The sequence below is a fragment of the Cupressus sempervirens genome, chromosome 1 (genome assembly GCF_028749045.1).
Source record: "Cupressus sempervirens isolate cs-2001-9-10 chromosome 1, ASM2874904v1, whole genome shotgun sequence".
NCBI classification, from domain to species: Eukaryota; Viridiplantae; Streptophyta; class Pinopsida; order Cupressales; family Cupressaceae; genus Cupressus; species Cupressus sempervirens.
The window spans coordinates 794002230-794146408 of record NC_143118.1 but is presented as its reverse complement, the minus strand read 5'-3'; the positions used below and the strand labels follow the sequence as shown (position 1 = coordinate 794146408).

General features: G+C 34.8%; 1 protein-coding gene and 1 long non-coding RNA gene across 3 annotated transcripts; both read right to left on the bottom strand.

The window, feature by feature from the left end:
* Positions 1-29476: 29476 nt before the first annotated feature.
* LOC149580260 (serine carboxypeptidase 1-like) lies at positions 29477-124275 on the bottom strand. 2 transcript variants are annotated; one of them, XM_089790135.1, is made up of 14 exons: positions 123501-124275; positions 41644-41789; positions 41023-41096; positions 40604-40726; positions 40407-40509; positions 39031-39068; positions 38776-38874; positions 38500-38577; positions 38148-38399; positions 37467-37535; positions 30386-30507; positions 30099-30212; positions 29885-29930; positions 29477-29777 (listed from the first exon to the last, which is right to left on the bottom strand). In XM_089790135.1, the coding sequence occupies exons 1-14, from the start codon at positions 123701-123703 to the stop codon at positions 29694-29696; spliced, it is 1551 nt and encodes a 516-aa protein (XP_089646261.1). In that variant the 5' UTR covers positions 123704-124275; the 3' UTR covers positions 29477-29693. The 2 variants fall into 2 exon arrangements, with proteins under 2 accessions (XP_089646261.1, XP_089646265.1); XM_089790139.1 differs by lacking the exon at positions 38148-38399 and having other exon boundaries at positions 123501-123999.
* On the bottom strand, positions 116872-117695 carry LOC149580261 (uncharacterized). The gene is made up of 2 exons (XR_016353461.1): positions 117492-117695; positions 116872-117345 (listed from the first exon to the last, which is right to left on the bottom strand). It is a non-coding gene; the product is annotated as an uncharacterized LOC149580261 (long non-coding RNA).
* Positions 124276-144179: the final 19904 nt, after the last annotated feature.

Below are 144179 nucleotides of genomic sequence, written 5' to 3'. Positions count from 1 at the left end.
ATGTAGTTTTCCTTCCCTTAGCATCAAGAGTAGCAATGGTTTTAGCTGAACAATCTTCCTCTTTTCTCTCTTCCTAAGCTTCGATATTGATCTCCTTACCCTTACCAAGTGCCTTCTCTACTTCCTTCTCACCAACCCTTCTCCTTTTGACTAGGTTGTCATTCTTCTTGCTTACCTGAGCCTTATTGTTACCCACCTCTTTCACATTTCCCTCCTTATCCATGTTCCTTTTTTGACATTGTGTTGTGTTGGTGTAAATAATTATTCACTATTTACACTTACTTAAGCTTACTTAGGTTAATGCATCATTTTATTAGTGAGACACTTAGGAGTTTGCATACTCTTATAAGTTGTCATTTTGACAACACTAGAGTAAGCAACTCTAATTCAGCGCATGGTGTCTACAACATTAGAGTTTGCATAATTAATTGAGTTGTCATGTAGACAACACAGTTATTCACACTCCTATTTTAGCACATGGTGTCTACAACATAATTTTTCATGCTACACCTTTCTAGGCTTATCCTCTCATCATTGCACTTACTCCTTTGCTTAATGGAGGATAATCTACACCTGGTGGACATGTGCCTAGTTGTATGACTTATCATGTTGCTCATTCCTAGGCATTCTAGAAGCATTCTAGAGGCCTTTATATACAGGCACTCCTAGTGTACTTACACATTGAATTGAATATCATATCAATGTTCTGATCAGGTCTACTATTGTGCTTGTGCTTGAGTTCCTTAATCTTGGGTGAATTTTACCCTAAGGAAAATTCTTACATGGTATCAGAGATTTACCAAATTCTTACATGGTATTAGAACTTGGAGAATTTCTCTTCACATAGTCGCTTGAGAACATTCTTACTTCAACACCTTGACCTAGATTTGGAGTATCGCAATCATTGGGAGCATTTAGAGCCAGAATGGACCTCACCATTGCATCCAAAATGTCGATTCGATGAAAATTGACTATAAATTTGCCTATGTTGGGCTAAAGTAAATTTTGAGGCAAAACTTTTTTGCAAACCAGCACCCAAAAGCCCGATTTGCAATTCTGGTATGATCGTTCTTTAGATGTGCAATTTTATTTTTAGACTACATTTAATTTCTCTGCAATTTCTGTCTCCATTTTTTGTGGCAATTTTTGGAATTTTTTTTTCCTTTCAGGCCTACAAAGAATTTTTTTTTGCAAGAACTGGGCAGTGACACCTAGCCCCCATAGGGAATATTCACTATGGATTGGAATATTTTTCATATAGCGACATTAGCTCACAAATCTAGCTTGCACACATCGACGATATTTAATAATCATTTTCAGCTAAGTTTCCAACCGTACCGACCAAGACTCGGCAGATCAACACACTGCAGTCAGAATCCAACAACAACACACATATATTAGCAACTCTTTTTATTTGCTATCTGTGACAAAGTCTTTTTACACACCCCTCTAGCTCCTCTCCCTTCAATGTGGGACTAATGCAAGGTTCCCTCGCCAGTCGTATAATATTTTTGGTGCTTGCCAAATTGTCTTTCGATCATCGTTGCTACAGATCATGGCTCCACCAAAACAATCCAGCACCAGATTGTTTATCCCATCCACGATGATTTCCAGCACGACTACTACTATAGTTTCCCAACAACAGAAGGATATTTCGATGACCGCATAGTGTTGAAAACATGTAGACACCATGTGAGACCAAGAAATTCTTCCACACGATGCACAAGTGCTCCCACCACATGGAGCCATAGTCTAGTTAGTGACTTGCACACAGTCAACAAGCCTCCATGTGGCAACAACCACATCAGACCTACTAGCCTAGTTAGCGAAGACATGCAGACATCTACCTTAGCTACTAACCATACAATTAGCTCGACACATTGGAGCCCAATCATGCCACGTGGCACAATGACCAAGCTCTATGTCACTTGCCATGAGTCAGTACATGTCAGTGCCACCTCACCTGGCCGTACATTCCGTACAAGTTGGCTCTACCACATCACTAGAGGGCTCTTTTTTGCTGACGTTAGCTAGACACGATAGTAAATTTGACAATCATTTGATTGTTATTCCTATGCACTTTTGAACTACTGCAATGGCTATTTGACCATCAAATTTAACCTCGCGGTTTGCTACCTAGACCTCTCTCCAAATGTAGTTTTTATTTGATAGTCTATTTTTGGGAAGCCATAACTCAATCATCTAGACTCCAAATCAAGTGCAATTTTTTTAAATTTTGGGTAGAATTTCCTGAACTTTTTTGTAGTGCTATTATTTTTTGGTTTTGGTGCATGGATTTGTCATAAATTGTTTTTTTGGTGACTGTACCTATCCAATCCTGCATTTTGCAACTTGAAACACTCTGTACAGGCTCATCTGGACACATTTTTAGGTTCTATTTTTTTTGAAAGTGCTTAATTTTACATCTACTTTCTAAATTTGTAATCAGATTATAGGGTTCTATGGAAAAAAAATCACTTTCAAACTTAGGGCCTTTTCTGAATTGTATTGCTTTGATTACTTTTCAAAATTGTTGTACATTTGAGCTACAGTACTTAGTGACAGATTTTAGTCTCAAAAGACAGTTGTAACTAGGAAAATCAGAAGTCCACTTTGCACATTTTGACAAGTGGCCTCTTGTACATGCACTACATATAAAGCATTGAATCATACATTAGGGGGGGTTGGTTATTTTTTTGCATCTTGGGAGATACATTGATTAGTACATCATGGATGAGGAAGATTTAATTAACTTCACAACACAAAACTATCAACAGTGGAGTTAATTGGTTATCCCTTATCTTAGTTAGCATAATGCATTGCCATATGTGAAAGGACTTTCATACAATGAGGACACTGGTTCCATCTTTTTTCGTACACTCTTTCTATTTATGGATATGGAGGTTATGGATTCACTTGATGACATAGAGTCAACTGATCCATATGATATTTGGATCTATCTTTGGGAGCTATATGGAGATCCACACATTCCTCCATTCCCAAAAGATCTTTTACCTCTAGATGTAGCTACATCCTCTCCAAATGAGATCACACCTTCGAATGCTCCTGTTGCTACTACTAATCTAGTTCTAGCCACAGAGGCTTTTGATTCAGTGCAGTAGGAAATTTTATGTCTTCCTACTTCAACTTCATGGGACGACTTCCTTCTAGATATTATAGGTCTATTCATGAAGTCTCACATTGAAGATGTGGGAGACATCATTGATGAATTTTTTCTTCTCTTTGTTGAGGTGAATACTTCATCCATTGACACAGTGATAGATTTAGCACATCAAGGTACACCTTGTCTTCTAGTCCTAGCATTTGTAGATGACTTCTTGATAGATATTTCAGGTTTGTTCATGGGGTCACACATAGCAGATTTGGGAGACATCTTTGATGATCTACATCTTATCTTTGATGAAGTAGAATCTTCTTCAGTTGTCACGAGGTCTCACTCTAACCCTCTTTTTCATTCTCTACATGATCAGTCTTCACAGATTGATGTGATTATGGATCCTTATGTACAACATTTACAAGAGGTCTCTTTATCATTTGAGGAGACAATTTGTTCTTTGGGATATGTTCTCACACTCTTTTTACTCTCCACGTTTCTTCCTGACTTTGGAGATAACTAGTATGAGAGATATTTTAATCTATAATCTTTTGCATTATGACCATACATGTTAAAATGGTAATAGTAACCTTCTTCTCTTGCCTCATTTACAAGATTTCTGCACTCATATGCATTGTGTCCATATTGGTGACAAATATTGTAGCAGCCTCTATAGGCATGCTAATTATTGGATACTACTTTCTTGTGCCAGCATAAATTTTCCTTGTGTCATAATTTGCCACAAAAAAAGTAAGTAGGTTTTTTTGATTACATACCTCTCTTTGATTTTATTTGGTTCTTTCTGGAGTTTGAGTCTTTATCTCTTAAATATTCTCAATTTTTAGTTGTATTGATTCCTTCAAATCCTAGACCAATTATGTCCACAGTCTTCCTTTAAGATTTTAGTTTCTCCTCTAGCTTCTTGGTGCTTTCATTTGACTTCTTTATCCTTTCATTTTCTTCTTTTGCATTCTTTAGTTCATCCACTAGTTGACAAACTTTCTCTTCGGTTGTTTGGCTTCTTCATTCATAACTGCCAACTACTCAACCTTGTTATGATAATGTTCTTGTACAAGACACCATTTTCTTATTTAATCTGTCGTGTTCTTCTTCCATCATAGTGATATATAATTTTTTGGCTTTCAATGAATTTTTTTCTTGTTGTTTAGCTTCCTAAGCCATTTTGAGATCTCCATAGACTTGATCTATTGCAAGAACACCATTTTCTTTGTCATCCCATACTTCACTTATTCTCAGTCTTGTATGTTTGTGTTCCCTTTTCAATGTTTTGATCCTTTTAGTTAAATTTTCATCCTCATTCATTAGTTCTAAAATTTCTTCTTCTGATTCCGTATAATCACCTTGCTCTTTAAGTTTGACTCTGTATATTGCCAATAAATTCAAAACTTCCTCAAAACCTACCTCATACCAGTCTTTTGAAATATATGGCTACAACTTAAATGTTTAGGATTAAGTAACCTAATTAAAACAAAAATAACATCATATAAATAATAGATTTACCTCATAGAAACTTGACTAGGGTAAAAATTACAGTGTGTTAAATGATCCTCACAAAGCTTGCACTCTCTTGAAGTCACTCAGCCAAGAGCTTATCTCTGTTAAAAGACTACAAATACATTTTTAAATGTCACCCAATTAAGGGATTTAGTATAGATCTATGAGAGACACATTGGGTTAAAAGAAGCGCATTTAAGAGTCTTAGAATACAAAATAATGTGTCTCCTTGTTAGGGATTTGATATAAAGAGCTTGTTAAAGTTCATGATCGATGGGTTTTTTTTTGTAGTGATTAGAAAACACTAGATAGAATGATCTAAATAGTATAGATGCTTAAATTAGCTTGATATAGATCACTTCGATGTCCTTGAGTTTGTCTACAACTTTCTCTTCTCTCTCTCAACTCTGTACCTAAAAAATGATTGCTAACATGCTTGGCTCTACTGGCTATGACAAACTTCATCACTTTGTTTATCAGTGCACTAGCTCTTTCCAACACACTTCACCTTTTCACTCTTATATGATATCTTCATCTTCTCTTGTTCTTCAAGGTTATACTCAACTCATCTTTTGAGAATCTTTCTTGTCAATCTACAATCTAACCTTCTTTCTTTGAAATAACCATCTTTTATATGGTCATTAATCACTCAACTACAATCTATACTTTGAGAATTCAAATTTTGAATTCACCACCCTATGGTTAGCATGTATTCATGTCATTATTGTGTGTTGTTCTTATCAGATGTACGTTGTATGAATAGAAGTCATGGATGTTATATGACTTTTATAGTTTGACCATTTGGAAAGAATTCAAATTCAATTTTTTTGTCTCCCATTAGTATGAAAATTACAAAATCCATTAAATGAAATGTCAAGTGCAATCCACTTGCTTCATGACATGCCAGTCATGTGTATCTTATCTTTTTACTTCATCTAGTTTCCTTGGCTCAAACCTATCTTTGTGATCACCAGTCACTTCATCCTTCATGCTTCCTTGACTTCTTGCAACTTGTGCTTACATACTTAGTTCAATGTGTCTAAGTGTGAATGTCCTTATGACCTCCTTTACTTGTTATAACCTTGTTTTTTCTTCGGTCACCTATGGACTAGAGATGCACTCATGTGAATACACACTACATCATTGATCACAACCTTCTACTAGTTGAGACTATGTCTTAGTCTTTGACATCAATGACAACCAACTCACAATTGGTCACACCAATAAGCTCCACTAGTATTATTGCTTAATCTTTTTGACAATTATGCAAATAATATACCCCTTTGGCATTAATGACAACACTTATCACTTTCAACACTTTACCTTGTCTTGTTCTTGATCCACATCTCCTCCTAGGATGATGCCACTTGTTGCAAGTTTGTTACTTGTCAGTTCTAAACTACTTCTCTATGTGCTTATTGACTTGTTTTATCTTTCTCTACATTGCCCCTACTTACTTCTTTTCTTGCTTCATTGAGGTTTATCTTCTACTTCCTTCTCTTGTGTTACTCTTTTCTTGTTAGACATCACTTGTTTATCCTCTCCCCTTCACTTTCTTGTTCTTCCTCTTTTTTTCTTTTCTTACTTAGCACTCTCTACCCCTTGCTTACTTCTCCCCATTTGACAACAATGCTAAAAGTGAAAATTTTGTCTCAGTGGCTGCTTCCCCTATGGAGTAGTCCCACCTTTTTCATCAATCAACTTTATGGTTAGTCATTTGAGATCATGGATTAATGCTTGACCCTTTGTTCTACTTCAGGTTTAATAAGGATAACACTCCTAGCTTTTCTCTAAGATCCTCAAAGGTATACTTCTAAAAAGGTTGTATTAATCTACCTACTAGTTGTTATTTAATTGGTACATATTCCAACCTTACCTCTTTCTCCTTCACTTACTCCCCAAGAAAATGATATCTGACTGATATTTTCTTTGTCTTAGAGTACATAAATGGGTTCTTTGACATTTTTATTGTACTTGTGGTATCACAATGGATAACCACCAATTCTTCTACTTTATTTTGAATTCCTTCAAGTAGTCATTTGACCTAAACATCATGAGTGTAATTAATTGCTGTTGTTATATACTCTACAAATCTTATTGAATCAGATATGCAGTTCTACTTTTTACTGGTTCAAGCCACTAACCTTATCCAAGAAAAAATGCACCTCCATTCATGCTCTTTTTGTCATCTATGTTCCATGCCCAATCTACATCAGTGACAAAAATGAGCTCAAATTTATCCATGTGGGGATACCACAAACCATACTCTTTTGTACTTTTAAGTATTCGAAGATCCTTTTCATAGAAACCCAGTGCGATCCCTTTAGATTATCTCATAATCGAGCCACTATCCCAAAAACTTATGAAATGTCTAGTCTTTTGTGAACCACATATTGCAATTTACCAATCATAGATTAGAAAAGAGTCTCATTTACTTTCAATCTCTCACCCTCATTTGATAACTTACAATTGGTCACCATTGGGGTGCCCACCATTTTAGCCTCCTCTAGACCAGATATATTTATAATCTCCATCACATACTTCATTTTCCTTATGAGGATTCCTTCATTTAGCTAGAACACTTGTAGTCCAATGAAGAACTTGATTTCATTGATCATGGACATCTCAATTCCTTCTTCATCATTTCTGAAAACTCTATTCTCATCTTGTCATCTCCTCCAAAGATGATGTCTTCTAAGAATATTTCAAAAATTAGAAAACCCAAATTATATTTCCTTCTTTAGGTAGGTGTTTCTATTGTCACTAGTTCTCACAAATACAATCTTGTTAAATGATGAGTGTAGTCTCTCATACCAAGCTCATGGTGCATGTTTCATTCCATACAAGGATTTTTTTAGTTTGCATACTTGGTTCTTTGCTTCTTTGGTCTCAAATCCTTTTGGTTGTTCTATGTATACTTCTTCCTCTAGTACTCCATTCAAGAATGTGGATTTCACATCCATTTGGTACACTTTAAATTTCTTATATGCCACGAAGGCTAGGAGTATCTTGACTCCTTCTAGTCTTTCCACTAGTACAAAGGTTTCTCCGTATTTTGTTCCTTCCTCATGCCCATACCCTTTGCAAACAAGTTTGAACGTGTTTCTTATTACTTCTCCATCCTCATTCATCTTGTTCCTAAATAGCCACTTTGTGCCAATAAAAGTTTTGTCCTTTAGTTGGGCCACCAAGGTCAATATTTTATTTTTCTCTATTTGGTCCATCTCTTTCTTTGTGGCCTTTCTCTAGTCTTCATCCTTTAGAGATTCCCTTGTGGCTTTGGGTTTAACATGTGCGAAAATCATATTGCCTCTCTCACCTTCCTCCTTGTCATCACTCTAGCATCCTTTTCTCCAATGATCTGATTCACTAAGTGGTGCCTTCTTACATATTTTTCTAGCTCTAGTTCCTCTCATGGTGCTTCAACTACTTGTTCTTCAGGATAAACTACTTCTACCTAAACTGGCACTTGCTTTTGCACCTCCTCTATCGATGCTTCTTCCATTGACTTAGTCAATAAAGAGTATACAAATTTCTTGTAATCTTCTAGTTCTTTCGTGCTTCCCTCTTCATTCTTCTTAGAGAACTCACCTACCTTTACATTGGAAAATTACATAATCTTATTTGTTTAGGTGTTCAAACACTGATAAGATTTTCTCTTTGTAGAACATCCCAAAAAAACACCTCCATCACTTTTTGACTCAAACTTCCCTTGGTAGTCATCTATTTTTATGTAGCACTTTGTTCTAAACAATTTGAAATAACTCATCGAGGGTGAGTGTTAAAACCACTCATATGGTGTCTTGTTTGTGCCTTTCTTCACTTGTACTCTATTCAATGAGTACACAACTATGCTCACACCTTCTCTCCAATATATTTGTGAAACATTATTATGGATCATTACTATTCTAGCACAATTTATGATAATCCAGTTCATTATTCCTGCAACATCATTTTGCTCTAGTATTCTAGGAGTTGACATCCACCTTCTGATGTCATTTTCCTCACACTAGCTTAAAAATGTGGGGTGAACTTGGCTCCCCGCTTTGATCTCAAGCACTTCAATGTCTTAGTGATCTCCCTTTCTACTTTGGCTTTAAATTATTTGAACATGTGAAAGCCTTTTGATTTTTCTTTCAAGTAAACAATCCACATCATCCTAGAAAAATCATCTATGAACAATGTGAAATACCTATCACCAAATATACTCTTTTTCCTCATAGGACCATACAAGTTAGAGTACACTAACTCTAATGCCTATTAAGAAGAAAATGAATTGCTAGAAAAACTAGATCTAGCCAACTTACCTAGTTGATAGCCTTTACATATGACATTTTTAGGCTTCATGATGAGAGGAAAGCCTCTTACACATTTTTCCTTGCCGACCTTAACAAAGCTCTCAAAATTTACATGGCATAACCTTTTATGCCATAGCCAACTATTATAAAACTTAGCTATCAAACAATTACTTACAAAAGAATTGACATAAAATAGATTACCTCTACTTTGCTCACCTATAGCCAGTAGTTTACATGTCTTGTCAAGAATCCTCCAAGATCCCTTATTAAACTCAAACTCATAGACTTTATTTCTCAGATGAGCTACACCCTATAGGTTATATTTTAGACCTTACACTAGATAAATATCTTCACAATCATTGGAGTCATTCAAGGATATGGTACCCTTACCTATTATCATGTACAAAGAGTCACTGCCAAATCTTACCATTCCTTTGTCATACTCTTCCACTTCATGGAACTTGCTTTGATCACTGGTCATGTGATGAGAACAACCATCACCTATGATCCTATTTTTTGTGCTCAGTGCTTGATATTATAGCTTTGTCCACCCTCTCTTCTTGATGAAGGGTGGTCCCCTTAATACCACAAACACATAACATAAATAGAGACACAACAACAATTTGCAAGAAAAATAAAATGGGCTTTTGACTATCTCTGAAAGTATGAAATTATAGATTTCATAAATACAATATGCAATGTCACATGCGCCCCTTCCTTATAGTATTTTGTAAGATAGAGCTGCAAACAACCACTCATAACTACCCTAGACAACCCCATGAGTCTTCCTTATATAGGCAATTTTCCACCACTTGGGAAGGTTCTAAACATTTAGTCATAACCTTGAGGTCGACCAATCATAAAATTGTATTATTTGTTATATTTTATTACATAGAATCAACTCAAAACACTTACAAATAATATTTTTAGGCAGCACAACTTCTAGAGGCCATAACTTTTAGTTGTAGACCCAATTGGCTATGATAACCACTTTTTAGGAATGACAACTCCTGATCTTCAATGCTCGACTTGTGCAAGCTCTAGCCAACCAAAGTTTGACCCCCCTTTTTTGAGCCTCTAAAGCCTTCAAAAATGAGCTCAAAGTTTTAATTTCAAAAATCTATAACAAAAATCATCAATAACTTCACCAATACATATGATATGACAATGAAACTCAATTGACATGCTGATATATCTAAGATAAAGTTCCACATGAGAAATTAGAGCATTCTAAGCTTCTATGACCAATTTACTAAGAATAATAAACTTCTACAAATAACAACTATGTAACCCGAAACACCCTTATTGAAAAGACAAAATCATTAATATTTTTGGGTGATGCAAGATTGTCCTTACACCCAAGATGCTCCTGCATCAACATTGTTTCAGTCAAGGGTCCACATATGCTGCTAAAACTCCTAATAAACTTTCTATAAAATCTAGCCAAACCATGAAAATAACTTACCTTAGTAGTACTCCTTGGAGTAGGCCATTTGAGGATAGCCTTCACTTTCTTTGGGTCCATTTTTAGACCTTCTGTTGAATCTACAAATCCCATATACACTAAATTTTTCTTCACCAAAACTACACTTCTTCAAATTAATCCTCAATTTATCTTCCCTTAAATTTTCAAACACGCTATGAGTATGTATTATATGCTCCTTAAACTTCTTATTAAATATCAGAATATCATCTAGATAGCCAATGACAAACTTGCCAAGAAATTCCTTCAATAGCTCATTTATGAGTCACATGAAAGTTCTTAGTGCATTGGTTAGTGCAAAAGACATGATTAACCACTCATACAATCCTTCCTTTGTCTTGAAGGAAATCTTTCATTAATCTCCTCCCCTAATATGAATTCGGTGATATCCATTCTTCATATCCATCTTTGTGAAATACACAGCTTCACTGAAACAATCCATAATATCATCCATCTCCGACAAGGGAATTTTGTACTTGATTGTGTACCAACATAAAATCCAACTATTTTATAAGATAAAATAAGAAAAAAATATTCCATCTTCAATTAATTTTTTTTATTTCTAATATGAAAATTATTTCATTGGCACTTCTAACTATTATATACTAGGAATCGCAATGGATGCACCAATAGAAAATTAATTTTCAAAATCGTAAAATGGTCATTAATAATGTAATCTAAAAATTATAAATGATTATCCATATATTTATTTATTCAATTAGACAAAATAAAAAAATGTTGTGACCACTATGTTCAATGGCAACATTAGTAATAACTATTATCCTAATCTAGTAATATATAAAAAACAAACATGCTTTAATAATAATTATATATTATATTGATATAACCTTAACTCCATAAAATATAAAATATACTAAATAAAATATAATTAGTAATTATATACATATTATATTATAATATAAAATTTAGAGTTATATAATAATTTAATCATTACAAAAAATATGGAACATGTTATTTTGATATTCAAATAAACAATCCTGATGTTTATCATCAGAAGAGTTCAATGATGGAGTCTCTGAGAAGCGTTGGCTGCCGGCTGGGCTAGGGTTTTTCCCCTAGCCTGTTCTTGGTGTTTGATCTTTACTATTTTTCTGTTCTGTTTGGATTGTTAGCTACTGGACATAATTTGCTTCGGTGTTTTTGGAGATCTTTTGCAGTCAATTTTGGATTGGGGTTTTATTGTTTGCATGGCAGGGCCTGGGATTTCTTCTCCGTTGGTGAGAACGGACGGTTCTTCTCCAACTATGCATGCAATGCGATCTGAATCGTTTTATTCAGGGGAGAGCTCCAAGCTGAAAAAAGTTAATGGTTGTCTTCCGCGTAGCCATGATCGCCCTATTCTGGTTATTCCTCCAACGGCTGTAATGGAGGACATTGATTATTGGACCAAGCATGCTTTGATATGCAAATTTCTTGGAATCCGGATTTCCCTATCCGCTCTTGAGGCATGGATCCGCCGCTCTTGGCAGGTGGAAGGCGATATGGAGATTATGTTGGCAAGGAATAGTTATTTTTTTGTTGTTTTCTCTTGCATGTCTGATCGTGATCGTGTTTTTGAAGGAGGCCCTTATTTCTACAACAATGTGGGGTTATTTGTCAAACCTTGGCATTCAGGTTTTAATTCTGGTGAGGATCTCCCTTCAAAAGTGCCAGTTTGGGTTCGCTTGCCTCGTCGTCCCTTGGAATTTTGGCGTGAAGACATCCTTCGACAAATTGTTGCTTTGTTGGGGAAGCCAGCTACGATCGCACATCAAACCCTCGATAAAAAGGTTATTTCTTTTGCTAGAATTTGTGTTGAAATTAATTTGAATAACCCATTACCAGATTCTTTGGAAATTTGTCTGGGGGATTCTTCTTGGGTGCAGCAGTTAGATTATGAATCCCTCCCTTTTTGTTGCCAGATTTGTCATGAGTATGGTCATTTATTGCGGCAGTGCCCCCGTAACTCGAGTTTCAAAGGAGTGGATCGGTCTACAGCTGGCAATGCTGGTGGTTTGGTAGATACTATAGGGAAAGGACAATCTCAAATGGTTAATACTACCAAGGGGATGAATCCACAAGATGCTATAGGTAAGGGTAAGGCTCCAATGCAGGATAAGGATGGATTTACCCCTATTTGTCCTCGAGCTAAGGGACGTGGTCAAAAGAGGCCTTTTAAAGAAAGATTATCTGATTCAGGTTTTAACCGTTTTGAGGTGCTGGATAGTATGGTTCTAGAGGAGGGTATTCCTCCTCCTATCTCTTCTGATCCAGCTTGCCCAGATGAGAGATCTGTTCCTAATGATGCTTGTGGGGCATCTCAAGTTGTAGTATATCAGAATTGTGAGGCTCCTGTAGCTCTTGTGACAGCGGCTTTGGTGACTCCTGCAGTGTTGGAAGATGATGATGTTGTTTTGGCTGACTTGGTTAAGGATGTGCTACCATCAGGTAAGGGCAAGGGATCTCCTCTCCCCTTGGGGTTTTTGCCTCGACCCTTTAAGCGGGCTTCTTCTTCTCCCCCTCTAAGGAGTGGGCGCAAAACAGACCAAGAGAAGATTAAACTCACAGGAGATATATTGATTGAGTCTGGTTCAGTGAAACCTTTGGATTCTCATTTTCCCAAATCTACCCAATGATGATTATTCTCTCATGGAATCTAAGGGGGTTGAATAGCATCCCTAGACAAAAGGCTATTCATAACTTGGTGATTGATCATAGTCCTGATGTTTTTGGTATCCAAGAGACTAAGCTCTCTGTGGAGTCTATGGTCCAACATGCCTCTAGTATTTGGTCTCATGGCCAATGCCAGTGTGTTGGGGCAACAGGCAGTGCTGGTGGTTTAGCTATATTTTGGGATCCTCAAAAAATTTCTCCTCTTGGCTGGATGTCTTCTCACTTAGCTCTCTCTATGGTAGCTTCTGCTCTAGACTCGGGAGAGGTAATCATGGTTACTAATGTGTATGCACCTGTTGAGCTTGTGGGAAAGGAGGAACTTTGGAAACATATTCAATATGTTAGAAATTGTCATCCTTATCATCCTTGGGTGTTAGCAGGGGACTTCAATTCAATTTTAAGTCTGGAAGAGAAGCATGGTGGTTTGGCTAGATTGGGGCCTTCTTCTGCTCTTCTTTGGCAACACATATCTCTTTTGCATCTCTCTGATGTTAAGCCTTCTAATGGCCTCTATACCTGGAATAATCGCAGGACTGGTGTTGCTGCTATCTCAGAACGCCTGGATAGATTTCTTATTTCTTGCTTCTGGCTTAGTGGCACCCTTACTATCTCTTCAGAAATCCTTGATTGGAGGGGTTCAAATCATTGGCCAATCAAATTTTCCACTATAGGGGCTTATGTTCCGAAGCATCCTCCTTTTAAGTTTCAGTTGATGTGGCTTCGTGACTCCTCTCTTCATGATTTTGTTTTTTGTTGGTGGAAAGATGGTGCCCCTGCATATGGTACTGCAATGTTCTCATTTTCTAAAAGGCTTCAATATGTTAAAAGGCAGCTCAAGATATGGAATAGGGAATGCTTTGGGAATCTTCACTTTATGAAGAGGCTTGCTCAAGAAAATCTTGATGTCATCACAAGGGAGATTAGAGATCGAGGTTTCTCGGAGGATCTTGGCTAGGCTGAATCCCTTGCTTCTAGAGCTCTAGAAGAATGGGAACTTCGAGAGGAAATTTTTTGGAAGCAAAAGGCTCGAGTTGATTAGCTCCAGGAAGGTGATCGAAACACTGCCTTTTTCCATAAAACAGTGCAATCTCGTCAGAATCAGAGCACTATCTCTTCTTTGGTTAATTCTCAAGGTATCCAACTGAATTCCTTGCCAGCTTTGTTCCAGGAGGCTATTTCGTACTTCTCTACCCTCTTCTCTGAGGACTCTCCTCCTACTGATAATGAAGAAAATATTATTTTGTCCTGTATTCCTTCCCTTATCACTCAGGAAATGAATGATTATCTCATGCGTCCTATCTCTTTGGAAGAGCTGGAGGCGGTGGTCTTTGGCATGCCTAAGGGGAAGGCTCCTGGTCCTGATGGTTTTCCAGTTGAATTCTTTCAGGAATTTTGGGACATCATTAATCATGATTTGTTGGAGGTGGTTAAAGAATCCTATGCTAGCAAGCAGATGCTTCGAGCTTTGAACTCTACATTCTTGACTCTTATTCCTAAGAGAGAGGGTGCTAATCAATTGGAGTTTTTTAGACCAATTGCCTTATGTAATGTGGTTTACAAAGTTATTACTAAGCTGATTGCTGAGAGACTGAAAAGGTGGCTTCCCATTATTATCTCAGAAGAACAAGGTGGTTTTGTTGCCGGAAGACAAATTTTGGATGGGGTGGTTATTGCTACTGAGGCTATTCACTCTATGGCTACTTCAAGGGAGAGAGCCATGTTTGTTAAGCTGGATATGGCTAAGGCCTACGATAGAGTTAAATGGAGCTTCCTAAGGAGTATTCTTCTTTCTTTTGGATTTAGCTCTGACTGGGTGAGTTGGATTATGAGTTGCGTTACTTCTGCCTCTTTTTCTATTCTTATTAATGGTCAACCTTCACAACTATTTGGTGCTTCTAGAGGCCTCCGCCAGGGTGACCCTCTCTCCCCATATCTATTCATCATCATCGTTGAAGGCTTGGGAAGATTCATTAAGCATCAGGTGTCCCAGAAATCTATTCAAGGCTGGTGGTGGGGTAATGGATTACCTTCTCTTTCCCATCTTCAATTTGTTGATGATTATGCTCTTGCCGATCTTGCTAGGATCAAGGAAGTTGAAGCCTTTCGACATGCTTTGGACGTTTATTTGGCAGTTTCAGGCCAAAAAGTTAATGAGCACAAATCTTTCATTTACTTTTTTAACACTCCTGATTCTATTCAGCACAAGATTGTTGGTATCCTACAGTTTCAGATAGGTTCACTTCCTTTGACTTATCTTGGCATTCCTATTGCTGTTTCCAGGCAGCCATGTCTCTTTTGGCAAAATTTGATTACCAAGCTTCAGGATAAGGTAAATCATTGGACTCATAGATGGCTTTCTACTGCTGCCCGAGTTACTCTTCTTCAAGCTGTTATCCAAGCTCTTCCTACTTATAGAAGCATGGTTCATGCTGCACCTATTTACTTTCTCAAGGAGTTTGATGCTCTTTCTCGACAATTCCTTTGGAGTGGTAATTTGCATAGTACTAAATGGAGCTTGGTTAATTGGGCAACTGTTTGTAGGCCTAAAAAGGAGGGTGGTCTTGGTCTTCATTCTGCTCTATTGAGTAGACAAGCTTTGGCTGCTAAACTTTATTGGCGATGGTGCTCTGGACAACATCAACTTTGGGCTCGTATTATCACTCATAAATATTTTCATGGTGCTGATCCTTGCTCTATTTCTACACTTCCTCTTGAAGGTCGTGGCTCAATGGTTTGGCATACTTTGAAGATAGGTGTGATGTTGGTGAAGAGGGGTCTGTTCTGGATATGTAAAGGAGGTTCTCAGGCTTTGTTTTGGTCTGATGCTTGGGATGGATTCCCTTCCATTTTATCCATATACCCTCATCTTCAGCCTCTTTGTGACTCTTTTCTTACCGCTGGATGGGATAAAGTGGCTCATTACAAGACTCCTTATCAATTGGGACATGTTGTTGGTTATAGATGGAAGCATTCCTCTGATTGGCCTCCTGGAGGTACATACATGGATCGTCAGGAGCTTTCTCAAATTCTGGCCTCTAGAGAGTGTTCCTCTTTGCTTGGTCCAGATGTATTGGCTTGGGGCGGTACCTTGTCTGGTAAATATCATGTTTCTGCTGGGTATCAGAAGATAACTAGACAATTATTTGGGGATGCTGAGGTCCCTTGGTGGAAGCAAGTCTGGAATAAAGTTTCTTGGTCCAAGTGCAATTTTTTCATGTGGCTAGTGGCTCACAACCGTTGTCTTACCTGGGATAATCTTTGTAAATGTGGATTTCAGGGCCCCTCTTATTGTGTTTTGTGTGGTAATGGAGAGGAGTCTGTCTCCCATCTGTTCTTCCATTGCTCCTATTCTACTCAGATATGGCACCTTTGGTGGAGCGCTTGGGGTTGCTCTTGTCGGCATGCTTCCTCTTTGCCTGAGTTCTGGGCTCACTTGGGTAGTGCTCCCTCCAAATCTTCTTCTCTCCATGCTGCTTGGATTGCTGGCCCATCTTTCATGCTTTGGCATATCTGGTTGGAGAGGAATCGTCGCATATTCCAAGATGTTTGGCTTGGTGTTTTGCATCTTTGGTGGAAAATATCACATTCTCTCTAGGAAACTATTCTTGTGAAGTGTGAGCTTGATGGGGGTATGGATCCGGTTGATCTTGCTATCTATAATCGCCTCAATTTTCATCTGCAGGATGGGGTTGCAGCTCATAGGTTTCCTTCTATGTCCAGGCAGCTTCACCATCAGAGGAAGGGTTGGGTTAACCGGGATGGGCACTGGACTCCTCCTCCCTATGGAGTTCTAAAAATTAACACTGATGGTTCTTCTCGTGGGAATCCTGGTCCGGCTGGTATTGGCGGAGTGGCTTGTTGTAGTTCTGGGAATGTTAAATTTTTCTTCTCAATTCATAAGGATGATTATACTAACAATCTCATGGAAGCTCAGGCTATTTTATATGCTGTGGAACAGTGTTGCTTGTGGGGATGGAGTAAGATTATTTGTGAGTCTGATTCCTAGGTGGTGGTGAACATGCTTTCTTCGCAAGAGCTTGAGGATGTTAGTTGGCAGCTGGCCACTGTTGTTAAGCAGATTCTTTTCTTCTCTTCCTCTTTTCAGTTCATTCGGTTCAAGTATATTCTGCGAGAATGGAATAGACCTGCTGATTGTTTAGCCAAATGGGCTTCTAGTCATGATCCGGGTTGGAATATTAGGGATAGGGGGAAACTGTCCTTTGAGATGGTGCAAGAATTTGATGATCTTGTTGCTCAGGATTGAGCTCCTTGTTGAGCTCTCCTTGTTGTATTCCTTTCTGTCTTAATAAAATTTTACCCCTCTTTTTGCAAAAACATCTATTTTAATTATTCAATTTTCAAAAATAAAAATAAAAATAAAAAATCACATTCAAATTGTAAAACTATTATAATTTTTTAAAATAATATCTCATGATAATAAAATTTAAAAATACTATATAGTTATAAAGATTACCAAGTACCATAAATAATTGATTATTGCTTAAAACTAAAAGTAGAGTTGTCTTTATTTTCTTTAAAGTAGTATTGAGAAGTGCTAATAATAGATTGGCTTCTATCATTTAAAATACAAAAGTAATAAAAAAGGAGAGTCTATCTTAATTTATGATTTAAAAAGTGATAATTTTTTCATTAGAATGTAAGTTTTTTTTCTAATAAAAGTTTTCATAGGTTAGGATTTATGAAAGCGAGCTTCTTATAAATAGAGGAAGTGACTTATTTAGTCTAGTTCAAGTTGAGAATTCTAGCTCCAAAATTTAAGGGAGGTGGTGGTCTCGTGAAAATAATAACTTTAGCTTCTAAATATTATGCATTAGAAATGAGTAAAAAAATTAATTTCCTTCTAAAGCCATTTTTAACAAAATTCTAAAATTTAAATGTTTGACAAGTGGCAAAAACCCATCCTTAATTTGGTGGGGCAATTTCCAACCCCACCCCTTTTCACACACTTGCTAAAAATTATGGGATTCTAAATTTTAGGAGAAAATTCTAAATAATTCCATAACAAAACAAAATTTTGCTCATGAGATCACTCACTTCCTAGAAAACAGAGCTTAAGCCCCCCTCATGGAACCCTTTCCTTATATATATAATGCTAAAAAGTGATAATTTCCATAATAAAATATATATTTTTGTTATAAAGAGAACATAAGTTTTCTCCATTATATTCTATAAAAAGTAAGAAGGTAATAATATGAAATTTTAAATTATATCCAACAATTACTATAAAATTTTTGTATAACAATAATAGAAATTGCTATATCTAAATACCATGCAATGAATATTATGATGTATCTTGTAACATTAAAATTTCACTACTATTTCTTTCCTTCAACTTTGTGACATCATACATTGGCACCAAATAAAAGTATATTCTACATATACCACCATGCTTGCAATTCATCAACAACTATGATAATTTGAAGCAAACACATATGAAATGGATGAACCTTTACACCATGTCCCCATGTGTCTACTTAAAGATAAATTATACTTAATTTTAAGCATTGAGAGTACATTCCCATGCGAATATTTGACTAGCACTTGCACCATATGAGGTGCAAGGGAATAGATGATAGGCAATTTTTGTGCATGTTTTAACTTAAGTATATATGCCCAATTGTGTAAAATTAAACTAATTAACCAGATGATTTCCACCATGCACATCGTTTACCCCAATCAAAGAGTTTTCTTGGCTTCTGTAGTCAAGACATGAAAAATAGAGTTGTCCAATAGATAGGTTAGTCCACCACAAAATATTGTCATGGTAGATGGACCTAATAACCCAAGAAACAAGAAAATGAAAGGCATCTCATCCTGCTCAATTGGTGAAAATTCCACTAAAAACCACCATGCATGATCTTGCTTCTCAAATTTATAGGGAGCATCAAGTCCATTCTCATTTATTGTGACATTGAAAGATGCCTCTAAAACAAAGCCTTCTTGTCTCCCTTTCCATTTGTCATGCCTATATTGAAGCAAGAGTGATTTTCCTTTTAAAGCTTCAACATTTTCTGTTTTGTTCATAGGAAACCTGATGATTGGAATTGATAAACTATTAAGTTAAAAAAAAATGATTTAAAACTTTTATGTTTTACAGTTGCCTGCTTGATGGTTTAATATTTTGAGAACTATCAAGTGAAACCTTCATACATGTTGCTATGCAATCTTGGACATAGAATTCCTCTTCATCCCAAAGGAGGTATGAAAAATATTTCGATGACCAATTCTTAGAATCTCTCCACATAATTACAAACCTATAGATGTAATAAGAAGAGAAAATCAATGTAACATTACCTAAGGTTCTCATTTGTAGGAAAATAGTTCTTATCAAAGTTAGTGTAATAGCTCAAACTAAGGTTCTCATTTGTAGGAAAATAGTTATTATCGAAGTTAGTGTGATAGCTCAAATAAACCAAGTTTCTATTACACTATACATTTCATATTTCATAGAGGTGCTAATGAAAGATTCTAGATTTAAGTCATTAAATTTTGATAAAAAAGATTGAAAAGTAAAGCTTAGTACACCCAAAAAAACTAACCATTCAAGTAATAATTACTTACTAAAATTGAATTCAAAACAATTGAAAGATTCTTCAGAGGACTAATTTGAACATGTTCAATCATATCACATAGTAAACCAAATAATTATTACAATCTAAAACAAAACTAGATATTACTGGTGACAAGTTGTCTCTGAGAAGAACTCTTGGGTCTATTCAAAGGGCCTTGAAACACAAACTCACAAATCTTGAATATTAGTGCTTGCAACAGTTGTTCCATTAGTAGTAATCAATATATTGAATGAATAATTGATTCTTAACACTATACAAAATAGATAACTACCAAAATACTGACAATTAAAAATTCAATTCGAACTTCGTTCATACAAATACATTACATACATTTCAGTATGTGATTCTTTTCAAATTTATGTTATTTGAAATACACTAACACTATTTGTATGCAGAAGTTCAACACATGACAAGATTTATACATAGTTTTTAGGAAAATTTAAAATAATTTTAAAATATGATATTTTATTTTATTTATTATTTTAGAGATTTATGAGTCTTATATTATTTATTTTAACTTTTGTATTTTAATTTAATAAAATGGACAATTTATGTTAATCTTTTGATTATTTAATTTTTTATTTTTTTTATAGTTTTATTGCCAAAATTAAAATTAAAAAATATTTTTTCAACTAATACAACTTAGTTTTATTTCATATAAATGTATTTTATTTAGTATTCTAGAGATTTAGATATCTTATTATTATTTATTTTAATTCTGATATTTTTCTTTAATAAAAAAGATATTTTATTTTAATTATTTTATTTATTAACAAATAGAGAAAAAGTTTTGTACATTTTTTTAAAAATATTGAGAAAATATTTATTTAATTTTTAATATAAAGGAATCTTAAATTTAAGTTTGTTTGAATTATTTAAATAGATGATAGTTTTTTTTATGAAAATAAAAGGTTCTGATTTGTAGGAAAATAGTTCTTATTGAACTTAGCTCAAATAAACCAAGTGTCTTACAATATACTTTTCATATTTCATAGAGGTGCTAATGAAACATTCTACATACAAAGTCATTAAATCTTGATCAAAAAGTTTGAAAAGTAAAGGTTAGTACACCCAAAAAAACTAACCATTCAAGTAATAATTACTTGATAAAACTAAATCCAAAGCAATTGAAAGAATCTTCAGAGGACTAATTTGAACCTAAAATCATATAACAAAACAAATCCAACTTGACTTGCAGATTTTTAAAATTGTTATCAATGAACTCAAGAAAAAGAGCAGTGCCATCAGCAAAGTGGCTATTTATAAGCTCATCATCATTAGGAAGATACAAACCTCTAACTTTCGGAGAAAGAGTGTTATTCTAAGAATGTAGTATAAAGCTTCAGCAACAATAACAAATAAGGCAGGAGCCAATGGGCACCCTTGCCTGATGGACCGACCAAGAGGGAAAGGGTCAGAAAGAACTCCATTAATCTCAATTTGAGCACAAGCATCTTTAAGAAGAGTTTGAACATCATTACATAAATAAGGAGCAAAACCAAAAGTATGCAACATCATGATGATAAACTTCCACTCAACCCTATCATAAGCTTTCTCGAAGTCAAGGAGGAGCAAAGCAGCATTCTGATGAGAACATTTAGCCCAATCCATGGCTTCCCAAGTAGTAATAAGATTCTCTAGGATGTATCTGCCTTTAATAAAGCTCATTTGAGTATTACTAACAAACTTAGGGAGAATGTGAACCAATCTAAGGGCTAAAAATTTTGCTAATATTTTATAAGACACATTGAGGAGAGTAATAGGTCTCCAATTCTTAATAAGGGTCTTATCACCTTCCTTAGGAAGGAGTTTAATAATACCTTTGTTGATCTTAGGACTGAGGGAGCTAGTACATATGGCCTCATTATAAAGATCAAACATATCTTTGCTAATCCAACTAAGATTAGCCTTATAAAATTGAATAGGAAGCCCATCAAGCCTGGGGGCCTTGTCATCTTTAAGGGCTTTAATAGCCCCTTGGATTTCCTCAATAGAAATAGGGGTGGAGAGAAAATTGGCATCATCAGTATCTAGTTTAATAGGAAAAAGAGGTCTACATTTGGATCTAATCTCATCAGCCTCCATGGAATTCTCAGATGAGAAAAGCTTACTATAGTACTCAGCAAAGGCCAAGGAAATGCATTCAGGGTCTAAAATTTTCTGATTATTAATAACAAGCTTATCAATAGACTCTTTAATTTTTTTTTGCTTGAGAAGATTAAAGAAAAATTTAGACCCACGATCCTCATGCTGGAGCCAGTTAACCCTTGATCTAATTTTAGCTCCTTGAATTTTGGTTTGTTGGTGTTTGCTTAGGGCATCTTTGGTGGCAATCACCTAGTTCAGGAGATCCTGATTAGAAGGGTCAGCCTGAATATTATACTCAGCGATTTGAAGATTATAGCAAAGCCGTTTTTTAGTGAATCTATAATCTTTGGCACATTTTTGGCCAATGGTTTGAAGAAAACCTTTCCAAGCTAGAAGGTTAGCCTTCCACTTGTCAATCATGATCATGGAGGACTCTTTAAGATTATAGAAGTTGATGTTTCTGATGATTTGAATGGCACAAAGAACATCATCATCCTGAAGAAGATTAGTGTTCAACAATAATTTAGGATAGGCGGGCTTCTAACAAATTGGCAAAGAGTTGATACTAATACGGATGAAAATAAGATGATGATCAGGTAGGCTGGCAGCCGTGACCAGGACAATGTTACCTGTATTATTAGGAATAAAAGAAAAGAAGTCTTTGTTGCCATAGAAACAATCTAATCTAGAATATATCCTAGCTTGACCTTGCTAGAAATTACACCAAGTGTGCCATATTCCAGAATGAGTATCCTTATTATTCATAAGAGGATCAAAAAAATTCTTTGACTTAATAAATTTAGACCAATGCAGATTTTCATAATCTTTCCATTTGAAAGGATTGCCACCAGACTTATCATTTTGGTACTCCACCATGTTGAAGTCTCCCCCAAAAAACCAAGGTATATCAGGGAGAGCGGATAACCAATTCCAAAGGGAGATTCTAGCTTTAGTATCATTAGGAGCATAAATAGAGCAAAAACCAATAGGTTTATTATTAATGTTCACAATAAACTAGAAAGCCCTTTGACAGGGAGAAACACCACTATCAGAGATGAGCGTACCCCATTTGGGATGGACAAGGACAAAAATTCCATCTTTACCCTTGCTGTGTTTAGAGTAAAACTTAATAGCATATTTCCAAATAAAATTAAGGTTAGTTTCAAGAGTGAAACCAGTAGCTTTAATCTATTACATCATAAACAGATCAATAGAGCTAAAAGAATTTAAAACACGCTTAACAACATACTTCCTATCCGAAGACTCGAGCCCACTAACATTCCAAGATAAACAATTCATTGGGACACATTGAAAGGGGTTTGGCAGGCATTTTCAATATTCATTATGGGATTACTAGGATTATCCCTAGATTTCTTGCTTGCAGGTTTATTTTTAGACCCCGGTGGCCTTCCACGCCTTTTTGTAGATAAGGTATCTAGCTTAGGAGATTCATCAAAATCATACAACTCCATATCCATATTAAGCTCATTCTAAGGTGACTTAGAAGAAGGAATAACGTCCAAAATATAATCATCATCTATTTCCTTAAAAAAATTTGGTGGTAACTTAGGACGGTTCAAATCGGGTTTGACAACTTCAGTAGTCAAAGCAGGAAACTCAATCATGTCAACACTCAGAGGAGGAATAATGGAAAGAAAAGTATCAGATAAATCTTTAAGGTTCAAGGGCTTAGGGTTACCCAAGGTAATCCCCTTCCTCTTCTTCCTGTTCCTAACCAACGTAAAGCCTTCATCAATATCAGGCCCCAACACTCTTTCTGGAGGAGGTAATAGAGGCAAAGCGAGAGCAATATGGGTATTACCAGAGGATTCTAGAATTTTCTTAGCAAGTTGGCCTTGAGAAGATGAAACAATAGAGGGGTTAACTGGCACTATGGGGTTAGGAGGAGGAATAGGGCTATTGGTGGGTTTAGCAGAAGATTTGATAATGAGGGGGCAATCTCTTCTCCGATGACCTTCTTTCCTACACCAAACATTCAGGCCCCCTAAAACTTCAATAGGGAAAACAAAATTTTCATTAAGCACATTAATATTAATCTCAATAGGAATTTCTCTGTCGAGGAGAAGCGAGATAAGAACCCTAGCATCCATGTGCGAAACAAGTCTAATTGTTTCATCCATTCAGACAATCTTGCCCAGATTTTCCAATAAATGAGGTAAAAAACACCAAAGAAAGGGAGGGATATTCTTCACAAGGATCCATCTAGGAGCTAAAAGAGCCAAAACTTCCTCATGGACGACTTCAGGGGTCCAAGCCAAAGCACGGAAGGAGGTCAATCCAACCACCCAGTATTATTTTTTAAGGACCTCTTGTTGGGCCTCATGATTAGCAAAAAATATAACAAATAAGCCTTTTTGAATTTGTTTGCAAACTGAAATGTGAAACCCTAACTTTATATTCCAAAAATTATGAAACCAGTCATCCAAAAACTTGTGTGGAGGGCACTTATCAATTTTAACCAAATCTGTTTTATTTCATACAAATCTATTTAATTTATTATTCTAAAAATTTAGGTATCTTATTATTATTTATTTTAATTTTGATACTTTTCTTTAATAAAAAAAATATTTTATTTTGATTTTATTGTTTATTAACAAATAGAGAAAAAGTTTTGTACATTTTTAAAAAATATTGAGAAAATATATATTTAATTTTTAATATAAAAGAATCTTAAATTTAAGTCTATTTGAGTTATTTAAATAGATGATAGTTTTTCTTTTGATGAAAATAAAAGGTTCTCGTTTGTAGGAAAATAGTTTATATCAAAGTTAGCTCAAATAAACCAAGTGTTTATTACAATATACTTTTCATATTTCATAGACGTGCTAATGAAACATTCTACATACAAAGCCATTAAATGTTGATCAAAAAGTTCGAAAAGTAAATGTTATTACACCCCAAAAATCTAAAGATTCAAGTAATAATTACTTACTAAAACTAAATTCAAAATAATTGCAAGATTTTTCAGAGGACCAATTTGAACCTGAAATCATATCAAAAAGTAAACCAAAAAATTAATACAATCTAAAACACAACTAGATATTACTGGGTGACAAGTTGTCTCTGACAAAAACTCTTGGGTCTATTCAAAGGGCCTTGAAACACAAACTCACAAATCTTGAATATTAGTGCTTGCAACAACTGTTTCATTAGTAGTAATCAATATATTGAATGGACAATTGATTCTTAACACTATACAAAATAGACAACTACTAAAATACTGACAATTAAAAATCTAATTCGATCTTTATTCATACAAATACATAACATACATTTCATTATGCAAGTCTTGTCAAATTTGTGTTATTTGAAATACTCTAACGCTATATTTATATGCAGAAGTTCAACACATGACAAGATTTATACATAGTTTTAGGAAATTTTAAAAAATTAAAAATATATATATGATATTTTGTTTTATTTATTATTTTAGAGATTTAGGAGTCTTATATTATTTATTCTAACTTTTGTATTTTTATTTCATAAAATAGACAATTTATATTGATCTTTTGATTATAAAATATAAATATAAATTTTAGTTTTATTGTCAAAATTAAAATTAAAATAATATATTTTCAATTAATACAACATACAAATCTACTTTATTTAGTATTCTACAGATTTAGATATCTTATTATTATTTATTTTAATTTTGATATTTTTCTTTAATAACAAAGATATTTTATTTTGATTATTTTATTTATTAACAAATAAAGAAAATTTTTAGTGCATTTTAAAAAAATATTGAGAAAAAATATATTTAATTTTTAATATAAAATAATCTTTAATGTAAGTTTGTTTGAATTATTTAAATAGATGATATTTTTTTTTTTTATGAAAATAAAATATTGTGAAACTATTTACTTAATTGTTCATATAAAAAGTAATCTTAAATTTAGTGAATAAAGTTTTTCAAATATTATTATAATTTGTCTTTTTAAATATGAAGATATTATCATCACATTTAATTTTTTTCTATTTTATTCATTCAAGCATATTATTTTAATTAGAATGAGATTTTTTTACAATTTTAATACTTTATGTATTAATACGTATCTTTTTCACCTCAAAAAATGTTAGTTTAAGTTTTAAAGAATTAATTTTTATCTATTCTACTATTATTTTATACGATATTATTGTTTATTTTAATTTTCAAAATGACTAATGAAAAAGATAAATTTAAAAACGACAAGATACCTTTTCTATTAATAAAAATCTTATGTTGGTTTTTTCATTAACTAAATACATGATATTTATTTTTTATGGTAATAAAAATACTAAAATAATCTTTACGTTTGTTTTTTGTTAAAAAGGTAATCTTACTTTAGTATACTAAGTTTTTTTTAATTAATTAAATAGATGATTTTTTTTTTTATAAGAATAAGAATTTAGAGAAAATATTTATTTGATTCTTAATATGAAAAGTAATTTTAAATTAATTATTTAAAGTCTTGAAGATATTATTAAAATTTATTCTCTTCAAATGTTATCATTGCATTTATATAAATTTTATTTTATTCACTCAAGAATATTATTATTTTTAATTAATAAAAAAGAAAATTTGTAATAAACATTTTAATTAATAAGAAATTATTATTTTTCACTTTTATTGTTAAAAGAACAATTAAATTAAAGAAGGAATAAATTTCTAATATATAATTTATCCAAAAAACATACATATCTTTTTTAGCTAAAAAATATAATTTTTAGGTTTTATACAATTAATTTTATCCATTTTCTATAATCTTATTTTAATTTTCAAAATGATTAATAATAAAGATAATCATAATAATGAATTTACCTATTAAAAAATATTGAAGAGTTTTTTCAAATAAAATTTAAAATATATAATGTTGGATATCATTTTCATAATGCAAATAGATTTTTCAACTACCGCAAAATGATTTTATGGGTTTATAAAGGTTGTGTTGTGGCATTTAAAGCAGTTTCACAATGCGAGACAAAATTTTCGGGCAAAACATGTAAGGGCAATCCCACATTAAAAGTCTATTGACCAATTAATGGAAAAGATAAATCAAAATCTTTTCCAATTTTCATGGAGCAACTATTGATTAAAAATGAAAAATACGCTGGGAAGGAAAGTGGGGGGTTGGAATAAACAACGACTGTTTATTGCAAAAAATAACACAAAATCATACATGGCACCACAAATTGATTTCCCTCTTTTTTTCCCATTTTTTCTTTCTAAATTTTAATATTAATAATTTTATTCAAACATGTTATTTATGATGGCTGCTAAAATATAAGCAACAAAATATAATGACCATGAGGCCATTAGCTCCACAATTTGTTCCTTAAAAAAATTGAGCACTTGTTGCTTGCCAAAATAAGCTGAGGGCAAGTACCCATGCGACTGCTAAGGTAGGGGTCGCATGGGAGGGGCTTGGGCTCTATTTTTGTTGAGCAAGTTACCCCATGATAATTTTTTAAGAGGACTACAAGTTTATTTGGAATTTACTCCTATAAATAGGAGCTTCAACTTTTTAGCCCCATTAATTTGACCGGTGAAAATGGGACGGGGCTAGAAATAGCCCCACCAGCTTAGGGAAGAAATCTCCCACTTGTCAAAACCTACTATTCATTTTTTCTCACCAAAATGATATAAACCCACTAAAGAAATTTATAAAGAAATTATATTTTTTAGTTTTAAAATTAGTAGTTAATTTTTTGAAGCTATTTCACATATAGAATTCAAGGGACCACTTCCTTTTAGATATTCCTAAAAATTCTCAAGGGCACTCACTCTATTTTCAAGGAAGCAGGTGCCCATGCGACCCTAGCCTAAGTTTATTTTGGCTAGCAACTATAGCAACTAATGTTCAACATTTCTAACAACAATTTGTGGAGCAGGTAGCCCCATGCTTATTGATTTTTGTTGCTGCTTATTTTTCTGGCAGACTTAAATAGAATGTTAAATACAATTCTAATAATAAATCTTGTAAAAAAATGTATTGAGAAAAAATAAGAAAGATAAATGAGAGGGAAAATATTTTGTGGAGCCATCCATCATTTTTTTCAATCAGTAGCGGCTGCTTATTTCAGCCCCCTCTTTTTTCCAGTGCTTATTTATAAATTTTAAGTCGTGGTTGCTCCACAAAAGTAGGGAAAGATTCCAAATTATCCCTTTCCGTGATTGGAAAATGTATGGGAACACTGAGCTGTATAAATTTAAGCACAAAGCACACTTTTGTAGCCACATAAGGACATGGGGTAAGCAGCTGCAGGAGACCTGCTACTCTTTTGTCTTATAGAAAAAGAACAAGTCCACATAGTTGAAAATGCACTTATCAAAAGGTATATTATGATGAACGAGTTAAGAACTTATGATTCAATGTTGTTCCACTTGATGCAATTAAGAGTTGTATCTAAACAATCTTGATTTTAGGGAAGCCGGGAAAACTATTAAAAGTCCAGTGGAAAAGACCCAAATACCATGATTGGAGTATTTCAGTCAAGTTAGCTAATATTCAAATTTCAAAGGACATAAAACATGTATACTCGGGAATTCAATGCATGGGAACCCAATAGGGGAAAAACATATTAAAGGTTTGAGTGGACATTTGGAAATATAAAATATGTTGGTACAATTGATTGAAGAGTTTAATTTGGGCCTATAATGAGTATAAATGTGAAGAGGTCGGTACAAGGTTGGAATATACATCAGTGCACTTGAAAACAAATGCTATCACTTTATTGCCCAGGTTGCTCCTTTGTTTAACTGATGTCTTCTTTTCTTTGCTTTCAGGTGCATATAAGCAGCAGAGATCCCCTAATTTTTTTTTCTGGTTGTCCCGAAATCTCTTTACCAATCTGAAAGTATAATAAATGCTCGGTATAATAACTATGGATATCAAAGGAGGTTAGTTGTTGAGGCAGAGAACTAATTAGTCCAGTCAGCAATTAATGCTTACATATTACAATAGTAAGCTAACAAAAGATAGAAAAATGAGGGTTTATGCATTAAAATAAAAAATTTCTAGATTTTATTATATGTGGGATCAATCATGTCATAAATGGCGATGAGTTTATGGACAAATTATTTTCTTACTAGTAGCCTCTCCACTACTTTGCACGGAAATTGTTGAAGAGTCTAAGATTTAATGATGCAGATTCATTAGGACAATCAGATGTCGTGGCAGTTTCTTAGTATGAATCTGTAGATTATTATTCTTCCATGGTTGTCATATACCACCTTATTCACATTCTAACACAATATTAAATCATTGGTTCTAAATTGTCTGTTTTTAGAAGGCCTAGAAAACAATTCTTAAAACCCTTTCTCCAACAATGCACTCCTTGATTGAGATCATTTTAAATCATCTATAATAAAACTTTTTTTGTCTCCTAGCAGGAATATATATTTATTGGTCTAGGTCCAAGGAAAACATCAATGATTACATTTTATACCTTCAATATTACTTCAGACGAGTGATTGTCTAGATTGACAAATCGGATTATCACGGAAAGGCATAGAATAGAGTTTTAGACCATTTTATAAATCTAAAATCAGAGATCCGTCTCCTCTTCTTATTGTTCTTACTCTTGTTGCACATTTGTATTGGTTCAAGTTGTTGTCTTATTTAATTTCTTGGGATGTGACTCTTCCATAAATAAATAAAATTAATATCTTGATCATCTTCCTAATTTCTTAGGATTTAGAAGATGCATCTTTATGAGAGAAATGAGGTTAAAGTTAGACCCCTCATTATTTCTATAAATGTACTTCTAATGAAGAACTTTTTAACAAGCATAAAAACATACTAAATAAAAATAAAGGCTTCCCAGAGTTCCATACTTTGAGAAAAGAGGTTGCACCTCATTGTTTTCATGATGTATTTCAAATGATTTTTTTCAAATAAGACAATAATAATATCTTATATGAACGTTCAAAGAGGCTTTCCAAAGATCCATGACTTGAACATCGAGAATGCTTCGCTAGGCTTATATTCAGGTGCTGTGTGTCCAGCTCCCTATAAAACATGTTCCATTATTAGCTCTTTAGAATCTTAAACAAATCAACTATCTCTTATTTCAAAAAAAGTTTTTCTTTCGATGCAAATTGGATTAGATCATTCACCTTCACAGTGGCAAATGTTAGGTTGTGATCATATGTTCTTGTATATCTAGACACCAAAAAAGCAAGCATCATTATTTCTTTCTATAAATAATTAATAAATAAACAACCATAATTTTTCACATGCCACAAACTTAAATCTTTCCTTTTATCAGTATTGAACAGAAAGTAACCAACTTTATATTAAGTCCATCTTTAAAAACCTCTGTAGTCTTACCCAGCAACCTGGCCATCTACAAACCAAGACCTCCATCCCTCAACTATTGAATACCCTAATGATCTCATCCATGCCTCAGTTCCAACGTATGGCATAACCATATCATGATCACCGCTATTAAGACATTTTAATACATTAATGATTAAAGTCAATCTTAACTGCACTGGTGAGTATTGAAATAACTGCAACCACAAGAAACTTCAAACTGGATGAATTGAAAACTCGAAAGCCTTATAATAAACATGACATTGTGTGAAAAGATTTTTTTTCATATGGTAGCACTTTACCTGTAGATCAAAGCACGATAACCTCTCTTGGTTAAATTTTTGTGATAGTTAATTACACTTTCAAGGTCACGTTTATATTTAAAACGAGGAGTACATCTTTTCCACACCCCTGTAACGTATTCCTATGAGGAAGTGAAGAGAAAGAAAGCAAGCACTGGTCATTAATTTCTCATTACATTGAAATATTTGAACATAAAATTATGATTTATAAAACAAGAAGAGTTCACAAAATTATAGATAATAGATTATGACACTAAAATATGTAGTTCAATGTGAGTCCACACGTGTTTGTGTAAACGATAAAACTTGTTCTTTTGCATTTTTTACTTAACATTATCTTCTACACGTCACTTATGTTTCTGCAAATATTTTCTATAAAAATGAAAAATGTTTTACCCTATGTAAAGTAGAAAGCAGATTTATTCTCTTTATTTGAATTGAAATGAGAAAAACAACCTTTTTTCCTCTATTTTTTATGAATGTTTCATCTATTTTTCGGACTTCTCTAGTCTAATTACACCTCATTTATGCTTTTGATTTGCCAAGTCAACCCTCATTCAAGTTGCACTACTCAAAATAAACGTGTGTTCTCTAAATCCATTTTTTATGCTTCTCCTGCATTAATAGTTTACTTCAAATTTTTGTAATTTACTAATTTTTTGCCGAGTCCCAAGTTCAAGTCAAAATGAGAAATGTAGACTTGCCATGTTTATTCATAGTCCAAAGTATTTGTACTATGCCTTGTGAATCCTCGGGCAGGTTTTATTGTGTGTAAATATACATACATAATACTTTGAACAACCGTGACTGTTATTCTAAAAATATACCATCATAATAATGCGTGGCTTTTGAGGATTTGTGCTGTGATTCTTGGACAGGTTTTATTGTATGTAAATAAACATACATAATACTTTGAACGATCGTTATCATAACAATGACAAATACTCTACAAGTATACTGTCATGAGAATGCATGTTGTGGAAGTATAAAGTGATTAATGACACCACTCTACTAAACTCTACTAAATACAGGACAATTACAAATGATTTAAAAGCAGTATATAAACTATACTACATAGTAAAAAGTCATAATATTTTATTAAGGGCAACTACATAGCCATAATATGGCAGCAAAAAGATATTGGAAATTATAATAATGTTAGAAAAGTAAGGCTTTATTTTAATAAAATCCCTTTAGTAACTTAAATTAGTAATTAGTACAAAGTTACTTTCTGTAGAAAAGTTAAAGTTTGACCAGATTACAAATTCTTATATATAAGCATTTGTGCAAACATGGTAAACTATCAATGATTAATAATAATACTGCATAATTTTTTGCATAATTTTTTGTTGTGTATATGATTAATTAGATTATTTTGTAAAATAGTTGCATGGGCATTTGTATACATATTTCTGGGAGTGTATTCTGTACTGAGCATTCAGTGGAGAACATCATAGTTGAGGACCTTAATTAAATTTTCTGATTTTTGTTTCGGTTTTTTCTTTGCATATCAGCTTGTTGTTTATTAAGCTTATTTCAATATGTAATCACTAATCAGTTTTGAACTTTGCTACAATGATTTTATGACATTTTAATTTGTTTACACAATTCTCAAAGTTAATGTTTGGTAGTAAACAGTATCACTGTTCTTGTTTTAAAAACTCAATGTCATTCTATAAAATATTCAACTATATATGTATACCCAAAGTACTTCATCTCTTGTTTTGGAAAAACAAGATTATCTGTAACTGGACCCGTCTCTATACAACCTTGTTATGTAATAATTTGTGTAAGATGATATCAGAACCAATGGTTAAAAAATATTTTCACACTTGCTTCCATCTTACAAATTCTCCTGACACAATCAAGGAGGAAGGATTTTCATGAATACATAGGCACAAACAGCATTGAACTTCTATTTGTTTTTCTTGCTCCTATATTACGTTGGAGGCTGGGATTATAATGCTAATAAAATGGCTTAACATTTTACTTTTCTATTGTTGTGTTGAAGTTTTTAAACAGGCATTAATACTGGCTCGTAAGGATGTTGAAAGTCATTAATTTGTTGATGGTAAGAAGCGTTGACTGGGGGATTCCCTGTCAATTCATATGTAGTCAACCTAACCATGTGGATTATTGAATACTTCAAAGGATCTGGTAGGGTCATAGTATTCAGTTTAGAAGCTGCTGATAAATTTTGTTTTTACATGTAAGTATTGTCATCTCGTGTGTACAATGAATGCCTATGTAGAGGTTTTGGTAAGAAATAATTATTTTTATTTTTAATTTGAAGTGACTTGTTTTGTATTTAAAAATATTATTTATTTGGATAGATAAAGGTGTAGTCACATCATTGAAATAGGTGTAATGTTCCCAATTTTAATTAATTTGGAGCCCAATTTATTAATGTTTGTAGTGGTGGGTTCCGATTGATTTAGTATATCTCGGACCCATTTTTAATTAATTGTTCCCTAGGTTTTGACCGTCGGCTATTTTTGTAAACCTTCGGGTTATTTATCCGAAGGGTATTTAAGCACCGCATGTAGATTGTAGTTAGTATGCTTTTGGATTATTTTCTATTAACTACGAATTCCTATTGGAGTTTTGGATTGTTCGCCATTTCAGAAGTGAAAGATCTTCCCTATTTGGCCTTGTGGTTACGGTGGGATTCATTCCTCACCCTATTCTGTTGTTGCATGTAATTCTTTGCTCGGTCCTGGCAAATCGGAGCACCATCTTTCGGCAATTATTATTCGCATCCAAGTCTCTATTATTGTGTGGATTTTATCAAGATCTATTGTGTTTTGTGTATAAACCAGATTGTATTCTGTATTGGGTTTGGATACCTAACCGTGTGGCCTTCCATCGTTCCCGTACTGCTTCTTCCTTGCCCATATAGCCTTCACCCTCCATACACATTGCCGTACATTGCTCTTGTTGCTCATCCACACCAAGTACGGCCTATCATACGGACGTCCAGCACTCACCGTACATCCTCCTCTCTTCTCCCACTGTACTCCTACAACCACCATACGGATCTCATTAAGCCACTGTACAACCTTTTCCTTACCCCGTACAATCTCCTATTTGTGCAACGTACAACCATCAACCCTCCCCTACTGTATTTCCACTCACTCCACCATACTATGCCCCTCCAATTGCTGTTGTACGGACCTCCAACTGCACCACACGAAACATTACAGTGGTATCAGAGCAAATGATCTTGCTAGCCTGTTGGGATGATTGAGAGATTTTGGGATTGGGATAGCACTATGGCACCAAGTAGCGATGGAGAGTGGTGGTTGAAGACACTACAAGGGATTGGCAAAGAGCTTAGTGAAGGTGTTGATCTTCCATTAGATTTGTTGGAAGTATGTTTGTGTAAGGTTAACCAATTACCTTCAAGATTTATACAAACAATCCACTCTCCGATTAAAGATGCCTTAAGTCAACCCAAGCTTTTAAGACACCGGGACAAGGGGAAAAGGTTGGTAGTTGCAGCATGTCTCAATGAGGTCTTAAGAATTTCGGCTCCTAGAACACCATATGATGATAACACCATGATAGAGATCTTGCATTTGATTGTTAACAGTTTTCAGAGGCTAGATGACATTAGTGCTGATCCCTTTTGCAGAAAATCTACAATCTTGGAGAATTGTGCAAATGCTAAAATGGGTAACCTCCTCTTAGATCTCGAATTGCAAAATTTGGTCGACAACATGTTTAATCACTTTTTGGCCACCATCAAGGAAGATCATGATATTAAGGTTTCAATTGCTATGGAGAGCCTTATGATTTCGTGCATTGAGGAGATGGATGAAATATCCCAACCCATCACATCTATGTTATGGGCTATTCGTAATCTTGAATGTGTCCCCTCTATAGCCACATGTAGATTGGTCAGTCATATTTTCAAGCATTGTAAAGAAAAACTAATATCTCATTTGCACAAGTGGGAGAAAATAGATGGTAGTAATAAGGACGATGCATTACACCAGAAGGAAGGCATTATTAAAGGGCTGCTCCAAGAGGAATTGTTAAATCTTTCTTCTACACCAACCTGGGGAGAACACCAAAAAAATGAAGAGGTTGCTTGCATAGATCTTGTGAAGACATGTATAGATCAAGTTATGCCCATCACCAAGGTTGTTGTGGAGGTTGTGTGTCTATTCCCGAAGCTATGTCCATCACCGTGGTCATGTCCATCGCCAAAGTTGTATGCCCATCACTATGGTTGTATCCATCACCATAGTTGTGTTTGTTTTCGTCACCGTCACCGTAGCCGTCACTGTGTCTATCATCGTCACCATGCTTGTTGCAAAGTCCATCGCCATGTCTGTCACCGTTGTTGTGTCAATCACCATAGTCAAGTTTATGTCAATCACCGTTATGTCTGCCACCGTCGTGTATGTCTTTGTCATTGTGTTTGTCACCGTTGTCGAGTTTGTACCCGTCACCATCATTATCGTCATTGTATTCGTCGTCGCCGTTGCATCTGTCACCATCGTTGTGTCCATTACCAATGTCGTATTCGTCGTCGTCATTGCGTTTGTCACCATCGTTGTGTTAGTCACTGTCGTTGTGTTTGTTACCGATGCCGAGTCTGTGTCCATCGCTGAGTTTATGCTCGTCACCGATGTCAAGTCTGTGCCTATCATCGACCCTACGTTTGTATCTGTCACCAACACCGAGTCTGTGTCTGACGTCATCGTTATGGTCATCTATGTCATCATTGTGTGTTTGCCAGCGCAACTACAACCGTTGAGATTGCTCATTGTCAAGGCTCTATCCATCATCGAGGTTTCAACCAGGATTTTATGTGCCGCCAAGGTTTTATCTATAGCTAGAATTGTTGGGTTTGTACCAACATCGGCGTCTGTGTGTATGACCACACCCGAAGAGATTGATGAACATGATGACATCGATGTATGTTATGATTGGCATCCTTGGGATCCTGGTGACTCAGGACATGACAATGTTTATATCAGAGTGGTGCAGCAAAAGTTTGATGAATTTTTACTCTCCTTTCCTAAGTGTGTGTATGTGATCATGATGCTACATGAAGAACTCAAAAGATACAACTATCGACCTCCACACATGGTTTGGGATCCTGGAGTTGCAAATTGCTTGAGGACAAGCAATTTTTGGGCGGCAAGGATTTGTAATGTTCCCAATTTTAATTAATTTGGGGCCCAAATTATTAATGATTGTATTGGTGGGTTCCGATTGATTTAGTATATCTCGGACCCATTTTTAATTAATTGTTCCCTAGGTTTTGACCATCGGCTATTTTTGTAAATGTTCGGGGTGTTTATCCGAAGGGTATTTAAGCACCGCATGTAGATTGTAGTTAGTATGCTTTTGGATTATTTTCTATGTACTGCGAATTCCTGTTGGAGTTCTAGATTGTTTTCCATTTTGGAAGTGAAAGATCTTCCCTATTTGGCCTTGCGGTTTCGGTGGGATTCATCCCTCGCCCTATTCCGTTGTTGCATGTAATTCTTCGCTCAATCCTGGCAAATAGGAGCACCATCTTTCGGCAATTATTATTCGCATCCAAGTCTCTATTATTGTGTGGATTTTATCAAGATCTATTGTGTTTTGTGTATGAACCAGATTGTATTCTGTATTGGGTTTGGATACCTAACCGTGTGGCCTCTCGTCATTCCCGTACTGCTTCTTCCTTGGCCGTACAACCTTCACCCTCCATACACATTGCCGTACATTGCTCCTGTCACTCATCCACACCAAGTACGGCCTACCGTATGGACGTCCAGCATTCACCGTACATCCTCCTCTCTTCCCCCACCATACGGCTCTCATTAAGCCACCGTACTACCTTTTCCATACCCCGTACAGTCTCCTATTTGTGCAACATACAGCCATCAACCCTCCCCTACCGTACTTCTACTGACTCCACCGTACTATGCCCCTCCAATTGCTGCCATACGGACCTCCAACTGCACCGCACGGAACATTACAACAAGTGAAAGCTTAATTTCTTTGAGGATATGAATTTAATCTTTTCATTTTAAAAATTGTTTGTATAGATGGTTTGTGAGATCTTCTTTTGTTTTCTTGTAGGAAACATAGTTATTAAATGGATACATTTTCAGTTGGACCCAACATTCTTTTGCCTGAAAATCTTGATTGTGCTGCTTGAGCTTCAGCAATTGTACCGCTACCTCTAAAGGTAAGGGGACTAACAACTGTCAAACAAGAGTCTAGAGGCACTAGATGCTATAGGAATGTCATCGCATCAACCTAGCTTCTTGCTTAGAGATGGTGCTTTGTATGAGACTCATAAGAACTTGTTTTAATTTTTTGTGCTAACAGTATTGAAGAATCCATCTATTGTGAAGTTTATTTTTTGAAGTTAGGAAAAGATCTAGTATTAAATACCCACACATTGTTGCCAAAAGTCTTTCAAAGGATCTTGGGAATCATATCTTTATGAGGCTTGTGAAACAACTTAATGGACCACTATGGATGTAGCTTGACATGGATTGTTGCCCAATAATTTGGGAGATCTATGTTCCTGGTGTTTCTGGAGGTGGTAATCCAGGAACTCAAAAAATAGCTCTAAAACTACACCTGTATGAGAGTTACAAGGCAGCTTGATGGGGTTCTGCATGGTCCAACATTATTACTATTTATTAAAAGAAAAGCTTCCAAAGAATATGTATTTGTGTTATTTCAATCACTATGTTTTGTTGAGTGTAATGTAAACCTTAAGGAAGATGTTGGGAAAATCGAAGTTTTGAATTTTAATAAAGTCATTTTAGTACAGGGTAGTTTGGGAAGTATGAGAACACAATACCTATATATAAGCATTTGCACAATTACTTTGTAGTTCTGAATAATTAACAATATTATTATATATATTTTACTGTGCACATTATAAATTGGTTTATTTTAGAGTAATTTTGCCTGCATTTTCAAAAGTAACAATAATATCATAACTCAACAAATTAAATAATAATTTACAATGGTATTAGCATCATATAATTCTAACAATGTGGAAATAAGGACATTAAATTTGGTTCATCTGTTATAGCAGAAAGTGAGTTAAAGAGATTACCGGTAGGGCGTGAATTGTTTTTCTGACAAAAGGACTTTCTGCCCAGATATCTGAAAGGGTATATTTGTTCTGTTTCACAATACGAAGCATTATATTAATAGAATGTATACAGTATGTGGTTATAACTAAACATCTACCACAAGCAAGTCATATCAACATGGCAAGTGGACAATCCTTCAATGAAAAAAATCCAGTTTGTTTATCAATCCAGGCAAACAACTATTCTGTTTAAGGATATCTTATTGAAAAAATAATAGCTACAGTCTGAAGTTTGCATAGATGGAAATATTAAGCATATACATTGTACAAATATTATACTCTTCTAATATTGAATAGCTATACAAGAAGCCCAAAAGAAAATTGGAGATCAAATCCTGCTACATTGCAAACTCAGTATGCTTCCAATATGTGCCTAAGTGCAAAATGCACTATGCAATAGCTTAAAATTTGTTCAAACAAGGATGCTGTTTTCTTAGATCTCCTAGCACTCCTAGCATAAATCAATGAAGGCACCATGTTTTCGATGCTAATATGTATGTTCCCAGCTTCAATGCAGGTTATAATTTGTATTCTCAAAGTTGTGGATTATGTGAATGTTGTGCAAAAAGATGAATTAAACTATCTGCTTTTGTTATCCAACCCTCCAATTTTATGGATCAAGAAAGAATGAAGTTGATTTACCAGAGTAGGGCAAGGCTTGTCTTCATAACCAAGTTGAAGGGGAATTTGCAGAAATCCAATTTGACCTGTGAAGCTTGTGGACCAAACTTGAGAAAACAATCTTCTCCTTGCTCCATTGAGCTGATCCAGTTCTTCCAACTTCTTGGATCTCTTTGCCGATTCTTTCTGACCACTTACATTTTCTTTCTTCATTGTAATGGGATAACAACTTGGGTCGAGGATATTAGCATTATTCAGATGAGAAAGACATTGCTTTTTCAAAACAAAATATTAGAACAAGTTTTAGAAAGAGAACAGGAAATTAGGTTACTAAAATTCAGCAGTCATAGAATGTAGGGGTTGTGAATTTCACCTGAAATACTGACTGTATTTTGGACTGACATGAAGAATTCGTGGATGAAAAATTACCATTGCAAGCCTCCTTTGCTGCCTGTCATATAAGAAATGTCATATCAAGTATTTATAGTACAATTAAATGAATCAGATATTTGAAATAGCATATCTTTATCCAAAAATTCCACTTCAAACTACTATTCATGTAAGTTTCCTTGTAATTAGCATGTGTGCATGAAGAATGCATAATTCACAGACAATATTTAAGCTTTCAATGGATCTCGTGTATGGAAACCTCATATAATTCATCGGGTATGAGGGCCATTCTATGTCCAAATTGCATCTGTGAATTGTCAAATATTTTATCTGTTTCCCCATTACCAGTCAGATAGCCCTGAAAACTAGCAATTCAAGACATAATATATCAGACCATCTAATCCTGAAAAGATAGTGATACAAGAAAAACAGTTGGTCCACAGCCAAAAACATATATTGGAGGTGCTGAAAAAGAGAACTTTGGCCTTCACTTAGTTCTGTTGAATAACTTAACCTTAATATTTAGGATTGGTTTTGCACCGGCTTCAATACCTGTTACAAGGAAAGGAAATAAATGTTAGAAAGCAAGCATGAAAATCTTAAACTGAAAAACAAATGCCACAACTTTTCTCTAAGTAAAGCTATGTTACCAACAGGCACAATTTCTACACAACTAACAGACCATTCAAAATCCCATATTTCTCCAAAATACAGTACTGATTGGACATCTGGCCTAGAATTTTGTACTTCCATTTTCAACTGAATATTTTATGGGTAAATTCATCCACACCATTCCTTGCTAATTCATTATTTGAAGTATTTTCTAGTAGAAATAGATACGAAAAATAACAAGATTATCTCTCTTATAAACTACTATCATAAAGAGAAAATTTATTGATTAAAGATTAAATAAAATGCTTAACGTTTCTCATCAAAGGTCAAGTAGTCAAAGGTAGAACCACCTGGTTGTTATGTTGGAGATCAGGTTTCAATTCCCACCAAATGACATCTTAGCATGATAGGCATTCTTAAGTAATAGTCCCACTTCAATCGATTGATATTGTAGTTATGATTTATATCATAGGTGATGCTTGTGGAGCATGTTGGAGAAATAGCTGCCTTGTACGAGAAGATCAAACATGAGAAGAATTCAAGCTAGAGTATGCCAAAGATGAGAACACGCCCTGCAGGAGAAAATTCGAGGTAAGAAGCTAGAAAGTGTTCAAAGCTAGAGGAGCACACTCGATGACAAGAATTTATAAGCTTAAGTTATATTCTGGAAAGAAGGAGATGCCTTCTGGGAGATTGAAGGTGTGAAGATGAAAGCATTCAATCTAGAGGGGCATGCTGGAGGAAAAAGCATTCAAGCTGAAGGACTATGTTGGAGGATAACAGGCAGAAGATTTCGCAAGAATGAAGACGAGTTGGACAGTAGAAGTCTCACAAGAGGAGCTTGTAAATTGAATAAAATCAGGAACAAAATCCCCCATTTGTAGGGAATTAGTTGAAGTAATATAGACACGAATAAACTGTATGACACTTCAGTCCTACCGCTCCAATGAAAACCACGGCTAAGCGATCTTAAATATTTGAAAAATAAAAAAATTGATAAATAACTAAATATCCCTTACTTGGATTTAAAACACTTTCCATGGCGTCAGATATTAAACAAAAAAATGATTGCTTAAATGTTATCTCAGATTTCAGGATCATAGCACTAAAACATAATATTTTGTCGTTAATATTTGCATTCCATATTTCAGAGCAATATTGAAGTAAAAATCATAGTCAACTTCTAATACTAGTAACATTAAAAAATCTCACATTACTTGAGAGAAACAATAAAATATTCGAAATAAAGTAATACGAAGTGCAGAGTCCATGTAATACCATCTGCTATCTTCTGTGTCAACATGGGTACGATAAGGCCTGAATAAGAATCTCCTCCAATATATAGTGGATTAGATAGAAACTCAGGGTATGCCTCAAACCACTGCATCATACATAATAAGCTATGCTCAGCTTGCTGAAAGTCTTAAAGTTGACACTCTTCGAAATTATTTTTCTTATAAGATAGAGCTGGATACCTTAATAAGAAAGGTGTATGCATCTGCAACGATCTTAAACTCTCCATAAATGTAGTCCTTCGTAGTATTGGAGTAGGAAAACCCAGTCCCAGCTGGAGAATCAAGAAAAATAATGTTGCACACCTAAGAATGCAAAACAATTTAGTGGAAATGTTACATGAAAGAAAAAAACTGCTGTGATATTTCATTCAATGGCACTAAGAATTTTTATTAGGAATACACTCTGCATTCCAGTAATTGTTTAGAAATGAAAGAGTTAACCACATGGAAACAGATTATAGAGATCCATGGTTAAAAGACTCAATCTGCAAAGAGCTATATAGGGTCATAATAGGCCTTCTTGGCCTGAGCATACAATACGAGAGATAAAAAAATCGTCGTAAAAGTGTTTTAACTGAAACAAAACTGATAAATCAGACCTTAGTCCAAGAATGTGGATTGTCAATAAGCTTGGGTAAACCCCCAGTGTAATTCAGATCAAAATACATTGGGCCTGCAATAAGTGAGAGGACAATTGCATTTAAAGCCAATATAAAAGGAACAGAAAAGAAAAAAGACTGTAGCAACCATTCTAATTTTTCATGCAGCATAAGAAAACCATTGGTGTTACTTCAAATTGTCAGTATAAATACACAGGGACATAAGTCAACAACCTATATATTAGGAAAATGCAGTAGTGTGTGAGAGTCTCATTTAATATAATCAATAGTTATGGTTGCAAATAGCATCTTATTTCAGGACTGTTGTGTTACTAGGTACTGTTACATCTTATATAGTCTAAGAGGCAAAATGAGTATCCAAGGCACTCAAATTCAACTAGTTTTCCTGATTATATTCTCAATCTGTCGCAACATGGGGCAAGAGTGGACCCTTAGAAATCAAATTAGCCGATCCAAAGAATTGTTATTCTACCCTCGCACCTATTTTCTTGATTCTCTAGTGTTGATATTTATTTAATTGGAAAGTGTTAAACCATCATTGGCAATGTTAGAGCATCAGGAAAAAACAATAATGATAATTCAACATTCCAATTAACTAACCAATCTCATAGACAAATCCAGTGAAACTTGAGCAACCAGGACCACCAGTTAGCCACAGAAGAACTGGGTCTTTGGTTGGATTTCTTTCGGATTCAACAAAATAATAAAAGAGAGCTCTACCATGAGTCTCGCTGACTGTTATATACCTGTGAAATGTAAGAAAGATATTATGTTCATGTATGTAGATGACCGAAACAGGTTAATGGGACTTGAAAGGACAACCAATAGAAATAACATAAGCAAACAAATTGAAGCTCAAAAGTAAGCTAAAATTTAGCTCAAGGCACCTTATTACCATAAATGACTACCCGTTTGACAATTCCATAAATTATAAACATTAAAGATTTAATAATCATATACTTCAACTTTTTTTACATATCAAGTTTTTCGTCTGATTCTGCAGATGGCAAGGTTAACCTTTGGTGTATTGATTCAACTAGAACTTCCTTATGATATCACATAAATAAAAACCTCTTCTCAATTCATATATAACTAATCCATATATAAAAACACTGAAACAGATATACTATTTAGAAACAATGCACAATGAATAACTGAGATATCTCAAACAACTTCCAGTAGACACTTTAACCTTTTGAAGTTACGAATGAACCTCATAGGTTTTATATTAACAAAGTTCTCTTCTGAACCAACAAGTCATTTATCAGAAACCACTAACTTCACTGCAAACATGTAACAGTTGAATTTGCTGAGAAGAGTCTAGTTGGCTGGCTAGAAGAATGTTCTGCATTTCTCTAATTTCGATGCTATGGCTTGCAGTTTGGAAAATAGATTGTACATGTTGTGGATGTTGCACTCCCATTTTATAAGGTCCCTAGTGTTGCCACAAAACACTTTGGTATACATAGTTTGTTGGCACATTGGTTATCTATCAGAAATTGTCCAAAACAATGCTCTGCATATATTCGCATTGATGTTTCCTGGGTTGCACCTTGGAGAGAAGTCTTGTAATATTTGTGAAAAATCTCATTTCAAGTTCATGGTAATGAAATGTACCACAAGTGCGTTTATGATGTGTTTTACAACTACGTTTCTTGGCCATTTGGCTATGAAAATGTTTGTATCAGAATAGTTGTGGTAACTTTGGTCAACATGTGAACATGAAATATGTTCTTGGGAATGATGTTAGATGTTCAAGGAACATCTTCATGCAGTTCACATGGCAGTAATTGTTTTCTATAGTGCTGGATTGTGTCTTGTTGTTGGTTTTCAAGGTTACTTTTGCACGTGTGGCTGACAGGGTCTTTGGTCCTAATTGTGATTTTCATTTGGGGATTTGAATAAGTCTTGAAGATTGTGATGAGTAGTATTGAAGTCCTACTATACCTTGTTGTAATTTTCTTTTAGAGAATTCAGTTAGTTTTTAAGCTTTTGAGTTGACCAGTGATGTGCCACATGATAAATTTATGTGTTACTGTGTCACCGATTTTGAGCAATTGCCCCAATGTATTTAATGTCGTCACTACATTGGAAGATGAAATATGGTGTTTTACAACCTCCCTGCCTCCTAGATAGGACCACTTTCACCACAATTATATTTTTGTGGTTGACTTGTTGGGATCACCTTTTGTCCCTTGCTTTGGCCAACCTAATTAATGTTTTGTAATGATCTGAATAGTATATATAGAAGATCAATTCAGTGGAATGTGTGTGACTTTTGGAATATGAATTTGAGATGGTTGATGTGTGCACTGAGAATATTGGTGCAAAATTCTCAAATGGTTGCTTGAGGCAATGAGTCAAGAGAAGCTACATTAAAGGGAGACTACTGGAAGCAATACATTGAAGGCTTATACATCGTAATTATTCTGATATATCTTTTGTTCAGATACCAAGTATCCTCTACAAGTCCTTTGTATCGTTCTTGGAGATAGTGAATCTTTGTAGCAACTCATTTGTATCTTGCCCTGAGATGGTGTATCTTGGTTGGAAGTTTGGCAATGAGCCTCACTGTAATACTTTGTATATATTGTTGTAGTCAGAATAAAGTAAATATTGTGTTTAGTACTCGTTAAAGCTAGTCGGGCTGGGTAGTTAGGAGGTGTGGAAATGCGTCGGTTGGTTTCCAACCAACCAACCCTTCTATAAGTACTTGGAATATTGTCAATGTACTCATGTTGTTTTTGGTATTAATAAAGAAACCATTTCCTCGCCTACTAGTATTGTGGTATTAATGGTACATTCGGTGTTTTAATTATGTGTATCTCAATTGTGTTATTCTGTATGATAGCATATCTCTGTGAACTTGAGTGATATTTCCACTCTACATTTTTGGCGTCATTGCCTAAGTCCGAACCTAGAGGTCGGCAAGATGGAGTAATGGGAAGGCCCTTTGTACCGCTCATCCAAGTAACAAATAGTGACAGAGACGAGGAGGAAATAACCAAGGAAGATCAGTTGACACGTGATTTGGTGACAACTTGGGAAGTTGCGGTCAATTAGTACGTACGAAGGGAAGCTCGTGAGAGAACAATCCCTAAAGGTACGATACATGAAAAGCTTTCAGTGCCACCAACGGCCTCGCCTGTCAGCACGCAATTTGAGCTGAGACACAAAGGGAATGAAGGAGACAACAAATACTCCAGTAGTTTGCGGAAAGGAGGACCAGGGAATGCGAGGAATGTGAAAATTCCAAAAAGCGAAACAGATAATAAAATTGATTCATGCCCCTAATTCCAAACATTTATTCAAGGCAGCTACAAGGAGAAGAAACTAAGGAAGAAGTCTCCTTGAGGAAACTACATCTCCAGTAACAAGAGAGACGTCATAACTTGAGGGAAGGACAAGGGGATTCCACCAAAATCCAAGAAGGGTTGATCGAGCATACAATCGAAGGCATTGAAAATTTGGTCATCTCGGAGACACCAGCAAGTTAGGATATAAAAATCCAGAGACACTTGCACGAAGAGATCTCCAATGGGAGCAAAGTCCGGAAGAAGAAGATACTTTCAGTAATCAAGAATCAGGTTCCTCGTCAAGAACAAACTTCCAATTAGGAGGAAGTGTTCCATCGGGAGGGAGTGTGCCATCGGGAGGAGGTGTTCCATCCAGAAGAAGTGTTCTGACAGGAGGAAGAAAGCCCCACCTAGTGGCAATAGACAAACAAAAATTGCCAAGGTTCACAGGGGATGGCGCGGAGGACCCCACTCACCACTGTAAAACATGCATAACACTATGGGAAGCGAACGGAGAAAATGACGTAGCAAAATAGCTAAAAGCTTTCCCGGCCACACTAAGGGGTATCGCCATTGATTGGTATACCGATTTGGAGATAACAAATCAGCAGATGGACTAAAGAAATGATGGTTCATTGAAGGATTAACACCGTCACTTACGAAAAAGATGAAGATAGTCCCACCATCAACCTTTGTGGATGCGTGTACTAATGCCATGGACAAAAAGCGAGAGTAAAACTTCCAAGGCAAGAAGGCATAGAAGAGCGAGTGAAAGTTCCGAAGAAAGCGAAGAAGAATCCATAACCACTCAAGCCCTGAGAAAAGGCCTAAGGCGATTGATGAAGGAAGTGGCAGGGACTAAAGAAGAAAAGAAAGAAGGGAGAGAACTTTGATGCACTGATTGTGAAAAAGAAAGCCATACAAAAGGAGCATGCCCGAAGAAGGCATTTTGTGAGATTTGTCAGGTATTGGGACACGCAATTAAAGATTGCCCCTACAATTTAAAAACAAGGAGCGCTCAAGTATTCCTAACCCAAGGGGAGCAATCTACACCACCCTTCACTCCTCCGAAGAACACAAATATAGAAGCCTCACTAGGAGGATACAAAAATAACGAGAGAGGAAGTAATAATAATAGCAACAATAACAGAAATAACAACACACCATAGCATCCACTCCAGTATGATTCCAAGGGGAGACCAATGATCCAATGTAGGAGATGCAATGAATGGAGACATTTTGCACAAGATTGCCAAAGCGGAGGAGGACAAAATGGAGGGATGCTTTGTAAATGGTGTGGGCCAGGCAATCATGAGGATGTGAATTGCTCAAGATAGAAGGGGGTAAATATGCTAGATATTGAAGATCCAAAAGGCAAAATTCTTGTGGTCACCGAGATGCAAGCCAAAAAATTAACCTATCTAGATGCTATTACAGAGACAGAAAGATTTCAGGACGCAAAGAAAGACATTCAAGATAGCATGGGAGAGGAAGGAAAGACAAGGCTAGAAAAAGCCTACTTCCAGTAGGGATTTACCGAATATTGTGAGACAAGTAATGGAAACTACTATCCAAGTGAAAATAGGTGATTTATTAGAAATATTACCCCAATTGTAGGTAGCACTAACAAAGGGGGCAAACCTGAAAGGGACAACCTCAAAGAAAGAGAAGGAAGGAGCAGTACAGACAGAAGACAATACCCTGTTTACCATAGGAATGGGGAGAACACCAGCAATAGTCGAGATGGAGATACTAGGGTGCAAGCTTTCAAATACTATTGTTGATGGAGGTTACAGCGTAAATGTCTTATTAGAAGAAACATGGAAGGAAATAGGGAAACCTACACTTTGGCCGCCAACATTTCAACTATTGGGAGCTGACCAACATGGAATCAAGAGTATAGGAATGTTGATGGGACAAAAATTCATAGTTGGTACGCAACAATTTTTTCAGAATTTTGTGGTTATCACTTTAGAGAAGAAAGGGTACGATGCTTTATTAAGAAGAGGATAGTTGGTCGCAGAAAAAGCTACCCATAACTAGAAACAGAACACTCTATCTATTGAGTCTGAAGATAGAAAGTACATCATAGATCTCAAGAACCATTCAGTAAGTCAGGACTTGGCATCATACTCCGAAGGAGAAGACTATGGAGGGATGGAACCAGATGAGGAAGGAGTACTTAGATTAGAGGAATGCTTAGAAGATGACACAAGTTTCCTTAATGGATTATTTCACTGGCAAAAGAGAGACTATGAAGTTTTCCATGCAGAATGTAATAAGTTGGAAGTACAAGAATTTGAGTTGGAAGAACGATACCCAGAAGGGTACATAGAGTATAAGGAAGGGGTGGTATCTCTCAACAAGACACCTGCACACATTTTTGAAAAAAAGGTGGAATACAAGGAGGCCAAACTCCAAACTTTAAACCTGGAAGAAGCAGATCAACCTAAAGAAATCTAGATAGGAGATTATTGGGACCCAGTGTTGAAGGCGACAACCCTTAGAATCTTCCTAGAGTATGCGGACGTCTTTGCTTGGATGTACAAAGACTTGAAGGGAGTACCCCCGGAACTGTGTGTCCATTAGATTCCATTGGTACCCGAAGCAAGACCAATGAGAAAAAGACCTTATAGAATGAATAAAAACTATGCAGAAAGGGTCGAGGAAGAAATCACAAAGATGTTAGAAGCAAGGATAATATTCAAAGTACAAACAACTAAATGGATATCTCCTATAGTCATATCACTCAAGAAGGATGGTGCTCAAATTCAAATATGTGTAGATTTCAGATGTTTGAATGCGGTGACGATAAAAGATCCATTCCAAATTCCGTTCACTGATAGCATTTTGGAAGTAGCCGGCAATGAGATGTATTCCTTCATGGACAGATTTTTAGGGTACAATCAGATTAGCATTGCGGAGGAAGATAAACTAAATACTATATTTGTGGTTGAAGACGGCGTATATGCCTATAATAAGATGCCCTTCAGACTATGCAATGCACCAGCCATGTTCCAGAGGATCATACTACATATCTTCAATGGCATGTCAATGGGGAATTTCAAAGCCTTCTTAGATGAGTGGTCGGTTTACGGTGGGCAGGAGCAACACCTCAAAATTCTTGGAGATGCATGGAGAAATGTCGACGAGCAAGACTAGCCCTCAATCCGAAAAAATGCAAGTTCATGGTTTCACATGGGAGACTTTTTGGGCATATTGTGTGCAAAGAAGGATTGAAGACAGATCCTGATAAGATCAAGGTGATTTTGGAAATGGAAGCTTCGTCGAATGTAATAGGTATCAAATCATTCCTGGGCCATGTAGGATACTATAGAAGGTTTATAAAAGGATTTTTCGAAGTGTCAATGCCACTGGAGAAATTAATTAGGAAAGGAGAGCGGTTTGGGTGGAAGGAAGAGCAGGAAGACCCCTTCCAACAACTAAAGAAAAGATTAGTTAGGGACCCTATTCTCATATATACCAACTGGGACAAAGAATTTTGTGTCCATATGGACGCATCCAATTATGCAATAAGTGTCACGTTGGCACAAATAGGGAAGGAAGGGCTCAATCATCCTGTATATTTTGCAAGCAAGCTTCTATCTAAAGCAGAGCGAAACTATAGTACCACGGAGAGGGAAGAATTAGGTATGGTGTATGCACTATAGAAATTCAGACATTACTTATTAGCTATACCTTTACATTTTTTGTTGACCACCAAGCACTAATGTACTTAGTAAACAAGTCGGTGATCCAAGGGAGAGTAAGTAGATGGCTAATTATACTACAAGAGTTTACATTTAAAATCATAGTCCAGCCAAGAAATACTCATGTAATTGTTGATCAATTGTCAAGAATCAAGTCAGGTGAAGCCTCTAGTAGTGAGGTGTGTGAGGACTTTCCAAATGCACACCTATTCCATATCATGGTGTTACCTCAATGGTATGAAAAAATCGGACAATACTTATCAACAACAACCTTCCCAAGAGAAATGCCTGTAGTGGAGAGGAGGAAAATTGCCTTAAAAAGTAGCACACTCCAGCTAATTGAAGGGTTATTGTATAAAATGGGACCGAATGGAATACTAAGGAGGTATGTGATGGAGAAAGAAATTCCAGGAGTTCTAAAAGAATCCCATGAAGGATTGGCTGGAGGTCATATGGGACCGGATACGACAGCAAGGAAGGTACTCTTGGCAGGACTCTAGTGGTTAACATTGTATGCAGATGCGAAGGAATGGGTATTGAGTTGTGACACTTGTCAGAGAGCAGGCAAACCGCTAAAAAGGGACTTCATGCTACTATTCCCGTCTCAACCACAAGAATTATTTGAACGGTGAGGTCTGGACTTTGTGGATCCCTTATTGGTAAGCAAAAGTCATCGATGTAAATAGTGGTGGCAATAGAGTACCTAACGAAATGGGCTGAAGTACGGGCCCTTCCGGACAACACAGCTTTCAACACGGCCAAATTATTGTATGAGCAAATAGTCACGAGATTCGGGATTCCACTCCAGCTAACAAGTGACAAGAGTACATTTTGTGAATCACACCATCAGGATGATGACGAGTATAAAAAATTTCATTCCTTTTCAAGTCCTTATTATCCAAGGGCAAATGGCCAAGTAGAGGCCACTAACAAAATAATAGTGGCAATCCTACATAAAACTTGTGAAGTAGAAAGGAAGGACTGAGAAGAACAAATTCCAGCGGTGGTCTAGGCGTACAGGACTATGTATAAGGCCACTACTGGACACACTCCCTTTCATCTTATGTACGGACAGGAGGTCATGATGCCAATGGAACATATAGTACCAAGTCTATGGGTGGCAATTCAAAACAGATTGGGTGATGAGGAGAGCCTCAAAGAAAGACTATATACTTTACTCAAACTGGACGAAAGGAGGAAACTTGCTCAATGGAGTACAGAGGTGGCCCAGCAAAGGCAAAATTTTTGGCATGACAAACATTTGAAGAAAATGAATTTTAAACAAGGGCAACTAGTACTAAGGTATAATGGAAAAAATAAAATAAAGCCAGGAAAATTTAAAGTCCGATGATTAGGACCATTTAGAATATTAGAAATAAAGGATAATGGGGCAATTAATTTATCTACTCTAGATAATAAACCTATCAGAGACCTAGTAAATGGGTCTAAGTTAAAAGCATATGGAGAAAGGAATAAATAGACAAACAGTTATTTTATATGTACGGAAGGAGAAAAGGAACAAGTAAGAAAAGCAAAAAGTGACGAAGGAGAAAACGTTAATCCTAGTCCATATAAAGAGACTGAGCCACAAACTATCACTGTACTTAACATAGTCGTACATCTTGCACCAGAAGAGGAAACAGCCATACAGACATCTGTACAATAGAAGGTGGTCGTACAAGGACATTCTCAGATAGGCACAAAGGTGATAACCATATGGCGGAAGAATAAAGTACAGGTGAAGGGTGTACGGCATTCATTCATACAGCAAGCATCTATACGACAAACTGTTGAAGTTTAGCATCTGTCAAAGTAATCATCAGATTATATGTACCTGTGCATATATATATATATATATATATATATATATATATATATATATATATATATATATATATAAGTATCTGAGTTTTATGATTGCCTCTGATTCATATCGGGTTGGCTAATGACACTTGCTATTACACTGATCAGGGATTGAGTTCTTATCACTAATCTTGATATGTCTTAACTTCATGCAAGCATCCGATAATGAATCGAGTTGTATATGATCTTAGACAAAGTCTGATTATAATCGTTGTGCATTTTGGATATATATACAATGTTTGTATCACACCTGATAAGTATCGAGCTTGTTATCCTTAACTAATCAGAGCTTATAGTATAAATCATGACCACGTAGGGTCATGACTCTACGTCATGCCCCTATGGGGGCATCTCTCTTCTATATGATATATATGCTCACCGAACTTGTAGACAATGCAATATCAAGTACCAACATATTTGTAGTCCCAAGATCATTCTTTAACCTACAGTTTCAAAGTACACATTGTTAGCATTGGCCATTGAAGATTGAATCTGAAGATTTATACATCAGCATTAAGAAAGGTAAGACTGTAATTATCTTTACCAGTATTTCTATCAGAGGTCTTGTATGCAATAATATGGTACTAGAGCCATTCTGATAAGAAATTATTACTCAATAATTACAGTCCTTTTGATAAGAAGTAATTATTCAGAAATTGCACATATTTATTTACAAAACTCAAAACAAGATCTTCAATCTTCTCAAATCAAAATGACCAACCACGTAAGGCTAGAAGATAGGTTGGAAGGTGCAAGGCAACAAATTTTTCTTCACGGAAAACTCGTGTTATGATTATTTTTAAGAGAAATGGAATTAGAAGAATGTGTAGAAACAAATAAAGTCATTCCTGACAATGAGCAAGAGAAAATTACATAGAAAAGACATAATAACTAAGCTATGAAAATAATTATAGATTCTGTGAAAGATCATATTCTCCCTTCAATCTCAAATCTTAATACAACATTTGAAATGTTCTCTAAAATTAAAGATACTTTTGAGATTAACAATACTAGCAGACTGCTGACATTAAAACAGGATTTGTTATACATTAAAATGAACAATGGAGAATCTATAACGTCATATTTTCTAAGAATATCTAAACTAAAAGATCAACTTGTGACTATTGGTAATCAAGTTGATGAAAAAGAACTTTTCATGATTTCCCTAAGAGGTCTTCCCATATCTTGGGAAAACTTTATTAGAGGTCTAAGCTCCCCACCTGAGCTTCCTAAGTTTGAATCTCTCAAAACTGAGTGTACTCAAGAAGAGCCAAGGTTAATTTCTAGGGGGATAAGTCTAAACCAAGAGGGAGATATTCAAGCACTTCAAGTAAGTAAAAATAAGAAAAGGGCATTTAAACGAAATAAAAGAGGATCAAATAAACCATATAAGAAAAGAGATTGGTCAAAGTGCAATGTTTTAAATGTGACAAACTTGGTCACTCACATAATGTCTATCCTAAACGAAAAAGAATTCAAGCAGTCCTAGCAGAGATAAAAGAAGAAACAGAGGAAGTAAAGGAGTACCATGCATTCTATAAGGCATTATCAAAATTAAACTCAAATAAAAACACAAGGATTATTGACAGTGGAGCATCTCGACATATAACAGGCTTCAAAGGCAAAAAAAATTAAAAACTTCTCAGAATGCACCGTAGAAGAAGTAACCATAGGAGATAACCCCACCCATCCAATCAAGAAAATCGAAACCTGCTCAATTCAATTGAATTCCGAGATCACTCTTCCAATTGATAATGTATTATATGTACCTGGAATTAAAAGAAACCTTGTCTCTGTATCCGGTCTCTCTAATCAAGGATACCGAATTGCTTTCCAAGAAGACAAAGTTTTGTCTTGGCCTAAAAAGGCTAATATCAAGAAAGTTGTCTCCATTGGAATTAGAGATGGGAGTCTATATAGACTTTGTAACCTTCAGAACTTTGCCCTGTGTCATGAAACCTCTAAGACAACAGAGATTTGGCATAGAAGACTAGGCTATCTCCATTTCCGAGCCTTACCATCTATAAGTAAAATTGTAAAAGGCTTACCTAGTCTTAAATCTGACCATGCAGGAGTTTGTAAAGGGTGTCCTCTAGGCAAAAATTCCAAACAATCCTATCCTAAAAGTGTTCACAAATCAAAATCTATTCTTGATCTTGTTCACACTGACCTGTGTGGTCCTATGTCCACACCTTCTATAAAAGGGTGTCTCCACTATATAATCTTTGTTGTTGAGTACTCCAGGAGAACCTGGATTTACTTTCTAAAACAAACAGAATCTAGTGAAATTTTTTCTAAATTCAAAGAATTCAAAGCCCTGCTAGAAAATTAGTCTGGAAAGAAAATGAAAATTCTTCGATCTGACAATGGAGGTGAATACATTTCTAACATTTTGAAAGACTTTTGCATTTTTGTTGGGATTAAGAGGGATTTTTCTATACCTTATAATCCTCAATAGAATGGAGTTGCAGAACGTAAAAATAGTTCAATCATAGAGTCAGCCAAAGCCATGATTCATGATCAAAACCTTCATACTTCATTTTGGGCAGAAGCATCTAACACTGCTATTTATATTCAAAACCGTTGTCCTCACTCAATATTGGATAACATTACTCCAGAAGAAGTTTTTATAGGAATCAAACCAGACCTCAGCCATCTCAAGATATTTGGATGTCTAGTCTATGTTCACATTCCTAAAGAGAAAAGAACAAAGCTAGAACCATCCAGGAAGAAAGGAGTTCTCATCAATTACAATGAAAATTCCAAAAGGTTATAGAATCTATATTCCAGGATAGAAAACAATTGAGATCAGTAGAGATGTCAAATTTGAAGAAGATACTGCCTTCAATCTGTCTAAATACAATGATGAGTCAATCTCAGAACATATCTCAGATTCAAGCAAAAGTCACCCTGCAGAGAATGAGAGGGAGTATAATTCTAAACCTTCTACATCAAATCTTGAAGAAGTTGAAAATAACAACAATAAAAAGAGACCACTGTGGGCCAGAAAGTTTATAGAGGAAAATAATATTGAACCTGATGAAGTGTTAAAAGAAAGCAAGAAGACAAGAACTTAGTCTTGTTATGTTGCCCTAATAACAAAACTTAACAAAACAGAACCTTCTAACTCTACAGATGCATTAGCAAGCCAACCATGGAAAGAGGCCATGATTGTAGAATACAATTCTATATTGAAGAATGATGTATGGGATGTCGTACCTCGACCTAAAGACAAATCAATAGTCTCTTCCAGATGGTTTTTCAAAATCAAGCATGCACCTGATGGTAGTATTGAGAAATACAAGGCAAGGTTTGTGGCATGCGGATTCTCTCAAAAGGAAGGTATTCATTATGAGGAAACGTTCGCTCCAGTTGCAAGATACACATCTATCAGAACCATCCTAGCTATTGCTGCATCAAAAGGGTGAAAATTTCATCAAATGGATGTTAAAATGACATTTCTAAATGGTAAAATTGAAGAAGTGTATATTGAGCAACCGGATGGGTTCACCAGTCACAACGAAGATACTCATGTGTGTAAGTTAAAGAAAGCACTATATGGGCTCAAGCAAGCTCCCCGAGCTTGGTACGAAAGAATTGATAACTACCTTATGAAGTTGGGGCATTCTAAAAATGAAACTGATCCCAATCTATACTTCAAAATAGATAAAGATGATATGCTTATGCTAGTATTATATGTTGATGATTTGTTAATTACAGGTGAAGATCATCTAATAAGAAAATGCAAACAAGAGTTAACAGCTGAGTTTGATATGAAAGACTTGGGTATTCTTCACTATTTCCTTGGATTGGAAGTCTGGCAGAAGGAAAACTACATATTCCTAAATCAAGGGAAATATACTATTGATCTTCTTACGAAATTTGGTATGATGGATTGCAAGCCTGTTTCTACTCCTATGGAACTAAATCTACATAAATTAAAAGATGATATGATCGAATCTGAACTTGCTGATCCCACTCTCTATAGACAGATAATTGGCTCTTTGATGTATTTGGTGAATACTCGTCCAGATATTTGTTATGCTACTAACACCTTGAGTCAATTCATGTGTGTTCCAAAGAAGGTTCATCTGGTGGCAGCCAAACATATTTTAAGGTATCTAAGGGGAACTATTGGTTTGGGTATCTGATATGATCAAGTGGAAATCAGTCTTCATGGTGTTACAGATTTTGATTGGGCACGCAGCTCTACTAATCGTAAGAGTACTTCTGGATGTTGCTTCAGTCTCGGTTATGTTAAATCTATAACTTATTAATCATACTGATCTGATAACAAATCAATCAGATCTGATATAGCATGATAAGTAAGGGATTAAGTCTTTCCCTTATTACCTTTGCAATATCGGCGTCTATCCTTAGGAGTTTGGTTTAAATACTAATCTAACAACATTGTTTGTGTTTGTAATTAATATTTAATTATCCTTAGAAAGTCGCTGACTTCTAGAGGTTTGGCAAATGATTTTTGGAAGAGACATGTCTTTTCTAAGGACATGTCCCTTGACTCCCATACTTATAGAGGGTAAGGATGAAGTCTAAGGACACACAAGATCAAATACAAGTCTGCTCCTTAGTCATTACTGCCCTCATACAAATTGCAAAAGCAAAAGACAGAATTTTGAATTACATCTCTAATCCAATTAAAGGCTATAATCTGAAGTTATTCACAGCAAGCCATAAGGAGATAAAAAAAGTAGATTTCAGTCCATATTCAATCCAAAGAATTTGCAAAAACTTTACATGGTATCAGAGCTTTGGTAGTCGAACCTAGGCTCTGCAAAATTCAGTAATCAAACTTTATATATCTAGCAACTATCTCCTAAATGGCATATACAATCAGACCCAAGGACAGGTTTGACAAGAAAGAACACTTTGATGCCTAGAAATTCAGAATCATGATGATTCTTAAGGAGAATGATGTAAAACAACTTGTTGATAAAGCATCCAAGCAACCGCCAGTTGAACCTCATAAATCCATCTAGAGCAAAGGAAATAGGAAAGCAATTCAAATCATATTAGATGGAGTAAAAAATGATATCATACCCGTGTTTACAAAACATCAAACTGCATTTGATATGATGAATGCATTACAAAATGCATATGAGGTCAACAATGCAACAAGAGTTCTTGCACTAAAAAGGCAACTAAATCACATTCAGATAAAGGAAGGAGAATCAATGAATTCTTACTTCCTAAGGGTTGCCGGCATTAGAGATGAACTGTCAAGTATAGGAATCATTATTAGTGACACAAAATTAGCACTTATGGCTATAGATGGATTACCAGATTCATGGGAGACTTTTGTACAAGGAATAAGTGCCAAAGATAATCTTCCTCACTTCAACAAACTTAAGAACGATTGTCTTCAAGAAGAATTCAGGAAACTAAAGAAAGGAGGGAAACTAAAAACAGAAGATGAAGAACTTCATGTTCTTAATACAAACTCCTATAAGGGCAAGAAGAAGCATTTCAAGGAGAAAAGGGGAAATCAAAAGAATGAGAAACCCAACAAAGACCTATCCAAGATAAAATGTTTTAGATGTGAAAAATTTGGACATTACAGATCTAATTGTCCTGAAAATTCTAAACAGCAAGAAAATTGTAAAAATGTTACTAGGGAAGAAGATAACTACGATCCTGAGAATCGTGTATTGTATTCGTCACTATCAAATGAAATCTCAAGTAACGCATGGGTAATTGATAATAAATCTTCTAGACATATAACAGGATACAAAGAAGCACTAGACTTTTTATCAGAAAAGATTAATGGTGAAGTTAACATTGGTGATAATTCAGCACATTTCGTCGAAAGAATTTGAGATTGCACCCTAAAGCTAAAATCTGGAAATTCTCTTCGTCTCAAAGGTGTATTCTATGTACCAGGAATTAAAAGAAATCTAATCTCAATTACAACACTTGAAGATGATGGGCATAATGTTGTATTTGTGGACGGCAAAGTAATAACTTGGGCAAAGAACTCTTCAATCAAGAAAGCAAAGAATGATTAGTCAGAGAAAATGATATTTGTATGAATTGAATTCAGAATCTAGTTGACCTATTCAAGCCTTAATTCATGAAGCTGAAGACATAAATGAAATTTGGCATAGAAGATTAGGGCATCTAAACTTCAAAACTTTATAAACTATGGAGAAGATGGTTACTAGTTTACCTAAACTCAAAAAAGACCACTCAAGCATATGCAAAGGGTGCACACTGGGTAAGAACACCAGAAGCCCATTTCATGATAGCACTAAAAAAACAAATAATGTTTTGGAATTAATTCATTTAGATCTATGTGGACCTATGTCTGTTCCTTCTCTTGGAGGATTCTGGTATTATAGTTCATAGACGACTTCTCTAGGAAAACATGGATTTACTTCTTAAAATGTAAAGAATCAAAAGAAATTCTAAAGAGATTTAAAGAATTCAAAACATTAACTGAGAATTTATTAGGACAAAATTAAAACTCTTAGAACTGATAACGAAGGGGAATACACATCAGATTTGTTTAAAAGGTTTTGTAAAGAATAAGGAATTAAGAGTGAGTACATTGTTCCTTATAATCTAGAACAAAACGGGGTAGTAGAAAGAAAGAATAGAACAACTATAGAAGCTGCTAGAGCTATGATATTTGATCAAAATCTAGAATATTATCTTTGGACAGAAGCCTCTTGTACTGCTGCCTATATTCAAAACAGAAGCCCGCATTCTTAGCTTAGAAACAAACTCCTGAAGAAATATTTACTAAGTTCAAATCAAATATAAGCCATCTTAGGATTTTTGGGTGGCCAGTATATATTCATGTTCCAAAAGAAAAGAAAACTAAACTAGAACCCTCTGGGAAGAAAGGTATTTTTTTAGGGTATAGAGAAACATCTAAGGCATATAGGATTTTTATACCTAGACAGAAAAGTATTGAGCTTAGTAGGGATGTAATTTTTGAAAAAAATCTAGCATTCATAAAGCACTAAGTTCTGAATTATCTTCTCCTTTGCTTAGTTTTGAAAGAAATAGTGAGTCTGAGTCTCAGAGGGAGAACTTAGAAGAAATTGAAGATGAATTTCAAAATATAAATCTTGAAGAAACTCAAAATTCAAAGAAAAGACCACTTTGGGCCATTAAAACAGTATAGGAAGCATAGGACTTTGTTGCACCTTCTGGAACAATCAGAGAAAGCAAAAGACCTAAAAGGTTTTCTAGTTATAAAGCAAACATGAATGATTTGTCCAAAATAGAACCAACCAATCTTTTTGATGCTATTAAACATACAGCCTAGAATGAAGCTATGATAGAAGAATACCAATCCATTGTAAAGAATGGTGTTTGGGAAATTGTTCCAAGACCTAAAGAAAAATCTATAGTGGGCACCCGTGGATGTCCAAAAAAACTAAACCAAATTGCTGAAAGGAATTATGTCAAACAGTTTGCATTCAACTTCTTATTTCTCCGTTTAATGTTTTAAACCCCTTATAACTCCGGAAATCAAACGTTTATTTGTTTGTTGTGTTTCGTGCATGGAATTGGTATCATACAACATAAACAAGAAAGAAACTACAATGATATGCAAAGTGGAAATGAACTGCTGCTAATAAAATGTTATTTTCAGAATTCATAAAACCAAATACATGGCAGATTTATCAACTCACTAATTACTTCAGCAGTATTGACATAATACTCCAGCCCATGCTTTCGAACTTGCTGCTACAATACTTTGTCCTTCAATCAGTCCACTACCTTCATAATACCATTCCCTCAAAGCGGCATAAGCGTCGGATAAGTAGTGAAGAAGATATGAGCAAAATACCAAATCTGCCTGTAGCCGAAAATGCAACTAAATTGCCTGATAATGAAGCCAATAACAAAGAATTCCAAAGGTCAAACCCCAAGGGAATGACGTCTAGAATGTTACAAGAGAGGATAAACGTCCTCAAATGCCAAGAACAGAGCTACAACTCACACACCAATTTCTTCTCATATTCAACCTATCTAATGAAGCCACAAATGCTTCCTTTTATTCTATTCCCAAAGGTTCGATCAACTCATATGAGCAATGTGGGATAAAAGATGTGTAGTATATAAAACATATATTAAAATACCCCTTATGTCTCCCTTGGTACACAGCACCATAAAATAAATATTAAAGTAACACTTTAATATTTTACAATTAAATTAGATGTTACTTTTATAAAACTTCAGGCATTAAAATGTATTAGCAATTAGACTCCGAATAATGCGAGTGATAGCTCATCGGAAAGCTCTCACCGAGGAGTATCGAATCCAATCACCAAAATTGACCTGCACTGTGTCCTGCCGACTTACTAAAAATAGTAAGTATGCCTGAAACTGAGTAAATCAACTTCGTTTTGGCCCAAACTGGAAATGACTAGGCCAAAACACTCCAGGATCCCATTAAACCCTTCGTTAGCCCTCGGGACCATGTAGAACAAGGCTAACGCACACACACTTGGTCAACTACTAAAAGAACGTGAAGGCCAAAAGATAAGATCATTACAAAATCTGTTGTTTCTTCCAGGTGGATATTTAAAGCAAAACATGCTGCTGACGATAGTATTGAGAAGTATAAACCTAGATTTGTAGCCAAAGGATTTTCTCAGAAAGAAGGGATTGATTATGAAGAAACCTTTGCTCCTGTTGCCAATTGCAGCATCGAAGGGATGGAAAGTACATCAAATGGACGTACAAGTAACATTTCTAAATGGAAAGATTACAGAAGTATATCTGGAGGAACCTGAAGGATTTGAAACTCATGATCCTAACATTTTTGTTTGCAGGCTCAAGAAAGCTGTCTATGGGCTTAAAAAGGCTCCAAGGGCCTAGTATGAAAGAATTGATAAGTATCTTACCGGCTTAAAATTCTCCAAGAATGAAGCCGACCCAAATTTATATTATAAAAGAGATAAAGATGATTTGGTAATTTTGATACTGTATGTTGATGATTTACTAATAACAGTTGATGATCATCTTATAGATCAATGCAAGAAAGATCTAACAAGAGAATTCGAGATGAAAGACTTGGGACTCCTTCATTACTTCCTAGGATTGGAAGTACGACAGAATTTTGACAGTATCATACTTAATCAAGGGAAGTATACATCAAACATTTTGAAGAGATTTGTAATGTGGAATTGCAAGTCTATGTCTTCTCCAATGGAAACTAATTTACATAAACTTAAAGAAGCGGTTGCAGAATCACCTTCCATAGATTCTGCTCTCTACAAACAGATGATTGGGTCCGTTATGTACTTAGTAAATATAAGACTTGATATTTTCTATGTTGTTAATGCCTTAAGCCAATTTATGTGTGAGCCAAAGGAGATTCACCTAGTTGTAGTTAAACACATTATGAGATACTTACAAGGCACTCTTAATTTTGGACTCAAATACGAGAAGGTTGGCTTAGATTTACATGGATTTACTGACTCAAATTGGGGTGGAAGTGTTAAAGACAAGAAAAGTACTTCAGGATGTTGCTTCAGTTTAGGATTAGCAATGATATCTTGGATATGCAGAAAGCAGTCTTCAGTAGCTCAAAGCTCCACAGAAGCTGAATACATTGCAGCAGTAATGGCCTCTCGAGAAGCAGTTTGGCTAAGGAAGTTACTTGTGGGATTATTTGGGCAAGCCATGAATCCTACAATTATTCATTGTGATAGTCAGAGTTCTATCAAGCTTTCAATGAATCCAGTTTTTCATGACAGGTCTAAGCATATTGAAATTCCTTACCATTATGTAAGAGATATGGTAGACAAAAGTTCTATAAAATTAGAATACATTTGCACTGCAGATCAGACGGTAGACATACTCACCAAACCTCTATCTAGAGTGAAGATAGACCACTTCAGAAGAAGACATGGTATGGTTGAGTTGTAATCCATTTGCATTCTTTTAATTATTAATAAAATAATTTTATTTGTCAAGCTATTGACTGTTATGGGCTCCACCATTTGTATTCATTACTTAAGAGGTGACAATCTCTGAGATAATGAACACTTGTATATAAGACATTGTGAGAGATGACAATCTCTTAGATAATGTGCTAAACAATAGAGTTCTACTGTAAGATCTAAATGAGTTCAAGATCATATTGTGATGTTGACATTGCTATGTCAATGAGTCACAATTTGGATAAAGGAAGAATTTTATTATTCTCCAAGTTTATCTTGTATTCTGGTAGGTTTTAAACTCAGGATCATGTTGTGATATAGAAATACCAGTATCTATGAGTCACAACTTGGATAAATGAAGAAATTAAAATACTCTTCAGATTTATCCTGTAAATTGTATTCTTTGCAATACTGTTATCACTAGTATTAGTGATTTGTCATACTACAGGCTTCGTAATATGACATTGTATCATGTGTTCTATGATACCACATGCTAAGGAGATTCAGATAGATACAGAGTATCAATTCTTGCTTGTTCATCTTTATTGATGTTGCTAGATATGATATCTCTTAGTATGATTATCAAGTTAAGAGGGAGTGTTAAATTTGTAACTTATTAATTATACTGATTTGATAACAAATCGATCAAATCTGATATAGCATGATAAGTAAGGGATTAAGTCTTTGCCTTATTACCTTTGCAAGATCGGCGTCCATCCTTAGGAGTTTGGTTTAAATACTAATCTAACAACATTGTTTGTGGTTGTAATTAATATTTATTTATCCTTAGAAACTCGCCAACTTCTAGAGGTTAGGCAAATGATTTTTGGAAGACTCCTATACTTATAGAGGGTAAGGATGAAGTCTAAGGACACACAAGATCAAATACAAGTCTGCTCCTTAGTCATCGCTACCCTCATACAAATTGCAGAAGCAAAAGACAAAATTTTGAATTACATCTCTAATCCAATTAAAGGCTATAATCTGAAGCTATTCACAGCAAGCCATAAGGAGATAAAGAAGGTAGATTCCAATCCATCAGTCCAAAGAATTTGCAGAAACTTTATAGGTTCCAGAATGGGCTTCTGGTTTAGCAGAAAACAATACTTAGTTGCACTAAGTTCTACAGAAGCAGAGTGCATTGTCGCTTCTTTAGGAGCCAGAGAAGCTATGTGGTTATGAAAGCTGATATTTGATTTATTCAAGAAGCCTTTGAAGCCTACTATTATCTATTGTGATAATCAGAGTTGTATTAAGCTCTCCATTTATCCATTTTTTCGTAACAGGTCCAAGCACATTGAAGTTCCTTGTCACTACATTAGGATCATGGTGATCGAAATATTATCAGATTAGAGTACATCAGTACTAATGAACAATATGCTGATATATTTACCAAGCCTCTAGTAAAGATAAAGTTGGAATACTTTAGAGGAAAAATTGGTATGAATGAAAGGTGACGATCCTTCATTGACATATGCATTCAAAAGGTAATCTTTGTAGGTGACAATCTTACAAATGATAGGCCTATTATTATGACAGTGTTTTGATTTTGTCAGAAGTCATGAATAACAAAACAAGTTATGATTACTCTAGCTATTGTTTCGGACAATTAGTGATCATATCTTATGCTTGATAGTGTTCATTGCATGAAAACTTCAATTATTTGACGAGTCTCTATTCTTAGAGAGGTAGTGTCAAATAATGTGTTAAGATTAGATATTCTAATATCTGGATTATTACTTCTCCCTTGCTAAGGAGGGAGTGTTGAAGTTAAGCATCTGCCAAAGTAATCATCAGATTATACATACCAATGCATAAATATACATATATATATATATATGAGCATATGCATATATATACATATACACATATATATATGTATATATAAGTATTTGAGTTCTATGATCACCTCCGATTCATATCGGGTTGGCTGATGACACTTGTTGTAACACCAATCACGGATCGGGTTCTTATCACTGATCTTGCTATGTCTTAACTTCATGCAAGCATCCGATAATAAATTGGGCTGTACATATCTTAGACAAAGTCTGATTATAATCGATGTGCATTTTGGATATATATACAATGTTTGTATCACACCCGATAAGTATTGGGCTTGTTGTATTGCTGTGTATAACACCCGATAAGTATCAAGCTTGTTATCCTTAACTAATCAGAGCTTATAATATGAATCATGACCATGTAGGGTCATGACTCTGGCCACGTAGAGTCATGCCACTATGGGGGTATGTCTCTTCTATATGATATATATGCTCACTGAACTTGGAGACAATGCAATATCAAGTACTAACATATTTGTAGTCCCAATATCATTCTTTAACCTGCAGTTTCAAAGTACACCTGTAATGACCCTGCTCAAATCTGACCTTAAAATGCTGATTGAAGGCTCAAAGAATTTCATCAAACACTTCACATACAACGGTCATATGACTGATATAACATTTCAGTTTGCTTTAATAACTCTTTTCTTCAATTAGCATCAATGAGAATGTTTATAAATGACTCTAAATTGGCTAACAATGACCTAACATGAATATGCAACTTATTTTGTCAATATTCAATGCATATATGTGACTGAAACTACTTGCAATATACAGCTACAGCAACTAGTAATTACGACAAACACTTTGGATGCAACCTAAGATGACATTTATGCACTTACAGCCAAGTGTTACTTTAACAAACATTTGGTATGCATAATTATAACATTATTTATGCCAAAAAAGAGAACCTGCAGCCAATTGACATTTTGACAAACAATTGGCATGCAAACTAATAAGTTGATCATAAATGGCAATAACATATTCAATTACAATAGTAGTTGACCAACAACTTATATCTCCTTCTTTGCAATAAAATGTCTACTACAATGATGCTATGAATTGGTCAAGACTCTTGGCTTACAATTGTTTGACAATAGTGTCAAATTTGATTTTTTGAGTATTCACTTATAGCAGCAATTAAAATGCCTATGATGACAATGCAAACTACTTAGTGAATACAAAAAGAACCTGGTAATGATGACGCCCAATGTTGTTGATGAAGAAACAATAAAAATCCAATGTGATAGGCAGCTTCCAAGCTCAAATCGAAATACTCAAGCTGCTGCCCCTGTTCTTGCCTAGCAAAAGTTTAGCTAATTAATTGCAGCACCAAATGCCTTCCAATTTGCCCCTAAGACAATTGTCTCGACAATAGGAATTGAATGCAACAATACCCAAAATGATTGGCCTCCTCAATCGAAAGTTATGAGCAAAAGCATGAGACTCACATAGGCTGATCAACCTCTATGATAGCAGATTATGAAGGTTTGTAATGATCCTGCTCAATAACATAATCAATCTCAGCAATACATCAACTGCTGAAGTAACTTCTCCATCAAATGCAACAATACATCAGTTGTTGCAAGTACAATAATACATCAACTATTGTACTCAAATAATCTCCTCCGTAAAGCACAAGATTGGACTTCTGAAGTAAAGCCCATAATCAACAATAATTCAGCTGGTATCTCACAGCCTCAAAATTGCTTAACCAATGAGAGTTTTTGTCCCCAAAGATCCTCCAATGGCTGAAACCCTAGCTGACTTCTCCACCAAATAATCACATCAAACAATCATCAATTCCTGGATGATGAGAATGAGGCCCATGATGTCTATTTATACTTTGTCCTCAAGAGGTTGGCCCAAAATCTAGAAGCTTCTAGAAATTATTTTATTTTTATTAAGTGACTTTATGATATATTATTTTATTTAAGTCACTTTATTAAATTGATTAAATATAAAGTTACCTTTTAATATTTATTTATTTGATAACTTGATAAATAATTAACTTAATACCGCTTATTTATTTAATTAAAATAATTAATTAGTCATCCTCATAAAATATTCATTATTTTGGACAACTTAATTAATTAAATTAATTAAATCAAATTACCTCCGAAACGGAGACATTACAACACCATTGTTAGCATTGGCCATTGAAGATTTCTACATAAGCATTAAGAAAGGTAAGACTTTAACTATCTTTACTATTATTTCTATCAAAGATCTTGTATGCAATAACATAGATTTCCATACGTGAGGCAGAAGAGGAAGTGCGTGAAGCATCCATACAGCATTCCGTACGAGAGAGATCATCCATACGTGAGGAAGAGTCTATACAGAAGAAACCATTTGTATGACAAGAGGCATTAAAAACAGCCATACTTATCATTTCCAAGACAGGAGGAAGTTCAACGCCATACAGTGGCAGTCTATATACACGTCTAGTCCATACCACAACGCCACACATGGAAGTTTGTTACAAGCAGTCACATCGCAGGAATGGTTGGTACAGGTGGCATATACAAACAATTAAGGAAATTTTGGAATTGACACATCAACACACAATGGTGAAATTAAGCATAGGAAACCTGAGTAGAGGGAACATAACTGACTCCAAAAAGAAGAAACCTAGGGCACTGAAAGCAAAGGAGATAAAAAAGATGACAAAAAGAAAAGGGAAAATGGCACAGAAAATCATGGCTAAGAATATCACATTTGAAAGTGTGATGGGAAACGAGTGCAGGACCTGGTGGGAGAAAGCAGAAGCGGATCATCCTCTAAAGAAAGCATTGTGCACAACAGAGGTAGACAAAATAATTTTCATGCCAATTTTTGAAATAAAAGAATTTGAAACTATATTACGGAATTTAATCACAGGTTATGAGAGATCACATCATAAATCTATAGTGCAGTATTTCTAGCAGCAGGTGACAGTTTCTTATTCAGCAGAAGAAATAAATAGGGTTTTCGAAATTCCCAATAGAGTGCAGGAACTGGAAAAAACCCTTATAACAATAGAAGACAAGAAGAAGTGGTTAAAACTAATGTGTCAAAAAGATCTTACAAGTCTGGAATGGGAAGGAATTTTAAAGAATAGTAGGGGTCTCAAAAAAAATTTCATTGTAAATGATGAATGGTGATGTATTGTAGATTTGGTGAAAAGTAAGCTCACAGTTGGCAACCGCACTTCAAATATTGCCCTTTGGATGTTGCTCGTAGTGGATGGACTATATAAAGGATAGGCGTATAACTGGGCTCAATTTCTTTTTGCCAAACTTCGAGAATTCATAGAATTGAAACACAAAGCCTTTTACATGCTCCATTATGTCGTAGCCTTATTCTTAGAAGTAGTACGGACTCAAGTGAGCAGCGAGCACCGAGGGACATTGATACTGGTTGATAAGGTGGAACCCTACAAACCTGTTATGACATACTGGCTCCATATGGATACCATGAGTGTAGGATCTCATAATGGGGGCGAACCAAAGAAAAAGAAACTAAAACAAGCACTTGTGGCTAAGACACTTGAAGAGGGTGAAGAGAGTTCAGAAGAGGAGGGCAACGATACGGATTCATCTTCCTCAAACTCATAGGAGGCAAAAATCCGCCTAAGTCACCTATAGGGGACTCCACGAGAAGTTACTTTCTTACCACCTACAGAGGAGCCACTTCAAACTAGAATATCAGAATCTCCAGAGATTTACCATAACATGACTGGTGATCCCGAAAGAACTGCTAAAGCAGATATTTCCAAACCAAATTAGGCAAGAGTCGAGGAAGGAGCAGGCGGCAAACAACAAATTCCAACATGGAGGGCTCACCATTAATCTATCTAGAACAACACTCCCATACTAAAGTAATAGATTTGAGATGCCAAACAAAGTGTGCTCATAAAGTGAGGTTGCAAACACCTCTTGACCCAGAAGTAGCACATCTAGTTTCTCTCGTGGTATAGCTAGTAGGAGCAGTGGATAAACAACAAGGGGAAATCCACACTCGAGAAAGTATGATGCTTGTGGCTATGGCGGATACGGTCCTGGAGGAGGCTGACAGGGTACTCGAGGAAGAAGGCATGGTGTCTTCCCCTCTACAAGCAGTTGTTGCGGAACGAGTAGAGATACAAAGCAAGCGTGGGGAACCTCCAGACACGGCCTCTTTTGCAGCCAAGGCAGAGTTGTTTCTCACTGAGTTGCATGCCAGGGAGCATTCTACCAGGGAGCTCATGCAGCAAGCTAGGTCTCACAATTTGGAAGCTGTCATAATAGCAGCAAAAACATTGGCTGCGTTTATGCAGACTGGCTGCCATACAAATTGGGGACTATTACAACAGGGTGGATATTTAGAGGACATGGCCACTACGTGGATAAGCAGTTCTATCATTTCCAGTGGACAGGAACAATTGCTGCCTCTTACGGAGGCCCTTGTAGCTATGGAAGTTTCCTTTCAGGGAACCTTCTTGGAACTTCAACAGGAAAAAAGCCTAGCTAAGGCATGGGGGCTGGAAAGGTAGAATCTTCAACATAGATGGGAAGCCGAAAAAGTTGCTATGTAGGAAGCCTAGAAAATAGAGAAAGTTGAATTGGAGAGCAAGGTCGCCAAAGCAGAAGCCAAGAAGATGGATGCTTTAAGGGTATTGCAAGGTGTCTAGACAAAACAAAAGGCAATTGAACGGGAGCTGCAACAGTTACGGGGAGCTCCGAGCATAGGGATGTCCTCCCATCCCTCTTCTTGAAGCCAAAGTTCTTTTTGTTGTTTTCATGTTTCGCAGTTGTCTAGAAGACGACTTCTTTTCTTTTTCTTTTTTTTTTTTGGGGTGGGGGGGGGGAGGGCCGGGGGGGCTAGATGTAGTCGGAATAAGTAACTATTGTGTTTAGTACTTGTTAAAGCTAGTCGAGCTGGGTAGTTAGGAGGTGAGGAAATGCATCCGTTGGTTGGAACCTTCTATAAGTACTTGGAATATTGTCAATGTACTCATGTTGTTTTTGGTATTAATAAAAATAACAGGTTCCTCGCTTATTGGTATTGTGGTATTAATGGTACATTCGGTGTTTTACTTATGTGTATCTCAATTGTGTTATTATGTATGATTAGCATATCTCCATGAACTTGAGTGATATTTCCACTCTACAATAATTACATTTTCCACAGTGGTTCTTCCCTCATTGGATTTTCCACGTAAATCTGGTGTTGATTGCTTTATCTTTCTTTTTGTTGATCAACTATTGTTAAAGATTGATCCCTCTCCATCTTTGGGTGTGTTCAAGAGCTAGTGTATACCTAAACTCGTCTGCTTCTTTGGCATGTTGTGATGCCTTTGCTCAAAGTAGTAATCGTTGAAAGGATATACGAAGGAATAGGTTAATAAACATTTTTTCATCATATCATTACTAGAAATAGATTGAAGAACTCCCACCAAATGCTTCGTGAGTGGTCAACCTTTGTTAGGCAGGCTTAGAAACTACTTACTCCTTAATTAGGCATCTTTTTCCTATTACAATGCTAAGTCTGGAGATAGGAACCTACAATTGCAAAGATAGAGTGTATTCCAAAACATAGGCTAATCCTTTCTATCCAAGGTGATCATTGTGGATATATCTTATGGCCCATTCATATATAAGCTTATCAATGCTTAAGATTGACAATAATCAAGGAGTGTGCTATGGTAGTAGACTATTTGAAATACGACATAGTTAGCAGATGGATACTATAAATAATATTTAAACAAGTGATACCCTAAATCAATCTACGACATTGGATGGATTCTGCCAAGAGCATGTGAGCCTGGGGGACAATTGAATGTCGGTGATGGATGTCTTTGTTGCTTAGTCATCTAATGCACTTCAGGCAAAGGAGTTCTAATGGGAATAGGTAGATAATAACTAGAATAGACCTCGTATTGTGGGATGGTATAACTTAATTATCTAAGGTAGTTGACATCTTAGGTAAATGGTCATTAAGAGGTGACCATATCAGCACTAGACTCATTGTGATGCAGGAGCATCTTGCATCACGGAAAAAAGGAATGTGATCAAAATTATTATTTAAATTAAAAAAAAATTGTGGAGGAGAGAGAAAGTGATGAAAATAAAAAGAAAAATTTTTAAAATAGAAAAAAGGAGAAAAGAGGAATTTTTATTTTCAAGGTGCATAAGTGTCATAAATAGAAAAATAAGAAAAATAGTTGTCATTTCATTAATCGAGGTGTGTAGGTGGCATCTTAGAAGTTTGTGGAAAATTTCTTAAATCATGCATTTAATATTTGTTGTGATCCACAAAGGAAATGTAATTTTCTAATTGGGCCACATGGTGGTGCTTAGTTGTATTTGGGTGGGAATTTAATATTTGTTTTAAGGTAGTTGTATTTACCTTTTATCCCACATTGGTTGTGTTTGTAATGTCTTGGGTTGGAAGTGCCTATTTAAGCAAGGCTTATTATCATTTGTAATCAAGTTTGAGAACTAGAAGTCTGCAAGTGTAATTTCTTGTAGAAGCTCTTGGTGTACAAGCTAGTTGGAAGCTCTTGATTTGGAAGCTCTCTCATATTGTAATAATTTGGAGTTCTCTCATTTGGAGAATATTGTAAGGACTTTCAAGTATAATAAAATTGCTTGGGAAGCATTTTATCTTTCTTTGTCTCCATATTGTTACATTCTTGGTTATGAGTTGGTAAGGGTGGTGTGGCCCTTCATGAAGTGGTATCAAAGTGGGAGTTCCTGAGCGTGTGGACAAATTGCCAAACGTGAGGCAGTTTAAAGTTTAAACCAGGATTTGCAAAGAAAGTTGATCTTGTGGCTGATTGATCTTCTAGATTGGTGGATTTGTTGCTTAGGGTTTACTAAAATTTTGAAAGAGGCCTCCAAGAAGATTGGACCTTAAGGGAATTGATGATCTTAGTGATGTTGTGGAAGAAAGGATCTCAGAGAAGATAAGAGCAGAGCTCAGATCTGAGATTGCATTGATAAAGAGTGACATGATTGTTGAAATTGTAGGTGCTTTGGGTGGTGTACCTAGGCATGTGGGTACTGAAGGCAGTTATGACAAAGTTGCCGAAGACTTTGAAGTTGCTGGTGAGGACAGAATTGATCGTGAGGAGAGACCCATTGGAATTAGGGCTAGTCAATTTGCTCAACCTGGATCTCAATTGAAGCTGAAGCATAAGATGGAGGTTTCTAATTTTTCAGGTACTTTGAATCCTGAAGACCTAATTGATTGGATTGGTGAATTAGAAGACTACTTTGAGCTTGAGGATATTGAGGATCCACTCAGAGTAAGGTTGGCACAAACTAAGTTGAAGGGACATGCTGCTCTTTGGTGGAAGGAACTGCAAAGAGACAGAAAAGAGGAAGGTGAAATGAAGATCACCAGATGGAAATTGATAGTGACTAAGTTGAAGGCTAAGTTCATTCCTGCTGATTATGAACTTGAGTTGTTTAAGAAATTGCAGAATCTTAAGCAGAAGGATATGACTGTGAAGGATTACACCAAAGAGTTCTACAAATTGACTATTCGGTCTGGGCATAGAGAATTGTCAAAAGAGAAGGTAGCATGGTACATTAATGGTTTGAGATTCAATATTCAGGATGAGGTTGGTATGTTGAATATTTCTTCAGTTGAGGATGCTTATCAGTATGCTTTAAGAGCACAGAAGAAGCTAAAGAGAAAGAATCAAGGTAGTTCCTGAGGGAAGGAGAAGCAAGATAGCTCGACACAAGCTAAACCAAAAGAAGAAGGTGAACCAAAACCCGTTGAACAAAAAAAAGCACAGGTGGAGGTGTGTTCAGAGGTAATTGTTTCAAGTATGGTCAAGAAGGGCGTAGATCTTTTGAATGTCGAATTGGTAGGACAGCTACTATTGTGAATGGGGTTAAAGTCTAGGAAAGTCAGCGTGAGCAAGGAGAAAGTTTGTTGGCTCAGTGAGTACTAATGGGTGAGAGGACATTGGATTCTTATCAGAGGACTAGTTTGTTCAAGACTTGTTGCAAGTCTGGTGGCAAAATCTGCAAGGTGATTGTAGATGGTGGTAGTACTCATAACCTTATTGCTGAGGAGATGGTTCAGAAACTTGGTTTGAAGAGAGTGAGACATCCTTATCCTTATAGGATTGGTTGGTTGCAAGGTGAGCATGCTTTGGAAGTGAGGGAGCAATCCCTTGTTGATTTCCAGATTGGGCAGTATAAGGATCAAGTGTTGTGTGATATTGTGGATATGAATAGTTGTCATGTGTTACTTGATAGACATTGGCAGTATGATTACAGGGCTGTGCATGATTTTGTTAGAAATTTGTTTACTATTGAGAAAGGTGGTAGGAAGTTTTCCCTGATTCCTTTGTAGAATGAAGAGCTCGGTAGGAGGAACCTAAGTATTGGCAGCCGAGTTGAGTTGGCAGATTCTGAGAAGATTGGAAATCAACATGGAAAGCAAACCTATCAAACACCTATGGTGGATGTGAAGGAGAAGAAGAAAAATAGGCGAAAGAGTGCAAGTTGAAGACTTGGAGGGCATGTATGTGAAGAACTAGTTTGGGATTTATGTGCTGAATCCGAGAAGATGTTCTTCTAGTTACTAGAACATCTTTTCGAACCTAGGATGTCTGATGCAAGAGCATCTTGCATCACGGAAAAAAGGAGTGTGATCAAAATTATTATTTATTAAAAAAAAAATTGTGGAGAGAGAAAGTGACGAAAATAGAAAGAAAAAATTTTTAAAAATAGAAAAAAGGAGAAAAGAGGAATTTTTATTTTCAAGGTGCATAGGTGTCATAAATAGAAAAATAAGAAAAATAGTTGTCATTCCATTAATCGAGGTGTGTAGGTGGCATCTTAGAAGTTTGTGGAAAGTTCCTTAAATCATGCATTTAATATTTGTTGTGATCCACAAAGGAAATGTAATTTTCTAATTGGGCCACATGGTGGTGCTTAGTTGTATTTGGGTGGGAATTTAATATTTGTTTTAAGGTAGTTGTATTTACCTTTTATCCCACATTGGTTGTGTTTGTAATGTCTTGGGTTGGAAGTGCCTATTTAAGCAAGGCTTATTATCATTTGTAATCAAGTTCGGGAAGTAGAAGTCTTCAAGTGTAATTTCTTGTAGAAGCTCTTGGTGTACAAGCTAGTTGGAAGCTCTTGGTTTGGAAGCTTTCTTATATTGTAAGAATTTGGAGTTCTCTCATTTGGAGAATATTGTAAGGATTTTCAAGTATACTAAAATTGCTTGGGAAGCATTTTATCTCTCTTTGTCTCCATATTGTTAGATTCTTGGTTATGAGTTGGTAAGGGTGGTGTGGCCCTTCATCACATTGAATGTCTCTCTTTTACTATGATCCACAAAGACTTCTGGGAGGGGTGGATAGGGATTAAATCTACTATGAAGGGTAAACATTGCACCCCGAGCAATCAAGGGCTAAGAGTGAATGATGTTCTTTCTAGTCACATGCTGATTTATCCTACATATAAGTTTATTAACCCACTCTAGAGTCAATATCAAGTTTGAGTCATTATTTTAGCTTCTTGATAAAAATTTATTGTTGTCTTCAATCCAAAAAATCACAATAACATTATTTATGCTTCTAGGCATCGATTTGCATCATTATAACATGTATTGTGAAAAGGATTATAATGATTCTTTGAATGACTCTCATTCTTCCATAAGAATTCTTGTATATGGCACCATCTCTTTTTTGATAAAAAACGAAGTGACCTTTGAAGGCAAAGCAACCATAAAACATCTTAGAAGAATTTGTAGAGAGGAATTTAGAATAGCGTACAACTCTAAGCAAGATAGTTAAAAAGAGTTACAAACTGCTACATGGTTTCACTGTAAGAGTTATTGAAGCTTGTCAACAAAGCAAATAAATATGGCTTGTCTTCTACTATTTTGAATTGTATTAGAAACATTTCATACATGAGATTTTAATCGGCGATGCAACAAAGAATTAGGTTATGAAACCATTTTGTAGCTCCTCCAACCAAGGTTTCAACAAAAAATCAAATAGCTACACCTTTGTGAGATTATGCTAGGATTCTAGACTATGATGGAAGTGGAAACATTTTCATCGAGGCATTTTGATCCATCATCACCTTAGAACTTTGAAAAAAAAAAATTGTGGATTCTTGAGGAAATGGTTGTTGTTTGTAATGTCCCCATTTTTAGTAGATTCTTGCAATGGTCTAGGTCAGTTCATCATAGTGACCCTTGTGAGTTGACAAGCAGTTTTGAGGGTCTCTGAGGAAGACTTTCTATTTATAGTTAGTCTATTTTGGGTAATTACTATATTTGGCAGTGCAGTGGTGGCATTGGTAATTGCTGGCCATTTGCATATGGTTGGTGCATTTAATTGATGGAGTTCATATTTATTAGTTCATTAATGAGGCTTCATATTTATTAAGACACTCTATGTTATTTAATGTTAAAAAATGAAATTGTGAAGATGAAGCCTCTTAAGTGAAAAGTGTGAAGAGGAATTGAAGTTGCACAATTAAATCATAACTATGACTCCAATTGTGCAAAATTGTATCCAATGGTCATTTGATTTTTTTTATCTCTTGTGAGGGTTTCAGTTTGTGAAATTCAATCCATTGCTCAAGTATAATGAATTTGATCTGAGGTTGTGTCTTCACATACTATTGCTACTGTTATTGAGATGAGATCTATGCTGGAGAATTCTATTTTGTGCTGAGGTATACAGAATCTGGATTATTTGTTTTTATCAACCTAATCTAAGCACCTTCTTTCTGTAATTAATGTATCTTGAAGGGCATATTAAATCTGCATTAGTGGCATTGAATATTCCTTCATTCTGGACGCCAATATCATTGTCTTTTGGACACCTTTGGTCCTGTTATATGGGCGTCTGTTATACCTGCTACAAGGTGCAATTTCCTTCTGCAATCTGGGTGTTTGTAGGACCTGTTCTAAATGCCTAAATTCCCTTCTGTAGCATGGAATTTATGTGGTACATTGGCAGCTTGAAGACCCTAAAAGGGCTACGACCATTTACATCAAACTGGGCGTCTTACTGCTGCAAATTGGGACACCAATATTCTACACATTGGCTTCATTACTACTAGGTGGCTATCTAATTTTGGGATGGCATATTTATTGTTTTCCCATCTGCTATACAGGTCGGCTGCATTTCCACCTATGGGCCTGTTTGTATATCTCAAATCAGGCACTAATACTGCTGTAATTTGAGTGTTCTTCCCGATTGGGATGCCAATTCTTCTGACATTTGGTTGCCAGTTTGGATGGGGGTTTACCTACTAGCAGCATTACTTCAGGTTCATTGGTATTAATAATATTTGATTCTGCAAATACTTATTATGCAAAGGCAATAATTGATAGTGGAAAATTGATCATTATACCGGTATATCATTAAGTTGAGTTGTGTATGCAAAACACTACTGAAATGAATTGAGAAGAAATAGTTTTGCAAATATTCCCACAAAAATAAATCTAAAATTTGACGGTTGACATAGTGGTGAAAAGTCTATTTGCATATTTCAGTATTGTGATAGAACCTTTTGACGAATCATATTTTTAGAAGTGTGACCCAATTGGGCTCATTACAGTGTTATCAGATTAGTTTCCTGCCAGCCTGCAGGGAATTGGGCTCAATGACATAGTGGTAAGTGCATTATTCATAGGTTTGATTTTAGTGCATTATGGATCACAGATTTATTTTGGGCAGACATTACACCCACAAAGGCTGCGCTTCTCCACTTAGTGATGGAGAACCAGAGATTATGTTGGCAATTTGGGCGACATAGGTGCTTGTAGTCTTGATGGTTCAGCTAATATGGGTTATAGAGATGCTGGAACAGATTTTGAGGTCATTGAGAAGCCTAGGAGACATTGAGGGATCTTGCACATGGTTGACACCATGTTACCGAGGTGCTGCAAAAGCTTTCTGACATGCTGTAGCAGATTGCACTCCCTAGAGATCAAAGTAGGGAGTGAGGTGCTCAAATGCTTTTGTTAGTTCTCACAAGTCCCAAGTAGACGACAAGTTCAAAGACGGCGATAGGGTTAGAGCAGAGGACCGGGATAGGATAGCTAACAAAGTTGATAGGACTGCTCATATTGGCACATACAATAGGCCGCAAAGGCCTACGTTTCTAAGGCTTGAGGAAAATGCGGTCATTATTGAGGCTAAGACCGCACCCTTTGCAGATGATTTGGTAGCACACTTTGCTAAGTGGGATGCTCTACCACAAGCAAACACTTTAGAACCTGAATTTTGAAAGATTCCTGATGTAGAAGCAGGAGCAATCTAGGGGGAGGCCTATACTTGAGAGATAGAGGTCTTGGCAAACTAATTTACATGGGGTGGCAGGTAAAATGACATTAGAGCACTTCAATGTCAGTGGTAGAGTGATAGCTCGAGTTTGGGTCCATAAGCTCAACACATATGGCATTGTGTCCGATGATTGAGGGGTACACTATTAGATTTGTTGTGTTGCACCTTGACAGAGCTACCCATGATTGGTGGTACCAGGGGTTAGTCTCCTTACAACATGATCAGATTACTTCCTATTAGGAGTTTGTGGGCTGTTTGATAGAGAGATTTGATAGGAAGGATCCTGAGGTGTTTTTCAAAGAGTTAGCTCAGCTAAGGCAAACTGGTGGCTTAGAGGCTTACATCAGTGAGTTTCATAGACTCTCAGTGATGTATATGATATATCTGAGTGAAGATGTGTGATGTTTCTTATGGAGGGATTGATTGAGCCAATTTGAGGGTGGGTTAAGTATTTAGACCCATCTACTTTACATGAGGCTATGAGGAAAGATGGAGACCTTGAGTCATCTTCTCAAGGCAATTTTTCTTCGAAGCCTTCTACCCCTCCACTTATTGATGAGGAGCACCCACCAATTACTAAGGACAAGGGGAAATCAGCTGCGAAGATTGATGAGGCTTTACGCAAGGATCTGAAGAGGAGATAACTTTGTTTCTGGTGCAAGGGACCTTTTTTAAAGGTCACACTCATGCATTGAGGCCTAAGGGAGCAAAAAATCATGCCATGTGGGTTTACTATGATGAGATTGAGGTTGAGTCATTGCAGAAGGCTAATGATTTAGATGGGGATGATTAGAGTGCCAGTACGGTATATATGGTGATGAGTGCATACAACTTCATAATTGATTCCCATGTGTTGGATATATATCAGGTGCAAATTTTGTTTGTACCTAAGTTTGATGTTTTCCAAGATGATTGATTGGTGTACCAAAGGAGGGCATACCAAGACTACCTATGGAGTTGCCAGCTAGTGATACTTTAGTTTCTACATCATCAACACAGTTATTGAGTTTTGTCTTACAGACTATGTTCTTTGTCCTAATGGTGTTGTTGGTATGGAGATAGTTCAGCGATGACAAGGATGCCACATGCTTCCTTCTATGGGATCCAAGTGGAGGTTGGAGTTTGTTGTGTTACAGAATTGCTTGAGGACAAGCAATGGGAGGGAGGAATGTAATGACCCCATTTTTAGCTTGTTCCTGTAGTGGTCTAGATCAATTCATCATGGCGGCCCTCATGAGCTCATAGGGAGTTTTGAGGGTCTCTGAGGCGGAGTTGCTAATATAGTATGTCTATTTTGGGTAATTACTATATTTGGCAGTACAGTAGTGGCACTGGTCGTTGCTCACCATCTGCATATGTTGGTGCATTTAATTAATGGAGTTCATATTTATTAGTTCATTAATGAGGCTCCATATTTATTTAAGCACTTTATGTTATTTAATGTTATAAAATGGAATTGTGAAGATGAAGCCTCTTAAGTGAAAAGTGTGAAGACGAAGCTAAGTTGCATAATTACATTATAAATATGACTCCAATTGTGAGGATTGGTATCCAATGGTCATTTGCTTTTAATTATCTCTTGTGAGGGTTTGAGTTTGTGAAATTCAATCAATTGCTGAAGTATAATGGATTTGATCTAAGATTGTGTCTTCTCATACTGATGCTACTGTTGTTGAGAGGGAGAATTCTATTTTGTGCTAAGGTATACAGAATTTGGATTGTTTGTTTTTATCAACCTAATCTAAGCACCTTCTTTCTGTAATTCCTGTATCTTGAAGGGCAAACTAAATCTGCATTTAGTGGTGTTGAATATTCCTTCATTCTGGATGCCAATATCATTGTGTTTTGGACGCCTTTGGTCCTATTATGTGGGTGTCTGTTATACCTGCAACAAGGCGTGATTTCCCTCTGCAATCTGGGGATTTGCAGGACCTGTTCTACCCACCTAAATCCCCTACTGTCGTATGGGAATTTCTGTGGTACATTGGTGGCTAGAAGACCCTAACAGGGCCGTGATCATTTACATCAAACCAGGTGTCTTACAGCTGCAATTGTCACACCAATATTCAGCATATTGGCACCATTACTACTGAGCGGCTACCTGATTTTGGGGTGGCATATTTATTGTATTCCCATCTGCTATACTGGCCGGCTGCATTTCCACCTACTTGCCTGTTTGTATATCTCAAATCAGGCGCTAATACTGCTACAATTTGGGCGCTCTTCTTCCCTGATGGGGACGCCAATTCTTCTGACATTTGGTAGCCAGTTTGGATGGGGGTTTATGAACTAGCAGCATTAATTCAGGTTCCCTGTTATTAATAATATTTGATTCTGCAAATAGTTATTATGCAAAGGCAATAATTGATGGTGGAAAATTGGTCATTATGATTTGTCATTATACTGGTATAGCATTAAGTTGAGTTGTATATGAAAAGCACTAGTGGAATTAATTGAGAAAAATTAAATTTGAAAAGATTCCAACTGCCTAATTAATCTGAAATTTGATGGTTGACATAGCTAGTGGTGAAAAGTCAATTTGCATATTTCAGTATTGTGATACAATTTTTTGAATAATCATAATTTTAGTAGTGTGAGCTAGTTGGGCTCATTACATTGTTCTTGGAGTGTGAGAAGACCAATGTTATTTCTCCATGGTAGTGGACGAAATGGAGCCTTCTGTTCATTGTTATGATCTCACATTGCTTCCTTGATTAAACTCTATTGCTTATCAAAAAATCCTTCAAGTGGATTTGAGAATGCAAAATAAGGGTTTCATCGGTCATGAGATATGAATTTTAGCAACATGTACCCCGTGGTGGGCTCTGATAATTGTTGGTTGTTGTTGAATAAATAGTACCTTCGGTGACATAGTAATGATAACCAATTATGTGATATATTTATGCATATATATATCAGTATGCATTATGTATACTGATATATATATATGCACATGTTTAATTACTCATAATTATCTTATCATTTGATCTAATTGATTATCATTCTTATACCTGATCGGAACATCACGAATGCCAAGTATAATATCAATCTGCATTTAGAGATCATTAGTTGCAGATTATTGTTATTTCATGCTTCATTCATAATCCCGATTGAGCATTAATTATCGGTGATTCAGATCGTACTCGATAAACATTGTTATTTGTTAAGTCATATTTCATCATAAATTCTGATTAGTAATCGGGTGTCAAACTGAATTGAAATGGCACATTCAATAGGCATTCCATGAACAGACATGAATCCACTTTTAGGCACGTCCACTCATGGAGCATACCTCTTCCAAGAGTATATAATGCAGATCTGATCTCCAAAGAAAGACATCAAAGTTAATTAATGTTCTGCCTCTTGGAGGTCGAGTATTACTAAAATCAGATTCAGACTTGTAAGTTCATATACAGTATTTTTCAATATTGATTATACAACAACTACACATTTGACAGGATCAAGATTATCAATATTCCGATTACAACCTGCAGATAAAGAATAGAGATTAGTAAGAATCATATTTTAAAAATTAGAAAAGACATATATAGTTATAATATGAAATAGATTTAATAATCTTTAACATGGTTTCAGAGCCTTAAGGAAAATTCGATTGAATTTGAGAGTTCAGATTATTCAAAACTCAAATATTATCCCTCTTGAAATTGAAATGTAATCATATTTGAGGATTGTCTTGAAGGTGCAACCAACTTTACATCATGGAAATTTAGAATCATGATGATATTGAAAGAACATAAATTAGACTCAGTGGTGAAAGAAAACAAACTGGAACCAGATAATGATCTTGAGAAAACTCAATGGATCGAGAACAACAAAAAGGCTATGAAACTTTTAGTATATGCAGTTAGGGATCATATTGTACCTATCTTATCAAAACAAGATATTGCATACCTAATGCTAAATCTCTTGAAAGCACATTTGATTAAACAACACCAGTAGAATCCTTTCTCTAAAGAGGTAATTTAATCATGTAAAAATGAACAAGGGATAATCCATCACTGCATATTTCATGAGAATCAATGAACTAAGAGATCAACTATCAACAGTTGGAAATCAAATTGAAGGCTAGGAGCTAACATTAATAGCTCTAGGTGGTCCACCAACTTCATGGGAGTCATTTATTCAAGGAATAAGTACAAGGTCAAAACTCCCTAAATTTGATAGGTTCAAAACAGATTGCCTACAAGAAGAATTTAGACTAATAAAAGGAAATAATCATAAACCCATAGATGAGGGTATTCATTTATTAAACACAAATTCTCCTAAGAAAGGTAAGTAAAAAAATTTCAAAAGGAAGAACACTTATGGAAAGGGATTGTCCAAGAAGAGAAAAGGCATCTCTCAAATACAATGTTTCAGATTTGATTAGCATGGACACTATGCAATCAAGTGCCCTGACAAAACAAAACAAAAAGCATTCTTTGCTAAAATTGGAAAGGCTAATATAGAACATGATTTTGACAAATTTGTCTTCTTCTCAGCATTATCAAGCCAAGTATAAAACAAACTCAACACCTAGGTAATTGATAGTGGATCATCAAGGCACATCACATGATTCAGAGAACACTTAGATACTATGGTAGAAGAAATTGATGAAGAAGTAACGATTGGAGATGATTCAACTTATCCAGTAAAGGGGATTGGAACTTGCACAATAAATTTGAAGTCTGAAATCTTTCTTCAACTCACTGGAGTATTGTTTGTACTAGGATTAAAGAGGAACCTACGATCAATTCCCGCTCTTTAGGACAAAGGACATAGGGTTATCTTTATGGATGAAAAAGTTGTGGCATGGCCAAAGAAAACCATAAAGAAAGCACAAACTATAAGAATATGACAAGGATATCTTTACAAACTTTGCATAGACATAAATCAAGCCCTTATTCATGAAACCCCTAACTCAAATGAAATTTGGCTCCAAAGACTAGGACATATTCATATCCATGCCCTACCTCCAGAAGAAAAAAATGGTGATAGGGTTGCCCAAACTAAAACAAATCCATGAGCGAGCATGCAAAGAGTATGCCCTAGGTGTTGATGTTTAGCATCAGGAGAAGTAAATTTGAATCTTCTATGATGTTATTACATTTCAAAGATATAAGCAATTTGTTCTAACTCTGATATCTATCATATATTACAAAGAAGTATTGATACACCACTGTCTGATATACATGACAGAGGCATATATATACATACATGTATTCATGCTTATGCATGCATACGTGTACATATACATACACCTTTGTTATGTATATTTAGATATATAAACTATGACAGTAAAATCTGCTTTATGATTGATCGACTTGAATGGTCAAACCTTATTATTATTCATGACAGACCTTGTTGTCAAGCTTCTCATCATTCACAACAGAGATCTCATTAGGTTTCATATTACCCATATCAAAGTTAAAACACTGGGCTTCTTGTTATTCCCGACTGTTGATGTTGTCGGGGTATTACTCACGTCCTGGCATTACTTCTTGCGCCGGGTCTCCAACCCGTGTATTGTTGCTTTCATTATAATGCTCATTGTTATTGGTAACAATTATGAACAGTCGTATGTTAATAAAACATGCCCCCGAAGAGGCATGTCCCTACGTGGCCCTTGGGCCACGTAGAGGCATGACTCTTCAGGGTCATGCCTGTTTATTATTTATATAAGTGAGAACATACAGTGTGCAGTAAACATATAAAAACAACAAGAATATACAAGTACCTGCAGAGGCATTCTATATTATTATATCATTGCTATTATCATTCAATATTTGTCTTACAGTGATTCAATATAAGCATTCAATGCTAAGGAAGGAAGAGTTCCAGTACCTGCTACAAATACGTGAAGATAAGTAAAGTTATTCTGCTCATTTCATTCTGAATTTATAAAAACATATTTGTAATTGTTTATCTATCAGAGATCCTATATTATTAACACTAGGAAAAATACAAAGAGGACTTTCCTAAATAGCTGTAGCAAAACTAAAACTATATTGGAATTAGTTTGCTCTGACTTATGTGGACCTATGTCTGTACACTCCATGGAAGGATTCTTATATTATGTAATCTTTGTAGATGATTTTTGTAGAAAGAACTGGATATATTTTCTCGAGTGTAAAGAGTTGGATGAAATCCTTAAAAGTTTTAAGGAGTTAAAAGCTCTTCCATAAAATTTGACTAGGAAGAAAATCAAAGTACTAAGAACAAATAAGAATATACCTCATTAATTTTAAGGAATTTTGTGTAAATGCTAAGATTAAGAGGGAGTTTATTGTACCTTACAATCTACAGCAGAATGGTATTGCTGAGAGAAAGAATAGAACTATTGCAGAAGCTGCTAGAGCAATGTTGTACGATCAAAACATAGAAACTTCATTTTGGCTAGAAGCCTCTAGAACAATTATCTACATTCAAAATAGATGTCCCCATTCAAATCTAGACAACAAATTCCCGAAGAAGCATTCAGCAGTGTAAAACCTACCATATGTCACTTAAGAATTTTTGGCTGCCCTATCTACATCCATGTGCCTAAAGAAAAGAGGTCTAAATTAGAACCCACAAGAAAGAAAGAGATATTTGTGGGCTATAGTAAAACATCAAAAGCCTACAGAGTACACATACCTATGTAGAAACAAATTGAACTCACCAAAGATGTCATCTTTAAAGAAGACATTGATTTCAAAAGATCCAAGTATTCTCATTAGATAGATATTCAAGATTTTCCTAATAACATGGAGGAGGATCCTGCCCCTACGATTCAGAGGGAGTCTCCTAAAGAAACCAATAATGAAAACTAGTCTGCTCCAAAAGAGGAACCTAACAACAACAAAAAGAGAATTGCTAGAAAAATGACTGGGGAAGCTAAGAATTATGCAGTACCCAAAGGAACCTTTAGAGAAAGCAAAAGACCCCACAAATTCTCCAACTATGTTGCCCTAATGAGTGAGATCATTAATTTAGAACCAACTAGTGTTACAGAAGCTCTCAAGCATTAAGTATGGAAAGATGTTATGACAGAAGAATATCAATCCATTTTGAAAAATGATGTGTTGGACATAGTACCAAGACTAAAAGAGAAATCTATTCTCTCCTCCAAATGGCTCTTCAAAATCAAACATGTTGCAGACGGTAGTATAGAGAAACAAAAAGAACATTTTGTTGCCTGAGGTTTCTCACAAAAGGAGGGTATTGATTATGAAGAGATGTGTGCGCTTGTTTCCCGATACACCTTTGTTAGAGCAGTAATAGCTATTACAACAACTAAAGGTTGGAAGATCCAACAAATGGGTGTGAAAATTGCATTCCTGAATGTAACCACTAAAGAAGTCCATTTAGAGCAACCTGAAGGCTTTGTGATACATAATACAGATTCTGATGTATGCAAATTGAAGAAATCTCTATATGGACTTAAAAAGGGCTCCAAAGCCTAGTATGAAGGGATTGATCACTATCTTATGGGACTAGGATTTTCCAAGAACGATGTAGATCCAAATCTATATCTTAAGGTAATTAATGGTGATATGTTAATACTTATTTTATATGTTGATGACCTACTAATCACATGAGAAGATCACCTTATCACTCAATGTAAGAAAGACCTAGTCTCAAAATTTGACATGAACGACTGAAGGCATTTTACATTACTTCCTTGGGTTAGAAGTCTAGCAAAAATCAGATGGTATCACTCTCAATCAAGTAAAGTATACTATTGATATCTTGAAGAGATTTGGAATATTAAACTGTAGACCCATGTCTATGCCTATGGAAACTAACTTACACAATTTGAAGGAAGCAGCAGCAAAATCAAAAATTGCAAATCCTACTCTCTATAGACAGATAATTGGATCATTGATGTACTTGGTTAACACAACACGGATATATGTTATGCAGTGAATTCTCTAAGCCAGTTTATATGTGAACCAAAGGAGAAACACCTTGTTGCTGCAAAGCACATATTGAGATACCATCAAGGTACTAGCGGATATGGGCCTAAATACAAAAATGTAAACCTAGATCTAAATGGATACTTTGATTCAAATTGGGTTGGAAGTATAAGAGATTGGAAAAGAACATCAATATTTTGCTTCAATTTGGGATCGGTCATAATTTCTTGGATCGGCGGGAAGCGGTCTTCAGTAGTACAATGCTCAACAAAAGCTAAATACATTGCAGCATTTGTGGGAGCAAGAGAAGTAGTATGGATCCAAAAATTGCTTGTGGAATTATTTGGTGAGCCCCTAAATCCTACTATTATCCACTGTGATAATCAAAGTTGTACTAAGATTTCAGTGAATCTAGTGTTCAGTGATAGATCAAAACATATTGAGATTCCTTACCACTATGTAAGATACATGGTTGAAAGGAATGTGATTCAGTTAGAGTTTATTACTACAAGCAATCAGATAACAGACATTCTCACCAAGACCCTCCCTAGAGTGAAAGTTGAACACTTCAGGAAGAAACTTGGTATGGTTGAAAATGTAAGTCATTATTGAGATCGAGTCATAAAATTATTTATTTGTACTACTATATATATTTAAAAGATGTTTAAAGTGTAAACTCTTTTGTCATGTGTGTCACTCCATGACTTTTTGACCCCCCTATGTACATTATTGAAAGGTGGCAATCTTTTCGATAATGAACATTTGTATTTGACATTGTAAGGTGATGACTTTACAATGATTAGTCTCTCTATCATGATGGATATCATGTGATCTGATATTTATGGACATTTCATGATAGTTATTATCTCTTGGACATTTAGATAGATATCATGAGACTTGATATCAGTTGAAGATCATTATCATCCTTATGAGATAATCATGGTGGATAATACATCTGTGGACATGTCATGACAATTAGTATCTCTTGGACACTTTGATAGATATCATGAGACTTGATATCAAGTGAAGATCATTATGATCCTTATGAGATAATCATGGTGGATAATACATCCGTGACATACCATGAGTTGTTATAGTAGCCATCATGAGACTTGATGTGTAATGAACCCTTTTTGGGGTCATTCGTTTATGTGCAACTTTTTCTTTAATTTGTATCCTTCTGCCATATTTTCTCCAATAATATTCAGAAAATAGGGACAATTAAGTCACAAAATACAATTGCAAAGACTTGTTTCCAAAAATCCTTTGGAAATATGCAATGGGGGTGCTCTTCGTGATTTCTTTCCTTAATTATATGCAACTGATTTGCGAAGAGGCCAACGCTTAATAGAGTGATCCAATAAGGATGTATATGAAAAAAAAGAAGTAATTGATTATGACGTGAGAATGGGATCGATCTCCATTATGTATCTTGCAAGATTGAAGAGTTGCATGGTTTCGAATGTTTAAGAGACATATCTCTTCCTAATCGTATCTCTTCCCGACATAAGAAGATCTGTTTGTTATATAAATTGCATCTCTTTATGATACCAATAAGACTATAATGCAAATCGCTTTTCATAATCAATGATTAAGCACTACTTTTTCCAATTGTTGTTAGTTAACATAATCATCCTTAACCAACCCTTAATTGATCCTTCTTATACAATGCTAATATGTTTTCTCTAATTTGGTGTTTCTAATATAATAGTTAGCACGTATATTAATATGAGCTCAGTTATTTATAATTGATTTATTTATTAAACTAAAATATAGATTAAATTACAATCATGTAGGTTTCATTATTGATTTTGAATAATTATAATTTATTTATCATCTTATTCATCATGTTAATTATGTTATACTCATATCATATTGTCATAGTTTTGATTACAAGATAATATGCAATTTATAATTGTTAATAATATTTTATTATAATCATCTTTATTATTATATTCTTTCTAGATATTATAATATTATTATAATACTATAATAATATTATGATATTATTATTATGTTTACTTGTTAATTATTCCTTCTTGGCTACTATCATATTATATGATTATTATCAACATAATTATTATAATATTATGTTCTCTTTTTTAAAATTTTATCATTTCTTTGACTCATTATATTATTAAATTTTATTAAAAAATAGGGGACATGACATGATGTCAGTGTACACACCATAATTTGGTAATCTTATGAAGAATGTCATGTGACATGATATTCCTGAGCATATCATATCCTTTGATATCACAAGGTGATTTCTCTTCTCACACTAGATGAGTCTATTGTTATGATCTATACATGGTTAAAACTTTATCTTCCCTGTCTAAGAGGGAGTGTTGAATAAATGGTAGCTTCGGTCAGATATAGTAATGATAACCAATTCTATGATATATGTATGTATTTATATCACTTATCAATATACATTATGTATACTAATATATATGCACACATTTAATTTTTCAGAATTATATCACCATTTGATCTTATCAATTATCATTCTTATGCCTGATTGAAACATCATGAATGCCAAGTATAATATCAATCTGCATTTAGAAATCATTACTTGCGTACATTTGTTACTCCATGCTTAATTGATAATCCCAATCAAGCATTTATTATTGGTGATTCAGATCGGATATTTGTTTGTGCAAGATCACTTCAAATCGTACTTGATAAACATTGTTATTTGTTAAATCAAATCTCATGCATAAATCCCGATTAGTAATCGGGTGTCAACTGCAATGAAAAGGCACATTCAATAGGCATTCCATGGACGGACATGCATCCACTTTGTGGAGACATTTCCACTCATGAAACATGCCTCTTCCATGAGTATATATTGCAGATCCAATCTCCAAACAAAGACATTGAAATCAATTAATGTTCTGTCTCTTGGAGATCAAGTATCACTAAAATCAGATTCAGACTTGTAAGTTTCGCTAAAATCAGATTCAGACTTGTAAGTATCACTAAAATCACATTCAGATTCTGAAGAAGTCTTCACAGGAAAGAAACCTGATATAAGTCATCTAAGAATCTTTGGTTGTCCAGTTTACATACACATACCCAAAGATAAAAGAACTAATCTAGACTCCTCAGGGAATAAAGGACTATTCATAGGCTAGAGTGGAACATCAAAAGCCTACAAAATACATATGCTAGAACAAAGAACTATTGAACTTAATAGTGATGTCACATCTGAAGAAATTATTGCTTTTAGAAAGTCTATGGATACTTCTAAGGCAGAAGAAGATCAAGAAACTCCTCAAAATATCAATGAAGATAATACTCCTAAGATTCAGAGAGAATTTCATGAATCTAAAGAAGATGATGAACCATTGTATAACTACTGATGGCCCAAGAGACATCATTGTAAATCAGAAAAGGCCTCTATGGACTAAAAAAGTAATACAAGAAGCTGAACATTTTGTAGCACCTAAAGGATCAAATATTGAAAGGAAGAGACCACACAAGTTCTCAAATTATGTTGCATTAATGAGTGAAATCATTAACTCCGAACCCACTAGTGTTGAGGAAGCTACCAGTATGCAAGTTTGGAAAGATGCAATGACTGAAGAATACTAGTCAATACTAAAGAACAATGTTTAGGACATAGTAACTAGAAAAGAAAAATAGAATGATCTTTCTTCTAAATGGCTATTCAAAATCAAACATGCAGCCAACGGAAGTATTGAAAAATATAAAGCCAGATTTGTAGCTAGAGGATTCTCACTGAAGGAAGGAATTGACAATGATGAAATTTTTTCTCCTATTGCCTGATACACTTCAATTAGAACCATCATTGCAATTGTTGCATCCCAACGGTGGAAGATCCATCAAATGGATGTCAAAACAGCCTTTCTCAACAACGTAATTGAAGAAGAAGTATATGTTGAACAACACGAAGGATTCATTATGCATAACAAGGAAACTCATGTTCATAAATTAAAGAAAGCATTGTAAGGACTAAAACAAGCTCCAAGAGCTTGGTACGAAAGGATTGACTCCTATCTAATGAGCTTGGGTTTCTCCAAGAATGATGCAGATTCAAACCTGTATTTCAAAGTAATCAATGGGGAGATATTAATCTTAGTACTTTACATTGATGATTTACTTATCATAGGAGAAGAGCATCGTATTGTTAATTGTAAGCAAGAGATAGCCTCTGAATTCAATATGAAAGATCTGGGAGTACACGCTACTTTCTTCGATTAGAAGTATAGCAAAAATCAGATGAGATTATACAATGTCAAGGAAAATACACCATAGACATACTAAAGAGATTTGGCATGATGGATTGTAAATCTATGTTTAGACTCATGGAAACAAATTTACATAAATTAAAAGAAGCTATAGCAGATTCTTAACTGGAAAATTCAACTATATATAGGCAAATAATTGGGTCTCTAATGTATCTAGTATACACTTGACCTTACATCTATTATGCAGTCAATGTACTCAGTCGATTTATGCATGAACCAAGGCATATACACATAGTTGTTGCAAAACACGTCCTAAGATATTTACAATGCACAATTAAATTTGGCCTCATATATGTAAGGAAGCTAAGGTGTGCAAAATCGCCTCCTACACTAATCTTTGAGAGGACGATTATGCAAATTCAACTAACTATTGCAGAGATCTCAAGAAATGCATAGTAACATAATGAAAATAACAATGAACACATAACACAATGATTACTGTGGGGAAACCCTTCTAGGAGAAAAATCCCACCCTCCAAAACCCGTACAATGTATTCTCAAATCTGAAAGATTACAATACACTTGCAATGCAAGTTCTTACAGGAGCACATCACCACAACTCGAACTCGAACTTGGACTCAGAGAGACTCCTTCTAACACCTTCTAGCACCAGTCTTGCAAACTGAACTCAATCATTCAAACACCTCCCCAAGCCCTCCTTTTATAGTAATTTGTCACTTGGAAACCTTTTGTGGTTTTACAAAACCATGGGCCAAAACCATGGGCAAAACAACCATGTCACATGTTACCCACTTGTAATTTGTAACTCCAAGAATACCATTTTCATCCATAATTTCGTCCTCTAGTTTTGACCCCTATAAAAGTCATATAATGAGTTGTCTACACTCTAAAAATAGCCCTTCTACATTGTTCTAGAGACTAGACACATTTTTAACAACTCATACACCTTTTTCCAACTCATAAACATGTGGAAAACTACCAAAAAAAAATTCTAGAATTTTCTAAAAAAATTCTAGAGTTTTCCGAAAAAAGCTTGCAAAGTTGAGACACAATTCTCAACATTCTCCCATTTGTTGAACACCTTGCAAGAGTCAGAGGATCCATAGTGTCATGGACTTAATTGCTAGGGGCTGAGAGGCCCATAGACTCCAAACACCATCTGAACTTCTCTGTACTCACGAGCTTAGTTAATGCATCAGCAACATTCACCAAAGTCTCCACCTTTTCCAGCTTCACCTTGTTGTCCTCAACCATATCTCTCACAAAATGATATTGTTCATCAAAGTGCTTGGTCCTGGCATGAAATTTTGGGTTCTTCAATAGGCATCTTGCACTCTAACTATCACTATAAATTGTCACTGCACCCTGTTTGAACTCTATATCTGAACACAGTCTCTTAAGCCAGATGGCTTCCTTGCAGGCATGAGTAGCTACCATATACTTTGCCTCTGTATTGGACAAAGCGACCACAGCTTGTCGCTTGCTCATCCAACTGATTGCACCACCAAATAATGTAAACACGTATGCACTAGTGGATCTTCTTCTATCAACATCGCCAACCCAGTCTGAATCCACATAGCCTTGAATATCTAAGGAATGCTCATATCCTGTTCCATGAAAACATATAGAGTACTCTAAGGTAACCCGCAAGTATCTGAAAACTCTTTTTATTGCATCCCAATGTATTCTTCATGGATTAGACATATAACGGGAAAGTACTCCCACTGCTTGGGCAATGTCTGGTCTAGTACAAACCATAGCATACATCAAACTTCGAACAACACTTCGATACAGTACTTGACTCATCTCTTCCATCTCCAATGGGGATGAAGGACATTGTGAGCTAGAAAGCTTTGTTCCCATAGTAACAGGAACTCTCAATGGTTTGGAATCTTACTTATTGAATCTTCTAAGAATATTACCAAGATACTTACTCCGGCCTAGCCAAAGCTTTATGTTTTGTCTATCTCTTATAATCTTCATTCCCAGAATGTACCTTGCTATGAGATTTTAATTCTGCAATCAAACCTTTTCCTTTGACAATAAACATGTCATCAACATATAAGGCAATAGCCAGAAAATAATCACCATCAAACTTGTAGTATATAGAGTGATCAGATTTGGATCACACAAATCGCAAACTCAATATATATGTATCAAACTTTTGGTACCACATCCTAGGACTTTGTTTTAAACTATACAAGGATTTCTTCAATTTACAGACCAAATGACTTTTACCTTTCACCACAAAGTGCTCTGGCTATGTCATATAAATTTCTTCCTCCAAATCTCCATGAAGGAAAGTTGTCTTCACATCCATCTGCTCAACTTCTAGATCATAAGCTACTGCAATAGAAAGTAAAAATCAAATAGATGTCATTTTTGCTACAAGAGAAAAAATTTCACCATAATTAATTCCTCCAACTTGGGAGTAACCTTTTGCAACCAATCGTGCTTTATACTTCTCAATGCTTCCATCTGAACCCATCTTCCTTTTGAACACCCATTTACAACCAACAGGCTTCCGTCCTTTAAGCAATGATACAAGGTCCCATGTGTCATTCCTCTTAAGAGCTACCATCTCTTCTTCCATGGCTATTTTCCAAGACTTTGAATCATTCATACCAAAAGCCTCTTCTACAGATTTTGGTTCATCAATATTAGCATTCAAAGAAAATATATACCTCCAATCATCAAAAGAATATCCATACCTTTTTGGTGCTTTCCTCTGTCTACTAGACCTTTGAACAAGATCTGGTTTAGGTTCATGATCAAGTTCTCCCTCTTCCTTTGATGATTCAGAACTCATAGAGCTCTCTTCAACAACTTGTCTTTCTAAGGGCCTCGATTCAACTTTCTCAGGTATAGCAGGAAGTTGAATCATATCTTTCTTTTCTTTTATCTGTTTTGGCTACACTATAACAAAAGAAGGCTCAGTTTCTCTAAAAATAACACTTTTGGAGTAAAATACCTTTTGTGCAACAAGATCCCAAAGCTTGTATTCTTTCACACTATAACTATATCCGATAAAGATACATTTGACAGCTTTGTTCTCCAATTTTGTCTGCTCCTTTGGGACATGAGCATATGCCTCACAACCAAAAACTCTCAGATATCTAAGTGAAGGCTTGTGGCCCGACCATGCTTCCATTGGTGTCTTATCAACAAGAGTTGATGTAGGAGACCTGTTTATCAGGTAGCAGACAGTGGCTACAACTTCGGCCCAAAACTTTTGTTCCAGTCCAGCTCCACTCAGCATACTCCTAGCCTTCTCCATCAAGGTCCTATTCATTCTTTCTGCAACTCCATTCTGTTGTGGAGAGTACAAAGTTGTCTTCTCTCTTTTAATACCACAATCTTTACAAAATGTGTCAAAATCATTGGAGCAATATTCACCACCATTATTAGTTCTCAAACGCTTTATCTTCTTTCTAGTTTGAAACTCAACCGTTGCTTTAAATTCTTTGAAACAACTGAAAACTTCAGCTTTACTTCTAAGAAAATAAACCTATGTTCTTCTACTGAAATCATCAATGAATGAAACATAATAAACTGATCTACCAATAGAAGGAACATCAACTGGACCAAATACACCTGAATGGATTAGATCCAAAATACATGAGGACTTATGAGAACTTGAGTAAAACTGAACGCAATTTTGTTTACCATAGATACAATGCTCACAAAAATCAAACTCAAGATTGTAGTCATTCAACCCATCAACAAGGTATTTATTCTTTAAGGTTCATAGACCTTTATCACCCATGTGGCCAAGTCTTTGGTGCCATAACAGTCTTCTCTGTAGGTAACTTTGATTTAGTAGATAGAGCACCCTTGGGTACCCAAAAACCACGACCATCTGTTGAAAGAGAAACCCTCTCCTCCAACAAAGTAGTCCTCTTCACAATCTTATCAGAAGTACTATTGCACTCAACCGTGCATGCATCAAGCTGGCACAATGTACCCAATCTGCTTCCTCTTGCTATTACGATAGCACCTCTCACCATTTTCACACCTACTTCGAAAAATTGTACATGTACACCCACATCTATTAGTTTACAAATAGATAACAAATTCCTCGCTAGCCCCTGGATATGCAAGACACCATCAAATCTTCTAATTCTACCATCAGAAAATTTCACACGAATACTTCCACGACCAACAATATCAAGAACTAAGTTATCACCCAAATACACCTTCCCACCATCAAACTTTTCATACTTACAAAACCAATTTCTATTAGGAGTCATGTGAAAAGATGCACCTAAGTCTATCAACCATGCATTGTCACCTGCATGAGTGGCCAAGGCTGTGATGAAAGCATCTCCATCTTCCTTCTTGGACTCAGAATCAAAATCTTGCTTCTTCTTTTTGTTTTCCTCTTTGCAGTCCTTTCAGAAGTGTCCAGGTTTACCATAATTCCAACAAATCACCTTGGACTTACCACGAGATTTTGATCTCCCCTTATTCTTGGACTTAGAATGGCTATGTTGCTTCTTGTTCTTGCCTCTTTCCTTTGGTCTTCCTCAAACACTCAAAGCCTCTTTGGCATTCAAAGAGACCTTCCTTCTCATCTCTAGAGAACCAACGTCTTCCATCTTCAAGACAACTAAAGTGCTCCCTATGACCATGACAAGGCTGTCCCATGAGTCTAACAACGAACATAGCAATATTTGGCACCTTTCTTCTCCATCCATCCACACCCCAACTGAGGTCAACTGAGTCACCGACATATTAAAACTTTCAAGATGCTCAGAAATCTGTCCACCTTCCATTCTGAAGGAATACAACTTCTTCCTCAAGAAAATCTTGTTCACAAGTGATTTCGCTTGATAGATCTCACTTAGCTTCTTCCAAAGCTTCTTCGTGGTAGGTTCTTCATTGACATTAATCAATATAGAGTCTACAAGACACAATCTGATGACACTTTTAGCTTTTTTGTCTCTCACATCATACTTTGCGGCTGAAGTTGGATCTATGGGCCTCATCTTCTTTTCATCGACTGCATCCCATAGATCCCGATCAATCAATAGATCTTCCATCTTCAGCTTCCACATTTCAATGTTTGTGCCAAAAAACTTCTCGATATCAATCCTCCCTGATGTGCTTGCCATCTTTGCAATCCTACAACACAGAAATAAAAACCTCTGCACAAGCTCTCACTCAAACCTTGATTAGCTCAAAAAACCATGTACCCAACAAATAGAACCAAAATTGGCCAGGCTCTGATACAACTTGTAAGGAAGATAAGATGCGCAGAATCACTTCCTACACTAATCTTTGAGAGGACAATTATGCAAATTCAACCAACTATTGTAGAGATCTCAACAAATGCATAATAACATAGTAAAAATAACAATGAACACATAACACAATGATTACCATAGGGAAACCCTTCCGGGAGAAAAACCCCACCCTCCAAAACCTGCACAATGTATTCTCAAATCTAGAAGATTGCAATACACTTGCAATGCAAGTTCTTACAGGAGCGCATCACCACAACTCGAACTCGAAGTTGTACTCAGACTCCTTCTAGCACCAGTCTTGCACACTGAACTTGATGATTCAAACACCTTAATGAGGCATATTAATGTCTCAAATTTAATATAGTTTTTCTATAGTTTAAACTTACTCTTTGAGCCTTGGGAAGAACATTTCCAATATATCTGTTTTAAATGTCTTGTGAACTTATGTTGAATGCAGCTAGAACCTATTAAACCTATGGATAATGGATATGACATACCTTGCTTAATATTATATATAAAGTGCATTATTTCATATAAATATTTTAAGCTATGTTCTAATATTTGAATGAGAGTAGAAATGTTGTTGTGCATATGTGTTCGAATGTTTCTAAATTTCAAGAAATGGAGAAGTGGCGCAAAGAGTGGTGAACACCATATTAAAGGAGTAATGAAGACCGGTCATAGCATGAGAAGCGCAAGTCAGTTTTGGGTGATAAGTCGCGTCTGCGAGAGGAGTTATTCCAGGAGACATGACTTGTTACATTATCTGTGGACCGTTATTCTGTTGCTCAATCAATGTTCTAAAGTCATGGTTGAAATTCCACCTTTTTCTTCTAACAATGTTTGCTCACTGTTTTATGTTATGTTTGTAATAAGTTCCAATCCTCTATATATATATATGGAAGGAAAAAGGAAAAGTTAGAATTAGTTGGAAGGATTCTAAAGTTGTTTCTTTGTTCTCTACGAATTATTCAGTCATGTAACAAAAGAAGAATTCTAATGAGAGAGTAATTTTGGACTATTTATTGTATTCTTAGTTAGTTGAAGCCAACCAAGGGGCCCAATTGGGAGGTGGAATAGATTTAGGTAGAGTAGATTCATTTCTTGCAATTTCCTATTTAAGATAGATTTACTGTATTAGTTTTGCAGCATAGTTACTATGAAGTTCCTGCAGCACTTGTGGAAAACGATCATAGTGGATGTTTGAATTGTTAACAAGTTTGGAGTTCCCTTTTCTGTATTTTTTGCAGTTCTCTGTTGATAGTTCAAGTGTGTTCACTGTTCTGTGTCAATAGTATAGATTCCTTTCATGCATTTTACTTTCCTACAGCATAGGTGTTAAGACTCTTAAAGGAACTTAGTGCACATACTGTGCTGACCCATTTCAAGTCCTATGTCCTTGGGTTGACAATTCAAATGTATTTTCATAATGGCATAGACAGTTCTTAAAATGGATATAGTATCCTTGATAGAGGAATAGTGGTGTGATTATCTTGACCTATTATGGAAGCCTACATTTTTGGCGTCGTTGTCAGGGATGGTGTCAAAAAAGGAACCTTCATGAGTCCTCTGTTTTTAGATTAGTGTGTTAGTTAGATCCCACAAGATTGAGTGCTTGATTCACAAGTCACCAATTCAATTGCATGCATCGAAGAGGGAGACAACAAGATGAATATGGGAGATTTCTTCCACGGGAGCCTATTAATTTGAATGAAGAAATTGAAGAAGTTGAGTTGCCCTTTTCGGACGCAAGCCCTATTTTTCCTACAAAATCATCCTCAAGAGCAGAACCTTTAGATACAAGTGGTCTTCAACCTTTTGCTGAAATTTTGGCCAGTTTTCTTGATAGTACTGCTCCAAATCCACCAGTTGTTAACAATCTAGTATCCAATGTTCCGTTTCAACAGCAGCCTCATAATCAAATACCTCCAATAATGACACAATCTACTTTTCCATTTCCTCTCCCAAGCCTTGTAACCAATACTAATCTCAATAATATACCTCCAAACGCTCTTCCAAAGTTTTATGGCTTTGCAACTGAAGATCCTGATACTTTCTTGTTTGAGTTTGACATACTCTGTTATAGCTTTGACTATAACACTGATGCCCATAAGCTCAAATTGTTTCCAGCAACACTGAAAGAGTCATCTTTACGATGGTTCATTGGTTTAGAAGCCAATGCAGCAGGTACTTGGGATGAAATGCAAACTCTGTTTCTGGACAAATACAAAGAGTATTGCAAAGTAAATGATTCAAGAGAAGATGATATCTTTAGAATATCACATAAGGAGGAAGAAACATTGGAAGACTATGTTTCACATTTCTTGTATACACTGCAGAAGAACCCTTAGCATGTGTTGTCTAAGGATTTACAAAAGCTAGTCTTTTTGAGAGGCGTGAATGATAGTTGTCTAGAAGCATTAGAATTGATGGTTGGAGATGTATATCAATCTTCTTGGGATGACCTCAAGAAAATCTATCTTAATTATTCAAGGTCAACAATGAAGAAAGAAAAAGGACACCTGACTACAACTACTAAAGGAATCAGTCAGGATATTTCAAAGCTCGAGATATCTAATCTACTCTCAGATTTCAAGCAAGACATTATAAATGATGTCAATACACATCTCAACACATTGACTGTAAAGAAGCATGCAGAAGCTGAGGTACAATTAGCTAAGTACTACTCACATTGCCCGAAGCAGAAGAAAGATTGCCAATGCAAATTGGTCACTAGCGTGGAAAACTAGCATCTTCCAACTAAGTATATCAAGATAGATGGAAATGAGGAGCAAGTATTCTTTGTTGCTCAACGTCGTCCATGGGCCCAACGTCAAGGTATGCCTTAGGATCCTTTGCAAAATTCAAATCTATACGGTAATCAATGGCAAAACCGTAATACCCAAGGTCTTCCACAATATAGTCAACCTAATTGGAATAATGTTTGGCAAAATAATCCACAACAACATCAATGGCCTCAAAATTCCCAACTTTCCTGGCTAAACCAACAGAATAATCAATGGCAGAATCAACAAAACCAATGGCAACCACCCCAAGGGAATTGGCAGTCTACAAATCAATGGAAAGGACCTCAACAATGGCCTAACCAAAATACTAGTAATCCACAATTACCACAATTACCACCTCCAATCCAACAACCTACACTAATGCCAACACCTGCAAGTCTTGGACCTCAAAAGCAAACCCAATTACCTGCACAACCTCAACCAAATCCAAATAACCAGCAGCCACAATAGCCCATGTACTCTATTGATGCTCAGCAATATCCTACTTATGTCCTGAATGTTGCAAATATACATTTGAGATCTAGTACCACATCTTATAACTGAAATACCAAATACTCCTGCAGCATCCAAACCCGCAGTTTCTAAAGCGGTTGACCCAACTAATGTTACTAGCTCAACTCAAGCCCAGCGAGTAGTTGAACCTCCTTTTCTAGAGAAGCTCTTACAAAATAAACTTGTACAAACAGAGGAACAGTCTTTTGATATTATTGATCAATTAAAGAACATGCATGTCCAAATACCCCTATTCCAAGCTATTAAAGATGTTCCTATCTATGGCAAAGCCATCAAAGAAGCCTGCCTGAAAAAGCTTGGGAGGAAGAAAAATGACCCAACTACAGTCCATGTTGTAGGACAATTGGCTGACATTATGTTAGGAAAATTAATCATTCCTAAATATTCTGATCCAGGAAGTCCAATTGTGAATGTGATTATAAATGGTCAGTCTGTTAAAAATGCTTTAATTGATCTTGGTGCTGCTATAAATATCATGACTAAGGATAGTATGAAGAAGTTGAAAATAGAAGGATTGAGGGCTACCCCAACAATTCTACAACTTGCAGATAGTATTGTTCTACTATCACTCCTGATGGGATGATAGAAGACATAGTCATAACCCTAGACTCTATAATACCCTGCAAATTTCATTATTCTATCTCCCAAAGTCAATTTATCTGGTTACCCTGTCATTCTAGGACGACCATGGTTAGCTACAGCTGATGCAAATATAAGTTGTAGGTCAGGGAATATGACCATATCTAATGGTCAAGCAACAAAGAAATTTGATTTATATCCTCCAGCACAACCACAACCAGATTTAAGCACATCTGTATGGCCAGATCTAGGGGATGGAGAAGAAGAGTTAAACTCTATAGCATAGCTAATGATGTTACATAGACAATCTTTCTAAAGTTGCAGGAAGAGGATTCAATAATTTAGAGTATTCTTACTAACACTTGTGTGGTAGAAAAAGATGTATCTGATAGTTTTGTATTAGAATTAACCACATATGAGGAATGTAATGAGAGTTGTATTATACTCAAGGAGCCAAACATTATTCATCAACTCTTACCATGTGAATTAGATACAAGTCCAATCTCTGAAGCTGCTATAATTGAGTCTAAAACTACTGTTGAGCTGTCAAAAGGTCATAATCTCCACGTCAATCCCAAATTATCTTCCACACAGATGAAACAGTTAACAGAGCTTCTTCAAAAACATGAAAAGGCTTTTGCATGGGACTATGGGGATATGAAAGGGTTGAGTCCTACATTATGTACTCATAGAATATACATCAATGAAGGGTGCCTACCACTCCGTCAACCCCAGAGAAGGATTAATCCAGCCCTTAGAGAAATAGTTAAAACTAAATCGCAAAAATTGCTTGATGCTGGTTTTATCTATCCTATATCTAATAGTAGATGGGTGTCATCCCTGGTCATAGTGCCTAAAAAGGGAGGGAAATGGCGGATTTATGTAGATTACAAAGAATTGAATAAGGCAACCAAAAAGGATCACTTTTTTTTACCATTCATTGATCAAGTTCTGGACACTCTAGCTAGAAAGAAGTATTTATCTTTCCTAGATGGGTACAGTGGTTATAATCAAATAAGTATTGCTCCTGAAGATCAAGACAAAACCACATTTACATGCCCATGAGGTACTTTTGCATATTCTGTTTTGCCATTTGGCCTTTGTAATGCCCCTGCAACATTCCAACGAGTTGTGATCAACATTTTTGCTGATATATCACATGATTGTATGGAAATATACATGGATGATTTCACAACATTTGGAGTCACCTTTGAAGAATCCATGATGAATCTTGAAAAGGTTCTTATCTACTATAAAAAATATAATCTAGTACTTAATAGTGAAAAATGTTTCGTGCTCATGCAAGGAGGAGTGGTACTTGGTCATTTCATATCAGCTATAGGAATACAAGTGGATCCAGCTATGATAGAGATAATTCTAACACTGCTCATACCTACAAAACCAAAAGATGTAAGATCTTTTTTAGGTCATGCTGGATATTATAGGTGTTTCATAAAAGACTTCAGCAAAATCACTAGTCCTTTGTACACATTGTTGACTAAGGAAGCTGAATTTATTTGGACACTCGATGTAATGAAGCCTTCATGCAGCTTAAGACACTCCTCACCACGGCACTAGTTTTAAAGGGACCAGATTGGTCAATTCCATTTCATATTCATACTGATGCATTAGACTATGTCGTAGGAGCTGTATTAGGACAAAAACTTGCTAATCTTGAGAATGCCATCTACCATATTAGTACAAGCCTTCATGGACCCAAGTTGAATTACACAATAACTGAAAAAGAACGTTTAGCTGTAGTCTATGCATTGAACAAATTCAGACATTATGTGACTGAATATTCTATTTTTGTTCATACTGATCACTCAGCTATAAGATACTTCATAAACAAACCAGCTGTCACTGGTAGACTGGCAAGATGGCTCTTGCTGTTACAAGAGTTTGATATTACTATTATTGATAAGCTAGGCAAGTCCAACACAGTTGCAGATTTTTTGTCTAGATTAACCACTGCTGATGAAGATCCAACTCCAATTGAAGACACCTTTCCAGATGAGCACTTGTTCCATATAGCAACTCATACACCATGGTATGCAGACATTGCAAATTATTTTGCTACAAATAGACTACCCCCACACTTCTCTCATAAAGAAAGGAGAAAGCTAGCAGAGAAAAGTTTTCAATATTCCTAGATAGATAACAATCTTTTCTATGTAAGACCAGATCAAGTCATGAAGAGATGTGTCAAAGAAGATGAGATATATGATATACTGCATGCTTGTCATGATGAACCATGTGGAGGCCATTTTGCAAGAAAAAGAATAGCACTGAAGATACTTACATCTGGATATTATTGGCAAACCTTACATAAGGATGTAGTGACTTATACAACTAATTGTGACAAATGCTAGAGGATGGGCAAACCAACCAAAACTGATGAGATGCCACTCACTCCACAGATTGTAGTCACACCTTTTGATAAGTGGGGCATGGACTTCATAGGTCCAATTGATCCAACATCAAGTGGCAAATCCTACATCTTGGTATGTATGGATTATGTAACTAGATGGGTGGAAGTTAGAGCAATGAAATATGCAAGAGATGAGAAAGTAGCTAAGTTCATGTATGAAGAAATATTCACCCGTTATGGAGTGTTCTCACCCGTTATGGACTGCCCAGAGAACTTGTCACAGATCAAGGAGCTCAGTTTACATCAAACTAGGAACCTTCATGAGTATCCAAAGGCTCTACTCTTAAGGACGATTCTATAGGAAAAATAGGGCTTGCATCTGAAAAAGGCAACTCAACTTCTTCAATTTTTTCGTTCAGATCAACAGGCACCCATGGAAGAAATCTCTCATATTCATCTCATTGTCTCCTTCGATGCATGCAATTGAATTGGTGACTTGTGAATCAAGCACTCAAGCTTGTGGTTTTGTAGATGCACTTTCAGCGCACCATTTTTAAAAAAATTAAGGTCGCCTCCTGTAAAGAATTTCCCAAAATTGTTTCCAGTTTACTTAACAATGTTTCTATGAAAGACTGATGCAGATGTGAAGGTTCCTATGCCACAATTTAGAGTTCATTGCCTTGGTTCAGAATTATAGATTTAGTTTGATATGATTTATTATGCTTCTTCAGCCTCATGTTCATAATCTCACTTAGAGAAAGAAACAATTGAGTTAGTCTTCAAAATTGTTTGATTGGATATACAAAAAGAAGAAGAATTGGAAATGGAATGTAGAACTGGATTTCTAATTTTCCCGCCACAGGAGAAGCTCATTTGGGATTTTCCACAAAGAAGAGGAGAAGCCATTTTGATATTTTCTGCCAGAGAAGCCAAATTGTTATTTTCCACCAAATGGACTAATGAAGGCAAAGTGGTCATAGATGATGAAAGTACCGAAAGAAAGGTCTATTCTTCCCACCAAATAAAGTTCAAGTCAAAGACTGACAAAGAAAGTATAAGCGAAAAATCAGAATTTCAGTATGCTCTTTTCCCTCAAAGTGAAGATTTCCACCAAATGCGATGGGCACTCCAAAGTAGGAATCTCGATGGTGTCAAACCAAATGGTACATTAAAAACTATTGACAGTGGAAAATAAGTTGAAAAATGTTGATTAAAAGATATTATCACCTCTTGCGGAAAATGAAGAAAGAGGTGCCTTTCGCCCCCCATTTGGGATTTTCCGCAATATAGGGCCGGATTTGGGATTTTCCGCAATGGTGAGTTGTTAAATCATGATCCCCCTCAGATCTTTGCTCGAGGATGTATGGCAAAGGCACCAAAATGAAAGTGCTTTGCATTTCTAAGGCCCCACTACGCACCCTGCAAAGGAATTGAGCTTCGAATTCACCCAACACTGCCCATAATCCCAGAGATATAAGTTGATCAACAGTTGAAGCTTGCGGGATCACGGGAGTCATGGATCCCATTCGGCATAAAGGTGAACTCTAGATTAAATCGCGAACATTAACTCACGGAGATAAATGGTGGTCATGAGATCTAGTCACAATGTAGTCAAAACTCTTGGATCCAATCATAAGAAGCCACTTGTCGTTTAATGTGAAGCAGTTGCAAGCCGTAAGGAAGTTAATGAGGAAGCGAATCTCACGGTTCTCGCAATCCCACTAAGGTCATAGTCATCATGGGATAATATTGAGTGTTGATGCATCTTATGGTAAAGTGATCATCCAGGCACAGCTAAGATGGAGAGCTAATAAAAGAAGGCTAGGTGGGCCCAATTATAACATAAGGCGATACTTTAGATGGATTCTCAGCCATCGATGCAACTTGACCTATGGTTCAGTTTAGGTTTCAGAAAAATACTCAAAAGTCTTCACCAAAAATAATGATCTAATCGCAACTGTTCGTCTCACTATCTAGAGCTCAAGTTTCACATACTGATCTATGAGAGTATTACGTTGATCATAGTCGTGTGTATTATCATAAAAGAATGATCAACGGATCCTATCTAAAGTCAGAAGCTATTCAACGATAGAATAAGTCTGAAAGGCAGAAACAACATTTTGCTGTTGAACCCGAATCTTCTCATCTGCAAAATGAATCGAGGTGTTACTGGTGAATTCGTGCCATTGCAAATATATGAAACCACAAAGAGTGATCAATGACTCCAGCTGGTGATGGGATAGGGTCTCAAACACTAAACTTGAGCAAGGATGGCTGTGAAGATTTCAACATACAGAATGTTGATGTCGAAGACTCAAAAGAGACTAAAAATTTGCCTCTCTTTTTATCTCTTTCGGGAGACGCTTTATCTGCTGAAGCTTATGATGAGTTAATAAAAATGACGCTAACATGTTTTCCCCCACTAATGTTGAGGATGCCCAAATTTCAAAGCAGTCAAATTGAGTTGATAGTTGTCACTGCTATGGGGGAAGTGAATCACGAAAAGAAGATGGACAGATGGATCAAGTTCTACCAGAGTGAGCAATCTGGAAGGATCTCAACTGCCAATGCTTTCTACACATCAAAGTTGTACTAGACAGAAAGAGCAACAAAGTCGGCTTCTCGACAGTTTGAATGCAATGAGCTCATCTATACTCGACATAACAAGATCACAGTTTTTGTTGGGAGCATTAGAAGTTGATGTGGGTAAAGACTCATGTCAGCAACTATGCAAGGTGCTTGGTTCTTTACAAACTTTATCTGATAATTTAAGTCCAACGTCAGGTGAATTTGACCACTCCTTGAAGCTGATGACCAATTTGGCACATTGCTAATAAAGCGTATTATTGAGAAGATTAGGCAAGGATGTCCTAGTGTTCAAGAAGCCGAAAGTATGCTAGCTTCATTGAATTAAAATGGTTAAGTAATTCTACGGATTGATGTTGGACATGCTGATTTCAAGCATTCAATGCTAAAAATTATGAAGCCACGGGGAATGCTCAAGTCATGTTTGGACTCTACATAATATAAGACAAACATTGAGCTAGATAAATGGACAGTTATAAAATCTGAAACCTTAGTCATCTACCCGTGGCTAGTGAAGACTTGATGGTCACGAAGAAGGAGGTAAAAGTTTTAATCACCGTTCATACATGAATCGACACCAAGTTCTGTCTGGGGAATGGAAGACAGAGCGTGGAGGTTGCGGCAGATAGGTCATGGTCAAAATGTTTGACCAAATGATAGTTTCTTTGGTTTGTTATTACATCTGCTCATAGTGAAGTTTTGGAAGACTGCTTTTGCGAAGAAGGGACTATATTGCAAAGACATATAAAACACAAGATATGAAGAACCGAGTGGTCAATTGTTCATTTTGATAGTTAGACAGTGAATCCCCTTACAGTGTCTCTTTTACCCATATTGAAGAAGCCCGATTTATGAACTGACACTTGAGATGATGAAGCCGAATAAATATATATATTCAGTTCATGGTGTCCAGCTACACAATGAAGATCATAATTTAGAAATCAAGTAGAATAGATTTATATGCACCCAAAATGGTTGGTTATACAATGATGGGGTAAATTATTGCTAGGCAAAGCCAAAAGACTGAAAAGGGAATTGGACAGGTGTCATCTGCATTAAAAAGAACATTTCTCAACATTTGGATTTAGTTATCTAAATTGAACCGAGCATATACACTTAAGGAGAAGTTTGATGGTTTTATTAAAAGAGTTTTAAAAACAATAATACTTCTTTAATAATAGGAATCAAACATGTATAATAAAAGATGAAGATAACATGTAATGGGAAGATCAAATATGATGAAATGTTGACAAGTCATGTGGATAGACCAAGAATCAGTTATAAACTGAATGGTTACTGAACCAAAGAAGCAAAGGAACCGAATGGTCATGGAAGAATCAACTAATCACTTGAGAAATTATTTATTGCAGATCCTTTTGAGGGTAACAGGTTCTTCTTTTTCTGCAGAAGGTAGGATTGCTGGAGTAGGGAGGAGAGCATTTTAATTTTTGTATTTTGGTTATGCGTAATAATCAATTTTTGAAACAGATTTGGCGGAGATTGTGAGCAAATGTAATCAAAGTGTTATGTTTGTTGTATTTAAAACAAGAAAGGTTTTGTTATGAATCAGAGTATTTAAGCATCACTTTTTCTGATTACTTTCAATCAGAGTATTGTCATAATCAGTTTTGAACACTTTCTTGCATTCTTAGCTAAATAGTGAATGGATGATAGATCAGAGTACTATCATTTGTTCCTATTGTAGGGATTAGTATGTTTAATCTCCATTTTCATTTCATGTCATTGCATTTGCATAATTAGTAACATCATTGCATTACCAATGTCGAGAAGTCATAGGAATTGTGGGTTCTTGGTATTGGCTAGGTTTAGGAACTAAAATCCGCCTGAGTCAGTTCTGTCTAGGGCTGGCTTGGTTTTCCTCTTCCGTTCTCGGGTTAAGAACGTACCCAATTAATTTAGGAACCAACAAATTCATTGAATATCATCTGATAAGGGAGTTGTACCTTTCAATTCAGAGGAAATCTATCAACCTGAAGATAGATTATCCAACTGTTGGTATTTGGTTGTTCTTTTAGATTTGGGCATTTGAAAGTTAAATTAAAAAGAACCAATCTGTTTACCAACAAGTTTCTAACTAACACACTAATCTAAAAACAGAGGACTCATGAAGGTTCCCAATTTGACACCATCCCGTTATGGAGTGCCAAGAGAACTTGTCACAGATCAAGGAGCTCAATTTACATCAAACTTGATCACTGAGGTTATGAAGGAGTACAACATAAGGCACCGTAAATCCAGTCCTTATCACACTTAAGCAAATGGGCAAGCAGAGGTTACTAATAGAAAACTTGAAGCCATTCTAACTAAAACAGTGCACATACACAAGAAGGATTGGACCAGCAAATCAACTAAAGTTGTTTGGGCATACTGGACCACATGGAAGACAAAGACTGGATTCACTCCATTTGAGCTTGTCTATGGTAAAGCAGCAATGTTGCCCATTGAATTTGAACATAAAACATTGTGCACTGCTTTAGAGTTGAACATCAGTCTTCTTGCAACACAACAAGAGAGACTCCTCCACTTGAATTTGCTGGATGAAATATGAAAAAGAGCTTTGGAAAGAACAGAAATTATTCAACAGCAGCGAAAGTAGTGGCATGGTGCACACATCAGGAATAAGCAATTCCAAGCAGGAGGCTAGGCTCTCCTCTATTATTCTTGCTTCAAAGATAATCGAAGGAAATTGCGAACTCAATGGTTAGGGCCTTATGAAATTCACCATGTATTTGACAATGGCATAGTGCAATTGACAACCATTGATCGTGTTAAGTTTAAATTACTTGTAAATGGCCATAGGCTGCATCTCTATCATAGGCCATAGACTAAAGAATAGTTCTTGCAGCAGTTCCAACCAACCAGTTCACCAACTCATATGAACACAGTTCCAGCAGCAGAAGGTGAAAACCTTCTTCCTGCAACCATACCATGATAGAATTTTAAAACCCTTCATAATAAAACCTCATTTAATATGAGGTCCATTCTTCCATTCAATTTTCTTTTTCTTCATTTCAACCCATCTCATTTCTCTATCTACCATCCACCCACACTCCACTTCACCCACACATTCTATTTTTCCAGCTTTCAATAAACAAATCCGTCAGCACCTTTTCTGCGGTCATCAAACTTCGCCACCTCATCAACTTGCATGCGGACGTACATTCTCAGATTTTCAGGTATAACAATTTTTTTAACTCTTTATTCATTTTTAGCATATAGGTTTCAAGATTTATATCTAATACTACATTATATATATCATAAAAGACAAGCCAGTTTCTCCTTCCCATGCCAAAATTTTTTAAGTGAGGACACTTGTCAAATTTTAGTGGGGGGCCGAGAAAGTGTAGTAATTTCCAAATGTCATCTCCACGTTATCCTAGTCATGTCTACATTAAAAGATGTACTTTGGCAGCAGTCTAATAGTTTTCATTTCATTAGTTTTTAAAATCTTTTTGTATTTGTTGTACCTTTTTATTGCGATTTTTGGGAAAAGATCTCCTGTATTGACATGATTGAAAGGACTAAGAGTTATTATGGGAACACCTCCAGTCAAAGCCTCAATGTCCTTCATCATTAATGTATCATTATTCTACATGCCGGAAACAAAGGAGTCTTGATTATGAGAAAGTGGTAACAACATACGACATTTTTCATTTTTCATAAAGATTAGTTTTGAAGTTCAGAGAAAGAGGGAATTTGCAGAGGTAAGAGGGGCAAAAATTTATCGCAATAGCAAGAGTGGAAGCCAAACATTTTAAAGATGGGGGGACAGCTAAAGAGGTATGAGCCAGTCATTCATAATGTTTTACTTGTGGACATTGAAGCAGTTCGGCGATTTCATGCTTGTGGATGGCTCGGTTACTTATTACAATTAACAAAATTCAATGAAAAAGTGGCAATGGAGTTCATGACGACATTTGATGAAGGGGAAGCCTCAGTTTGGAGATTTAAGTGTGGTTGCTACCAAGGAAAGGATAGCAGAGGTCACAGGATTACCGGCAATTGGGGAACATTATCCAAATGAACAAGATGCCAGGTCTTCAAGAGCACAGTTCACTCAACAAGGTGACCCTCAATTGGACATTACAAAACAAGGATGTAAGAGACTTTCTCTTCCACCTCCATATCCAGAGTTAGCAACCCACATTATCAGGTATTTAACCTATGAAGGTAGGTTTTCGAACTTGCATGCTCATCATTTTAAATTGCTTAGTTGCATAAGGCATAACATGCAAGTTAATGTCCCCAACTTTCTCTATAATATGTTGTGTATAAGTGCTAAGGAAACTCAAAAAGGAAAGGCAAATTTTGTTTCCCATCATGCCCTTATTAAGCTTCTAGTTGAAAGATTTCTTAGGGATTCCTCCCCTATTTCATGGGCAAAATTTGTTGAATCCAAGACCTTGCAACCACAAGCTAAACTTGTTCCTCAAAACTTAGGAAATGAGGAAGAGCCCACAAAACCAATTCAAAATCCAGCTGAAATGGAAAAAGAACCCTCTCCTAATAAGTCTACTAAGCCTAATTTAGAGGATGATATGCTGAGCTCTTCTAGGGTAAAGGCAAGTGTAAGGTTAGCCCTAACCTTGAAAAAGAAGTACAAAATCCCTCTAATAGGGTAACAAAAAGAAAGAGGTTTGTTCCTGCAGCAATTAATCATACAACTTCTACTCCAATCCTGCCTAAACCAAGACGGACCTGCAAAGTGGTTGAAGTTGAAGAGGTTACTGTGCGTAGAAGCCCTCGTATGCGAGGTTGAGTATCTCCAGCTTCTATTAAAAAACCAAATGCCCCAATTTCAAAGTCTCATACAGAGTCGATAGTTGAAAATGTCCCAGATGATTCTCCTATGCAATTGGAGCCCCAAAATGTAGAAATGCATGAAAATGAGCCTGTCAAGGAGACACCGCAAGAGAATCAAGAAATGTGCAAATCAAATCCTACTATTGTTCCAGAAAAAGTACCTAGCAATGATCAATGCCATCAGTCCCTGAATATTCCAATGTTTCTCTTATACCTTATAAATCTTCCTGGTACACCCAGCATTTCCAACAAGTTGTCGGAGAGCAAAAGATGAAATCTGAAACTCAAGAATTTTTGTCATCAACAATTCAATCAATATTGTTTGTTCTATACAATCATTTTATTTTTTAGAAAGCCTTGTGGAAGCAAGAGAGAGACCAGATGCAAAAGGCAATATTTGACAGAGATGGGGAAATTGAATCATTAAAGGAGCAACTAGAAAAACAGAAGCAACAAATGAATAAAGCTTTGAAGCTAGCTGATCAGGCTATGGCCTGTAGACCACCCCCAAGGGTGTATGCTATGTGTTTGAAAGAACAAGTTTATGTTATTCCAGTTGATGATGACAATGAGAAATATTGGTTGTGAATTTAAGAATGCTCGAGATTTTTATAATGTGTATCAAACTTTGCCCTCATGGCAAAAGAACTTGTTGTGTGAGCTCTATTTGCATAATTCCACAAGAAACAGAGTGGAATCCCCTACTTTACATAGGGGATGTTCACTTAAGAGCTCTAATGTCATGGATGCACCATGAAACAAATTATGATAGACAGTTGGATACCTATAGAGACCTTGAAAAGTCTGAACCACTGCCACTTCGGACTGAATCCCATAAGCCTTATGACGTCTTGAGAGATTGGTTTAGATTAACTTGTGGAAGTCCAAAACCAAAAATCAGAGAGAAAGTGTTTGAAGAAAGGGAAAAAGTTTACAGAGTATCAGACACTTCCTAATTTCACACAACAAAGAGCAATTGCAGGGCTTAGAAATAGATGGAGTCAACTGCTAGAATCTTTCAAGAAGGCTGAACCACACAGCCCTATTAATTTTGAGGCAGCAGTGAATAGAGTGGCTAAATATATGCAATTGGGAAGGCAAATCAGGAAAGAGTTATGGATGCCACTAACTCTCCAACCTCCTACCCTTCTCTGGCCCCTATATGAAAGCAATGCTACTAGGTTAGACCCATTAGTTGAAGAACACTTGGGTGAGCATTGGAGATGAACCAAAGGATATTTCTACACCTTCAGAAGTGGGAAACAAGGGAAGACAAGAGTGGGAGATTTCAAAGCAATAGCAAAGAAGTACAATGCTTGAGGACAAGCATTTGCATAGTGAGAGGCAGATGATGAGGCATATTAATGTCTCAAATTTAATATAGTTTTTATATAGTCTGAACTTACTCTTTGAGCCTTGTGAAAAACATTTCCAATAAATTTGTTTTAAATGTCTTGTGAACTTATGCTGAATGCAGCTATAACCTATTAAACTTATGGATAATGGATATGACATACATTGCTTAATATTATATATAAAGTGCAGTATTTCATATAAATATTTTAAGCTATGTTCTAATATTTGAATGAGAGTAGAAATGTTGTTGTGTATATGTGTTTGAATGTTTCTAATTTTCAGGAAATGGAGAAGTAGCACAAAGAGTGGTGAGCACCGTATTAAAGGAGTAATAAAGACCGGTCATAGCATAAGAAGCGCAGGTCAATTCCGAGTGATAAACCGCGTCTGCGAGAGGAGTTATTCCAGGAGACCTGACTTGTTACATTATCTGCGGACCATTATTTTGTTGCTCAATCAATGTTCTATGGTCATGGTTGACATTCCGCCTTTTTCTTCTGACAATGTTTGCTCACGGTTTTATGTTATGTTTGTAATAAGTTCCAATCCTCTATATATATATCAAAGTAAAAAGGAAAAGCTAGAGTTAGTTGGAAGGATTCTGAAGTTGTTTCTCTATTTTCTACAAATTATTCAGTCATGTAACAAAAGAAGAATTCTAATGAGAGAGTAATTTTGGACTATCTGTTGTGTTCTTAGTTAGTTGAAGCCAACCAAGGGGGCCCACTTCGGAAGTGGAATAGATTTAGGTAGAGTAGATTCATTTCTTGGACTTTCTTGTTTAAGATAGATTTACTATATTAGTCCTGTAGCATTGTTACTGTGAAGTTCCTACAGCACTTGTGGAAAACAATTATAGTGGATGTTTGAATTGTTAACTAGTTTGGGATTCCCTTTTCTATAGTTTCTGCAATTCTCTGTTGATAAGTCAAATGTGTTCACTATTCTATGTCAGTAGTATAGATTCCTTTCATGCAGTTTGCTTTCCTGCAGCATAGGTGTTAAGACACTTAAAGGAACTTAGTGCACATACTGTGCTGACCCATTTCAAGTCCTATGTCCCTAGGTTGACAATTCAAATGTATTTTCATAATGGAATAGATAGTTCTTAAAATGGATATAGTATCCTTGATAGAGGAATAGTGGTGTGATTATCTTGACCTATTATGGAAGTTTGCACACCTCGCCAAGCCCTCCTTTTATAGTGATTTGCCACTTGGAAACCATTTTTGGTTTTACAAAACCATGGGCAAAACAACCATGCTACATGTTACTCACTTATAATTTGTAACTCCAAAAACACCATTTTCGTCCATAATTTTGTCCTCTAGTTTAGACCCCCATAAAAGTCATATAATGAGTTGTTTACACTCTAAAAATAGCCCTTCTACATTGTTCTAAAGACTAGACACATTTTTAACAACTTATACACCTTTTTCCAACTCATAAACATGTGGAAAACTACCACAAAAAAATTCTAGAATTTTCTAAAACAATTCTAGAGTTTTCCAGAAAAAGCTTGCAAGGTTGAGACACAATTCTCAACAATATACTCTGCAAATGCAGATTTGAAGTTGCATGGATACACAGATTTTGACTAGGCTGACAATGTCACCAATAGAAAAAGCACCTCTGCTTGTTGCTTTAGTTTAGGCTCAACTACAATTTCCTAGTTCAGCGGGAAACAATCTTCAGTTGCACAAAGCTCTACATAAGTTGAATACATAGCAGCATGTATGGGTGCTCGGGAAGCAATCTGGCTACAAAAGCTTCTTACTAGTTTATTTGGAAAACCCTCAAAGCCCACTATCATTCACTTTGGCAACCAAAGTTGTATAAAGTCTTTGTTAATCCTATGTTTCATGACAAAAACAAAACATGTGGAGATCAAGTATCGCTATGTAAGAGACATGGAGGAGAGAAATGCCATTAAATTGAAATACAACAAGACTGAAGAACAAACAGAAAACATTCTCACCAAACCTCTCCCTAGAATCAAGTTTGAATACTTTAGAGGTAAAATTGGTACAATAGAAAATGAAGGCCTAACTAAGATGTAAACATTACTTGTTCTTGCAGACATACTAAAGTATTTATCTAATCTTGGTTTCATTGTACTTGTTATATGAATATCTTGGTGAGGTGACGATCTCTTGACGATAAGACACTTGTACATAGCTACCTTCATTGTGAGGTGACATTGATTTTTTTAAAATCCATCATGGTGGGAAGTGCATACAATGCCACCCATGGATATACCATAATGATAGATATCATAAACCCATTATGGAGGATAGTGCATACGGTAGTATCGGAGGACATAATGGTAAATGTCTTAAAAACCTTCATGGTGGATAGCACATATGGTGGTATCCGTAGACATGGCGTGAAGGTAGTTTTATAAACCCATCATGGTGGAGAGTGCATATGGCGCTACCCAAGAATATACCATAATGGTAGATATTGTAAATCCATTATGGAGGATAGCGCATACAACGATGTCTGAGGACATAATGGTATATATTTTAAAATTCTTCATGGTGGATAGCACATACAGTGTTATACGTGGAAATGCCATGAAGGTAGTTTTATAAACCCATCATGGTGGGAAGCGCATACAGGGCTGCCCAAGGATATATCATAATGGTAGATATTGTAAATCCATTATGGAGGATAGTGCATACTGCATACGATGATGTTCAAGGACATAATGATATATGTCTTAAAGTCCTTCATGATGGATAGCACATACTATGGTATCTAATGAGATGCCATGAAGGTAGTTTCTTATAATCCATTATGGTGGGTAACACATGTGGTGATACTTGACAACATGCCATAATGGTAGAAATCCTAAATACATTATGGTGGGTAATGCATGTGGTGTTAACCAACAACATGCCATAATGGTAGGTATTTTAAATCCTTTATGATGGATAGCACATATGGTGATATCCGATGGCATACCATTAAAGTAATTTATTCCCAATCCACTATGATGAATATTGCATAAGTTGATACCTAATAACATGTCTCCACCTAATATGAAAGTCTCCCTAGCTAAGGAGGGGGTGTTGAAAATTAGCATCAAGAGACCAACATATCTAACCTACAATAATGCCTTAAATAATACTTTGTATTATTTGAGACATTAAATTATTAATCTATTAATTTAAACTATTCTTCATGTAAGAGAATAATAAATTATTGATGTTATTAATCATCACATTAATCAAATGATATTATAAATTATCATATTAAACAAATGATATTAATTTGATTAATTAATTAATATTAGTAAAGTAGTGATTTCTATCACTACCTATAATAATGCAATGAAACATCCGTAATCTCCGACAGGTTGATTGGAAAGTCACATCGTCAGGTTAGATTTAACTGAAATGCCCATTACTGTCATTCACCCTATAAATCACGCTGACACAGATCGACGTTACTCCTGTATGTCAGATCGGTCCACTTTACTATCTACCCTATAGTTATTAATGTCTTCAAATCTGCTGAAGACAGTGAAAAAATATAATAGAAAAGAAATAAGTATAGCACAGCAGTATAATCATAAAGTATTAAATGGGACTGTGACTATAGTCTGAAACATTCGGAAGAGTATATATACAGTCAATATATATATATGACTGACATTATATATAAAGTTATAAACATTGAATTGTATATTATCATAGAGTTTAAACTATAATTGTTATTAATCTGATCAAATCTTAACACTTTTGGGGTAGTTTTGTTCTGAGAAGAAATGTGGGCTGAGTAGCACATGATGCTGATCCACTTCTATTTTTGTTTATGGTTACTCTATTCAGATTAGTGTGACCACCTTCAATCACATTGTTTTGTGTGTTTCTGTGAGAATTTTTCATGTTTGGCGTCCTTTGGATGAGTAATTGCATGGTTTCCTCATGTTGTTTCATCATTCCTTCATGTCTTTCTGCCATATGTTCCATAAACATATTCCACTCATAATGATTAGTCGTCTTGGTTGTACCACTAGTTTTCTTGTTTTGTTATAGTTCTCTCTCTCTCTCTCTCTCTCTCCCTTTGAGTCATTTGGATCCACTGCATTAACTGGATTTAGACATGCAGACTGGCAAGATTGTTGTGCTTGGATAACATTTGTAATGTCCCGTTCTTGAACATTTCAAAATTTTGACTTTTAAACAATAATTCTAACTGAAAAATGATACATGTATTTAACTTAATTAAAAATTATAATTTTATATTATATAAATTAGTGTTATCACTTTGGGACCAAAGTAACATTATAACTTCGTTCTTTGAAACTGAAATCGATCAATAAAATACAAGAGCAGTAATTAACCAATTAACTTTTCATGTTAATTGGAGCCTCAAAAGGGATCAGCACTTCAATGAACATTTTCTAGTACCCTTGGAAACAGAAATCCTGAAAAAGTACACAATCAAGGAATAACATTCCATATAAAAAGAAAATTGGTATATGAATTCAGTCAAGATAAAAATGATTCCTTTAATCAAAATTTTAAGTGCAAGGAAGCAAATGAAGTATTTTAAATTTAGCTATGTTTACTGAAGCATAAGTATCTCTATAGAGGATGGCCTTATGTATGCATTCCATTGACAGGGTAATATTTTCAACACTGGCTCCTCATGATACAAGTAATTGAAAATAATCCATTCCCTTAAGTATTCGAACTTGATTCATCATGTCCATAGATGCATAATATTAATACCAATTCAAGCTGATAAATAGATAATAATTTAATGTGGCAACGATATATTTCTAGCAAGATGCTTTTCATTATATGGGTAAGATATACGAATACTTGGATAACATAGAAATTGATGATATTTGTACTTACTACTGGCTGTAAATTCTCAGTAAACATAACTAATTATTTAAGTAATAACTAACTCATCTTAAAAGTAAAATCTAAATTGCAAGTGTATGATTAAAACTCTAAAGATGATACAAGGTATTTTTATTTCTATTCAGTTAATAAATCAGTCTTTATTCCAATACTTACCAACTAACGATGGATCTTAGCCCAAAGAAATTTTGCAGGTATCCATCCTTTATGTTCAGAAGCAAAGAATTGGAAATACGGGAAGATGGGAAAAATCCTCAAAACAAGTTATACTTAAGATCTAAATGTAAAGTTGTATATGTTGAATAAGTGAGAAATTTGTATTACTGAACTGATATATTTTGTAAGAGAGGAAATGCCTTCCCAAACTCCCCATGTAATACAGGGGCAATTGTACTAAGTAGACAAGACATTACCGTCCTAGGCTAGACCGGGGGTTTTCTTCCCCACTCTTTCCCCCCGGTGCCTGCACTTGAACGGGAACAAAAAAGACTACTCTAAAATTTAATTTAATAAATAAAATACGAGCAATTGCCTTTTACCCATAAAAAAAAGTGTTATCACTTTGACATAATTCCAATGTAACACAGGGACTCGTCCACCCCCCCCCCAACCCCCCTGGGGTCTTGGCATAACCAAGTGCGCCCACCACCATCTCGCCTCCAAGGGTTTCTACAAGCAATTTGTTGCAATTGCAACACTTGTGATAGAAAGGAGGTTTTTTGGCTACAGCAAAGGTCATTGTTACACACTCACACTACATATGCATATTTATGAATGTATGTACATGATTTTTTACTTTGTTTGATATCATGCTAATCATTGTAATCATCTTTATGATATTTTTGATATTCATATTGCATTTTTGTCATGTTCAAGTATTTTGTATTATAATTTATTAGTTCTTATAGTATTATACATATTTGATAACTAGCATTTCAAGTACTATACGTATAGTCTATTACAACACTCCCAGCCCCCCGTCACCCCCAATTTGAAGCCCTTTTTTCTCCATCGCCATCCCAATGTACTAACATCCCGACGTCCCCCAATGCCCATGTTACACTACATAATTCTGAAAATAGACTTTTCTTTATTTTCTTCTACAAGTCTCCTTTCTATTTCCTTGAATATTAGTCCTTGGTTTCCAAACAAATTGTGGATTCGCATCCACTGACTAGATAGAAGAAGGAATTTTCATCCTCATAGTCTCTAAGTTAGCTTGGAGGTTTTCATTCTCATTGGCTGTAATAATTACTTGCAAAATCATAATATTCATTCCCAATTGATGTACCTTTCTTAATGCAATGATCTCTTTATAACCTACTAGTGGTGTCACCACCTTTCATACCATCACTTCCCTTGGGAAACAAAATTTACCTTTCATTGAATCATATTGCTAGTGCTACGTTACCATATTGCTAGTGCTACTTTCATCATATTATTAACTGCATCAGCTTTTATGATGTGGGCACTACTTTATACTTTAATCACATAGTCAGTGATTTTAACATGCTGCAACACATGGCATTTTGGCGGGGACATGACATTGGTGTTTTAACATATCACTTTCGTGATAACACAAAACAACACAGTGGATGAGGAAATTCTTTTTTCAAACTTGCAAGAAAAGCTCCTTGATTTAGTATCTCCTAGATCTAATACAATGTACAAGCCTACACAATTTGTACTTTGAGGTTTTGCAAATAATTGAAACAAACTTGACCTATCTTTTTTTTACCAGAAATTTTATTCTTTTTACGACACAAAATTTCAACAATATTTAATGATATTTTTTTGCTTGATTAAAGCAGAATCATTAGAATCACATCAGCAATGGAATGGTTCAAAACATAACACTATATTATATTAAATGAAAGATAGGTAAATAATTAGAAACGTGTGAAGCTGCTTCAAAAGATGCAAGGTAGATAGTACACAAAATTAACACAGAACTGGTTTGATAATTATCCTTCTATTCAGAGGGTTACAATGTCTTGCCTTGATTCAAAGAAAGATTCCAGCAGCACAAACTTGCTTCTAATCTACTCGTGGACAAATACTTTTTAAACTTCCATTCTCTCATTAACTATGAGTGAATGTAGAAATTTTAATGATGTCCACAAGACCAGCAGTCTAAGGGACTAAGAGAAAACCAATTAATCTGCCTGCTGCAAATTCCATGTGGACCCTTTTATGGTGGATCCACATCAAAAAAAGTGTCTGTTTTGTGCAATTTTTTCTCTTCAAAAAGTTCATTCATGTTGTTCACCTATAAATTGTCATCTTATTGCCTGCAAATATCTTCATAAGTTGCACACTCTTTGATTAAATCACTGTTTCAACCACCCCTTTGTTGCAAAAGTTAGATGTTCTTTCCTCCCAAACCTCTTTGGGACTTTCTATCTAGCTGTTTTACAACTCAAATGGTGAGAGTTGGTCCTCAATCGGGCAATTAGGGCTTTGGACTTTCCTTTAATTGCGGATCCTAAATATTCTTTATCATCATGTTCCCATGTGGAGTTAAACTCTTTGACATAATATGATTGTTTTCTACCTGTCTAATTTGTCCACATGGCAGTCCTGAATTTCTCTAACACCCACTTTTTAATCTCAATGTTAGTGTTTGAGCACTCCTGGATATTTAAGTTTTGTTTGTTCAACCACTTTCTATTATGTTTCTTCCATGTTTATTTTTATACGGTCCAACTCATCTTCAACCACCATCTTAATGATGCTTATCTATATATCCCACTTTTTTTAAGTAGCTTAGCAAGCGAATATCCGTTGAGGCCTCAACCGGAAACAACTCGCCTCCACTAAAAGGATCTCATAAGGGACTATAGACTTGACCTTGAGGTTACTAGTAATAAGTTATAACAAGCTTTTGGATTATTTCTATTTAATGCCATTTGTGATTTGATACATTACTCCCCCAAACCTTACATCTGTAAAGAATAATCAGGACCACCATAAGACCAAAGAGACTCTCCCTAGTCTTCCAATCCCACAACTCATCTTTCCTGCATCTATTTTGGAGAAGGTAAAAGGCTTTTCATCCTCCCCGAATTCTTTTTGATCTGCATGTCTCCCAACTTAGTCTATGATGGAAATCAATTCCCAGATTTTTGTACTCATCCACCATCTCTAAAGAGCTGCCCTCATATAAATGTATGTTGCTGCTTTTTCTTTGTCAGAGAAAAGATCACGACTTTAGTCTTAGAGGTATTAACTTGCATCCCTACCTCATGACAAAAGAGCTCCAAATTTTTCAAGTGCTCTCTCAGACCATGAGCAGATTTAGCAATAAGAATAATGTCATCAGCATACAAAAGCAGGCTTGCCACATAACCTGCCAAATTTATGTCTTCTCCATTGGCCTTATTTAACCACTCTTCCAACTTAACAATGTAAAGACCAAACAAAGTAGGGGATAAAGGACACCCTTGTTTGACACCAATGTCACCCCCAAAGCATGCAGACATGCCCTCTTCAGTTCTAATTGTGGCTCTAACTTGTTCATACAGCTTGTAAACAGCAGCCCTATACTCTTAGGGACCTCCAAGTTTTCCATCCTAAGCCAAAGTTTATCCCCAAGAACAGTGTCAAAAGCTTCTTCCCCTTGTTTCTCCCATGCTTTTTCAGTGACATTTCTTAGAGTTATGCAATGATCAAAGGTAGAGTGTTTTGGTTTAAAGCCCACCTATCCCCTTGCTTTGTTCTCTTCTTTTTCTGACCAATCGTTGATTATACGCTCTAACATACTCCCAAAGAGTTTTCCAAGAAGGTGATTCACCATAATGGTACAATAATTGGAGGGGTTGCTGAGGTCACCACTCTTGTGGAGTGGTATAACAACACTAGTAGTCCACTCAATAGGAAACTGCCCTATGCGACCCTATTAAAGACATTCTTGATGTGCGGAGCCAAGAGCTCTACTCCCCACTTTAAAATTTCTGTCTGTAAACCATTAATATCCTAAGCTTTACCATTTGCCAGCCTCTTTATACCCAGTTGAATGCCTTCAATAGAAAATAGTTCCACAAGAGTATTAATCATAGGGGGGCTAACTTCCCCATTTGGCCTCTCTTACACCCCTTCGAAGCACTATGAACTAGGGGAATCAGCCTACTGCTGCTCAAGTGCTCATTCTCACTATTACTGTCCTTGGAATCAATGTTGTTTCTTATCATCTGGATCTGTTGTTCAAGAGAAGCACAAAATAGCTTTTGATTTTCCTGATTTACAAAAATTTTGCCAAGTTTATGACCTTTTGTATTAGTGCCTTGGTGCTGTTCAATTTTCCGTGCTCTTGCATTTACCCCATTTTGATAAAAAGAGGCATATGATCAGAATTTAACTCCATTGGACAACTTTCAATCCTGAAATCAAGATCTATATTCGCATACTTTTTCCTTTCTCCGTTTAGGTTGCACAAAGTGTACTTCTTATGACCAACACTTGATAATTTTGGCACTAAAGCTCCTGCTCTAAATAGGAACATGTGGGGAATTGAACAAACCAATCACCTCATTCAGAGTTGACTGATGGGGCACAGTTTAGAATGCAAACATGGTTTTGGCTGGTTAACTCTTGCATAATTTTCTTTGGATAGTTTACCTTCTTGAAGTATTCTGACGCTTCTCTAGAATGAATCTTATTTTATTCTTGGAAAAGTGCTTGCTTGCTCAAGGGAATGTACCAGGTATGATACCATATGAAAGGTCTTTATTTAAAATAAAGTGGTGAATAGAAGATGGATTGGATCGGTGATCAAGTGCCCCCAATCAACATAAACTTTTCCTTCACATATCAGATTTATGATGTAGGACATCCAGCTCTTGCCTCTTGCTGCCTTGTTACTCTATCCAGCATGCTAATCATATTTGAGCGGTCTCCCTTGAATTTCTTTCCGTACAGCAACTTGGGCCAAAAATCATATCTTTTATCTAGCACCGTTAACCACTCCTTGTTCAATTTTTTTTTAACACTTCGAGATATTATTTTCCCAATAAATTTCACATTCTTCAAGGTTGGCAATCTGGGCCTCTTCCTAGGGCTGCAGGCTAAAGGCTGTCTTTATGGAGTCCGCATCTTGGAAACACATGAACCTTTTATCAGAGGAACTATCTTCTTGTATTTCTATCATAGTAATGAGCTATCACAGGTCTAATGATTGAACAATGATAGGGAATGATGTTGCTTGAATTCTGATAGTTTCGGGCTAAGTTGTTACCAGCTCTACAGTTTCCCGTATCCAATCATGCAATGTTGATGTGCCCTATATTTATATTTTTAATACGAGTGCTGCTAGTCTTATGCTTTAAATGCAAATGTTTGATGGGATTTTCAGAGTCAAATGCTGAATATTTCACTTGTAGGACTGTGTTTTCTGTTTGATGGGATTTTACTTGTAGGACTCTGTTTTCTCCTTTTTGGTTAATAATTTAATCATACATGTAAGTTAAATTAAAACCCAAGAAACTATTGAATTGCATAACCACCCCATTCGCAGGTCTGTTTACTAGTTTATTTAATAATTACAAAATAGATGAAGGATAGATTAAGTCTGACCTTTATATTTGTTGATACACCTCTAGTCTTTTCTTACATTCAAATTATACTTCACTTCTGTAGATTGCAATTTCCAGGTACAAAAAAATTCGCTGCCATATCTGGGCGCTACCAAACTGAGTCTCAGGTCCCTACAGCGCCATGATTCCTTGTTTACTATGAAACCCTGTTGTAGAGGCTGAAGGCTATCCTTGTAAACCCACGATTCCTTTGAATACACAATTGCTCCCTTCTTACACTGTTGCAATTTATTTGTCAATTATCATCTAACAACTGTTGTAATGATGTCGACGAATTGCTCCCTTTTGAAGCTCACGTCTCCCTTTATACCTTTTCAAATAGAGCAACTGCTGGGAAGTGCTCGCTGTATGCAGCGGCTGACCTGTGAGGCGCCCAAACTTCTCATAAAACAAACGACTTCCTCCGTATTCTCGCCCTTCTTCTTCCATCGAAGTTTCTACCTTCAACAACGCCGACTGGTAATTCCCCAAACATGGAGCGGCTGCAATAGTTTGCAACTCAAAATGTGTTCGATGTAACTCATTCTTAAACCATGGCGTCCACATTCATATTGGTCACCAGCTTCATAAACTTCACAGATTTGAATGAAAGACCAAAAACGGGAAAAACTGAGAGTAAATGGCTTACCATTCAAATATATTATTTGTTTACAGATTTTTGAAGTGCAAGCTCGACGAAAATTCAGCATCGTTTCGATTCAACATCTTAATTTACACACATTCAACACAATTTTGAAATATGTTTAAATCAATGTTATATCGTTTACAGGTCCTCAATTGCAAGCTCCACAAAGATTTAGAAGTATCAAATCAATTCAACATCTTATTATTATTATTATTAGACGATCAACACCATTTTAATAATGTTTAAATCTTTGAATTATGTTTGAATCCATGAGTGCATGGCGATGTCTATGCCCGCAATCAAAACGGCAATTTTAAAATAAATTTAAATTCAAGATACGGTTTTAAAATGATTTTTAATTTAATTTTTAAATAAATTTAAATTCAAGATAATTTAATTTTTAAAATGAGCAAATTGTCAATTTGATGTCAGCATAGACATTGGTTTAGTGCATTGATTACGCAAAAATCTTTTTCTAAAGTTGAGTAACTCTTTGTGGTTGTTTTCCAAGTTTCTTAGTTGAATAGAATGTCAAAAAAATCTAAACAAAATGTTATTTTAAAAAAAAAATTGTTTATGGGTTACATAGAAAATTGGCATGAGCCTCTTGATGGTGTTCACAAGTAGGTTTTTTCCAAAATTTAGATAAAGTTATATAAAAAAAACCATTTTTGTGGGTGGATGGGATGTATAGATTGTTGGATGTATTAATAGATATTGTGGGTGTTATTTTTTTGTCTTGATTTTTTATTTTAAGATATTTTAAAGTTTCCTTTGGGTTATTATATAGATTTGATATTTGTGTTTTTGGATTGGTATATTTTAATTTTAATTTTTTTTTTCTATAAATGGCATGTTGGATGATAAGAAGGAGTTATTGTTGAGATGGTGATAATCTTGATTTATTGCAAGTATTATTGATGGAGTGCAATATAATATTGGAGATCCATACGATTTGGTATACGATTATGGTGATGTATTTTATTTATCGTTCTTTATACAATATATACAAGTGGAGGAATATTAAGAATAGATGGTGTGTGTCTTCATAACATGAAAAGTTTATTATGTTATTAAGATACATGCCTAGTTGTGGTACATCTGGGGAATGTGATTAGCCAAGTTTAATCACGTAATTAAATTCTTCATATTATGCAAGATGTATAATGTTTATTCCTAACACTCATCATTCCAACACATAAAAAATTATAAGCATCGTCATTTTCTTCCCTATGTGTTGTGTTAGTTTGTATATTCATCACTAAATGTATAATGAGGATAAGGGTTGTTTACTCGTATTTTGTTGCACATGGTTATATAGGACAAGTATGTTCAATTGTATAGAGTGCATAGCCTTGTGTCTCGAAAACAACACATATGCTTGTTATGACACTAATATAGAGCTACATTTTGTACAGGTGTTATTTGTATCAAGGTAACTATTGAGCACTTGTAATACGGTATAATTCAACATCCTAGAGAAACATTCTTAGTCTTATAAGATCAAAAATGAAAACAGCTAACACAATAAATAACTCATGCTCAACTTATTAAAATTTTGAGTTGTTAATTCTCAAAAAAACCAAATAGATATAGTATTTCAACTCAATTTCTTACTCTACACAAAAGTCAACAAATTGTCTTGTCCAACTCCACCATGTTATTGATTGGAAAAAACTATTTTTCTAAAGCTAATAATCCTTAGAGTTTTCTTTCTAAAGTTTTAAGTTGAACAAATGTCCAAACTTCAAATAAAAAATCAATGACAAAAAGACTTTAACTTTCCTTTGCACTCTTTTTAATACTCATTTTTCAGACTTTGAAGAATTTTTATTTTATTTATCATAACGTGGTATTTTTAATATTTGTATTTACTTTTGGTTTCACAATAAATTACTTTATAACAAAATTTTAATTTTTATAAAATTAATTATTTGAACATAAGTTATGAGAAAATAATTATTTAAAATAATTTTACTTATTTATTAAATATCTTTTTACCAACATCACAACCTTTTGTCTACAAGAATAAAATAGGTTAAAAGTATTCAATGGATAATTCTTGAGAAGGGGACATCACTTATAGGTAGAAGTCATTTTTTATTGGATCTTTGTGTCTGATAGATCTTTTCCATAACTTGATAATGTAGAATTATCCTTCTTACAATTATTAACCCAAAGACTAATAATTTGATTGAATGGAATCGCTAGTATAAAATGAAGATAAGTGATTTCATGTGTATGTTGCTAGTACAAATTGATATGAAAGAATTTGCAAGTACACATATAGGTATAGAATAAAATAATGATGATTTATTGATGAGGGCGTTCTAAAATAGATTTCATATTTGATATTATTTGAATAGAAAAAATAACTAAGCTATAGGTGGAGTCACTATAATAAAAGAATTTGCAAGTATGTAATTGCTACAATAGTTCAAAAAGTAAGGGTTTTACTTATGTCAAATTAATACATGGTAGATCTAAAACATGGTGATTTATAGGTGCAAATGTAGTATTGTTAGATGGGAACTGTAAAATTGTTGAAGAAACAAAAGAGTATTTGAAAAGTACTTGAGACCACTAAAAAGTGGTGGAGCTTTCTATGAAATGGTGTTGAAACTATGAACCCTAAGTTGTAATAGCCTTTCCAATTTTGCTCTTTAATAACAAAAATATTAAAAACAAAAGCTCCAATGTGATGCTTAGCAAGAAGCTTGAATTGTGTATGAATAATTAGTGATGCCTCATATGTTAATAGGAAAAATCCAAGACTTTATCCCCTTTATCTCACTCGTTCCATCTAACAAAGATGGACACTCACTTTTTCTTTCATTCAACATTGATCTCAATTAGTAAAAGCATTCTAGCTTAGTATTAAGTGGAACTTTTCATCACTTGGACCAAGTTATGAAACATAGAAGATTTGGAACTTAGTGGAGGCTTCTCTTCTTGACATCAAAAAGTGGAACTTGTGGAGGCTTCCACCATCAACATCAAGTTGTAAAAACTAGAAAAGTTGGCACTTAGTGGAAATTTCTACATTTGACACCTACCAAGTGGAAGTCATGGAATTTCTTAGCCATTGATGCATATTGTGAAAACTAGTAATATTGGCACTCAATGGACATTTCTCAAATTTATGCCACAAAATGAAATTGGTGAAGACCTTTGCAATTAACGTTGGCACTCAATTGAGCCTTTCAATCAACTCCACAATGGGACATGTTGAAGTTTTTCCATCAATACTAATTTTCAAGTGATCATCTCAAAACTTTGAATATCTTTTAAATTTATATAAATTCCAATTCCCATTGCCTTTCATCTTTTGGACTCCATTCACATGGAAAAACTTAAAACTCGTCAAGTAACTTTTTTACCTCGATGTCCACCACATCTTACCAATATAAATTAGCTTTCTAAATGTAGAAAGTTTTTATTTCACTTTTCACTCCTTAATTTGATACAAATAAAATTTAAAAATGTATTTTATAAATGAAAATAGATAGTTAGATCTTTGTTAGATGCTAAAATTGTTGAATTGAAATATAAAATATTTCGTAGTGGAAAAAAAAAAACTTATCTTACTATACTAGTTCAGATTTTCATATCATGTAAGCTTTTACTTGTGTGTATCTCTTCCTATCAAAGTCTCATTCTCTTCCCAACCTACTTGCACTTAAACCTTTTTAGAATTCAAATCTTCAATGATCAGCATTATACATAAACTTACATTGGAACAACCTATGCAATAACATCTAAATATCCAGATTTTTTAATCATGGGAAAGTTGATAGTTTGGTCACATTGATAACATGATAGAAAAGACTTAATTTTTTGTTGTATAAACATGATTGAAAGCAAAAACAAAACAAAATCTAGGGGCACCAAGATTTGTATCAACAATATTATTCAAGTAGTTATGAAGAAATAGGAAAGCCTAAGCCTAAGAGCGTATGATCAAAAGAAGACTTGATATTCAACAATTCATAGAACACTTTCATGGCCAAAATTCTTAAGGATAAGTGGGAAGTGGTTTTTCTTTCAATTTTCTACCGTCTTATCTTTAGCTTCTTTGTGTTTTTTTGACACTTCAAGTTTCTAATTTCTTTTGGGTTTTTTGCGCCATTGTTGTTTCTTTAGCTAAGATCTTCATGAGATGCTCTTTTGGTTTTTTTCTTGATGCTTATGTTTTTTTCATTATGTGATAATCACCAAATCTTCCATCTATATATGGAAAGATGTCTTAATTCAATGTTAAAGGATATGTAAAATCCTTATAAGAAATAATAAACTCTAACTTTGGACTTTCCATCTTTGAGTCCAGTGAATATAATTGTTCAAGTTCTATGGGTACTCAAGCATGTTTGCTTGTTGGCTTAAAGCTCCTTTGACTTGATAAATTTAGAAGATGACTTCTAGGCTCTATGGCTTTGAGCTTATTATGGTTGAGTACAATTATAATGATAAAAAATCTTATGGCTCATTTCTCCAAATTTGTAGATGTGGTCATTGATCTATAAGATATCCAAGAAAGTTTGAGTACAATCATAATGATTAAAAAGCTTATGGCTTCTAATATCTCAAAATCTTCAAATATCTAAGGAAGAGAAACCCAAAGTTGAAAAAGCATAGTAATGTAGAAGATGATGGTGATGGTGTGAATTTGTTCAAGGAATTTTAGGATTGCACAAATGATCATATGCAAAGTGGATAAGATCAAGTAAGTACATTTCATAAGTTTTCTATTATTTTGACGATGGATCACAAATTAGGTTGAAGACATTGATAGAGAACAAATCTTGCACAATTTAGTCAAAAACTACTTGAACAAATTATTATGACAAAAATTGAACAACTTTTTACAAGATTTATGTTGAATTTATTGTTCATAACTATGTTGTCAAAAATGAGAAACTGGAAACTAGAAATGATAAGAACAACATGATGAAAAATGAGAAACTAGAAACAATAAGGACAACGTGATGAAAAACAAAATTTTAAGAAATTATGTAAAATAAACGTATGTGTGTATATATATATTCATTATATTTTTAAAATTTTATAACAAAATATAATAAATATAAAGATAAGAATGTTATATTTTATCTGAGATCATTTCTAAAAATTTAACATTATATTAAAAATTAAAGAAATAAAGAAATTCTATCAATTTAAAATTGAATACAATAATAATAAATTTACTTTTAATAAATCATAAACATAAATATGAAAAAGGAAAAATACTGAAGTTGTTGACAATAAAAACTAAGCTCAACGCGGGCTGATGGGCTGATCTATATGGATCTGGAAATTTGAAATTTTAACTAAGCTCCCTCCATTTGTAAAATTTGAAATTTATAAGAAGAAAGTGCAGTTTTTAATTGAATAAATAACAGATATTACAAATGTTGACTACAAATTAAAGTCTAATTGACAAAACCAATACATGTAATTTATTCAAACTGCATCGAAACGGGTGTTAAGGTTCATATACACTTTAAACTGGTCATATATGTTGAATTTAGTCAAAAATTACATATACTGGCATTGAAAATACTCCATATATATTTAATTAATATACACGTTGAACTGCCCATATATATTGAATTTAGACTGAACTATCCATATGCTCATTGAAAATACTTAATTATTCAACTATAGTAAATTACTTATAGAACACATATTTGAACTATGTATTTAGACTCTATAATTTTTTTAATTTAAAATAAATGGTTTAAATAAAAAAACATTTCAAATAAAAACTATGATATTTTTAAGACAAGAGTTTACAACACAATGAACTTTTCATCTGCCAGGTCTTGAGTTCAAGTCTACTTAAGTTTAATAAATAATAATAATGACCACTTTTACCTTTATAAATTTTGAAAAAAACCTATGATATTTCGCTGAACTATATTCCATATATCAACTGATTAATACAGCTTGAGCTATGTTGATATATACATTTAATATATATACACTTAAAACTGCATAAGGATGGATACACACCCAGTATATATCTTGTAAGGTTGGCTTCCAATGTAGCCAGGGAAGGACTGAACCCATGCATCCTCTGGTGCTTCTTCAGTCGCCTGAAGTGAACCCACTAACAAAAGGCAAACAGCAATGCATAGAAATGCTTTCTCACAATACATTATTGCAGAAGATGTCTTTACAACTATAACATCACAAAGTTGCAGGCTGGTGTTCATATACTTGAATGATTCACAGCACTTTCTGGATAACTCAATTCAGTCAAGACAAACCCATTGAATTTTGTACCAATTCTCATGCTTTTATCTACTGCTATTTCATTGTATATTGACTGGCTGTTAGCACTGACCTCATGTTTTTTGTTGCGAGGGGAAATTCATTTCTCTCATCAAATTGTGTACAACTGGGTGTTAGGCATTGATTTTGATGTTTCTTTGTTGGGTAGGTAAAATTATCGATGTTTATCAATGGGCTTTTGGTGCACTGGTAAAATTGGATGGAAGGCGAATTATGTCTAGTTTTAATTTTTTTTTATGTTTGTCAAATATAGATTTTTGGTGTACTGGTGAAGTCGAAAGGTAAAATTATTTCTACTTGGATGTTTTATTTGTAGATGGACTCTTAGTGTACTGTTGAAAAATCGAATGGTTCTTAATGAATCTACTAAGACTTTCGATCGAAATAAAAATGAAGCAACAATTGTACTCGATCCATAAAATAGGTACCTCACAGTTCTTAACTCTTAACCGAAGAAATTCAATTGAAAAATAGTACTCTCCTATCAAATTACTTAAACGTGTGTTTTAGTATCCGCAGTAATTTGTACTGATAGAATTTCAGATGCTTTGGCACTATATGACGACGAACGTTAGATCTATATAATATAACGTTAAGAATGGTAGATATGTTTACCACAAATGTTAGATCTTGTGTTTGTTTGGGACTCTTATTTCTTGATCTGAATTATTATATTTTTAACTGCAGATCTTGCTGATAGCATTAAAATCCTTTAATTATGTTATTTGTGGCGCTCTTGGAATAAATTTGAAAGAAAGTCAATATCATTATATGACTGGTAGATTTGTTCTATAATTTTAGCTATGCTATTCGTTGAATGGCAGATAGATGGATGTGTTTTCGATGAGTGACTGAAAGAGATGTAGAGATCAGTCTGAGAACTGTGCTGTTAAAATATAGACGTTTTCTGTATCTAAGAAATTAAATATTGCAATATAGTTAAAAAAGGAATGATTGATTTACTTTGATCATTTTGAAATGAATATGTCAAAATCATTTTGGGTGAGTCATTCAACTTTACTAATAGACCGAGGGTCTATTGACAATTGTATAATTTGGAGATTATAAATAATTAGTTTTTTATTATTTTATTGATAATGTTCTATAAGTCCATAATATTGAAAGGTGATCTGTGGGTAATTTGGAAATTATTTTTGTGATTATATACTAGTTATTTAAATTTTAGTAGAACTTTTATTTTTATTTGAAATTCTTATTTATTTATAATTAAGGTTTGGAAGTGTGATTAATTGTTCAATGTGCTACATCACATTAGTGAGAGATGGATTTAAAATAGTTTTTTAAAATTGGTTAAAATGTTGAAATAGAATTCATATTAGATAAACTAAAAGAAATTGTTGATATTAGACAATTGCTTTTAATTTAAAATATAAACTATATGACTCATGGAGAAAATGAAAGGCAAAATCATTATATTGATTAATAGATTTAGTCATCAATTGAATGATAAGTAGATATAAAACAATTATATGTAGACACCCTCAAAAAGATCATCATTATATGACTAGTAGATTTGTTCTCATGGATTTAGTCATCACTTGAATAGTAGAAAACTATGCTATGAATGTTAGATAATGTGTTTGATGACAAATGATAGAGACTATTTGAGTTTTTATGGTTGTGGGACATTTGTTATTGAAAAAGACATATAGGTTTCTTGAAATATAAATTATGTGTGTCATTAGGAATGGCGGAGACTAGTTTGGGATTTTGAAAAAGAAGTGTGTTGTTAAAATAAGTATAAGAACAAACCCTTTTCTTATATAAAAAGGAAGACAATAAAGGTAAAGGACTGCTCACTTGCATTATTTTAAATGCATTTAGAGGCAAAGGACAATTACTTCAAGCTAATTTTGTGATTATACAGTAATTAGATAGAATTTTATAAAACCTCTATTTTTATTTGAAATTTAATACGGACTTTTATTTATGGATGGTTAAGTTTTGGAGGTGTGACTATTTGTACTTATTAGATAGCACATCTACATTTTTTTAAAGAAAAATACAACTAATATAAATTTTTGATAATAAATAAACTAAAAGATATCATTATTTTTAGAACATCATTTTTTAATTAAAAGCATAACTTATATGTGGGATAAAAGATATAGACCCTCTGTGGCCATGTGAAAGAAAATTAGTGTATATATAGATGAATAGATAGACACACACACATATATAAATGTTATATTATTTAATAGAAAACCACACACCTAAAAATCTGTGTGGAGCATTCTTCAAACTAATCCTAACCAATCTTGATAGCCTCGCAGTCAACAAATGAACAATTGAAAACTTTAACCTTTTTTAAATTTTATGTGTGAAGCATTACACCACCTAGTTAGATGTTACAGTAGACACCTAAAATTATCCTGTGTCCTTAAACAATAATTTTACAAACTTAAATGTCTTTTTAAGTAATTAGGTAATTTTAATTGCTTGATTAATTCATGTCATTCTTCTAATTCAAATTATAAAATTTAAATGCAGCAAAAGAGCCTACAACACAACGGTAAATTGTGAGCCTCTTATCGAAGATGTCTTGTGTTCAAGTCTACACATATAATAATAATGAATCTTGGCTTCGGCCTCTTACCGAAAACTTATAATTTATTAGAAAGGGATTTTACAAAACCTCAACTTTAATTAGAAATATCCAAGAAATTGTAATATGTATAAACTTGAAAGCTAAGATGGGACATCTGCAATTGTGGGGAGCCAAGTGGTGTTGCACGAGAGGTTGGGGAGTCCAACAGAATGGCTCGGGAGGCAATGATGTTGGGTGTTGGTGGGTGGAGGCACAACTACAATGGATAATTTGATTTTTTCTACGGAGAACACAGCGGGCTAGTTCAAATAGTCGATTGTGTGGTTCGATGATGGGGGTTTGGGTTTTGTCTTGTATGCGGCCAGTTAAGAGGCCTTTTCTATGGGTACTGCTTGTATTGGTGTATCGGCCAACTTGGTCGCTTGTTTTTTGGTGGTGCTATGTAGTTATTTTGGCCAAGTAGTTTTTTGATGGCCCGATTTTGTACAAAATTTCCATCTTTATCATTCAAATCAAATATTATCAATCAAATATAAAGATGGGAAATGTAATTAATCCACAATCTTGGCTTGCAGATAAAGAGTGAGTGTTTAAGATTGTGTGTTGCTTCTAATGGATGCTAACACACAAGTGATTTTGTTCCTCAATGTTTGTAGATTGTGGAAAGAGTAAGCATAATTGAATGAAATAAAAAATAACTTTAATATCTATAATGAATATTTATCTCTCTTTTTTTAATAAAAATTTCAAACATTAAAAAGATAGATTAATAAAAGAAAATAATATTTAAAAATATTAAATGTAGATATTCACATTCTTTTTGTTAGTAGTAATATTGAAATATATATTTTTACAATGCAAAATCATTATAATCTTATATTCGAACATTAAATATTTATTGACAATTTTATTAATATTTATCTTTTGTTTAAATATATTTTCCCTTTTTTTATTTAATATAAAAAATTATACAATATTCTAAATATAAAAAAAAAAGAAAACGTTGAAAGATATTTTTATTAATAAATAAATAAATGATACAGATTTTTCCTTTTATGCACATTCTTTTTCATAGTAATAATATTTCAATATATACACAATCGGCTTCAAGCGATGGATTGTTCCCCTTGGTCTCAGCTTTGAAACTACTCTTAGGTTAAAGAGGTAGAACTACTAGCAGACAAATGATCTCACTTTGGGGGGACTAGTCTTGCCCTTTCTTGCACAAGTTGTTGGTCGCTGGGGATACACACACACAGAGATAAGGAGAGATTTTTTTTTAGCAATACAAAATCATTACAATTTCTTTTTATCTTTAAAATTTGTTTTGATATTTTTAAGTTAGAAAGTTGATTTTTAAATGGTTTGACAAGTGGCTAAGGTGGTTTTATAAAACATCAAACAAGTTTAGCAAATAATTGTAGACAATGAAGTCCACAATTTATAAAGCCTAGTTTGGTAGGAAATTATAGTTAGAATTTAAATTTGAAAAAAATAATTTCTTTAGAAATATATATTTTCCATATTAGTTAAAATATCAATGAAATAGGCAAGAGCCTACAACACAATGGTAAATTGTGAGCCTATTATGTGGGAGGTCTCGAGTTTGAATCTACTTGAATTTCATAAATAATATAATAATAATTAATTACAAAACATAATAAAAATTAATCTTTGCTTCGACCTCTTACCGAAAAAAAAATATCAATGAAATAATTTATAATTAAATTAATTCTATTTTTATTTTTTTTAATAGGCCTTCTTTATTAAAGTACATATTCACAAAAAAAGGCAAGGGGTTACAAGATAACCCTACAAGAGTCAAACTACCTTAGGTTGGAACCAAAATACATAGATTAACCATTCATTAAAAAAAATCATGGGCACAATCCATAGAAAGCAACCTCAAGCAACCAAAGTATTGTTGATCAAGGGGGAGGAGGGGGTTTGGATCATTCTTTTTTCCACATACATCAATGGAGTTAGAGGCTAGATCTAGAGGGGACCACTCATCTTCATATTTCTCATTATCTATATCTTCTCCTTCCTCCCTTGTGGAGGTAAAAGTATCCCAAGCCCAAGTGAGGAAACTACTTGGAAGAAGTGGTAGTAAGCCACACAAAATCACCTATTGCATTAGGCCATCCAAAACCACCAAAAGCCAAAAGGGAAAGAGCAGCAATAGGCCAACCTAGGTAGAACCATGGCATGGTTGAGAGGTTGAGTAATGCCTCCACACACCACCTCCCCATCCCAAGTAGCATTAAGGGGCTGGAACTATGAGGTCTAAGAATGGCAAGTAGAGGAGCTACAACTACAATGGTGGTCTTGAGGCTGAGTGCAATCACTATAAGAAAAATATGATGACACTCTAACAAGTAAGGGGCACATTGCCCCAATTATTCACTAGTTCCTACAAGTGGACCACTTCTAAAGCCACTTTACTATATTTGACCTAGATTTTCATTATCTGATGATTACAAATAAATACTTTAGTGTACATAGAAACATTGGTATCCATAAATTTGTGAGTGGATAAAACGTCATTTCTATCTTTTCAAAGAGTGAATAAGATCTCCATCCTAAAAGCTTATCATATTTGAGAGAATTGGAAGGGGATCCTAGGTGAATCACCCAACAAGTCCATCTACCTAAAGAAGGTTATAACCTAAAAAGCCTAAAAAATATGAATCCATCTCTGATATTGTCAAGCTCTTTTGAAAAATCAAAAAATATGAATGAAAGTTTATGGTTGCCCACAAAAAGGACATATGGGGTTAGGAACCCCCAAGTGTTTGAGTCTGGAACCCAAAGGCAACCCTTGAAAAATAACACACCAATAAAAGTGTACAATCTTGGGTTCCATGGTGGCAAGCTAAACAGTAAGAAATGAAAGTTTCTAGGATTTATGAGAAGACTACGAATGCCACTTCTAGTTGAGAATGGTGACCACCGAAAAATGGGGAACCAACCAAAATTAACTCATCTTGGGTTTGCAACTAGAAAGAGGAGCTCAAGGATACCAGTTCTAATCCTTTTGTTAGGGCTTGACATTGCATGAAAATGCATATGTAAAGGGAAAGTTGAGACCAACATATCATAAGTATGTTGATCTAGGTGAGATAGACAATTTGGATGTAAAGGTCATCCCATTATCGAAGGCTCATAATATCCTTGGAGAACATATAGTCCTTAGGTGTTCTAATGCCACATTTTTGAAAATGCATAGTACTAATAGCCTAAATCTAAGCAAGAGGGGGGTCCTTAAAAATTAGAAAGTGGTGACCATGAGAGGTTATGCTGGTTCATGGATAGCCCATCATGAAATCCATCTTATGCCCACTAAATCCAAGGTTTAGTAGCCTCCTAGGCTCTCCAAATGCTTTTGGAAACAAAGGTGCCCTAGATATGAATTGGGTCTTTCATAATAAGAAGGGTTTGATAACCAATCCCCTTCCAAGAAAGTCTATAGACTATAAAGCCTAAAGAAATGCAAAATCTAATATGAATTTTCCAAGCCTCATCACTAGTTAAGGCGTAGATAACCCATTTTTCATGAAGGGTAATCCTTTCTTCTGGGTGCAACAATACTCCCAAGTGACCTTGTGGACCTTATGTTTCTCAACTCCAAAGGCTCAAAGAAAATCTTGCAATGATTTTTTAGATTCATTTTAGAGGCCTCAGGAGGAGCCCAACATGAAGAAGCATAAACATGGGTAGAGGCCAAAACATTAGAGAAAATATAAAATTTTCCAACCAAAGAGAGAGGCTTTATGATCTAATGAGTTAACTTCTTCTTAATCTTGGATAAAGTCACATTATAGAGGTCCACAGATGCATTTTGGAAGGAAAAATGGATAACCAAAACTTAAAAAATATTTCTTTGTATTTGTGCCATCTTAAATTGGACGTGCTCCAATTTAATGAAGGTTTAGAACCTATTTGTTGTGAGATCAACAATCTTTGTGTGTCTTTCAGTCCTTCTTCCCTTTTTTGTCCTTTCTCCTAGGTGGAATTGGGGTAAACCTTAATAGATCCTCTTTAAATATCCTATTTTTATAGTGTGAATCTCAAGGTAGAATCTATCCTCCTAGGTCCTTCCTTTCATTCATCTATATCCACTTGGAATATGATCCTTGCACCGTAATGGCTATATCTCAGAATTTGTACCTAATTCTAGAGATCTAGGACCTTTGTTGAGATCTCAAAGAGATCCTAAAGGTTCCAGGATCTGGTTGTCAAGGTCATACTGAGCCCTTAAGGGGCCAAGCAAGGTCGTAATGTGCCCCTAATTGATACCTATTTTGGGTCCCCTCTTTGGGTCACGTGTTTGGGTACATTTGGCATGTTAATTCTTAGGTAGGTCCTCTTACAAGAGTTGGTCAATTATGAGGCGTGTATAAAGCCTTCCATTTGCTTCATTTCCATACATCATACACAAGTGTTCAAGCAATCCATGAAATATATCTCCAAGCACTCTAGCACTCAAGTATTCTAGTTTTCAAGCCTTCAAATCTTCAAGCATCTATTCAAGCATTCCTCCATTGAAGATCAAGAAGTCAAGCATTGAAGCAATTGAAGGATTTTATCTTCAAGATAGTATTCAATCCCATTAAAGGTCCTTTGTTTCACCTTCTACACCTATTCATCTTCATATTATTGATCCACATTAATAAGTGAAGTAAGCACATTGCATTTGATTCAAGAGATCCAACTATTGTAAGGCAAGGTAAACTTTAAGAAAACCCCCCTCCGAAAAAATATATAAAATGTTGGCGTATATTTCAATATTTTGAAAAACCAAATTATTTTTATCTTCAAATCCCTCAATTTATTTATTTTAAATATTATTTACATTGGCGATTATTTTGGAATCATAATTTTTTAGTAGAAAATATTGGCGAATCTCAATAATAATAGGAAAATTCACTAATCATCATGAAATATTACAAATTAAAATTGAAAATGTTTTATGTCATGGAAATTTTTAGGATAATTACAGTATATTTTAAATCAATTTAGTGAAAACTAAATATTGGTGATATATCCCTAAAGTAATTAGAAATTTTGATAATTATTGGTGAATTAATTTTAATTTCTTTGATAATATATAAAATTTAGGTGAATCAAATCTAATCATGTATTGAATATTGTGGCACATCTTTGAGTTTAAATTTTTTAATAAAATAATATTTTGAGTGATTTTAAATATTTGAACTTAAATTAATAAAAATGTGGCAATTTAGGTTGCATTAAATCTCAAATTATTAGTCAAATTACTAGAAATTTTTTTCTATAATCAACCAATTTACAAATATTAGCCAATAAAAAATAGCTTTTTGTAAGGTGAATGCGTACATTTACTTTATATTCATGTTATTACAATTATTTAAATTCAACATTAATTCCTAAATTGGGGTTTGACCAAGGAAAACCCCCCATCAACAACAAAACCCATTTTTATTACAAGTTGGAGATATCAAATTGATAAACAAGTTGCAAATCTAAGTACCATTTTGAACTTTTTTCATAATTGCAAAATTAGAATTAGTGTTACACATAGTTAATCAGGGGAATATTGCACCCTTGATGCTCTATTTTTCCCATGACAGATCACCAAAATATTTATGAGTTTTATTCATTGTGCAGTTTCAAGCCCAAATTCGACGATTTTCATTCATTATTATTAGAGAAACAAGCATAAAACAAACTTTAAATGTGTTCTCTTTACCTTTTTGTTTTTTTTTCCTTTCAACATATTTACATATATCTAGCTCTAGCTTCTTATACTCATCTAGAGTTTTCAAGGACTTGGATATCTTTTCCCCTATTCTTCCTAGACCTAGTTTGCATTAGTATTCCTACTTGTTTGGGTTAGTACTAATCTTTCTAGACCTAGTTCTTTAGAAATGGGATTAAAAGGATTCATCACCTTGACTTCCCTCCCTCTATATGCATATGTATGCATGGTATGTGATGTACTTAGACTTCTATCCTTGATTTACATTTCTTCCATCCCAATATTATATCTACTTTTGACCATACTAAAGATTCTAAGGTGTTTTTGGAAGGAAGGATTGCATGTAGCATCAAGTTTTGTGTCATTGTATAGCTGAACTACAGGCAAACCAAAATGTGTCATGAAATTGTAGATTTTCCTTAATATTTTATTCCTTTTTAATGAGAGTGATAAAGGAGTCATTTTCAAAGTGGTCATTAATAAGATGAGAAGGTGACTCAGGGAGGGAAATCCTCTAACATAGCCAACAAATATTGCATTAGGAATTAAGTACCTAAAGACTTCAACAACAAAAATATATAAGGAAAGATCCAGAGGACAACTGAGATGAATGGATCTAAAAAGGCCAAAATCATGGATTGGCATCCACTGATTTTGATGCAAGCAAAAAAATTCATAAAAATCACATAGACAAATTATGTGACCATGGGACCAAAACCAAGGGCTCTGAGCATAGAAAGGATGAAAGAGTCACTCAATGAGATCATAATCTTTGTCAAAATTAATCTTTAAAAAGATTGAACTTTATCCACAATGCCTATCCTAGTCTATTCCTTCCTAAACAATAGTAATATTGTGTAGGATGAATCAGACCTCATGAATCCAGACACCTAAGATCTAATAAGCAAAGGTAGGATATGAAAATTTTTGAGAGTCAAGGCTTTGGAAATGATCTTGTAAAACATATTAAACAATGTAATAGGCCTCCAATTGTAAATATACTTTGGATATATGTACTTAGGAATGAACTTGATGTTACCTTTGTTGATTATTTCTCCCAGAGACTAGGAATAAAGGCTTCAAGATAGAGCTTATGAAGGTATGGGCCAACACAAGACAAGAGAACCTTGTAGAACTCAAAAGGAAAGCCATCACACTCAGGGGCTTTTTCAGCCTCCATGCAAAAGACAACTTCCTTGAGTTTATCAATAGTCAAAATTTGAACAAACAATATTTTATCATCTTCAAAAAGTCATTTTGGAGCCACTTTTAATAAATACTTCAAGGATCAATCCCTAGTAGGAGAATTTCCCTATATTGTGAAAACATTCTCATAGTGTCAAATAATGGCTTCAAGAATATATGGAAGCTTAGTAAGATTACACTAACCTTTCTTAATTTTCTTTGTCCCCACATAGGTTTGACAAGCTCACATAGACAATAAATATTATAAAGCTCTATCCCTCACCTTAAGCTAGTAAATAGAGGGATTATCTACAACTTACTTGTGGTGTCAGATCTGATCTCCTCAAGAAGAATAATTATCTATAGTTTACTTGTGGTGTCAAATCTAAGATAACTAAATTTGCAAATATGCATTGAAGGGATACAAAGATAAAGCTTCAGTGGTAGCATAGAGGTCCTTGGCAGTTGTGTCATACAAATGCCTACAATACATAGCAAGTTATCTACCAAAAAATATAGAGAAACCCCATAGTGTGAGTGATGGCATATTCCCACCATGTAATCCAATATGTCAGTTGATGTGGCATGGGTTCCAAATTCTAAACCTTTTAAACATAGTCCATAATGATCGGTGCAAAGTGGAAAAAGTATTCCTCAAGATTCCTTAGGGTAAAGTTCTTTGTTTGTGTTTTAGGAACTAAACTTGGTCTAATTACTCCAACCCTTCCAAGGTTGAGTACTCTCTTCAACCTTACTCAGGACTATGAACCCCTGTAAGGTCCTCCCTTCACTAAATTGATTCGATTTGTAGTTTTGGTCAAACCCCTTATAACACCCCCCCCCCACCAAGTTTTCCTTAAGAAATTATATTCACTTGAAATTTAGGATCTTTTAATAAACATCTAGGGTGTGTGGGCATCCCTTATATCCTTCATGATCTATTTTTTCCTATTCTAGTTCACTTGATAACATACACAAATGTACGATCAATTTCTTAGTGCAATTAGTCCTAAAACAAATCTAATATAATTAACTCTCTAAATCAAGAAAAGTGAAACTTTCTCCAAATCCATCTTAAAAACCTCCCAAACAAAGTTGATATTCGGATACCCTTTTGGATGGACTAGGAAACTTCACAAAATGGAATCTTAGTTTTATTAACTACTATGTTAACCCAAAATGGGCTAAATTGGCTTATAAACTGTTAATTAATAAGGATTTTGTAAAACAACCATTAGATGGATTGGTCAACTTAAAAAAGAGAAATTGATTCATTCTTATCCTTATTTAAGAACATAAAATCGCCATTTATTTAGTACTTAAACTCCTTCTATTGTCTTGCAACATCAACATTCTCTATTAATCTAGTTTGTTCACGTCTAAATGTTAAGCTTGGGGTTTTACAACAAAATTAAAGTTTTGTTGGTATTGATACAAAACCAAATGCATTATATAGTATTGAATGAGCTAACATTCCCCTAAGAATCATGATTTTTCTACACTGGAATGTGAGGGAAAATCTAGTAGTTTGTAGAACCCTAATTCTATGTGCTTTCTTAGACAAGATTGTGTCAAATCCCTTATAACTCTATCAATAATTGATAAAATGAGTTAAAACCTATTGAAAGGAAAGATAAGTGATAATAATAATAATAATTAATTATCAAAAATCAAAGGAACCAATCTAAATAAAATCTACACAACCACATTCAATGCAAAGAAAACTAGTAAAACATTTATCAATCGATGCCCAAAACTTTATCAATTGCATCCAATCACCCCAGTTGCATCATTAATTAATAAAAGGGATTACATAATTCCTTGATGAAATATGAACCAATTGAATGTTGGAACTCGACTAGTAGAACAATTTGTAAAAGTTGTCAAAGTTGCACTTTGACAACTTTGCAACAAAATAGCAGCGTTTTGCATTGTAGGCTCATCTATGCAACTTGACTTCCTAATCAATATAAAACACTACATATAAATGAAAAATTATTTCCTAACATCCTAGAACCCTTCTAATCATGTTTTTACCATAGTTTACTACCATTTCTCAATTAGGAAAAATGAACCCATTCAATGAAATGGGTCACAACCAAATTACAAATTGTGGAAAAATTCCTTATTACAATACAAGAAAGATAATAGTGATGTAATCCTTGATCAACCATAATGTAGGAGAGTACCCCTACATTATACTCTCTAGGAAAAACAAAACTCAAGTCCCTTAACTTTTTAGTTGTTTCAGAATGGTACCATGTTTGATGATAGTTACTTCATTCATCTAGATTGCCTCAAACTCTAGAATTCCTACCCATTTCACCAAGTATTATTTATAGGTACCCATCTATGTTCATTTTATGACCTTAGTGTTAAGTATGCTTTCCAATTTTACTATTTTGATGGATGCAAGGTGTTGGAAACTACAACTGGAACAATTGTTATGTTGTCATTGATGTCAAACCTTACCAGTAAGATATTTGCTAATAGCGTAGAGTGTCATATATTTTGATCGATGATGAGGATTTGAAAAGAAAGATAACAAGATGAACTAGTAAATTTGTTGAGGAAAGAGGACTAAGTATGATGGAATTATAATGGGCACTTGACCAATTAGTATTTGACAAGATAATGTGTTGTTTGATCATTACATTAAGTAAAGAAGATAGTTGAGTTGAAGTCTAGAAGAGATTCTTGATGAAAGACAAGATGTTGAGTAAAACACTAAGCTTGACTGAGTGATTGTTCACTAGGTCAATGAAGTAGAAGATTAAGGAACTTAAGAGATACTCAAGCAAATAGTATTAACCGAGTGATAGTAATGGTCAAGCAACATAAAGAGGAAACTAAAGAAGAGACCGAGCATAGAGTAAACTGAATGAGCCAATGTAAGCCAAGAAAAGACAAAGAAGTAGAGAGTGAGCTACGCAGTGATGACCAAGATGAAAAACAAAATGATGACCAAGTGTCATCATTTTGAGAGTTTGTTATAGAATCAAGATTTGATGCTGATATAGTTGAATTTACGAATCGATCAAAACATGTAAACTATAAGGATTGATGAGATGACATATTTAATGCACGAATTGAGTTTGTTAAGTGATCTAAGATGAAGATTTAATGTAAAGTCTGTAGAAGTTTCAAGAAAGGATAAGAAGGATAAAGTGATGGAAAGATTCAATGAATCTCATCAAAACCTTATCTACAAAGATGTTTAAGCGGCAAAATATCAAAGCTACCTAGTGAAGGAAGCACAAGAGATTTTTATATTTATTGATTGGAGAATTTGTGAAGAACTTGTGAAGAATAGAGCAGCAGAAGAACAATAAAAAGCTTGTGAAGAGTGATCTCTTGAAGGTTTTCCAAGAAGATCAAAGATAGAGTATGTGATAAATCTAGTTAATGAACTAGGAATGAGTCGAATGGAGACTTAAATTTACAAAGTGATTTGTATTTTATTAGATCAAACCTATTTGTTACTTTCTAACCATTGTGGAAGTGAAATCCTTTAATCAAGGTTGACCTAATAGTCATATTGTAAATCATTTAATCAAGGTGAAATTCTAATGGAATGATCTAAAGACCTCTAACAAGGTCACTTCTAATAGGGTGATTAAATCCTTTAACAGGGTCACACCTAACAATGTGTTTTGTAACCTTTAATAGGGTTGTCTCTTAACCGAGCTCACTTCAAAAGAGTGAAAAGTGGTAGCATGTTATTTGGTGGTTTTTCCCCAAATTGGGTTTCCATGTTAAATCCTAGTGTTATACTTGTGTGAATGTTGTTTTCATGATGCATGTTATTTAGTGTTACTTATTTATGTTATTCAACATATATTAAATAGAGAGCTAAGTATTGGATGAATAAGTTTGATTACTAATGGATTATTATATTGGTAGAGTGGACTTATGAGTTTGAATAAGTTGTTTGAAGTTGTTAAAAGTAAGATTTTTACATCTGAACCTGAGGATAACTTATTCACCCCCTCTCAATTATTATATCATTCTAACAATTGGTATAAGAGCTTTGGTATTTGTAAGGAAAGTTTGAAGTAACTTGAGCTAAAGATCAAGATGTACAAGAGAGAGGTACCTAAGTTGAACAAAGAGAACTTCCCAGCATGGCAATGCTTGATGACATTACATCTATCTAGAGTTGGAGATTCTACACTATACAACTCGGACAATGAATACATTGAAGTGCCTAAACCTATGGCAATTGATAAAATCAAAGAGAAGCGGTAGCACAATAAAATGATGATAGATTTGGCATCTTCCCTAAGTTGTGTTGGTTTTGTGATGTGAAGGATTGCACTACTACAAAGAAAATGTGGGATAAGTTGGCACAAATTCATGAAAGAGACAAAAATATGTTTAGGGCTAAAGAAGCAAGTTTGAGAGGCAAGTTTGATGATATGAGAATGAAAGAAGGAGAAACTATTGAATAGTATTATGGTCAAATAAAAGAGGTTGCAAATGTAATTAGAGGAGCTTGAGTAGACATATCTGATGAGGCTATGATAAGAAAGGCATTGAGGACTTCACTTCTTATCTATGCAATTATGTATTTGAAATACAAGAACTGAGATGTACAACTGGTAATGATCCAACCTTGGATTGTCTAATTAGTAGACTCGCCACATTTGAATTGTCAATTTTTGATAATTATAATGCTAGTTTTGAATGTTCTTTCAAGTCTCAACTAACCCTTGATGGATCCAAAAGAAAGAAAAGTTCAAAGAGTAACCTTGTGGATAGTGATAGTGAATCAAATGATGATCTTGATGATCTAGAAGTACTATTGGCAAGAAGACTACCAAGAGGAAAAGAAAAATACAAAGGTAAACTCCCTACTATCTTTTTAACATGTAAAAAAGTTGGTCATATTGCTACAAGATGTCCTGGTAGAAATGAGAAGTGGGAAAGAAAAGATAACAAATATCAAGGAAGGAGAGACAATAGAGATAGCCGAGGTAATAAAGACTACAAAGGAAAAGGTAAGCAATCTTGCTACATTGCTAAAGAAGATTGTTCTTATAGTCATTCTTAAGAACATGATGAAGAATTTTTTTTTTTACAATGAAAGATGAATCTAATGAAGATGAGAAGTTTGAGAAAACTACTTTAAGTCTCACATGTGAGTAAGAATGATAAATGTGTAATTGATAGTGGTTGCTCACATCATATCATTGGTGATACAAGTTTGAAAAGATAGGCCATGATAATGGTAGTTGTATCAAGTTTGGAAATGATGCACCATGGTATATGAAAGGTAAAGGATCAATTATATTGAATGAAAAGATTAGATCTGATAATGCAGTTTGGGTTGATTGATTGAAATATAACTTGTTGAGTGTGGCACAATTGAATAGTTCAAGATATCGAGTTGAATTCCAAAAACAAGATGGTAAAAATCTATGATGCTACTGATGAACTAATTGGAAGTGGAGAGAAAACAAGAGACAACTTGTTCTATCTAGACCTAGCTAAAGAGGTTGTGTCATGTGAATTTTGATAATTTGGTAAGAATTAGTAAGATGGAAAGAGTAAGAGGATTACCAAGATTGAGAAAACTTAATAAAGTCATGTACAAACAATATCAAATGGGAAAAATGATAAAGTCAAGTGTCAAGAGGAAAACCTATTCTTTCGATGATATTTTTGAGTTGATTCATTATGATTTATGTGGTTCTATTGGAGTGAAAATTTATTATGGTGACAAGAACTTTGTTCTATTTCTTGACGATTTCTCTATATTTATGATTATGATGTTTCTTAAAGAAAAATATGATGCTTTGCAAATATTTAAGTGGTAGTTGTCTAGAGTTCAAAAGGAGATAGGTAAAAGTTCAAAATTATTGAGATCATATAAAGGAGGTGAATTCACATCTGAGGAGTTCAATACATTCTGAAATGACAAAGGAACTAAAAGAGAAATGTTAGCACCAAGGACTCCACCAAAATGTGATAACTGAAAGAAAAAATAGATCAATCATGGACTATGCAAGAACATTGATGATGGAAAAGAATGTTTCAAAAAAATATTTGACAGAATTTTTAAGTACTATTGTTTATACACTAAACCAAGTTCAAGTCAAGAAAGGTACAAACAAAAGCTCTTTTGAACTATAGTATGGTTATGTACCTAATGTCATATAGTTTAAAGTTTTTGGAAGCAACTGTTACATATTGAAAGATACAAGGAAAATAAAACTTGATGCGAAGAGCGATGAAAGTATATTCCTATAATACTCCACTAAAAGCAAGTCATACGAGTGTTTGAATTGTAACACTAACAAATTTGTGAAAAGTGCAAATATTAGAGTTGATGAAATTTCATAAAAGAATAAAGAAGAATGCAAGAAGGAACCTGAAGATTACAAAAACTTTGTATACATATATGAAGGTGAACCAAGTACCTTACCTGAAACTAAGAAAGAGGTTGTCGAGCATCAAGCTATAGGAGTTGAGTTAGACAAAGAGGAGACTGACCAAACAGAGGAAGCCGAGTTACAAAAGGAGACATTGGGAAGGGTTGAGAGAGCTCAACCAAGTGAATTACCACAAGGAGAAATAAGAACTAATCCTTTTTTAGAAAAGTATGTGAGAAGACACCACACACTAGATCAAATCATTGGAGACAAAGATTCAGGAGTCATGACAAGAAACAAGTTGAAGGACATGTGTTTACTATATGAGTTTGAGCCAAGAATAATCAAGGATGCACTAGATAATGAAGATTGGATTAAAGAAATGAATGAGGAAATTGATTAAATAGAGAAGAAAAAGACATGAACATTGGTACCAAGGCCAAAGGATAATAATGTGATTGGGACTAAGTGAGTATTCAGAAACAAGCTGAATGAGAAAGGTGAAGTCACAAGGAATAAGGCAAGATTAGTTTGTAAGGGATATGCACAAGAGGAAGTAATTTAATATGGAGAGATATTTGCCCCAATTACAAGGTTGGGAGTAGTAAGAACATTACTTGCATATTTTGCTTACAAAGGTTTCAAGGTATATCAAATACATGTCAAATTTGCATATCTGAATAAAATCTTAGAAGAAATCTACATTGAACAACCTAAAGGATTTATGGAACCTAGTAAGAAGAACATGATATGTAAGTTACACAAAGTATTGTATGGTTTGAAACAAGCTCCTAGAGCATGGTATGAAAGGTTACATACATATTTGGTGAATGGTTTTGTAAGAACTAATGACAATAACAACCTGTACATGAAAAGTGATTTTGAGAACAAGATATTGCTAGCTGAAATTTTTGTTGATGATGTCATATTTAGACGACATGATATGGTGTAAAAAGAATTTTCTAATGACATGAAGAAATAATTTGAGATGTCAATGTTTGGAGAGATTAAATTCTTCATTGGTTTGCAAGTCTATCAAATCAAAGGACGTATATACATTACACAGACAAAGTAGGTCAGGAAGATTTTGAAGATCTTTGGAATAGAAGATTCAAGACCAGTTGGAACACCTATGGCTACTAGACATAAACTTTCAAAGAATGATGTTTCTACTGAAGTAAATTAGACATTGTATAGGTCAATGATTGGAAAACTATAAAATGTTGTTCATAGAAGACCTAACACTACATTAGTTATTGGTATCATTGCAATATATTTGACTAACCCTAAGGAGAATCACATGATGATTGTGAAAAGGATATTGAGGTATCTAAAGGGAATTGAAGATTATAGTTTATGGTATAAGAAGAATGACAAGTTTGAGCTAAAAGTGTACCTAGATGTTGATTGGGTTGAAAACGTTGATGACAGAAAGAGTACAATTGGAGGTGTTATATTTTTAAGAAAGAAATTGATTTCATAGACAAGAAAGATGAAGATTTGTATTACTCAATCCACAATAGAAGCTAAATATGTTGTAGCACCAGTTAATTTTTCAAATTTTGTGTGGTTCAAACAATTATTGGAAGGTATGCAGGAAGAGATTATTAAACTTGTGGTGATATATTATGACAATATAACTGCTATAAACATATCAAAGAATCATGTGATGCACACAAAGACCAAGCATACTTCAATTAAGTATTATTACTTGAAAGAACAAGTGCAAGACAAAGAAGTTATACTAGAATATGTGAGCACAAAGCAATATATAGTTGATATATTCACTAAGGCATTATCTAAGGATGCATATGTTTATCTAAGAGGTAAGTTAGGGGTCATTCCCCTATCTAAAGAAAAATGAGAAGAGATGCATTGCATCAATTGTTATGATGTGAATATCTTACAGATTGATGTAGAAGGTCACACTTTAGGAGTTTACTAAATATGTAAAAAATAAGGATAGAAGCATGAGTTGATAAGGTTGCAAGAAGACAAATGGTGATGATAGTGGGAGTGACATTTTAAAGATCAGTAAGTATAAAAAGTGACAAATAGAGGATGATGTGTACATGATGTACACAAGCGGATGATGTATTTGGTATTGTTGTCAAAGAGGGAGAAGTATGACAGTGACCATCAAAAAAAAATTTAAAAATGAGAAAATGAATATAATATCTCAAAATGGACAAAGGTGAAGTATGGTTACCATCATGAAGATGTCTAAGAGGGAGCTAATACAATTGGTGATACAATCTAGAATTAGAATTGATATCATATAGGGAGAAGTGTAAAGAGAAGAAAAGAGAGAGCATATAGGAGATTCTATGGATGAGAATCAGAATGAAACTAAGGATATTAATGAAGATCTAATATAGATCATAAAGGGAGCTTATAGTGAAAATCTAGAGAATAATTTTGCATTTGCATGGTAACTAAAAGTATTGCCATCAATTTCAAAGAGAGAGATTGTTGGAAAACTATAATTGGAACAAGTATTATGTTGTCATTGATGTCAAACCTTACTAGTAAGACATTTTCTAATAGAGTAAAGTGTCATGCCTTTTGATTGACAAAGAGGATTTGAAAAGAGAGATAACAAGATGAACTAGTAAATTTGTTGAGTAAAGAGGAGTAAGTTTGATAAACACTTAACTAGTTAGTATTTGACAAGATAATGTGTTGTTTGATCATTCTATTAAGTGAAGAAGATAGTTGAGTTAAAGTCTAGAAGAGATGCTTGATGAAAGATAAGATGTTGAGTAAAGTACTAAGCTTGGTCGAGTGACTGTTTACTAGGTGAACGAAGTAGAATCAAGGCACTTAAGAGATAGCCAAGCAAATAGTATTAGTTGAGTGATAGTAATGGCCAAGAAAGATAAAGAGAAAAATGAACAAGTGATTGACCACAAAGTAGGATGAGAAAGCCAATAAAAACTGAGCAAAGACAAATCAATAAAGACTGAGCCACCCAATGATGATCAAGCTAAAGATCATAGTGATAATTGAGTGTTAGCATTTGAACAATTTGTGAAAGAATCAAGATTTGAGGATGACATAGTTGAATTTACGAATTGATCAAAATCTATTAATGATAAGGATTGATGAGATGGTAAATGTAATGTATGAATTGAGTTTGTTAAGAAATATACGGTAAATATTTAGTGTGAAGTTTTTAGAAGTTTCAAGAAAGGAAAAGAAGGATAATATGATGGACATATTCAATGAATCTGATCAAACCCTAAGATCTGCAATGATGTTTAAGCGAAAAAAGATCAGAGCTACCTATTTAATGAGGACAAGAGATTATTTATGGTTATTGATTGGAAGATTTGTGAAGAACCTATGAAGAATAGAATATCAAAAGAAAAGTAAGAAGCTTGTGAAGATTGATTGCTTGAAGGGTTTTCAAAAAGATCAGAGATGGAGTATATGATGAAGTACAGTCAATGAACCAAGATTAAGCCAAATAGAGATTTGAATCTGTAAAGTGAGTTGTATTTTATCATATCAAACCTAGTTGTTACTTTCTAATAATTTTGGTTGTAAAATCCTTTAATCAAGGTTGACCTAACAATCATATTGTAAATCCTTTAATCAAGGTGACATTCTAATAGAATGATCTAAAGACCTCTAATAAGGCCACTCCTAATAGGGTGATTAAATCCTTTAATAGAGTCACAACTAACAATGTGTTTTGTAACCTTCAATAGGATTGGCTCTTAATTGAGCTCACTTCAGAAGAGTGAAAATTGGTAGCATGTTACTTGGTGATTTTTCCCAAATTGGGTTTCCACGTTAAATCTTAGTGTTATATTGTGTGAATGGTATTTTCATGATGCATGCTATTTATTGTTTTTTTTTTTTTTTTGTTCAGTATATACTAAATAGACAACTAAGTGTTGGATGAATAAGTTAGATTATTGATGGATTGTTATATTGACCAAGTGGATTTATGAATTTGAATACGTTGTTTGAAGTTGTTAAAAGTAAGATTGGTAAATCTAGACTTGAAAATAATTGATTCACCACCACTCCCCTCTCATTTATTATATCATTCTAACATAAGGTTCTTGACCCATTCCACATCATATTCTATTGTCTCCAACTGATCTTCTCTTTTTGTACCCTGTGGTGACCTGTAATGGAACAAGTCTGCAACTTTAAAGATGAAAAAAATTCCCAAACTTCTAGGTAGTTCAATTACATTGGCATTAAGCCCAAATTTACAAATAAGATTAAAAGGACTTATCCTCTTCATTAATAACTTAGTGGATTGACTCTTAGGTTAGTAGATTGACTCTTAGGTAAGAATTCCTTCTTGAGTAATTCCATGATGAATTCTCCTTCTTTGAATAGGACCTCCCTTCTCGTTTGATCAACTTTATTTTTATACTTCAAGGTATTCTCCTCCAAATTTCTTTTGACCTATTCATGTACTTCCTTAAGGGTAGTAGAATTTTTTTTCTCCTTGGGAACTTCTCTTTCAAGTTTCTATAAATCTCTAAGTTCCTAGACTTCCCTAGGAT

Coding starts and splice junctions, on each gene's coding strand:
- LOC149580260 (XM_089790135.1), bottom strand. CDS start 123,703: ATGAACACCAGCCTGCAACTTTGTGATGTTATAGTTGTAAAGACATCT. Junction 40,510..40,603: donor CATACACCTTTCTTATTAAG/GTATCCAGCTCT, acceptor TGTATGATGCAG/TGGTTTGAGGCATACCCTGA. Junction 38,578..38,775: donor TACCCGATGAATTATATGAG/GTTTCCATACAC, acceptor CTTATATGACAG/GCAGCAAAGGAGGCTTGCAA.